General features: G+C 37.4%; 2 protein-coding genes and 3 long non-coding RNA genes across 22 annotated transcripts; 2 read left to right on the top strand and 3 right to left on the bottom strand.

Annotated features, from left to right (window-relative positions):
• Nucleotides 1-12135: 12135 nt before the first annotated feature.
• Nucleotides 12136-60774, bottom strand: LOC141600128 (uncharacterized). Of its 2 annotated transcripts, XR_012524180.1 has the most exons (5): nt 60605-60774; nt 58502-58584; nt 58364-58408; nt 50740-50844; nt 12136-12529 (listed from the first exon to the last, which is right to left on the bottom strand). It is a non-coding gene; the product is annotated as an uncharacterized LOC141600128 (long non-coding RNA). The 2 variants fall into 2 exon arrangements; XR_012524181.1 differs by lacking the exon at nt 58364-58408.
• Nucleotides 54960-79465, top strand: LOC141600127 (protein FAR1-RELATED SEQUENCE 9-like). Of its 4 annotated transcripts, none has more exons than XM_074420314.1 (4): nt 54960-55309; nt 75808-76293; nt 76384-77473; nt 78558-79465. In XM_074420314.1, the coding sequence occupies exons 2-4, from the start codon at nt 75823-75825 to the stop codon at nt 79256-79258; spliced, it is 2262 nt and encodes a 753-aa protein (XP_074276415.1). In that variant the 5' UTR covers nt 54960-55309; nt 75808-75822; the 3' UTR covers nt 79259-79465. The 4 variants fall into 4 exon arrangements, 1 of the variants encoding a protein (XP_074276415.1); XR_012524178.1 differs by lacking the exons at nt 54960-55309; nt 75808-76293; nt 76384-77473; nt 78558-79465 and adding exons at nt 68199-68542; nt 68666-68707; nt 68997-69038; nt 69983-70416; XR_012524179.1 differs by lacking the exons at nt 75808-76293; nt 76384-77473; nt 78558-79465 and adding exons at nt 68666-68707; nt 68997-69376 and having other exon boundaries at nt 55065-55309.
• On the bottom strand, nt 73111-73531 carry LOC141598328 (uncharacterized). Its single transcript, XR_012523422.1, has 3 exons — nt 73422-73531; nt 73269-73324; nt 73111-73167 (listed from the first exon to the last, which is right to left on the bottom strand). It is a non-coding gene; the product is annotated as an uncharacterized LOC141598328 (long non-coding RNA).
• A 10112-nt stretch (nt 79466-89577) lies between the features above and the next one.
• Nucleotides 89578-105773, top strand: LOC141600129 (uncharacterized). 14 transcript variants are annotated; one of them, XR_012524192.1, is made up of 7 exons: nt 89590-91967; nt 92068-92162; nt 92603-92761; nt 93643-93782; nt 95533-95632; nt 104343-104379; nt 105394-105773. It is a non-coding gene; the product is annotated as an uncharacterized LOC141600129 (long non-coding RNA). The 14 variants fall into 14 exon arrangements; XR_012524187.1 differs by having other exon boundaries at nt 89578-89925; nt 90700-92162; nt 92603-93782; nt 95088-95632; XR_012524185.1 differs by adding an exon at nt 95088-95437 and having other exon boundaries at nt 89586-92162; nt 92603-93782.
• A 24301-nt stretch (nt 105774-130074) lies between these two features.
• Nucleotides 130075-131341, bottom strand: LOC141601710 (uncharacterized). The gene is made up of 2 exons (XM_074422007.1): nt 130920-131341; nt 130075-130519 (listed from the first exon to the last, which is right to left on the bottom strand). The coding sequence occupies exons 1-2, from the start codon at nt 131339-131341 to the stop codon at nt 130075-130077; spliced, it is 867 nt and encodes a 288-aa protein (XP_074278108.1).
• Nucleotides 131342-144179: the final 12838 nt, after the last annotated feature.

Consider the following 144179-nt stretch of genomic DNA (forward strand, 5'->3'; position numbering starts at 1 on the left):
GGACCGAGAGGACCTCTTATTTTCCCGTCTCACGTGTTTGATTTAGACCTACCTAGTATGCTGCCGCCGAAACTATAGTGAACCGACCATCTTAGCACCCCTTTTTATTCTTGATTTCATCTACTGTTTAGTTTATTTTACATTTATTGCTTTAGCTATAGATCACTCAAATCAATCAACCCCCACATACTGTTACCTTAGACTGAAATTAGACAACTATTAATTACATTCGCCTCCCTGTGGTTCGACCCTGTTACCACTAGCTTCTGTTAGTTTTAATAGGTTTTATAAATATTATTTTTGGTACTCACAACGACGGGTATTAAATTTTGGCGCCGTTGCCGGGGAGGCAATTGTTCTAATTTTTAGTTGTTTCATTTTAGTTTGTTTCTTAGTTTAAGGAACATTCGTTCCTTAAACTATTCTCATATTCTTTTTGTAGTTTCCTCTTATGCGCAGGTCACAGGGTGGTGAATTAGTACCGTTCAATCCTAAGATTGAGAAGACTTTGCGCGAGTTGAGGCGATCATCTAGGGTATTGCCGACAGAGGAAGAGCTGAGTACTCTGTCTAGTTACTACGAGAACGCTCTATTTGAGGAGGATCCACCTTCATCTCCTATTTCTACTTCATCAGCTGAGACCGTCACTTCTCCTGATTTTCTAGAGATGGCTGAAGAAGCGACTATAGCAAGTCACTCTGAGCCGACAGCTGCAAATCTATACAAGGGGTTCAAATTACCGGGAGCTGATAGGAAATTCGAACTGAAGCCTTCTTATATCAACTAGGTTGAGAGAAACCAATTCGGGGGAGCTGCAAATGAAGATGCAGCCAAGCATATGGAGATATTTATTGATTATTGTTGCTCTATACCCCCGCCGACCGGTGTGACCCAGGACCAGGTAAAGGAGACAATGTTTATATTCTCACTCTGTGATGCCGCAAGGGAGTGGTATAGAGACCTGGACCGAGCTGCTAATGGGATCACCGACTGGAATTCGTTGGCCTTGGCATTTTACAAGAAATACTTTTCTGCCTCGAAGTCGAACGCCATTAGAGCTCAGATCACGAGCTTTAAACAGGGTCCGGATGAGAACTTTCATGAGGCATGGGTCCGTTTCAAGAAGCTGGTGAGAACTATTCCGCACCATGGGTTCGAGAAGTGGAGCCTATGCAATCAGTTCTATAATGGGCTCTATGACGATCAGAGGGCTATCCTGGATGCGGCAGCTAGTGGCAGATTCCAGGAGAATATGGGAGAGACTAAGGGGTGGAAGATCATTGATGACTTGGCCACCCATAAAGCTGAGTATGGAAATTCCAGGGGGAATCAAAGGAGAGCTGCTGAATCTCCTTCTGTAGCTGCATTAGAGGCTCTCACGGCGAGATTTGATAAGTACGAGTTGGGAGGAGCTTCAAAAGGAGGGATCTACCATGTGAATGTTTGTTTGACGGTCCTTTCGTCCGTAAAAGATGTGGAGCCGAGGGACATGTTTCGATAATTGTCCCGGTCCCTTTGAGTCTTGTCTTTGCCTTTCAACATTATAGGCAGACAAACACTTACTATGAGCCGAATGTCCACCCAAACTTGAGGTGGAGTAGCCAAAATGTCTTGAATCCGACTCAACCTCCACAAAGAAAGAAGAACAGCAGCAGAACTATGTGCCCCCTCATAAGCAACAACAGTACCAAAAGCCTCCGTATATCCCACAGCAGCAGCAACAAGCCCAAGGTTCTGATTTCAATGAGTTGAAGTATTTGTTGCTGAAGGAACCCCAGGCTAGAGAGGCCGGGATGAAGATGTTAGAGAGCCAAATTGCCCAATTGGCTAGCAAGAATACAACTCGAGCTCCGGAACATTTACCGACTCAGACGGACCAAAAGGAGACCCTTAATGCCATTACTTTGAGGAGTGGGTCTACCCTTGATGGGCCCATTATGGTTGAGGACGTCACTGAAAAGGATGAGGGAACCAAGCAAAGAGAAGGCTGTGGCGAACAAAAACAAGAAAAAGACGATCAGCAGGTATGTCAGTCGATCGACTGACATACCCAATCGATCGACTGGTCCACGACAACCAGAAGCTACTGTTCCTGTAGAAGTCAGACGATCGACTGAGCAACCTGGTCGATCGACTGACCAAGCTGCTGAAAGTGATTTCTTTCGTCCTCCAATGCCTAATAACTTGAGGGACCACTTGTTTCGGGGTACTACTGCCCCGAAAATATTGAGGCGAGAGCCAAATGCTGATGGGTCAGTTCCGGTTCCGAAGTACGACCCTTTGTCGATTAATGGTTCACATTTGAGACGGTCTGAAGAAGGGTCAAGCTACAACAAGGAGAAGGTGGTGGATTTTCAGCCTAAATCCACCGATGCCGGCACGAGAGATTTAGAGGAGAGGGCTAAGTTGCTACTTTCAGCCCCCTATCCGGAGAGATTAGTGCCGACGAAGGAATAGGTATCATTTAATAAGTTTGAAAATGTTATCCGTAGCTTAAATGTGCAAGTTCCTTTTCTCGAGTTAGTTAATCAAGTGCCTGCTTACATGAAGTTCATGAAACAACTTTTGTCTAAAAAGAAGTCACTTGAAACTGTGCACACTGTCGCACTCACTGAGGAGTCATGTTCTTATTTGACCCATACTGCACCCCTAAGACCCAGGTAGTTTTTCAGTCCCATGTAATATTGGCACCTTTCCTATTGAGAAAGCCTTATGTGACCTAGGAGCCAGTATTAGTGTAATGCCTTTGAGTCTTGCTAGGACGTTAAAGTTGAATAGGTTTGCAGTCACGAACATGACAGTACAGATGGCTGATTGTTCTGCGGTCCAGCCAATAGGAGTCTTAGAGGGCATTCTCGTGCAAATAGGGAAGTTCTTCTTCCCTGTTGACTTCGTGGTACTAGATATGCCCGAAGATGCCCACATTCCTATTATTATAGGTAGACCATTCATGCACACTGCTGGTGCAGTTATTGATGTTGGTTCGGGTACTTTGACCTTTAAGGTAGGGAAGCACTCCATTGTCTTTGCCCAGACAGCTAGGAAGAAAGACCCCATGTGGCCCGTCACTTTCAATACGGTTTCTGAAAAGAAATCTTATTTTATACTTCCTGATATGCCTATCTCTACCCCTACTCCTGTTGTGACACCTCCGCCCCAAACTGGGAGCAAAGTGGAGGAAGATTCTTCTGTTTTAGATATTGCAGGAGCTGGTTTGGGGAAGGAAGAGCCACATGTTGCTCCAGCTGTGAAGGAGACAATCGTTCAAAGAGGCGGCCTAGGATGCCTTAGCTATGGCACGGATGAGGAGCCCGAAAATGAGCCAGTCAAAGCAACGGAGTCTGATCTGGATTCCGACGAGTCCGAAGAGGTCATTGAGTGGGAAGATGTCCGACATGTTGATCCGTTGAGTTATGCGGATGCTGGAGCTGAGAAGAGTGCAGCTGAGAAGATGAGCACTATTGAGGCTACCTCTTGTAGCCGTGTAAGCGACCAAGTGGGCCATTCCGTGGCCATTCTTGATCAACTATTAGTTGATTAAGACTTTTTCAAAAACTATACACTTTATTGCTTTCGTTGAACTTTTTATTGTCTTGTGTGCGCGAGACTTCGCATTTTAAGTTCGCTTAGGATTTTTAATGCTTTATACAATTACTTTGGGTTTTGCGCAATTTTGGGAGTGGTATTATGTGCGTTTGCAGGTTTATAGACCATACTAGCTCAAGTTCTCGAGCTAATTCGAAGAAATCAGAAAATTACAGCAGTATTTCCAGTCGATCGACCGCCTACCCTGGTCGATCGACTGAGGTGCGACTTCCTGGAGCTTCTATTCCTGTTCATTCCGGTCGATCGACTGCCTTCTATGGTCGATCGATCGTTGTCGCTGCTGTACCTGTTCACGACCTTTCCCCTGCTGTGTTTGGTCGTTTTGCGGAATTGAGGGAGTCTTTCCTCCTCTTTATTTTCCGACATAATTTCGTTTTCTTCAATTTCTTCATCTTATGCACGTAATTACCGCTCCCACATTGCTTTCTCGGTTTTATGCGTGGTATTGTTGTCTTTTCAGGTACCTATTAGTAGCACTGCTGGCTACTGAAACCTCCTAGCTCACGCTGGTTTGGGGAGGTTTCCTTTTGCTGCGCTTAAAGTCTTGTGAGTTCCTGTCCTTACTTCATACCTTATTTACTTAATTTTCTCGCAAATTCCCGTTTCTCCTTTTCTTCATTACATGATTTTGCACAATGGAGACATTGTGCGATTTGGTTTGGGGAAGGGTTTTGCGTTGCATTTCATTTGCTTGCATTCACGTTTACATTTTGTCTTGCATTGTTGTTTAATTTCTCCAATTTCTACAGAAAATTCAAAAAAACTGAAAAAATTTAAAAAATTTCAAAAAATTGCACGTTTATTTTAGCATATAGGTCGAGTCGGAACGGTAGTATTTAAATGATGACATTGCATTTGCAGCTGTTTTATGTCTAAGCCTTGCTAAATTGACATGTTATTAGTAGAATCACATATGCATAGTCTACGAGTTTTCGTTAAATTTCTTGCTGAACTTGAGACTTGACTTAGATTTTGGCAAACTACATCACTTTTTGAGATTTAGAGCCTATAACTGGTGACATCCATGACCAGTTCATCTAGGATTGTGAGTAGTTCTCCTTATGAGACATGTTACATAAATATGCATAAATATGAATTTGATCTGCTTAATACCTGTATGCATTCGGTTTGTGGTTAGTTGACACATGTGGTAGAGGTCTTCCTTTATCCATTTTGCCCATAAGCTCCACACTGCCAAAAATAGCCTTTTTGTCCCGTTAACTACATCCTACATTTAGCCTGCCCTTGTCAAGCTAGTAGTTTACGTTTTTGGGATTGTTACTTCGTTTTTGGTGGCATATGCTCGTCTTGAGATGATGATTGAGAAGATGAAAAAGGAAGGAAGGAAAAAAGGAAATAGAAATAGAAAAGAAAAATAAAATAGAAGTGAAAAAATGATTCGAAAAAAAAGAGAGTGATGTACTGTTTAATGCAGTCGATCGACTGCTCTACTTGGTCGATCGACCGATGCCCGAGAAGAAAAGAAATCAATTCGCATGATTCAAGTCTTTATTCACATGGCGATTTTTGCTCCCATGTTTCATTTGTATCTTATGGGGAGTTGATTGATTATTATGAAGATTGTGAGATTTGTGCTTCTAATTAGCACCGGGTTTTATTGTTGATTATGAGTAAGGAAGCGGATGTTGTCAAATGGTTTTGTTGGGTACTAGCTTGATCACATGTACCTCCACACTCCCATAATTATCTTTGCCTCTTCTTACCCATTACCTCACATATCCATATATACCTCGGCATGTGTCATGGTCATTTGTTTGGTTGGAATGCATATGTACGGTTGTAGAGGTTATTTTCATATTAGATTGCAGGCATGTTCTTATAGGTCGTAGTTAGGTGAGTGTCACTAACAAAATGAATTCTTTCTATCTTTCACATATATTCACCTGTATTTATTGAGTGATTTGAGCGTCCCGTGAGAGTCCATTTTGATAAGTCTCTATAGTTGACGGTTCAACAGTTTTTAACGACTCCATAACTCGTTTGCATGATTCATACGCTAATTGATTGTTGGTTATTGCATTAAATTGGTTTAGGCTATTCGGTTTGCATTTCGTTCTGAGATTGAACTCGTTCTATTAGGTTTTAGGATCAAGTCTAGTTCTTGCTTGGGGACAAGCAAGGGTTTGGTTTGGGGAAGTTTGATGCGTGTCAATTATATGATGTTTTACACCCTATTTTACACGCATTTCAGAGCTCATTTATGTGGTTTAAGGCTACTATTTGCCTCATTTCGTCTACTTTCGTATTTTTATATAATATTGCAGATTTATGCGGAAATGAGTAGATATTGAGCCAAATCCGTCCCCGAGTATCTTGCATTGCATTTGACATGAAGTAGTTGCTCAAGGAACGAGCTTGGTGCGCATTTCGAGGCCCAGAAGACAAATCCACGAGAAGTTAGAAGTCAAATATCAGCTACTTCAGTCGATCGACCGCTGCCCATAGTCGATCGACCAACCCACGAGTTCCAGTAGCCACTGTTCCGCGAAGAGCAGTCGATCGACTGCCTTGATTGGTCGATCGACCAAGACGCTCTTTCAGACGTGAATTAAAAGATCGAGAAGTTCAAAGCCCATTGTATTTAGGTTTTAGTAATAAGTGTTACGTATATTTTCTATATAACGTAACTCACTTTAGGCATTATTCATCAAGTCTTTTATCAGAAAACTTTAGGGAAATAATTAGGGTTCTTTAGATTATTGTTCTTTCATTAATAAAGTTCGTTTTGCAATCAGTTTTTGATCTCTCTTCTGCAAATCCTCTTCACGGTATTGCTTATATTTCGTTAATAGTATAGAATTGCTAGTTAATTTCCCGAAGCCGATTATCGTTTATTGTTATTTGTTATTTAACTATTTCAAGCATGAATCCAGTAGCTTTATTCATTAATATTGTTGTTGTTTTTATCAATAACATGAGTAGCTAAATTATTCGTGCTAGGATGTAGGGGATCTGTAGATTAGGCGGCATTAGAATAGGGAAACCTGAATCGCGCCACGGTCGATCGACCGCTTACCTTGGTCGATCGACTGGCCTCGTGCGATATGCTTCGTTTTAATTAATTTAATTTCTATATTTGACGAATCGAGTGCACGCGACTAGTTGAATGTTTAGGATTTGACCGACCCAATAAAGATCGAAAGATAGGGAAGGGAGATAGTCTACCTAATTGAGACGACTAGATTAGCGAGATCGAAAGATATGCTAGTTTAGCCTTTTGAGTCACTTTTCAGGACGAAAGTTAGTATTAGTGATATTAGGGACCTGTAGCGAGATCGAGAGATGCTACTTGTGAGAGTGGACCGAGAGGACTTCTTATTTTCCCGTCTCACGTGTTTGATTTAGACCTACCTAGTATGCTGCCGCCGAAACTATAGTGAACCGACCATCTTAGCACCCCTTTTTATTCTTGATTTCATCGACTATTTAGTTTATTTTTCTTTTATTGCTTTAGCTATAGATCACTCAAATCAATCAATCCCCACATACTGTTACCTTAGACTGAAATTAGACAACTATAATTACATTCGCCTCCCTGTGGTTCGACCCTGTTACCACTAGCTTCTGTTAGTTTTAATAGGTTTTATAAATATTATTTTTGGTACTCACAACGACGGGTATCAAATGGTCTGGCTTTGCACCCGTTCACGGACAAAATGAAACGACAAGGCAAGGTGCTTCATTCTCGAGTGGAACACCGAATTGGCAGCGTAGTGTGTGGCGGAATGGTTGTCACAATATATTGCAGGTGGCTTGGTGATGGTAATGTCGAGCTCATTAAGGAGGGAACATAACCAAAGAGTTTCAGCGGTGGTGTCAGCAAGAGCTTTATATTCTGTTTCGGTAGTGGATCGAGCTAGAACTCGTTGCTTCTTCGAAGACCATGATATAGGGTTTCGACCAAGGTAAATGATGTAACCTGAGGTGGAGACATAATTATCTGTGTCACCAGCCCAGTCGGCATCACAAAAGGCGTGAAGGCATAGGGGTGTATTGCGATATATTTGAATACCATGAGTGACAGTGCCATGGAGGTAACAGAGGAGTCTTTTGAGGGTTGTCCAGTGGAGGGAGGTAGGGTGATGGAGAAATTAAGCAAGACGATTAACTGTAAAGGCAATGTTGGGTCGTGTGAGAGAAAAGTACTGAAGGCTACCAACAATTGTTCGGTATTCAGTTTGGTTGAGAATGGGGATGCCCAAAATCCCGGAGTAGTGGCGGGTAGGTTGCCATGGGAGTGGAGGTTGGTTTAGCATCAGCCATATGGTGTTCTTGAAGGAGGTCAGTGATGTATTTGGATTGGTTTAGCTGTAGGCCATTAACATTTGGTATGACTTCAACACCTAAGAAGTAGGATAAGGGACCAAGATCCTTAATGGAAAATAGGGCTGCTAGATTGGTGATAAATGTTTGTAATATATTCGGGTTTGGTCTAGTGACGATGATATTGTCTACATAAACTAAGACATAAATGTGCATTGCTTTGGTTTTAAGTATAAATAAGGAGGAATATGATATTGATTGGCGAAAATCATAGGTCCGTAAGTAGGTTTTGAGTTCCATATACCAAGCTCTCGGAGCTTGTTTAAGTCCATAAATAGCCTTGTTTAATTGGCAAATATAATATGGTTTTGTGGGATCAACAAAACCTGGTGGTTGAACCATATAGACAGTGTCCGAGAGATTACCTTGGAGGAAAGCGTTGTTGACATCGAGTTGACGGAGAGTCCAAGAGTGAGCAATGACAAGAGATAGAATGAGCCTAACGGTGGTTGGTTTGACAACCGGACTAAATGTTTCGGTATAATCAATGCCCGGTCTTTGATGGAACCCTTTGGCAACTAGTCGTGCTTTGTGTTGCTTGAGAGTGCCATCCGGATTATACTTGATGTAGTATACCCATTTGCATCCAATAACATTATGGGATTGTTGCCGTGGAACAAGATACCAAGTGTTATTACGCGCAAGAGCATTAAATTCTTCCTGCATAGCAGCACGCCACTAAGGTTGGATGAGGGCCTGTTTTGTGGTGTTTAGTAAAGCGTGTGGTGAAGGATTGGTTTAGGCGAGGTTAGCATACTTAGGATTAGGTTTTCGTATGTCATTTGTCAGTCGGGTGACAACTGTTCGTGGGGGAGGGGGTGGGGAAGGTGGAGCATGTCTGGTGCGAGGTGGAATGGGCGTGCTGTTGTGGTGAGGGGCAGCGGAGGGATCAAAATATGGCGTAGATGGCGAGGCAGGAGAGGAGGTTGTGGGGTAAGGGTTGGTTGAGGCAGCGGAGGTACTGGTGCTTGGGGTATTTTGGGACGAGCTGGTGAGTGGAGTGGTGTTTGAGGCAGGTTCATTAGGGGTGGTAGATGGGTTTGGTGCTAATTGTAACACCGATATAGAGAGGGTACACCCATCAGCATGATTAGTGTGAGGAAAGGTGAGTGATGAGGGTGAACTAAGACGAGAGTAGGGGTAGTCATCATCTACAAAACGAACATGACGAGACGTATAGATACGATGGGTTTTGGGATCAAGACAATGGAAGGCACTTTGAGTTGTGGATTAACCAATAAATACATTAGGTAAGGAGCGGGTTTCCATTTTGTGTTTGGTATAAGGTCGTAACCACGGATAGCACAAACATCCGAAATTATGTAATTTCGTATAATCAGGTTGTGTATTAAGAAGCTTGAAATAAGGTGACTGACCATCAAGTGTGGGTGTGGGAAGTCGGTTTGTAAGATAAGTAGCGGCGCTAAAGGCAAAAGGCCATAGTGTCGGAGGGAGATTGGCGTGAGAAAGGAGAGCAAGGCCCGTCTCAACAATGTGACAGTTGAAAGGATTCATTAACCCTCAAATTAAACTCTTTAATTTTATATCTAATTACTCATAAATTAAATATGATGATCTTATGCATGCATAACAAAATGTAAATAGATAAATATAGAAAATGCTCCTTACATTGATGAAATCGGTTTAAGAGCACAAGTAAGAACACCTTTCTTACTTGTTCTTGAGCTCAAAGTAAATGGATGATCCTCCTTGTCTCAATATTGTGAGAACCTCCTCTTAGTTGCACCAAGATTTCACCCAAAAATTACTAATTTCATTAACTAGATAAAATAAGTAATAACCCTTAATATTATTTGAATTACTACCTTAGTATTTAGATAATCTAATATGGTTGTAGTGAGATAATAGTGAGAGGTTTGCATGTGAATTATAGAGGAAAAATGAAAACAACTTTTCTTGTCACTCTGTCAACCTAACGGCACACACCCATATATGTGGGTTAATTTTTCACTTAAAATAATGTCATGCATAATGGGTAGTGTGATAGTGGAATGCATGATGATTAAAGCTTGTAGGACTAGTCACTTTCACTAGTAAAGTGTGATTTTAGAAAAGAACAAATATCATTATGTTTGTCTACTAAAAAAAAAACGGGCCACCTATGCAAAATAGGTGGTCCGTTTTGATTTTCCGTATTTGTCCGACAAATGCGTTTAAATCGTATGCTTAATTATCTTGTGTAATTAAGTATTAATGTGATCATATAACAATTATATGATACAAATTAACAAATATTATACACTTAACTATTAAGTAATATTTTACCATTATATCAATATATAATGGGTCCTACTCTAACACCCCCATATCCAGAGGAGCCTTAACTAGGCCTTCCTTAACATATAAGGGCATTACCACCTCGGTTACCCGAGGACAGTAATAATCAAATGTCGATAAAAGAACTATTATGTTATATTACAAGTGATTTTAACCCAACTGATGAAATAAAAGATACAACTCAAAGACTACTCGCTATAACTATCAAATCTCGTGAAGACTCATCCCTGCCCGGACTCCAGCTATCAACGATATCAACACCTGCCAAGACAGACTGCTCACCATAAGGGATCACGGCAGACACATAAAACAACAAGACAACCACACAAGGTCAGTACTGAGATAAGATGCAACAATGCCGACAACACTTAACAATACAATACAACACAATCAGTCACACACAAGCACACCCACACCGATCAATCTCCGTCACCGACTGTCCACTGGACCAGCCCTACCAGTGGGGGACCGCAGCCGTACCCACCAAATCCCCGCTCATCATACCGAGCGATAACTCTGTCCCATTAATGTGCACATCCCCTTCCGTGGCGGGTTCCACGAAGGGCGAAACTAGGGCGTGAAGCCACTCCCGCAAGTGACTCCACTCAGCCGAGAACGCATCTCGAGAACCAGAGACAAACAATCACAACCATCAACAACAATCAATCAACAACCGCTGCAATATGAATATGACAATACATGACAACCACAATACAACCACAACAACCGACACACTAGACCATCTACAGAAACTGAGTAGGCGAACCTACCTTTAAGAAACTGCAACCAATCCATGCCAACATATGACATATCCAGCAATCAAGCAAAGCCTATAACCACAACACAATCATCTATTACTAACAAGCAAACCCTAACTGCAAAGACAAGGATATGGATGATGATGACAACATATCTACAAGGAGAAACCCGGCGAAAGACCGCTACTCGACTCAAGCTATGCTCTCCTAAGGCACAAGGGCCTTCAAAAGGGCTTCCATGGAGGTTTTATGGTGAAGGGAAGGGAAAGAGGCGACTAAAGGATGGAAGGAATGATGCGGAAATGATTTGCGGATTTAACAAAACGCGATTAAAAACCCTCGCTGAAAACCCGATACTCGATCGAGTATCCCACATACTCGATCGAGTGACCCCATACTCGATCGAGTAACCACGCTACTCGATCGAGTGGCCTCTACTCTATCGAGTACCACCCATAACTCGTAACCCAAGATAGGTCTGGCACGCACTTTTAGGAACTATTCCCTCTCCCAAGGTCAGTCAACGCTGGTCAAAGGGTCTCTAAAAGGGCGGGTATTACAGTCTTCCCCCCCTAAAAAGAACTTCGTCCCCGAAGTGCAACTCACCTATCTCAACGCACAAGACACGGGAAAACACGACATCACTATTCTTCCGACTCAAGTCACTACTCCCCCGAAATGCCATCCCCCATGTCATCATCATCACTGTCTAACGCTCTATATATATATATATATATATATCGACTCTTACAGCTATCACATAAACACCAACTTCGCAATATAAACCAGCACAAACAACGATCACTTATCATATAAGAGATTACCTCACTCATCAGCAACAACCATCAACACGAAACATATCGCATGTCAACTTCATGCCGCACGACTATACCACCATGCTACTCAACAACGTGATTCTACTACGACACATGGCAACACGACTATCAACTTCCATTTCGACGCATGAATTACTCACCAAACTAAAGCAACCAATTACAACTTCATACAATCAATGTGGCTAAAGTAATAGCAAATTTTGTAAATAAACAACAAAACATTTTAAACGAACAACAACATAATTTCAAAATCGGCCTTTTTATTTTGCGACATTACTCTTCCCCTCTAAAAAGGAACTTCATCCCCGAAGTTCACCACCAAATTACCACACATATTACCTATTACTTACAGCGTAACATAAATAAAAACCATGTTATTTATCGTTGACATTACTCATATTACTCGTACCACTAGTCAATTATAAAGATGTATACAACCCCATATCCAGAGGAGCCTTAACTAGGCCTTCCTTAGCATATAAGGGCATTACCACCTCGGTTACCCGAGGACAGTAATAATCAAATGTCGATAAAAGAACTATTATGTTATATTACAAGTGATTTTAACCCAACTGATGAAATAAAAGATACAACTCAAAGACTACTCGCTATAACTATCAAATCTTGTGAAGACTCATCCCTGCCCAGACTCCAGCTATCAACGATATCAACACCTGCCAAGACAGACTGCTCACCATAAGGGATCACGGCAGACACATAAAACAACAAGACAACCACACAAGGTCAGTACTGAGATAAGATGCAACAATGCCGACAACACTTAACAATAAAATACAACACAATCAGTCACACACAAGCACACCCACACCGATCAATCTCCGTCACCGACTGTCCACTGGACCAGCCCTGCCAGTGGGGGACCGCAGCCGTACCCACCAAATCCCCGCTCATCATACCGAGCGATAACCCTGTCCCATTAATGTGCACATCCCCTTCCGTGGCGGGTTCCACGAAGGGCGAAACTAGGGCGTGAAGCCACTCCCGCAAGTGACTCCACTCAGCCGAGAACGCATCTCGAGAACCAGAGACAAACAATCACAACCATCAACAACAATCAATCAACAACCGCTGCAATATGAATATGACAATACACGACAACCACAATACAACCACAACAACCGACACACTAGACCATCTACAGAAACTGAGTAGGCGAACCTACCTTTAAGCAACTGCAACCAATCCATGCCGACATATGACATATCCAGCAATCAAGCAAAGCCTATAACCACAACACAATCATCTATTACTAACAAGCAAACCCTAACTGCAAAGACAAGGATATGGATGATGATGACAACATACCTACAAGGAGATACCCGGCGAAAGACCGCTACTCGATTCAAGCTATGCTCTCCTAAGGCACAAGGGCCTTCAAAAGGGCTTCCATGGAGGTTTTATGGTGAAGGGAAGGGAAAGAGGTGACTAAAGGATGGAAGGAATGATGCGGAATTGATTTGCGGATTTAACAAAACGCGATTAAAAACCCTCGCTGAAAACCCGATACCTGATCGAGTGACCCCATACTCGATCGAGTAACCACGCTACTCGATCGAGTGGCCTCTACTCTATCGAGTATCACCCATAACTCGAAACCCAAGATAGCTCTGGCGCGCACTTCTAGGAACTATTCCCACTCCCAAGGTCAGTCAACGCTGGTCAAAGGGTCTCTAAAAGGGCGGGTATTACACCTACAATGCCCAATTTAATTAATTTACAACTCCTTTATAAATATATTAACCAATTTCCTCTACCTCAAAATATATACAAAACCTCAACTAATTTAATGCATTAACTCTTAATCATTAAATTAATTCTTATTTAATTACATTGCAATAAGATATAAAATTTCATTAGTCAATCATCACATAATTGAATAATAAACTTGTGTTGGCTCGAGTTCCAAACTCGACCTCAACAAAACTCACACAACTAAATATATATATGTTGGAGTAAGTGTCCCCGACAATAATGCGATCACAATTGTCAATGACATATTAAATCTCATAATTAAGAATACGCTTGGGATGATTCTATTATATATAGTCAACTGACCAACATTGATCGGTAACGATTGGCTTGCTACAGTTTGACGTTTCTGTTGTGGGACGGTGGTGGTCAGTTGATCCCTTAAGGTCACACCTAAAGGATGATGCCCTTATCTGTAAAGTTGATTAATTGTATGACGATACAAGTTGATCAATTCCTTAAAATTGAACAATTCAATTATAAGAGAGAATATTATTTCTTATTGTAATGAGATTAAATAAGATTTATTTTAGTAATAAAAATGCTTTATTACTAAAATTGTTTATTGTTTGAGAAACAATAGAGATAAGAATGAATGGTTAATTATAATTACAAGATGTTATGAATTATAATTATATGACCCATTTTATTTATGTGATCAAGTATCACTAGTCAATTTGTTGGATGTAATTTAATTAATTTATAAAATGATATTTATGTGATAAATATGCATTAAATTAATTAATAACATGTAACATACTACATGTGACATATTGTGTGACAAATGACAAATTGACAAAATAAAATGGTAGTCCATTTTATGAAGTGGACCGAAATGTAGAGGGTTTAGTGGATGGTGGTGATTTATTTTAATAAGCTAAAAATAACATCATCATGACACTACTTACCTAGCCTTACATGCCTAAGGTTTTGATAAGAACAAAAGCAAAAGTGAAGGACCATATATTGGTCCTCTACACCTCCTAAAACCGTGAGACCTCCTCCACCTTAGGGGACTTTTGTTCTCTACTCATTCTCTATATTCTTGTCCATTCAAAATACATGCAAATGTTATGGATTATTCTCTCTACTCTTTAATCTTCATCAAAAATATAAGAAGATTCAATCTAAATTGTTCAATCAAAATTACTAATATTATTAGTGTAATATATGAGTATTAGTAATCAATTTTAAGGTAAACTACTAAACAAATATCTAACACGTATTATTTAGTGGAGATAAGGGATAATCTTGGGTGCAATCAAGAGGAGTGGCTCCTATACTTGGAGTTTTTGGAGGATCATCCTAATACTCATCATAGCTCAAGAACAAGTGAAGATAGGAGACCTTACTTGTGCCCAAAATGGCCGAAAATAAGATGGTGAGAAGTCGTTTTTTTTTCATCTCTTTTTATTAAGTTTGCATGCATAAGATCTTGTATTTATTTTATGACCAAATAAATTAATTCATATATGAATATGTATACTAATGAGATTAATGAATCCTAACAAGCGGTATCATGAGCCTTAGGTTGTTTGCATGCAAATCGGTTTATTGTTTTTCCGAGTTAATCTTATTAACAAATAAAACTTGTAATTTTGTGTTTATTATGATATATCACGAAATCACTTTGCATGTTAAAGTTTCTGGTCCTAAAATGTATTTGGGATATTTTGATTTATTTATGGATTTTATTGTTCATTTTATATATTATTGGCATTAAAATGTGATTTTTATGAGAAAAATGTCATTTTTGGACGAAAAATAGCTAAACTTTGAATTATCCAGTGGTTTTTGGATATATTTTCAAATGTAATACATACTGATGGCATGTTAAATCTCGTGATAAAATAAGTTTTTTTGCTCGAAATATGAATTTTATAAGTTAAAATCGTATTTAAATGGGTAAATAGGTTAATATGAGTTATATTTCGAATCTAGTCATGGAAATTTAGTATGTTGTCGCATGCAATTTTACAAGATGTGTGTAAAATGTTTGGCTATAATGAAGTCTTTTTGCATGATTTATGAATTTTTGATGAAAAAACACATAAATAGTGACTATAATTAGTTATAATGCTAAAACATACTTCATGACTAAAGAAAAACGTCACATGTTGCATTTTATCATATATTTCAGATCTAAAAGTGAAAAGTTAATGAAAATAAATTTTCTTATATTTTAATGGTCATATTTGTTAAAACCGATAAACCGCAACATTGTTTTTCTCTATAATTTTTTGAAATTTTTAACCTAAGTTTTGAACATTATGAGTGTCATGGTATTTTTCCAGAATGTTCATGAGTTTAAATTTCAAATTTTAAAATTATTTAAAATTTTTATAATTTAATTTGAAGTTTATAGCATAATTTTGTATTTTTTTTGGTCCATAATGAACAATATTAAGAAATCAAGTTGACTTATTGTCATAAGGTTAGTGAAGACTAAGTTTTGAGTCCTAAGATGGTTAGGGTAATTAACTTGTACATAAATATGAATTTATGTAATTATTGTGATTTTAATAAGGTAAATCACGCAAATCCATAAAAACCGATAAAATATACGATATTGGCTCTTAAAAGGCGATTTGGCATAAAATTAAGCATGTTCATACATATTATAATGCTGCATTTTATTTATGATTGTCATATTTTATTTTATATAATTTTTGAATTATGTAATTTTACTTAGTATGGCCTTAGTTTTAATTGGTATTACCCGAAATGTATGGGAATATCGATTCGGTTGTAATTATTGTGATCTCGTATCACTGTTTTGTAATTTAATAGATTTATTTTTATTACAAATGTATAATAGGAAATTATGTAATTTTATTTATTATTTGTAATTTTTCCGGAGTTTCCATGAAGACGGTGTTACCTCGAGATGCGTGCCAAGACCGAAATTCAAGGGACCAAAGGAGTTGGTTTCCAAATTTGTAATAGTTTATTAGATTTACTATTTTAGGAAGGCCATACTAGGATTTTAATTTTTATGCTTTGCATTTTATTTATATGTTGCATGCATCTCTAAATCGTCATAACTAAACATGCATTTTAAATCGAGTTTATCGACCGTGTCAATTACAATTATCGTAGTTCACCGCTTTAGTTCACTTAAAACGTGATAGATAATAAATTGACATGAACTTTCGCTAAATAAACAATTGAGTCTTAGCCTTACCAAAAATTAGAAACCATGAAAACCTATTTCGTGAGGGAGTGCGCTCGGCCAAACCGGGGTACAAACCTTGTTACGTAGGGGAAGTGGGTGATAAATGTCTATCCACCGAATTCATATTGATGAGGGTTGTATCACCAAAGCATGCCCAATTTAATAGGAATTTGGATCATGGACACATTTATTCGAAATTTGGGTTGAACTCAACAAATGTATTCTCGATCATAGCCGGATGTGTTTTGGGCTAAAGATAAATATTAATGTAATTTTATCGACCAAGAGTTCTAAAAGTAGAATCGATTAAAGAGTTAATCCACCGAGTTATATTGATGAGGGTTGTATTGCCAAAGCGTGCCCAAGTTAATATGAATTTGGATCTTGGAATCATTTATCATAGTTGGGTAGAGGTCACTATGTAAATGCTTTACTTGTCAAATTATTTACAAGTATTATTATAACGATAAATGTTTTGTTTTCATTATTCCGTTATCATATTGTTCTATTTCTTTACCTCAAATTATACAATATCATTTCTATTTTAATTCAAATCTCCATTAAAACATCGTAACTAAAGACAAATATGAATTTTCTTCTAAAACCTCGTATTATCCATTGCAAGGATCTCTTGTGAAGAGTATAGATAAAAGTTAGGAAGTTATTCGTGATCAAAAGGGTTTTTGATTTTTGACTAACATATACTTACAATGAATTGTTTCTCATGTACTTAATTGAGTTAAGTACTTTGAAACGTTAAATCATTTTGGTGACTAGATTTGTTAGAAATCATAATTGACCAAAATACCGCAACCACTTCAATGAAAGTTTTAAGACTAAACAAACGAATGAAGAGTAGTCTTCATGAATTTCAATTTTGCTTCTCTTAGCAAAAGCTCATTGAAATGAGTGGGAGCATTTTCTTAAACCGTTAAGAAAAGGGTGAGGTTTAAAGAAGTAAAATTAGAATGGAATTGATACAAGGTAATGGTAAAAGTAAAGTTATACAGAATAACGATACTAAACCTATCAATCCCGACCGATAAAGTTTCCATTGTCTTAATTGTTGGACGCTAGAAAGGAAACTACCCCAAATTATTGAAGAATCAGCAAGTTAGTTATGGGACATCTAATGGGACCTTCTTCTTTAAATGTTTATTTGATTGACATAAATTTTGCTAGTACTACTTCGTCAATATTAGAAACCGGTGGTGGTTTTCATCATTGTATTTGATACATAGGATGATTAGAATATGACGACTAGCAACAATGATGTCGAGAGATAGAGTCATTGTATACTCAATCTAGTTTTGGGTTTATATTTATACCTTAATTATGACTATTAAGTGAATAAACTCTAAATAAGAATATAGTTTTGTTAAGATACAAAAGAGATTTCACTTTTGTGACCCTATACACCACGATTTGATGTATGGCTAGCCCATTATCAAGGTGATTATATTCTAAGCCAAACTAGAATGATATATCATGTAGGTGATGCAAGACTCAAATTGGTAACCCAAGATTAAACTTTAAATTCTGGAATGATGAGCACAAAGAGTTAGAGAGTACTCTTGGAACCATTAGATTGTTAATCTTATGGTATATGCGTATCTTGTATTCAAAGCAAGATGTCTCGTGCTTTTGGTTGAAAAGGAGATGGAGGTTGTAAATCATTGATTCAGAATAGGTTGATCATTTTCTTTTACCAAAGATTTAAGTTGACACTAATGTGTTCACTCAATAAGGTACATAGAGAAATCTTTGAAGAAGTTCAAAGAGTTCCAGGAATCACGATTTAGTCGTGATGGGATTATCAAAGTGAAGACTTTGATATAAGCCAAAGGAAATGTGATATAGTATCACAAGTTAATCTCTCTTAGCACGCATTATGGCATAATGTGTGGTTGGATAAAGAAAGCAAACCCTATTCGATATGGTCTGGACTTTAATCAAGTTACTTTGAGTTACTTGATCCTTTTGGGGATTTTATCATATTGTCTAAATTATTTTTCCACTAAATCTAAAATAATTCATATGAAATATGAAATGGTAGGGTACCATGCTTGTAAGTTTTCACAAGAAAAAAATGCTCATTTTTCTTACTATAATCACGAGTACAACGAGTTTGTGGCTCGTGAAGCTGTCTTTCTAGAATACAAGTTTATTTCTAAAAGACAGAGTGGGAGAAAATATTCAAGAGCTACAAAAGAATTGTGTCAAAAATTATATGTCGCAAGAAACTGGTCTTTCTTGGCTACGTAACGTTGTTTCTTCAAAACCTAGGAGGTTAAATTCATCACTTGTTGAAGATAATGAATTCATGTTACTTTTAAGAAATTAAAGAGCTTACAACTTACAAAGAAATTTTTTGATTCAAGTTACTTTTGGAAAGTAATGAATATATGACTTACATGAGAGTGTTTAAGTCACAACTCAATACAAGGTTTAGAGCCATGAAAATCTGAAATAAATTCCAAGTGAATTGTTAGATTTCAAACCTTGATTGGTGGCAAAGGGTTTTGCACTAGTTGAAATGCTTAAGTCTATTTGGATCTTCTTAGGGATTGTGTTTCATTATGAGATATATAGCGATTGAATCTAAAACCCACTTCTCCAATTAGAAGGAATGTATTCAATACATGTCTTGTGTTTTATAGATTCTTACAATCCTAAGACCATGTGAAACTTAAGAGATGGTCTTAAGTAGGACATTAATGAGTTGGAGTCAATGTTTTGATCATGTTATAAAACTTTTCTCGATAAGTCGAGAAGTTGTGTTTATACATGAAGTTTAGTGGGAGTTACGGAAATTTTAATTAGTCTTATATGTGGATGACATATTGATCATTAAGAATGATTTAAGACTTTTGGAGTAATATAGTACATCTTTAATATCCGGTTTTATGGAGATAAATCCACATGATATTAGCGTCAAATAAGAAGTCTTATGTTGATAAGATTCATGACTAATTCAATCGACTTGAACATATTTGATTGTCCATTTGCTTCCGCTGTCGGATCAATTAAATAAGTAATGATGTATAACACTTCATATACTTTGAGTATGATGAATTGTTACAAATCGAATTAAGGTAATAATTACCAACTAAGCCATAAGGGTTACCCTTAAGTGCTTGAAGAAGCAGTAAGGGTGTAAAGTAAAGTGTTTTTGATGTAATTCACTAATTTGTGTAAGGGTGTTACACAAATGACAATTAACAATTGAGATTGCGCATGGTTTCCGACAAAACCACATTCAAAACACATAAAGATGGTTAAGAAACCATTATGGCTATGTTATTCAAGAAATAGACTTGTTAGAATCGTTCTAGGTAATAAAGAACAATGAGAGATATTTACAACGGATATTGAGTACACTTGCAATCATGAGATGTGCGAGACGGATGGGTCCCGCACACTGTGAAAACAGTGGGAGCTATTCTAAGATTAGAGAGCTTATGTCTAGATTGGATCTAGACACGTACTCAGAAAATTTTGTAATGCAAATGTATACATTACAAAGGAAAATGAGTATGTAGTAAGGTTTAGTAAGGTACAAGAAGTTGATAAAACCTACTAACCAAAGCCTTCTCATAGGCTTAACGTGATGAGTCATGTCATTTCAATTGGATTGAAATGAACAACTACATACAAGATCAAATTAGATTATAGAATATGAAGTAGTAATCAGGCATTGACTATTTATATGTGATAATCGCATTTGTCGTTCGAGTTTTTTACTTTAAAAACTCTTTTCTTGTACTTTGTTACATCCAAACGGGTTGTATGACAATGTTGAACCCCGTTAAAGTGAACCCGGATTAACATAGTATTCGCCCATAATCACTTGTATGAGGTGACGTCTCGAAGTGACTAGAGTGTGATGCGATTGTTGGCAAGTTCAAGTGCTATAGAGTTATGTGAGATGACTAGTCGATCACATATGCAGACTGTTAGGAACACTATGTCGGGCAGTGACTGCTTATAGAGTTCTGGCAAATTTATAAAGCCTGGTCGTGGCGAGAGCTACTATAGTATTCTAATGAGTCGATTCTTTTGACTAAAGACTGTTCGCCTAAGGTGGCACGGTTTCAGATTAACTTTGATTTATGTTACTACGACCTTCGTAAATGGGGTCAAATGGGCATATTTTGGGTTATGATGGTTGTGGCTAGTTGAAGGGAATAGTGCGATAGGAATTGTCCACCCCCTTGTCAGGGTTAAAACAATATCTCAGGGCCACACGAGGAGTAATGAACTGGAAATGCGTGGCCACGCTCGGAAGGTATCTATGATAGATAATTCAGGTCAAATCAGTTATTCTCCAGATCGAGGAAACCACTCTCGATATGATCACTTGCAAGTACGACCCGAAAGGCACCTTGCATTGAGTGGGAGATAGTAATAGGACAAGAGAATTGGTGACGCACACTTGTCGAGGACAAGTGGGAGATTGTTGGAGTAAGTGTCCCCGACAATAATGCGATCACAATTGTCAATGACATATTAAATCTCATAATTAAGAATACGCTTGGGATGATTCTATTATATATTGTCAACTGACCAACATTTATCGGTGATGATTGGTTTGCTAGAGTTTGACGTTTCTGTCGTGGGACGGTGGTGGTCAGTTGATCCCTTAAGGTCACACCTAAAGGAAGATGCCCTTATCTGTAAAGTTGATTAATTGTATGACGATACAAGTTGATCAATTCCTTAAAATTGAACAATTCAATTATAAGAGAGAATATTATTTCTTATTGTAATGAGATTAAATAAGATTTATTTTAGTAATAAAAATGTTTTATTACTAAAGTTGTTTATTGTTTGAAAAACAATAGAGATAAGAATGAATGGTTAATTATAATTACAAGATGTTATGAATTATAATTATATGACCCATTTTATTTATGTGATCAAGTATCACTAGTCAATTTGTTGGATGTAATTTAATTAATTTATAAAATGATATTTATGTGATAAATATGCATTAAATTAATTAATAACATGTAACATACTACATGTGACATATTGTGTGACAAATGACAAATTGACAAAATAAAATGGTAGTCCATTTTATGAAGTGGACCGAAATGTAGAGGGTTTAGTGGATGGTGGTGATTTATTTTAATAAGCTAAAAATAACATCATCATGACACTACTTACCTAGCCTTACATACCTAAGGTTTTGATAAGAACAAAAGCAAAAGTGAAGGACCATATATTGGTCCTCTACACCTCCTAAAACCGTGAGACCTCCTCCACCTTAGGGGACTTTTGTTCTCTACTCATTCTCTATATTCTTGTCCATTCAAAATACATGCAAATGTTATGCATTATTCTCTCTATTCTTTAATCTTCATCAAAAATATAAGAAGATTCAATCTAAATTGTTCAATCAAAAATACTAATATTATTAGTATAATATATGAGTATTAGTAATCAATTTTAAGGTGAACTGCTAAACAAATATCTAGCACATATTATTTAGTAGAGATAAGGGATAATCTTGGGTGCAATCAAGAGGAGTGGCTCCTATACTTGGAGTTTTTGGAGGATCATCCTAATACTCATCATAGCTCAAGAACAAGTGAAGGTAGGAGACCTTACTTGTGCCCAAAATGGCCGAAAATAAGATGGTGAGAAATCGTTTTTTTTTCATCTTTTTTTATTAAGTTTGCATGCATAAGATCTTTTATTTATTTTATGACCAAATAAATTAATTCATATATGAATATGTATACTAATGAGATTAATGAATCCTAACAATATACATATATATAAATATCAGGGACTGATCAACCCGTATATTTGATCAGAGATATTTGGGTTCCATCCTTTAGGTGTGACCTTAAGGGATCAACTGATCACCACCGTCAAACGACAGTAACGTCAAACTCTAGGCAGCCAACCGTTATCGATAAATGTTGATCAGTAGAATATATAATGTATCATCCCTTATGTATTCTTATCATGAGATTTAAATACGTGATCGCACTATTGTTGAGGACACATACTCCAACAATCTCTCACTTGTCCGAGACAAGTGTGCGTCACCAATTCTCGTGTCCTATTACATCATCTCCCACTCAATGCAAGGTGTTTTGCAGGTCTTACTTGCATTTGATCATATCTTGAGTGGTTTCCTCGATCTGGAGAGTAACTGTTTGACCGGAATTATCTACCGTAGATACCTTCCGAGCGTGGCCACGCATTTCCAGTTTACTACTCCTCAAGTGGCCTTGATATTTTTAAATAACCCTGACAAGGGGATGGACAATTCCTATTGCACTATTCCCTTTGTTTAGCCACAGCTAATCATGACCCAAAAGATGCCCATTTGACCTCATTTACAAAAGTCGTAGAGCATAACTCAAAGTCACTCAGAAACTGTGCCAACTTGGGTGAATAGTCTTTAGTCAAAGAATTGACTCAAAAGAATACTATAGTAGCTCTTGCCACGACCAAGCTATATATGAATTACCAGAATTCTATAAGCGGTCACTGCCCGATAGAGTGTCCCATACAGTCGGCCTATGTGATCAACTAGTCATTCCTTATGACCCTATGGCACATGAACTTGCCATCAATCGCATCACACTCTAGTCACTTGGAGACGTAACCTCATATAAGTGACTAGGGGCCAATACTATGTTAATCCAGTTCACTTAAATAAGGTTTAATATTGTCTCGACAACCTATTTGGAAAACAAAGTATTATAAGAAAAGAGTTTTGAATAAAACTCAAACGATGAATGTATTATCACATATGTAAAATTGATACAATATCAATTACTACATAATCTATAATCCATACTTAACATTTTATACAACTATACGTCTCAACTCAATTGAAATGGCATGACTTATCATTCTAAGCCTATGAGAAGGCTTTGGTTAGTAAGTGTTAGCAACACATTGCACTTTCCCTAACCTTATTGTAAACTTTTTCCCTTGGTTATGTATAATCTTTATTATAAAACTTTCGAGTACGTGTCTAAATCCAATCTAGACATAGGCTTCCGAGCCTTGAATAGCTCCCACTGATCTCACAGTGAGTAGGGATAGGACCTTCGGTTATTGGAACGTACTACCATAGTTCCTCCAATTCACAAAACCGAATCCTAATATCATCCCCTCCTTCTTGCATATCTCATTATTGCAAGTGTACTCAATTTCTGTTGTATATATCTCATTGTTCAACTGCCTAAGATGTTTCTAGCAGATATCTTCCTTAAATAATATAGCCAAGATGGTTCTCCAACCATCCTTATGTGTTTAGAATATGGTTTTGTGTAACTTATTGCACATAAATCCAATGATTATTTCTACACACTTATCCTCTCTAATCCATCACTATAGATTCGGATACTAAAGATGTATTGCATCTCTTCCTAGTCTCCCAATCACTTCTTCACGGAAGAGAGTATTGGCTCATCATTCTCAATGAATAATATGTTATCTACATATGAGACATAGAAGGCATATCATTAGTGCTTTTTGAGTACTAATGGATAGACTATATGGCTATATAGTGACTTTCACATAAATTCGATTTATAACCTTTCGTCATAATCTAAGTATACGAATCATAAGAATGGCGATACATCTTAGCTTAATGAATTAATCCCGCAGCGGAAGCAGGTAGATCCAATTTCTATACATTCAATACCTTTGAACATGCCTAGACTCTTATCAATATAAGAATATTCATTTAACACTAATATCCTCTTAGAACTATCTTTATAGGCCTGGATACCTTAGAGATGTATTATTCCTCTCCTAAGTCTTTCATCATTCACAATGATCAATATGTCCCTTACATATAAGACTATTAACACCACATTACTCCCACTAAACTCCATGTATAAACAGAACTACTCGACAATTCGAGACATGTTTATCACATGATCAAAACATACAATTCAAGTCCTTAACTTCTACTTAAGATTTCTTCTTAAGTTTGTATTCTACCTTAGGATAGTCGCGATTTACAAAACTCATGCAAGATGATTTTAAAATCCAACTATATCAAATTACATCCAAATACAATGAAGTGTTGTTGTTGCGTGCAAAACCCTTTGCCACCAACCAACCAAGCTAAATAAACATTTTCATGTTTATGCTTGCTTCGGACTTTTGCGGAGTTAAAACTAGATAAAGCATCTTAATAAGTTACAGGTTTGTTATGGTCAAAAATAACATGATTCCTGTCTACTTAGATTTCGAAGAAATATTTACTGATTTTGACCAAGAGGGAACATCTTCCCACGTCTTATTCTCAGTTTGTGGCTCTTGAACATTTTCTCCCACTCTGTCTATAAGAAATGATCCTCTTTTCTCTAATAGACAGCATCACGAGCCACAAACCCTTTGTTCTCGTGATCATGTAGGAAGAGAGACCACATGTTCACTATCGAAACAAGCTACAATTTAGGTACCATGCCTAACCATATCACATATGAAATGTAGATGATTGCTTTAATTATGTTTTGTTTTAGTGGAATAAATAAATACTAGACAAATTGTGATAGAAACTACTTCCAACTTTATAGTAAAGATTCAATCATATCGTATAGGATTCTTTGTCACTTTCTAATATTATGAAGGTGAACTTGTGATACCATATCACACTCTATTTGGTGTAAATCAAAGTCTTCACTTTATTGTTCCCAATTTTAACAAAGTACTAATACTTTGGTTTTGATACTTTTAAACATTCATTGAACTTGTTTAAAGAACCTCTCTTCTTACCTCATCAAGTGGATACCAAGTATCTACCTAGTTCGTTGGTAGAAGAGATGAAGAAGTAATAACCTTTCTGATTGAAATTGTATTCGACCATACACTTCAAAGTGTAAATAGGGCGAATATCTTGCTCTATTCACATTCCTTCTCTAGAAAGAAGTCATGAATTAATCTTGCTTTGAATACAAGATTCGTACACACCAAGAGATTCTCAATCAAATGGTTTGGGACACTAGTTAAAACTAGTTTCTAAATGCAATTTTCAATCGAGAATTGAGAAATGATTTGGGGTCACCAACTTGAGTCTTATATACATGACATTTATTTTTAGTTTGAATATAATTACCTTGATTTATAAGGTCTCACCATAAACTTAATCGTGGTATGATAGGGCACAACGCTTGTTTTAATTGCACAATAGTGAAACCCTTTGCGTTTTTCTACAAAAAACTTGAATTATATTCTTATTTAGACTTAGTGTATATCATAACAATTATCGAGGTACAATTCTAAATACAAAACTAAAATGAATACACTATAACACTTATATGGATGAAATGGCAACTACCCTAGTTCCATTCATGTCAATTTCATTCATGCTAGTCATTATACGATTATTCAATGTTAGGATTCTAAGGATTTACAAAACCCTCAGATTGTGTTATGAACACATCCTCCTCTAAATACCCATTTAGAAAGGTGGTTTTGACATCCTTTTGCCATATTTTATAATCATGAAATGTGACAATTTTTAACTTGATTCACAGATTTGTATCAAATACTCATGACGTGATAATTCGCAAGAATGCAATGTCAATGTCATAGATATTCAAGGAGGAATATGTTGGAGTCACACGACCAACTTCCTTGATCTTTACTTATTTGGGGTTTGTATCTAATTTAGTGTCTAACACTTTCTCTTTCGAGCCTAGTTCTATCTTTAACAATTAAGATATATACTTACTTCTTATTGCTCCCACTAACTTTAAGAATTTCCATTTGATGAAGACTTATCTTCATATAAATTCCTAGTTAATCCTTCACAAGGGTTACCTTTGTTGTGGTATTTGGTTAATCAAAATGTCTAACAAATCAATTTACCAATTTAACATTGTTATGTTCTTAACAACTTAAGTGCTAGATGACAAGTGTTTAGTTTTGAGCAATGAGACTTTTGAACCGTGGATGCATAGAAGATATTATCAAAACAAATTTTGACCAAGTACTACTTCTATTTATATCCTTCACAAGAGATTATAGATATGTAAGAAATTTTAAGATGCTAATCTTATATTTGCATAGGACAATTCCTATTGAGTTCTATGGAATAGAACGATTCCTATGGAGCTAGTCCATTACCTATGATACGGTTCATTTGAGGATTTAGAAAGAGATTCGTGCTACAATCGAATTTAATAGGAGACATGATAAAGAACAACGTAAAACAACGTAATAGTGGGAAAAGAAACATTCATCGTAGATATATGAAAACATTTTAACATGTTTTAGCATTTATATAATGACCTCCACCCAATTATATAAATGATTCCGAGATCCAAATCCATATTAACTCGGGCACGGGAAACGATATATCCCTCACTAATATAACTTGGTGGGTCAACTCCTTAACCGATTCTACAATTAGAACTCTCGGTCGATGAAATTACGTTAAGTTCATCTCTAGCCTCGGAACATAAGTGTGGACCATGGAAAAACGCTCCACTCAAATGCTTTTTCAAAACATTTTAAATTTTAAAAGAGTCGCCACTAAATTTTTAAATGGAATTTAGAAACCAATTTTAGAGATTTGAATTCGTGTGACTTTACGTGTTAGGAAGTTAATTTAATTTCATTAAAACAACACCCAACCCCGCCCGTTGCAATAACGGTCTCTACTAGGTGAAAGATGGCCATTTCGGAAAGATATCACATGCGTATGCAACCATTGAATTTAAATCCTATCACGCGAATTTCATTCTAAGTCGTTTAAAATGCATTTAACTTCGTCGAAGTGGTTTAGCATGTGAGGTTCATTGATTAAACTAGAAAAACACATCCAAAGAGAGGGATAGGAAGGCTTACGCTTAGCATAAGATGTATTAACAAACATTAGTGGTTAGCTCATACATACAATATAAATTATAAATAATGTAAATTAAAATCTAAAACATAAACTAATTAAACTAAGGATTAATCAAATAAAGTCAAACAAGGAAGCAAATTAAAACACAAAACCTGGACAAACCCGTGCACTGCACGGATCTGAAATTTTCGAAATATGTCAGAATTGACCCGTGCACTGCGCGGGTTTTGAATTAATACATTGCTAATTACGAAATAAATACTAAATCAATGCAATAAATTACGAAAATCTACCTAAATTAAAATTACAAATTATAGTTCTGGAAAATCATAAAAAATCAATTTTTATATGGTTAAAAATAAATACACGTAAATTAAATAAACTCGATTTATTAAATTGCCCTATTCCAACACGAGGATATGTAAATGAGACGGGGTGTACGACCGACCGATATGGCGGATTTCTTTCCTATCTCAAGTCAACGCGGGTACCGCAATGGTACTTTAACTCATACTCAAGCTATTCTAGTTTCGATATTAGTTAGACGATATTAGACAATGGTTAGTAAATAAACAATAAAAAAACGAAATAAAAAGGAGAGAAGGGAGTTTTAATGCACCCTCAACCTACATGTATCGTTGACACCGTCTTGGGTCGTAATCGATCGTAGATTTTATCTCGAGGGGCCGTCGTCGACGAAGACAATTGAAATTGAATTTTGAAATCACGAAACAAACACGTTCAAAAGGCAGATTGAGCAAATTTTCAATCGCTCACCATGACTTCGTTTCTCAACGATTTTTCAAACCGAAAGATGTTTTGGAAACTAGAAAGACTGAATTTTGTGAATATGGAAATAAACCAGAAGTTTTAATAGGATTTGTGCATGAGAATCAAGGCCAAAGACCACGACAGAAACTCGAAAACAAGATTTGTGTCCCTGTTTTCGAGCGGCTGTCACGGCTTTAGTTTAGGGTTTTTTGGACGATTGATGGTTGTTATTTGCAGTATGATGTGGGGAGAACTTAGAGGAATGAATGTATGGTGAAGGGGGGGGGGGGGTATTTATAGGGAGTTAAAGTAGGGTTTGATAGGGCAACAAGCAGTCGGGCTCCCTTTGCATAGCTGCTGGGGGGTTTGCTTGGTGGTTAAGCTAAGGTAATATGGGTAGGATACTAGGGTATGGTGTAGGGTTAATGGGCACGGGTTTGGTAGCTGTTTGGAGCGGGTTTTGGGCTCGGGATTGAGCACGCAAAACAGGGGGGGCTGCTTGTGTTGCGGGCTGTTTGTGGAGTATTTGGGACGGGAATTGGATGGGTTTTGTGGTGTTCTAGGTGCTGGGTTGTTGTGGGTAATGTGGAGCACGGGTTGGTGGTGATGGGTTGCGGGTTTGGACCAAGTTTGAGTCGGTTTAGAAGGGCTTTCGATGGGCTATACAAACACGGGTAAAGGAAGGAATTGGGCTGTGTTGGGGAGTGTTTAGGACGAGATTTGGGTGTGGGTAAGGGGGTTCGAACTGAGGTTGGATGGGTAGAGGTCTAGGTTGGTTAGTGTACTCGAGATTCGTGCCAACTCGTAAAGAAAACGGGCTCAAAAACCGAGCTAAAATCGAGCTCCAAAACGCGTGGTTGAAACGAGTTTTAAATTTTCAAATTCGATTTTTCAAATCAATTAACACATTAAAATAAATGATTTTTCAAATCAAAAAATATATTTTATTTTCAATAAAATAAATTTAAGGAAATAAATTCAAATTAAAACAATAAAATGAATTCACTTAAAAAAAAGCTTTAATTTAAATATCATTTAAATTAATAAAATACTCCGTCGACAACGCTCATTCCACATCGTAAAACGAGCCCAAATAATGACAATGACAACTAATAAATACATGCGTCCTATCATCATCGGGTGTTTGTCGAGTTTTCTATAAATTCCAATATCGACGGATACGGGTATCTACAGAGCCCCCACTTTGACTGAGACTTGGACAAGGCGAAAGTCAAAGTATACCCCAGGTCGAGAGGGACCTGAGGATTCTGCGGGTCGTTTATAGTCCGTTAGACTTGCGTATGTAAGCTCGCCAGCCATAAGAAGAGATCATACCTGAAACTTCGTCGGGGATCAACTCTTGCTTCTATTGCGTCGAATTATCATCGTTAGTCATCGACCCATAAATCGCATATATGGTGGGTTGAGCCTTATCCTCGGGCGCCTACGTATCCGTTTCTGACGGAATCAAACCCGCGTCGTAGTTCGGCTCGATGGCCTGTAGCTTTCTGCTGCTTCGGCTCGGATGCCAATATCCCATTGTTCATGTGAGTAAAGACAAAACTTGCGCTTTGCTTATCAATTTCGCTGTTCTGATAGGGAGAACGATTCACTGAAACTGACGTTTCTGTTGGGGAAATGTCATTTCCGTAGCATTCTGCTGTTGATCTTTGTTATGAGGATGCCATCCTGTCTGTTTTGTGGTGGTCTCTGGAGCCGACGGCGACAAAGCACCCAGTTGGAGCATATTCTGCAAATTTAATCATAATATATAGCACGCGATTCACGTAGCGACATTTCGATACTTGAAATGGTCATCGACCGATTTTTGATGGGTCTCTGGAGCCGACGGCGACAGAGCCCCCAGTTGAAAGAAAAGGAAAATGGGTTATCGACCCGCAGACATGAACATTGCTTAGAAAAGGTGGGTCATTGACCCGAACTTTGAATATCTCGAAAATGATTGGCCTCTTCGAGGCGAGAATTTATTTCAGTTTTCTGGATCCAAATGATTTTTCGAATCAACAAATAATTTTATTTTCAGTAAAATTAATTGCGAAAAATTATTTCAAATTTCTGGAGTTAGATGATTTTTCAAATCAAAACATAATTTTATTTTCAATAAAAATAATCGCAGAAGTTTATTTCAAATTTCTGGAGTGAAAGCGATGGGTAGACACGACCTTTTGACAAAAAGACTCGGACTTTCTGACCCGTAACCAATGTGGGCGTAACCCAATAAAATCCGTAAGTGTGTACGGGATGTTAATTCAACATGGGACGCGCAGGGGATGAAATTGTAAATTAGTCACTTCGGTGCACGAACTATGACAAATTCCGCAAGAGAAATGAGCGAACAAAACCCGGGACGGATGGGGCCCACTTGGCGCGCCACACGGGTCCTACACGGCCGAAATAGAGGGGGTATGGGACTTGCTTTCTTATTTCAAAAAGCTACCAAACTTCCTAAAGCTAGTAGGCTTCCAAGTTTCCAAATTTCCTAGAAGATTTAGGTTTCCAAAACCTAAAGGAGTTATACTTCCAAAATTCCTCATCTCTTTTCATATATAAGGAAGGGCTAAGGGTTGAGATTTCCCACAATTTCTCAAACAGAAATCTCTCTGCTTAAAAGAATATCTTTCTTAGAAAAAAAAAAAAAAAAAAAACTAGTCATGAATTCCTTGTTTGGGACCATGAAGGGATGGGCGACAGAATTCAGGGGTTTAGAAATGCAAAATCTGAATGCGGCGGGAATTCAACAAATTATTTTCCTGAGGCAAGTCATGATTCAACCCGCATTTCTTAAAGAGTGCCCGAGAGTGTGGGATCCCGAGCATCATGTCTTTGCTTTTCCTGGGGAGGGAAAATCATCCCCTTCCCGAAGAATTTACCGTCTTAGGAGGATGGAGGACCACGCAAGAGCCTCGTGTGGTTCCGACTTTGTGTCCAATCGGACCCGAAAATACCGCGAATATCTAAACTTGTCGCGTGATGAAGCCCGTACCATCGTCGATGGTGGAAAGGTGGACCGCTTGCGCTAGTGCATAGATTCCGCGTGCGAATGACCCGGATATACCGATCATTTATCGACGCCGCGCCTTTGGCCTCATTCTATTGCATCTTTATTGTTTCGAGGGGGCGATAGAAATTCCATCTTATCGCGGCCAAGCTAGACTAATCCGAGTCGTGGAGCAAATGGAGAATGGTGCTAATCCTGCATGGATTATACTAGCTGAGACTATTAAAAGCTTGGATGCACAAAAAGCCAATCCGGATGCTGTATTCATGGGATCAACCCGTCTACTGCAAGTTTGTCTTTCTTCCCTTTTTTCCTTTTTTTCTCTTTTTTCGTCTCTTTTTTCTTTTTCTTTTTTTTTCGTCTTTTTTCTTTTTTTCTTCCGTCTTTTTTCTTTTTTCTTCCGTTTTTTACTTTTTTCGTTTTTTTCGTTTTTTTTTTTACCTGCCTTTTTCTGACTGTCTAACAGGTATGGCTCAGCGAGCGTCTTGGTTTGATTGATCCGCCGTTGAAACCAGAAGATTATCATGTCAGAAGTCTCACTAATCGGCTACGATTCGAGCAAGGATCCGACATCGGCGAAATATGCTTGATTAGCGGAACAGGGTCTCACATTCGCGGGTCCTTACCATGGCTTCATTTGAGCTCACTTACCGGGCTCATGACATCGATCATACACGGTATGTCACTTTGTTGGGCTTGGATCACCCTGTCTATTTTTACCCGGACCGAGTGCTTCGCCAATTCGGTCGTCAACAAATTGTCTCTGCGACGGAGGCTTCGCGAGGTCCGGCTTTTGTTATTTCTCAGGGTAGATGTCATACTTGGCTCCATGCGTGGCGCCGAAGGACCGTGTGGCGCATTCCCGAGCCACGCGAGTCTACTTGGGTTTCCCCTTCATATCTCAAATGGACTACAGAACCGGGCCTTAAAGCAAGGAAGAAACTACAAAAAGATGATGCCATTGATCGGGAGAAGCATGACAGGGGTTAAAAATCGACAATTCTTTATCAAGGGCCGATTCCGGGCCCGACCGAGACCGAGGCTAGGCCGACGAGAACCCTAGGGCTAAACCCGGTGCTCCTAGCGTGTGGGACCGACCGGGTACTACAAGTGGTGACGTTCCGACACTTGCGAGAGAGACTTGGCCTCGACCAAGCGTAAAAGAGAGATTGGGCCCGCGAGAAGACAGCGTGGTCCCCCCGAAGAAACGGGCAAGAATGATGATGGGTGAGACATCGTCTCGTAGTGACGGGACACGCGACCCAACTAAAGATAGGCGGTAGTTACGGCTCTATTATTTAGTATTACTATTATGCTTTTATTTGCTTTCCTGTTAGTTTGATTTGTAATGGGCGTCGCCTGGATTTATCAAAATAAAAGACACGTATTATTTATTAGAAATCCTCGGTTTACGCATTGAATATTTCATTTTTATTGTGGTTGTACCCTTTTCAAGGGTTGCCTACGATATCTGCTTTTCAACAATCAAACCGAGGTCGTAGTTCTCTCATAAAACATTTCGAGCAAAGGGCAACAAATGCCAAACTTAAAACTTATTCAAATACATCACAATTCAAGTGTTATTTCATAACTTTGAGAGTGAGGTCTTAAGGATAGTACTTCTTCAACTGATCCGATTCGTTGGATTCGAGAAATCATTTCCATCCAAATCACAAACGTACCGCGCCTCCTGTGAGTATCTTCTTCACGAGATAAGGACCGCCCAATTAGGCTTAAACTTCCCTCTTGGATCGACCGTAATAGAGCCCTTACGATTTGAGAACTAAATCGCCTTCATTAATTCCCCAGGCTTCACCTTCTTGTTAAAAGCCGGCTCTATCCTTTCCTGATAGAGCTGAACATGATACAACGCATTCAAACGACGCTCATCAAGTAACACCAACGAATTATATCTGGCTTGGACCCAATCCGCTTCCGGGACCTGGCTTTCGAGCAAGATGCGTAGGGAGGGTACTTCCAGTTCGACTGGTTGTACTGCTTCCATCCCGTAAACTAGATAGTACGGGGTTGCCCTGTTGGAGTTGTGTCCTCCAGTTAGTGCGGATAACGTTATTGCACATACACTTGTACGGACAAGTGGGAGCTTGTTGGGGTTGGTGTCCTTAACAGTTAGTGCAAGGACTTATAAATCTCTAAAAGGATCAAAGGGCATACTTTTGGTATTATTATCAGTTGATCCACGTTTATCAATAACGGTTGGCTTGCTAGATAAGTTTGACGTTATTGTCATACAGATGGCGGTGATCAACTGGTCCCTAAAAGTCACACCTATAGGATACGTTTGAGAGATGTGACAAAGATGAAAATACTTGTCATGTAGATGCCAAAATTGACTAACCAGTTAGTCCGAGTTATTTGACTAATAATAACTCAAAATGTGATGTTGAGATATGTTATTTAATACGGATTAAATAATAATGGCTAAGGCGAATTAAGCAGTTAATTCGTAAATTGAATATAAGCGTTTTATATTTAATTAAATGTATATTGAATATAATTATACAATATCGTCTTTGTCGGACATGTATTAATGTTTCAACTAATCCGTATTATTAGTTGATGCTTTAATAACCGATAACCGATGACGATTTATAACAAAACCGCGTCATATACATTTTAGCGATTTGCGAACCGGACCATGAGCTAATTCAAAAAGGAAGTGGAAGCCCACTTCCCAAGGCCCCTCTCGGTTTGGCCGAGATTAGGAGAACAAAAGGAGAGCTTCTCCTCTTGCTTAACCGAATCATCATTAGTAAAAAACAATTAGGGTTTCAGTGCAACTTTCTCTGAAATTCCTAGATCTCACATCGTAAAAACCTCACAAGAGCTTTCTCAATATTGCAAGTCAATTAGAAAGCATTTCTAGCACAAGGGCATAGTCTCAGACGGTCTTGGGTGCAACAATTAGGAGGGAATCTCTGTTGATTTTTGTTCTTTACGCCGCACTACAAAGGACCCGAGGTTGATTCTTTATCTTTGTCGTTTCTATATTGTATTTCGTTTATGACCATATTTCACATGTTAAATTTACGTTATAGTCCTATATTTAAAGGGTCTTATACGGATATTACCCCACAAGTGGTATCAGAGCGAGGCCACGTAAATTTTCATTGTGATTTTTCATAAAACGATTTGAAACGGTTGTTTTTTTTCTCGAAAACCGTGCCTTGTTTACACGGCTGAAATTTTTTGAAACCGTGACATGTTTTACACGGTTAATTCATCTTGTTTTTCAATTTGTTTTTATGCATATTGTTGTTTTATACAGAGATTATAACAATATGTCAAGTTTTGTCAAATTGTAAAATTGTTTTGATGAGGTTTTGATCAAAATTGCAATAGGTTTTGCTTTGTCAAACTGTTCCACGAGGGTTTTGCATTTCCAGAAATTTTTGTACTCGATCGAGCAAGTTTTTAAATCGATCGAGTGGTTTTTTCTGCCTTGTTTTACTCGATCGAGTCCTTGCTGCACTCGATCGACCGTTTTTAAAACCCTGACTGCTCGATCGAGACCTCCTCGTACTCGATCGAACAGTGTTGCTAATAAAATTACTCGATCGACCTCCGGTGTAGTCGATCGAGCACTTTTGTTTGGCAATCCTCTCGATCGACTAGCGATTCGATCGATCGAGCTCTTTCATTCCTCGGTTAGAGCACTTATGTCCCTGGATCGAGTGATTTTTGTTTGGCGACTTTGAAAATTTATTCTTTTGTTTTAAATTTTCTTTTGGCCTTAATATGTACTTTATACGGATATTGTACACTCGCTATGATTGTGAAACGGTTCACACACGTACCATTAAGTTATTTTAAAGCGTATTTAAAGTAACGGATTGTATTAGATTAAAATTAAATTGATAGAAGCGGTTTTATCACATGAATTTTAATCATTAAAAGGTGGTTTGGATAATTTAACATAATTACGGAATTATGTCACGAATAAATTTGTTTTAGTTGATGCATTTTCTTTTATCGTTGATTTGAATGCTGTGAATGCTTTATATTACGTATTTATTTATTTTACAAACGGTTGTAACTAGGTGTGGCCTTAGTAGAACGTGTTACCGTAATGATGGAACACGGTCTTGGTTGTATTTTGAGATCTCGTATCTCCGTTTTGGATTTTTCACTTGTAATTACAGTTTTTAATTAGAATGTAAATAGGTTTATATTTTGTAATTTTAATTGTAATTTTTGAGAAGACCAAAGATGGAGACCGGATGCTCACTCCCGCTACATGGATCAAGATGGAACATCAAGACAAGCTTCTCGGGTCCAACGGTGGATTCCAAAGTTGTTTTGTGTTCTTTTTATTAGGATAGGCCACACTAGGAATTTTTATTTACGTATTGCATTCTTTTATTTATTTTTCGCAACGATAATATGCATCATATTCCGCCTAAAAACCAAACCACCTATTTATTGCATGAAAACTGACACATATAGAGGTCACGAGTTAGTTTTCTTTGACATTCTTATGTCACATGATTTTAAGCCATCACCCAAATTAATTCATTCACGCAGACGCTAGTTATTCGTTCACTTAAAATGAATTAAAATTAAGTTGATGGGATCTTCCTCGTATAAACCAAAATTGAGAATGGTCTTTATGGGTCAAACTCCAATGAGTCCCTTCTTCGTCGGTAGGCATAATATGACCCCTTCTACGTCGGGTAAGTTGGAACCGATTGACCTATTTTATCTCAACACTATGGTCACTCGTACGATCCTGTGATTATGGTGGACTATAGATAGGATTTACGGAAATCTATCGACCAAGAGTTCTTACGGAAGAATTAGCTAAACAGTTGGCTTATCAATTTACAGAAATTGAGTCTTGGGATCACTTGTATCATTCTTGAGGGAGATCAATTATGCAAGTGCGAGAGTCTACATGTTAAAATGAATTTTAAAATAGACTTAAATCACCTCGATGAGTTGCTTATTTCGTTTTGTTTTTCTTTCTTTTTCAAAGTAGATCACGAATTTTTAAACTCGCTAATAACAAATGGTCTGGTTCTACTCGATAACCCAATGCCAAGGGCCACATTGGACCGTGAGTCCTGGCTTCGGATCTTCATGAATCGATGAATCACCACTCGATCAAGAATGATGGATCAAACTTCACGGATTGGGAGGCGGCATTACGGAATGCTCACGCCGACGACGGGAGCTCAAATATCTATTAGAGCCCATCCCGGCAAACCCAGGTCCCACGGCTAGAGTCTGCTAAATCACCAAGTTTAATGATTTCCGTATGGAAGCGGGTGCGATTAAAAACGTACTCATTTTTGCAATGGAATCCAATTTGCAGGAACGCTTCATAGCCCATGGTGCAAACAAGATTTTCACCACGCTCACTAAGGAATTCTCGAAAGCACCGAGAATCGTGACCTATGAGCATACCACTAGCTTCTTTGATGCGAGACTCCGAAGAGGGCCAACCAGTTAGCCCACACATTCTCGGATGATTGAGAATGTCGAGAAGTCGGAGACCTTTGATTGTAAGATCAACGAGAACATTGTGATTGACCGCATGCTTCATTCACTCCACGATGGTTTTTCGCAATTTAGAGCGAATTACTATATGAATGATTTGAAGAAAAGTCCCCATGAACCGCACTCCCTTCTCGTACAGACCGAGAAGGACATGAAGTTCAGGGGGAGCTTGAAACAGATGTTCTCGTTGTGACAAACAAAGGAAAGGGTAAGGGCAAAGCTCGTGCAAACCTAGCGGAGGTAAACCGAAGTTCAAGAAGTCGGGTTCAGGTAAGAGTGGGCCTGGTGAGTCGAGCACCTCATCGGGCGCGACAAAGAGCAAGAATGAAAACATGGAATGCCATCATTGCCACAAGACCGGGCATTGGAGGCGTACATGTCCTGTTTATCATGAGGACTTAAAGGCGGTCGTGTTAAACTTTGGTATGTCTTCTTCATCTTCTACTTTTATTCATATGATTGAGATTAACCACGCAAGTTACGGAACTTGGGTACATGATATCTTGGTTGTGGTTCTCATCTCAGCAATCATGTGCGGGGGCTCAAACATCAAACCCCTCGTAAAGGGTGAGGTGGACTGCGTGTCGGGAATGGAGCACGAGTGGCTGCCGTCTCGAGGGGAACATATGTGATCCACTTCCTAGCGGATTTGAGTTATCTTTATATAATCGCTATTATGTACCCAGTCTTTCGAAAAACATTATTTCATTTACGCACTTGACAAACTTGGATTTTCATTTGTAATAGAGAATAATTCTTGCATTTTCTCATTACACAATATGATTTATGGCAAGGCGTCTCCATGAATGGAATTTATGTTTTAGATCGGACAAAATAAATATTACACGTAATGAATAAAAAGTTAAAGGTTGGTGACAAAGATCAAACGTATCTATGGCAACGCCGCATGGGACACATTAATGAGAAACGCGTAAAACAGCTCATAAAGAATGGAGCTATCTCGGCCTTTGATTTTCAATCATTTGGCACGTGTGAATCATGTCTCATCGGTAAGATGACTCGGATTTCCTTCAAAGGTGTTGGAATGCGCTGGCGACCTATTAGGACTCATACACACGGATGTATGTGGTCCTATGTCAATCACCGCACGAGAAGGCTATAGGTATTTCATCACTTTCACGGACGATTTAAGTAGATATGGCTATGTCTACTTAATGAAGCACAAAAGTGAATCCTTTGAGAAATTCAAGGAATACCGAATAGGGTCTGAGAACCTATTGGGTAGAAAGATTAAAACACTGCGTTCGGATCGTGGTGGCGAGTATCTTTCTCACGAGTTTGATCAACACCTTAAAGACCGTGGGATTGCCCTACGCTTAACTCCACCGGAACACCTCGGTTGAATGGTGTGTCCGAACGGAGAAATCGAACACTACTTGATATGGTTCGATCCATGATGAGTCACACCGTGTTGCCGACTCATTGTGGGGTTATGCTCTTCTGTCACCGCTCTAATACTTAACCGAGTCCGTCTAAAGTCATTGACAAGACTCCATATGAACTATGGAAGGGAACGGTCCCCAACTTGTCCTTTATACGGGTTTGGGGCTGCGAGGCTTATGTCAAGTGGAGACACGAGGATAAGCTCGCCCGCGATCGGTCAAGACATACTTTATAGGTTATCCTAAAGGAACACTTGGTCATTACTTTTATTCGCCAACCGAACAACGTGTTTTTGTTGCGGCTAGTGCGACATTCTTAGAGAAGGAATTTCTCGAGAATGCAAAGAGTGATAGAACCTTCGAACTGTCGGAGATTCCAAAACCAAATACCGAGCAACCATTGGAGGAACCAGTTCCTTCAATCCCGGCTCCGGTTAATATTCCCGAGGAACCTAGGAGGTCGGGAAGAGTCTCTATTCCTCCGCATGATACATTGGTATGGTCGAGGAACATGACATAGATGACATTCTACTCTTAACGAGTAGTGAACCCGCAACCTATAAAGGTGCCATGACTAGTTCCGACTCAAAGCTATGGCTTGAGGCCATGCAATCCGAGATGGACTCTATGTATGAGAACAACGTATGGGATCTTGTTGACTTACCTGCTAAGGTTCGTCCCCTTCAATGCAAATGGCTTTACAAGATAAAGCATTCTGTGGAAGGTCAACAAGATATCTACAAAGCACGACTAGTTGCTAAAGGTTTCACCCAAGTGCCAGGTTTGCACTACGATGAAATTTTTGCACCCGTAGTCATGCTGCGTTCCATTCGGATTATCTTAGCGATTGCCGCTTTTCATGACTATGAAATTTGGCAAATGGACATGAAAACCGCCTTCTTAAACGGTTTTTTGGAGGAAGAGTTGTACATGGTACAACCCGAAGGTTTCATCAATCCAGAACATCCTAAGAAAGTATGGAAACTTAAGCGTTCCATTTATGGACTTAAGCAAGCATCAAGGAGTTGGAATCATCGCTTCGACCAAGTGATTAAAGAAAATGGATTTACTCGATCGGTCGAGGAACCATGTCTATATATCAAGTCGAGTGGGAGCAAGATTGTCTTCCTAATATTGTATGTCGATGACATACTCCTGATTGGGAATGACATACCTCTCTTAACTTCGGTGAAAGTATGGTTGAAAAACCATTTCCAGATGAAAGATCTGGGTGAGGCACAAAGAATTTTGGGCATCCGTATCTATCGAGATAGATCACGTCGGATGTTATCTCTCGGTCCAGAGTCTTACATAGACAAAGTCCTAGAGAGATTCAAAGATGACTAACTCCAAGAAGGGGTTTCTTCCTATGGCTCCAGGGGTGCATTTGAGCAAGTCTCAGTCACCAGAGACACCGGAAGAGAAAGAGCGCATGACACGGATTCCCTATGCTTCGGCTATAGGATCAATCATGTATGCCATGATATGCACACGTCCGGACGTGGCATATGCATTGAGTATGACAAGTCGATTCCAACAGCATCCAGGTGAATCACATTGGCTGGCTGTCAAGAACATTCTTAAGTACCTACGGAGGACTAAAGATTGGGCATTGACTTATGGAGGCGAACAAAAGCTATGCGCAACCTAGATTCTGTGACGCAGATGCTAGCTTCCAAACGGATCGTGATGACTCGAAATCTCGATCTGGATTCGTTTTTACTCTTAATGGCGCTAACTGATCACCGGAAGAGTTCCAAACAAATCGTTATAGCGATTCTACGATCGAGTCCGAGTACTATGCCGCGTCTGAAGCAACAAAGGAAGCGATATGGATGCGTCAATTCTTACATGGACTATCTGTAGTGCCTAGTTCGAATGACCCGATCACCATCTATTGCGACAATAGTGGTGCCATCTTCCAAGCTAAGGAGCCAAAGTCTAGCAACAAGTCTAGACATGTACAACGGAAAGCTCATCTAATCCGAGATTACGTGGAGCAAAAGGAAGTAGTGATAGAAAAGATTGCTACAGATGATAACATAGCAGATCCTCTCACTAAACCATTACGACAAGATAAGCATGAAGGGCACGTTAATTCCATGGGAATTAAACGTGTTCCTAAGTTGTAGTACTCTTTTATGGATTAGATTCATTCGCTTTTGTACTCTATACGACATCATCGTTTTGATATTTTATATATATTTTGTTTTTCATGTGGATTTGTACGACAAATTTTGAACACCACAAAGTGAACTGAACAAACATTATAATTTTGGTCCTTAATTGCCCACATGAGTGATAACTCGCAATTATTTTGTGACGTTGGTTGATGGTGGGTTCAACGAGCCATAAGTCAACCGGTTGACCGACCAATCACGAGGGCGATTTATACGGATATTTCGTAGGACACAATTGTGACATCGACGTGGAGTCCTAAATGTTTTATAACATTCGCTTGCCCGTCGTGGATAGGACCTCCATGGTGATCCTAAGAGTCGATTTTTTGACTATCGACTGTCTCTTGAGACTAAGGCATTTTGGGTGACTTTGGTTTCTTTCTCACGGTCATCCGTAAAGGGGGCCAAGTAGATTTTTTCTTGGTCATTTCATGTTGTGCTTAGATCGGAAGGAGTCGAGTTGAAGGAAATATTCAGCCTTTATCGGTACTCGATATTTCTCGGGGCCACTCGAGGAGTCAGAATCGAAATGCATGGCCATGCTCGAATACGGATTCGTTTTATCAGTTAAGTTACTCTCTAGTCGGGAAACCACTCTAGATACAGATCGATTGTAAAATACGACCTTTGCGGATCCGGATCCGCAAATTGTTTTACATTGAGTGGGAGAAATTTTAAATGAATATGAGAATCGGTTATCGCACATACACTTGTACGGACAAGTGGGAGTTTGTTGGAGCTTGTGTCCTCCGGTTAGTGCGGATAACGTCATTGCACATACACTTGTACGGACAAGTGGGAGCTTGTTGGGGTTGGTGTCCTTAACAATTAGTGCAAGGACTTATAAACCTCTAAAAGGATCAAAGGGCATACTTTTGGTATTATTATCGGTTGATCCACGTTTATCAATAACGGTTGGCTTGCTAGATAAGTTTGACGTTATTGTCATACCGATGGCGGTGATCAACTGGTCCCTAAAAGTCACACCTATAGGATACGTTTGAGAGATGTGACAAAGTATGAAAATACTTGTCATGTAGATGCCAAAATTGACTAACCGATTAGTCCGAGTTATTTGACTAATAATAACTCAAAATGTGATGTTGAGATATGTTATTTAATACGGATTAAATAATAATGGCTAAGGCGAATTAAGCGATTAATTCGTAAATTGAATATAAGCGTTTTATATTTAATTAAATGTATATTGAATATAATTATACAATATCGTCTTTGTCGGACATGTATTAATGTTTCAACTAATCCGTATTATTAGTTGATGCTTTAATAACCGATAACCGATGACGATTTATAACAAAACCGCGTCATATACATTTTAGCGATTTGCGAACCGGACCATGAGCTAATTCAAAAAGGAAGTGGAAGCCCACTTCCCAAGGCCCCTCTCGGTTTGGCCGAGATTAGGAGAACAAAAGGAGAGCTTCTCCTCTTGCTTAACCGAATCATCATTAGTAAAAAACAATTAGGGTTTCAGTGCAACTTTCTCTGAAATTCCTAGATCTCACATCGTAAAAACCTCACAAGAGCTTTCTCAATATTGCAAGTCAATTAGAAAGCATTTCTAGCACAAGGGCATAGTCTCAGACGGTCTTGGGTGCAACAATTAGGAGGGAATCTCTGTTGATTTTTGTTCTTTACGCCGCACTACAAAGGACCCGAGGTTGATTCTTTATCTTTGTCGTTTCTATATTGTATTTCGTTTATGACCATATTTCACATGTTAAATTTACGTTATAGTCCTATATTTAAAGGGTCTTATACGGATATTACCCCACATGCCCATGTGGCTGTTCTGATGGATGTTCTATATCCCCACAACGCGAAGGGTATCTTCTCCGGCCACTCCTTGTAATTGTCAGACATCTTTCTCAATATAGTAGCCACCGTTTTGTTAGCGGCCTCCACTGCTCCATTTGTCTGAGGTCGATATGGGGATGACTTATGATGCTTTATTCTAAACTTTTCAAGTATAACGGCTGTCTCAGCTTGAAAGTGAGTTCCATGATCACTGATGAACTCGTGCGGCACTCCGTCATCGAACGGATGATGTCATTCTCGAATAAACTTGGCTACTTGCTTCGCATTTAGCACTTTGTAAGACTTGGCCTCTACCCACTTGGTAAAGTAATCAATAGCGACTAGGATATAACAATGCCCTCCTGTTCCAGAAGGGTTTACTTTTCCGATGATGTTGATTCCCCAGGTTGAGAAAGGCCAAGGTGACGTCATGGTGTATAGCATAGAAGGTGGTACATGTTGAATATTCGCAAATATTTGGCAATTGTGACAATGCCGGACATATCTGCGAAAAACTGCTTTCCATTGTTGTCCAATAGTATCCTAACCTCATGATCTTCCGAACTAGCATGTGGGAGTTCATATGCGGCCCACATTCCCCGTCGTGGACTTCTTCCATGACTTTTTCTGACGTTGTCTTGTCGACGCATCGCAACAGGACACCATGTGCTGTCTTCTTATACAATTGTCCATCGTTAGTTTTAACGAATTGGGCGGATAACATTCGCAATGCACGCTTTCCACGTGTATCGAGGTGCGGGGTATTCTCCTGCTTCTTTGAATCTCACAATGGATGCATACCAAGGTTCGGCTTCGCTTTCCTCTCCATCATCGACCGCATTTATATAAGCTGGTGAAGACCTTCGTTCGACACACAATGGCATGCTATCCATATGATCGGGGATGTTTATCAACGCTGCCGTTTTGATGATGCGTCGTGAATCGATTTTCCTCCCTTGGGAGGTACACGTATCGCACCTCTTCGAAGAGTTTTTCTAGCTCTTCTATCTTAGCCTGGTAGGGTGCCAGGCTACTACTTTTGATCTTCCATGACCCCGTCACTTGATTGATGACCAAGGAGGAATCCCCGTGTACTGTCAACTTCATGACTCCTAACTTGTTAGCGCTCTGCAAACCAAGTAGGCATGCTTCGTATTCCGCGGCGTTATTTGTGACGGCGAAGTCCAATTTGATCGAAACTGGCACGTGCTCTCCTCTCGGTGAAATGATAAGGACACCTATTCCGCATCCCATGTTATTCGAAGCCCCATCGAAATATAGATCCCATGCATCATCTTCGACATGGACAATATCCTCATCCGGGAACGACCAAGTGTCAACAATGTCGCTTTCTTCGATCGGACTATCGGCCAGAAATCGGCAACGACCTTTCCTTTTATCGCTTTCAGCGGCACATATTTGAGATCGAATTCCGATAGCATGAGGGTCCATCTTGACATTTTGCCGTTTAGCACCGCTTTTCAAACAAGTACTTGATGGGGTCCATTCGGAATATATACTCACACCGTAGGCGAGCATATAGTGACGTAGCTTCTTCGTTGCCCGGACTAAAGCTAGGCATGTCTTTTCTAATGTCTTTGTATACTTTGATTCATACTCCCAAGAACTTTTTACTAAGGTAGTAAATTGCTCTTTCTTCTTTGTCAACGGTTTGTGCCAAAGCATTGCTCCCATCGCGGTATCTCAGAATCGTTAAATACGATGATAGAGGCAAGCCGCTCTGGAGGATCGAGAACTGGCGGAGAAGATAACACTTCCTTTATCTTATCAAACGCGGCTTGGCATTGGTCATCCCACATAATATGCTCCCCAACTTTCAATTTCTTAAAAATTGGTTCGCAGATCATAGTTAATTTTGAGACGAAACGGCTTATGTATTGCACTCGGCCTAAGAAACCTCGAATTTCTTTCTCGGTTTTAGGATGGGGCATTTCCATAATGGCTTTAATCTTTGATGGGTCGATTTCGATGCCACGGTGGCTAACGATATGACCCAAAAGCTTGCCAGAGGTGACCTCGAACGCGCACTTCTGTGGGTTTAATCTCATATTATACTTTCTCAACCTCTCGAAGAATTTTCGTAATGCCATCAAATGGTTATTACGTTCCTTCGATTTTACGATCATGTCATCGACGTAGACCTCTACTTCCTTATGAATCATATCATGCAACAACGTCGTTGCTGTTCTCTGGTAAGTCGCACCTGCATTTATTAATCCAAACGGCATCACTGTGTAGCAATAAGTGCCCCATGGTGTTGTGAAAGCGATCTTGTGCATATCTTCCTCGGCCATTTTTATCCGGTTGTAACCGCGTACCCATCCATAAAGGATAATAATGCATGGTTAGCGGTATTGTCAACCAAGATGTCAATGTGAGGTAACGGAAAGTCGTCCTTTGGACTAGCCTTATTTAGATCACGAAAATCAACACGGACTCGAACCTTCCCGTCTTTCTTTGGGACCGCACCACATTAGCTATCCAATCGAGTATTCGATACTTTGATGAACTCGGCCTTGAATCGTTTATCAATCTCTTCTTTGACTTTTAAAGACCACTCGATACGCATTCTACGTGGCTTCGCTTTCTTGGTTTGAACCCTGGCTTGATCGGAATCTTGTGCTCTGCAATTTCCCTATCAATACCCTATATATCTTTGTAGGACCAAGCAAATACATCTTTGAATTCATTCAACAATTCAACAAACCCCTTCCTTTCTGCGGGATCTAAGGTTGTTCCTATCTTAAGCTCCTGAGGCTCTAAGGTAGTCCCCACATTAACAACTTCGGTATCTTCGATTACCGAGCTTCTTTGGTCGTATTCTTCCAACCCTTTTACTAACTGGGGAGGCGGTTCCACCTCCTCCTCTTCTTCTTCCACCTGTCTATCCTCGACCTCATTCTCAACGCTATTAAAACAATCAATTGAATCGCAATATAAATGAGACAAGTCGTAAGCAAACTGATTGTCGGGTTTTCTATAAATTCCAATATCGATGGATACGGGTATCTACAATAAGACTAGTCTTCATGTCCCGTTGAGACCAACCAAATTTCGCGTGTAATAACTTGTTATTACCCCACTTACCCGATGAAAAATGAAACTTCCACGGGAAACCGAATCTACCCAAATGTCAATGGGATTCATGGGTCCTACTATTTAGAAAGGCTAATCTTAATTTTTAAATATGTGAAAGGTCTTGTCGATTTATTATCTATCACCTTTATGTGAACTATATTAGTGAACTAACGATAATTATAATCGACATGTTCGAAAAACGATATATATATATATATATATATATATATATATATATATATAAATGCATGTGATGTTATGGCGATTTGGCAATGCTTGCATACATATAAAGCAAGCAAATAAAGTAAAGTAAATTTCCTAGTATGGACTTTCCTAAAAAAGAAAATCTTATATTCTATTACATAATCGGAAACCAACTCCTTTGGACCCTTGAATCTTCATTTGACATGCCTCCCAAGGACAAACACCGTCTTGATCGGAACTCCTTTCCGAATGGTACCGTCTTTAGGAAACTCCGGGATTACAAATAATTAAATAATAAAATGTACATTGTACTTCCTATTATACATTTGTAAAATATATAATGAAATTGTAATACTACGGTTTTATGAGTCTCTGGGTACTCTATCGAGTGGGCCTTACTCTGTCGAGTAAGGGTATTTTGGATTTTAAAATAGTTTCTGTCTGTAGGGTACTCGATCGAGTAGCCTTGGTACTCGATCGAGTAGGGGGCACTCGATCGAGTATGTTGATCACTCGATCGAGTGGCTCGGTTTACGGGTAATGTTTTGTCGGGTTTTGTTAATAATGCGAATTAATATATAAACCTTTCCGTCACTTTCATAATACACTTTTATCAAACCTAATTACTTCAAAAGATATTTCAACCTACGTACTTCGCATCTTTCGCATTATTGACAAATCCCGGAGCTTGGGAGGTCGGAATCTATCGTTCTTTACATCCTTGGGATCCTTGCGTCGAGGGTAAGATCTACGTACCGATTTTATAGTATTTTATTAAGTTTGTTTAAACCCTAATTTGGGGATTTGGGGGTTTTGTTGGCTTTTATGATTGTTAGTAATTATGTGATCATATGTTAGGAGGAGAATTCGTAGAGGAGGCTTTTTGATAACAGCTGTTGAGATCGTCTGGTTGTTTTGCATTCCAGGTAGGGTTTCCCTACTCAGTATTATTCACATACGTGTTGATTGTGATCTATGTTTGTTGAGTATTATCATACGAGTATTGTGACGGTTGTTAGAATTGTTTATTGCTGGTGGTTATGATTGATTGTATTTGTCTGTGGTATTTGGGGTGCGTCCCTGGCTGAGTGGGGTCACTTGCGGGAGTGGCTTCACGCCCAGTATTCGCCTTCTGTGGAACCCGCCACAGAAGGGATGTGCACATTAATGGATTTGGGTTATTCGCTATATGGTATGAGGGGGGCTTAGGTGGGAACGGATTTGGTCCCCCACTGGCGGAGTGGAGTAACCTGTTGCGACGGGTACTCTGGCAGGACTACACACTTTAGTCGGTGATGAGGAGTTGATTGTGGAGTTTGGGTTATGTGATGGTTGAGATATGTTGGTTTCTGTCTTATAGTAGTTGTATATGTATGATTGTGTGAATAGTACTGACCCCGTTATATTGTTTTTAAAAACTGTGGTGATCCATTCGGGGATGGTGAGCAGTTGTTGAGCAGGTATGAGTCGAGACATATGGGCTAGCTAGGATGTGTCACCTTCATATGATAGAGTCTTCCGTTGTAGCTTGAGTAGTTTATCAGACATTTGTTTAGTTGTTTAGACAGTTGGCTTATGAACATGTAATCCGTACTTGGCAGTTTGGTTTTGGATTGTATTCACCTTAAACTTTATACTATTTAAACGTTGTTTCTTTATTGTCTTTTGATTATCATTGACTCGGAAAACCGAGATGGTAACAACTTTATACCTGAGTGGTCCTGGTAAGGCACTTGGAGTATGGAGGTGTTACAAAATGGTATCAGAGCGACGATCCTGAAACCTGTAACTAATGAATCTATTGAACATAGGGAGTCAAATAAAATGAACCCGGGGTAAAAGTTGTAGGAGCTAAAGCAAAGGCTTGGGAGACATCCTAAAGTCGCGAACTCGCCCTACAATTTTGAACCGGTCACATGGGGGGAGGGGGTATGTGTCGGAGTCGTGTGTGTTATCTTTTGGTTTGTGTGTGTACGTAATGATATATGTTGAGAATCATTGGATGTTGGAAATTGAGGATTGGGTGTGCGGTTAAAAGTTGAAGGGGTGTGTTTTATATGTGGAATTGAATGAAAGGCATGTTAGCTGTTTATAATGTGGCACTTGATAACATGAAGTAGATTATTTTTGTTGATTGTATGAGGAATTGCGTAGATTTGCATGTGTAGTTGTAATTATAATGTTGAGATACTAATGAATGCATAGTAGGTTGGGGAATGTGAGATAACATGCGGGTAGTATTCTCGAGTCTGCATGACTCGATCGAGTGGGGGGCACTCGATCGAGTGGGTAAGGTACTCGACCGAGTGGGTCTGACTCGATCGAGTGGGTATATGACGTTTTCATGATCAGAACCGTGTTTTTGGGTACTCGATCGAGTACATAGGGGCACTCGATCGAGTAGGGGGCACTCGATCGAGTGGCTTGTCGCACTGATCGAGTAGGTTAGAGATCAGAAGGTCTGTTTGGGGTCTGGAGTCGGGGTACTCGATCGAGTACGTGGGGCACTCGATCCAGTAGCCTCCACTCGATCGAGTAGGTTTGGGCACTCGATCGAGTGGGTTCTGGGCAGGTTGTTTTCGTGTTTTGAGTTATAGTACGTATGTTTATATCTACCTTTTCTTATATAGTTTCAAGATGCCGCCAAAGAAAACCGCTTTGTATGCGAGAGCTGAGAGCATGGACGTGGATGACATAGTTAAGATGTTGGAGCATCAAGATGCTCTTACGGAGGCCCTTAAGAGAGTGGGGAAGGATAAGGAGGTTGATCACTCTAAGATCAGCTTGTACATAGCAAGGTTTAACCCAAAAGAGTATAAGGGGACCGGGGAGCCAATTCTTCTTGACAATTGGCATAGGGAGATGGAGAATATTCTGGATTTAGTGCATTGTCCGGATGAGATGAGGGTAGAACAAGCTGCGTTCTACTTGAGGGAGGCAGCAGGTGAGTGGTGGGACAAGGTGAAGGTGAGTGCTAGAGAGATGTATGAGAAGCAGGGGCTGCCTGCTATTCCTTGGGAAGAGTTTAGGAAAGCTATGAAGAGGAGTTCGTGCTTGGAACATATGAGGAGTAAGGCGAGGGAGGAGTTTGATGGGTTCAAGATGACCTCGAGATGTCGTGGTTTGAGTACTATAAGCGCTTTAATGAGAAGTCTAGATATACGAGGATATGGGATCGAGTGAGGAGAACCTAGCTCGAGGTTCGAGAAGGGTTGACCCCAAGATAATGGATAAGTTACCCACGGAGTCCTTACCGATGTTAAGGAAGCTTATGAGAGGGCCGGGAGAGCCGAGAGGTTGGTAGAAATGGCCCGGGAGAGAGGTCTTTGAGAAAAGAAAGGTTGAGAGCGAGGGTGGTGGCCAATCTAACTACAAGAAAGGCAACCACAATCGGGCTAGAACGTATTTGTCAGTTCGGGGTTTAGTCTTTGGGGCTTCAAATACGGGCGTGGCCGTGGTAGTAGTGGTGGTAGTTGGGGTATGACCAGCTTTAATCGTGGCGGTGTAGGCCACAAGAGACATGAGTGCACCAAAGTGCGGCGAACGGGGGTTACCGGAGATCGGGACAGGGAGTTTTCTCGGGGACCGGCACGAGTTTTGCGAGTAATGCACCCTGGGTCATGGAGCAACCGGGAGGTCGAGCAACAACGGTAGAGGTAACCGCAATGGCGGTAATTCTTATCGAAACCGATTACCAACACCAACAACAACCAAGGGTCGGGTGCTAAGCGACTACTTCACCAAGATCTTGTCCGGGAGGTGGGCGGAAGACCGATGGAAAGTCATTTATGATGGACAAACAAGCGGCAGAGGACGACGCACATGTTTTCACTGGTATCTTTCTTGTTAATGGTGTTCACACCTTTGTTTTTTTTATTCAGGGGCGTCTCAGTCGTTTGTATCTTCGAGTCATGTTAAACAGTTGGGCTTGAGAGAGTATGAGTCTGTAAGTGAAAAAATTTTTATACCTTCGGGAGAGTCTGTAACATGTGGGAGGTTGTTTAGGGATGTATCTTTGATAGTTGGGCAAGTTGACCTACCTGTAGACTTGCTTGAGTTTCCTTTAAACGGTTTTGAGATGATAGTCGGGATGGATTGGTTAGGAAAGTATAAAACAAAGATAGACTGTCATCAAAAGAAAGTGTCTCTGAGAGGTCCTAAGGACATTAGTGTGTCTTATCGTGGGTTTGTTGTCAAACCTAAAGTTAAGTTGATTGCAGCTGTGACCTTGAAGTCCTATCTGAGGAAGGGGTGCCCGTTGATCTTGTGCCATGTGAGAGATGACCGGATAGAGAGTCCGACAGTTGATCAGATACCAGTTGTGGGGGAGTTTTCAGATGTCTTTCCAGAGGATATTCCGGGGTTGCCGCCGAAGAGGGAGATAGATTTCACGGTTGAGTCGAAACCGGGGACGGGGCCAATCTCCAAGGCAAAAATAGTCACTATTTATGTCATTTTTACACTAAAAATTCATAAATCATGCAAAATAAATCAATTTCATCTCAACTTTTACACACAGTGAGTAAAATATGCATGTAACAACATATTAAAATTTCATGACTTGTTTCGAATTTTAACTAATTTTAACCATTTTACCTCCATTTATGTCATTTTTATCTCATAAAAATCATAAATCATGCAATATTAATCACATTAATACGAAATTTTATATAAAATAAGTAAAATATGCATTTGAGGTTATATAAAAAATTCAAGGTCATAAACTTGTTCTAACTAATTTTAGCATTTTAAACACCATTTTATACATTAAAATGTAATAAAATTACTAAAAATCATTAAACTGAGCCAAAAATTACCATAAATCATCAAAATGACCTAAATTAATTTTAGGACCAGAATATATGACATACAAAAATTTTCGTGACTTTATCTTCATAAATCACAAATTTTAAGTTTTAATTTAATCGGAAAAACTAAGTCGATTATGCATGCAACAACCAAAGCTCTGATACCACTAGAAAGGATTCATTAACCCTCAAATTAAACACTTTAATTTTATATCTAATTACTCATAAGTTAAATATGATGATCTTATGCATGCATAACAAAATGTAAATAGATAAATATAGAAAATGCTCCTTACATTGATGAAATCGGTTTAAGGGCACAAGTAAGAACACTTTTCTTACTTGTTCTTGAGCTCAAAGTAAATGGATGATCCTCCTTGTCTCAATATTGTGAGAACCTCCTGTTAGTTGCACCAAGATTTCACCCAAAAATTACTAATTTCATTAACTAGATAAAATAAGTAATAACCCTTAATATTATTTGAATTACTACCTTAGTAATTAGATAATCTAATATGGTTGTAGTGAGATAATAGTGAGAGGTTTGCATGTGAATTATAGAGGAAAAATGAAAACAACTTTTCTTGTCACTCTATCAACCTCACGGCACACACCCATATATGTGGGTTAATTTTTCACTTAAAATAATGTCATGCATAATGGGTAGTGTGTTAGTGGAATGCATGATGATTAAAGCTTGTAGGACTAGTCACTTTCACTAGTAAAGTGTGATTTTAGAAAAGAACAAATATCATTATGTTTGTCTACTAAAAAAAATGGGTCACCTTGCAAAATAGGTCCCGTTTTCCTTTTCCGTATTTGTCCGACAAATGCGTTTAAATCGTATGCTTAATTATCTTGTGTAATTAAGTATTAATGTGATCATATAACAATTATATGATACAAATTAATAAGTACTATACACTTAACTATTAAGTAATATTTTACCATTATATCAAATATATAATGGGTCCTACAATGCCCAATTTAATTAATTTACAACTCCTTGGTAAATATATTAACCAATTTCCTCTACCTCAAAATATACACAAAATCTCATTGAAGACGGCGATATCCGTTACAAGCTTGTGACGGATACCATTTCCTCTCACAAAATACCCATGAGAGGTGAGTGGGGAAGCACATGGGGGTGGCCCACCTTCTCCCCTCTCCCTTTTTGTGAGAGGTCTTCAGCTTGTGACGGGATTAGCCCGTCAGAAGCAAGACGCTTTGCAAAATATATACAAAACCTCAACTAATTTAATGCATTAACTCTTAATCATTAAATTAATTCTTATTTAGTCACATTGTAATAAGATATAAAATTTCATTAGTCAATCATCACATAATTGAATTATAAACTTGCGTTGGCTCGAGTTCCAAACTCGACCTCAACAGAACTCACACAACTAAATATATATACATATATATAAATATCAGGGACTGATCAACCCGTATTAAATACTTTTGATCAGAAATATTTGGGTTCCATCCTTTAGGTGTTACCTTAAGGGATCAACTGATCACCACCGTCAAACGACAGTAACGTCAAACTCTAGTCAGCCAACCGTTACCGATAAATGTTGATCAGTTGAATATATAATGTATCATCCCTTATGTATTCTTATCATGAGATTTAAATACGTGATCACACTATTGTTGAGGACACATACTCCAACAACAGTGACGTCTTTCGTCGTAACCGTTGTGTTTAGGTGTGTGAGGTGGAGAGATGTAGTGAGAAATGCCATTGTCAAGAAGGGTGTGGTTAAGTTTTTGGTATTCACCCCCATTATTGGAAAAGAATTGTCTAATTGGTTTTTGAATTTTTTTTTCTACTAGAGCTTTAAATCTAGTGAAAATAAGAGTAGTTTCAGATTTTCGTTTTAACGGAAATAGCCAGATATATTTACTGAAATGCTCGACAAAGATTATATAGTATTTGTAGTTGTCTCGGGATGGGATTGGAGCTGTCCAAAGATCCGAGAAAATAAGGTCTAGCGGAGCAGTAGTAGTAAATGTAGAATTAGAAAATGGTAGCCTTTTGCTTTTATTCATATAACACAAATTACAGGCATGGAAATCCGAAATACGAAAAAAAAGACTATTGTTAATTAATTTGATAGTAGCATATGACGGATGGCCAAGCCTGTGGTGCCACGAGAGTGGAGACGGTCTTATGGTTGCGATATGAGCATGTGGTTTTGGCGGTGGACTCCACTCATAGACCCCATTCCTAGCGTGTCCTTAGAGAAGTGTCGTCCCCGTCGAAACTTCCTTAATAAAGAAATAATCGGATAAGAAAGTGACAGAGGCATTATTATCGCGACAAAGTTGCGATATAGACAAAATGTTACGAGATATTTGCGGAACATGTAAAACATTAGTAAGTTTAAAAAAGGAGGGATGGGAAATAGAAAATGAACCTATATTCGCAATGGGAAGGGCAGAACCGTCCCCTATGACAAGGTCATGAATTCCGGTGTAGGGCGAGTGGAGTGTGAGGGTGTCCAAATCATGGGTGATGTGATGCGATGCTCCACTTTCCAATAGGTAGGAAGAGTTCGAGTTGGGGTTGCCTTGGATAGCTGTATGGGCTTGGGGTGGGTTTTGGTTTAGACGATTGGTGGGTGGGTCAGGGAAGGTGATTTGAGGGTGGATCTTGCGGAAGAAGGGACACTCAGCAATCACGTGTCCAACATTATGACACCATTGACATCGTCCTTTGAATGGACACGGAGTGGGATTGGCAGTGGTATATGGCTGTGGGTTGGGGTTGGGGATGTTGGAAATGTTGGTGGTGTTACGGTTGTATGCTCGATAGTTATTTTGACGCATAGCGGGGTTGGCCGAGGGTTGGAAGAGATTGGAAGATGGTTGTTGTTGTTTGATCAGAAGATCATGTTGTATTAGTTTCCCATGCAAAGCTTCGAAACTAATAGGTGTATCACGGGCACAATCCGTATCGATCACATGTTTGTACGTTTCGTAATCAAGGCCTTTGAATACATTGGATACGACATCTTCGGGATCGATTATTTTGCCCGTAAGAGCAAGTTGGTCTATACATGCTTTGATGGTGTTCATGTATTCAGTGATTGGCTGATCGGTTGTCTTAACAATAGAGTCAAGAAGGTCTTTGAGTTGTAGGATATGGCCATGCGATGGGTTTGCGTATGTGGTTGCTAGGATGTCCCACGCCTCTTTTCAGGTTTTGGCGCGGACAATAAGGGACTGGACGACCGAAGTGAGGGTGCCCATAGGAGCACCAAAGATCAGGCCATCTTGTTTGAGTCACGTGTGGTAGGCCGAGTTTGATTGTTCGGTTTTGTCAGCATTAACAATGATGGGTGAAGGTGGGGTTATTGTGCCATCGAGATAGCCTAATAGGCTATACCCGAATAGGATGTAAGATAGTTGAAATTGTCATGCGGTGTAGTTAAAGGTAGTGAGTTTCACGCAGTTGTTGAGGTTAAGGGACGTAAGGGGTTTGTTGGTTTCATGGGGGTTGGGGATGGTGTTGTCGTGGGAGGCCATTGGTGGTTCAGAAGGGCAAATTTTAGTGGGTGTGGTGGTTGCTAGATAGGACCGATTTTAGCTCTAATACCATGTAAGATAAGAGTAATGAATTGTATATTATTGATTGTAGGGATTGATTGATCTTGTGAATTATCTTCTGGTATATTCCTAATAAACCCTATAAAGGGAGGTTCCATACGTCAACAATATGCTGCTCACCTCGTAATTCTGGACCCAAAGCCGGCTACTTATAAGCCAACAAGTAACAAGTACTGCTCTCAAACAACAAGTACCGTGCTTGACAACATGCTCCCTTCCTCTCCCGTCGCTCGAGCTAATTTTTATTATCATGCTTCATCAACAACATCAATAACATCCAAATTCTGCTGGGTTTTAGGGGGATTCGGTTGAGATTCAGCATCAATAACCACCAGCATCTACAAGATTCCATAGCCTTTGAGAAAATTGCTGCATCCTTAACTGTGGAGCACAGGCTTGAGACTACTGATTTGTAAAAATCATATCTTCAACTCGGAACAAGTTATTGATGTAAAATCAATAAAATAGAGTGGTCGATCAATAATTGATAAAAACAAATAGAAATTGATGAATTGATTGTTAATTGTAAAAATTGTGACAAATTAACGATACTCGGTATTTTTTTCCCCAAATCTCTAAGGTTGTTCTTTAATTAAGAGAGATTTTAGAGACAGGAGTCAATTTTTTTTTAATGATGCGTGGTTGGAGTTCTATGTTTTTTTTTATCATTATGTTATGAGATTATGGGATCTAATCTCAACCCTTTATTTTTGAATATCTAATGGCTGAGATTTGTGAGCACAAATTCACCATAAGAACCAAACTCACGAAATCTCTCTCTCTCTCTCTCTCTCTCTCTCTCTCTCTCTCTCTCTCTCTCTCTCTCTCTCTCTCTCTCTCTCTCTCTATATATATATATATATATATATATATATATATAGATGGAGGATCCGGTAAGTCCACCCCTTTAGATGAGTATTGTGTCCCAATCAGAGCCATTAGATCAAAGGAGACCAACGTTTCAGAAACGACGACGTCATCATATTATACGCGGTCATTGTTGATAGCCTGACAACGGACCTCACAAATTAAGAAACAAAAAGCAAAACCCCTCCCCTTCTTCTCTCTCCTCTTCATACCTCTCCAAATTGAACGGTCTTTCATGAAAAAACACTTAATTGCTTATTCTTCTCTCCAAATTTCTTCAAATCGACAACAATTTGAAGCAATTCTCTCCAGTAATGTTGGCGATGATATGAAGCAAACTAGTCAAGTATCATTATTATCTCATCAGCTCAACATCAAAAGGTAAAAAATTGATATTTGATTTTGTGAGACTGAACTTTTCAATTGAAACTTTTATTCTGTTGTGTCGTAACATGATAATTACGCTATTTGCACTCAATTCCACGTGTTTATGGAATTTTTGCATAAAGAGTGAATTTATAATTTGAAAACTTAGGGTTTATGATTATAGTGATGATTTTTCGGATGCAAATATTAGTCTCTGTTGTTTTAAACTTGATATGATAGCTATTTATTCTCATTTCACCTAGATAATGTGTTTTATGTATTTTGATGTTTGTTCAAACTAGTTAAATTGCATTTTCTTTGCTCCCATTATGTCGGACTATAGTGGTTGCAAATACCGGATGTTGATTCTATCACGCTGCTAATGCTGAAATATCACTCTTTAGTTTTAGAAAATTTGATGTTACAATAATAAATAATCTATATTATGAATAGGAGTAATCTGTGTTATAAACCTATTATGTATCTGTTATCCTCACATGACGATAATGTGGTGTAATTGAGGTAGGCAGGTAGCCATGATGATAGATGTACAACCGAAAATTTTAGAAACATTCAGTTTTTTGTTTGGTTTTTGACATGTTACAAATTCGGTCTATTTGTGTTACAATAACGATTTAGCTATGTTACGATAATAATGGAATTATGTACTGGATAATGGCGTAGACAATGGTTAACTGTGTTACCATAGCGATATAATAGTGTTATGACAAAGATATAATTAAGCTACAATTAATGGTTATTATCAGTGGAAGTCGTTACCATAATGATCTAGCTGTGTTACCATAACGGTTTAGTTGTGTTATTTCGAGTAACTTGTGTGGCAAAAGGAATAATTAGTGTTTCTATATTAAGTAACTAATGGTAGTCGGTTAATAATATGTGTTGTTCTGTTGAATAACATCACTGTCCAAGTGACAAGAGAGGAACAAGTTCGTGTTGCGCAATGACAGCCAACTTAGAGTTTTGATTTAGGGGACTTGCTTTGTACCATAGAATGATACTCCCTTCGTCCTAGTCAATTGTTGTCCTTTGGTTTTGGCACAAAGACCAGAGAAGAGGTGGCCAATTACTAAACGACAAGTGGACCAAATTGTGTGTGAATGATCAAATTGCTCATCAAATGTAATCCTAAAATAGAAAAGACAACAATTGACCGAGACACCCCAAAATGAAATAGGACAACAAATGACCGGGATAGAGGGAGTATAAGTTTATGCTTCATACAATTCCTAAAGGTTGTGATTTATGGTCTCAAATAAACAACTGGCATAGATTATTTTACTGGAATGCAACTTGCTGTTTGTATTGCTTGGTATTTTATAAGTTGAACATATTGCTATGAATCATAATTTTTTTAGTAATTTTGCGTTGTTTATGATTTTTATTTAGTTTGTTTATGACTAATAATTTAAGTTGATAGGTCTTTTCATTACAAGGAACTCGTGCTCATTTATCATTTAACAGAAGAGTTAAGTTGATTTTCTTTTCAACTTGAAATAGTGTAATTGTTGTGTGATTCAGTATCATTGGTTTTAATTTTCTAAAGGCTATTAGCTCAATCGAAGAGCAATGTACAATCTTGTACAAAGATGTGAGTTCGAATCCCATATAGCCTAATTTTTGTGGTACGTAATGTTACTATGTGGAATAAGTATGTTGCTTTATAGTATACTAAATGGTGTTACATTATTGAATAACTAGTGTTACTATATAGTATAGGCAATGTTACCCTATACAAAACTTACTATTACTTCATCAAGCAAGTAATTTGACTCTATAAAATACTCCCTCCATACCACACAATGGTAATATAGACTTTTTCATACTTGTCGAGCCACGTTTTGCAACGTGAATATCTTTAGTTACACATTATTAAAAATTATAAAAATTTGATATTCTTATAGCATTCATGACGATAAATCAAACAAGATCTCACATGACTATATTTTATTTTATAGATTAAGAATAATATCGAAGATTCTCTATGACCCTGAATAGTGCTAATACATTGAAATGGTATAGAAGGAGTAAATAATGTTACTTCAAGAAGTAACAAATGTTACGCTCAAAATAATTAGTGCTACTTTATAAATTAATGATGGTTATACCATAGAAAAGTAGTGTTACTTAATATAGTAATTGTTAGTGTTACTTAATATAGTAATGGGATATTCTACCGTGTACCCTCGTGGTTTTCAGTTTTCTACGTTGTACCCCTCATTTTTTTATATTCCACGGTGTACCCCTAAACTCTATACTTTAGTCTATACCATGACCTTATTTATTGTCATTGCTAACTTAGTTTCTTAAATGATCTATTAAATCGTGTATTTATCATTCCAATTACTCGATAACCTACTCATTTACTTATTAGTTTGCCGAATTACTCATTAGCCCAAGAAATAGTATATGAAACTAACTAAAAGTTCAAAAAATCTCCATTATCATGTCATGAATCATAACAGATGTTTTTAATAGTAGTTAGTGCTTATTAAAGGTCATCAGTGATGTTTATCATATAAAATGGTGAAACAACATTAATAAGTCAGAATAAAGGTCAAAGTACGGTCGTTTGATAGTGATAAAGTTAATAGAGAGTAAGAGGGGGTTATGATGGAGAAATAAGTAAGAAGTTTAGGGGTACAATGTAGAATTAAAAAAAAAGAGGGGTACAACATAGAAAACCGAAAAACTCAGGGGTACACCGTAGAATATCCCTATAGTAATTGTTAGTGTTACTTCATAGAGTATCTCGTGTTACTTGATAGAGTAACCAGTGTTATGATTGTTACTCCATAGAAAATTAGTGTTACTTAATAAAGGAACTAGTGGTACTTTCCAAAATAACTAGTGTAACACTTAACTAGGATAACTTTGTTCGATAATAAGTGTTACCATATAGGAGAATTAGTGTTACTAATTAGAACAAGTGAACAACTAGTGTTTTTTTTTATTACTCAGAGCCAATGTTATTGTATTGTTTATATTGATAAGTTATAGTCACGAGATTCTTCAATTAACTAGGCTATATGGCATTCAATCTCATACCTTTGTGCAAGATTTGCACATTGCTTCCCCATTTGAGCTAATAGCCTTTAAGATACACCAAACAAAGATGAAATAAGTGGAACCTAGATCTAATAACATTTGCAAAATGAACCCGTGAAAGTATTGAGCAAGCTTTACCGTGGATTTCAATGCCGGTTGTTATAGTATGACAAGGGAGGATCCATGATAGAAGCGCCATTTTTTGGCTTAGTGTCGGTCTCCTATTAAAAACAAAACGATAAATTGACAAATCGAGAAACCTCATGCTATATTTAGTCACAATTGATATAAGTAAATAATAAAATAAGGATTTTTCTAACGCGTGCCCTAAGGGCACACATTAATAATCCAAAAAAAGAAAGATTATTGAGAATATATCATCAATGATTGATATACAAACTCACATTTACCATAACTAGTGAAATATTCTCAACAATCTTTCTTTGTTTGGATTATTAACATGTGTCCTTAGGGCACACATTAGAAAAACCCAATTAATAAAGACTAATATAAACAAAAAAAAGTTTGTTTGTTTGGTTATTGAGAACTGAGTTTGAAACCAAACATGTGGATATAAGTCGTTATTCATCTACTTAAGAGACGTCATTTCTTAATAGTATTGACATCAAGGGCAAGAAAAAGAATACAAATCCTAGTTATTCAGTAAATCAAACAATTATTGATGCAACTTTTTATCAACTTCATACCACATACAAACTCTGAACGATAAAATCAAATTTGGGTTAAGAGGCTAAATGAAATGAGATGATGAAGAGTCACGAGATTTGTCACTAAAAAAAGAGTTCTGACATTTTTTGAAAGCAGAAGGGATGATTTCGATCTTAATATGACGATCTCCAAGCATAGAAAGACTAACCTAAAAAATGTGATTATCTACTTAGTTAACAAACAACACACTAATAACAATAGAGTAACACAATTATATTAGCACACATCAATATTCCCCTAAAAGTAACACCAGAGTACAATCATTGTAAGTTGTAACACAGTCATAACAATAGCGTAACACAATTATAACATTAAAGTAACATAGGTAAAGAAATCGAATAATCTACACCATAAGACTAGAATTACAGTAACACTATTAAGCAATTATTGTAACACGGTTAAACCGTTATTGTAATAGGTAACCTGACATCTCGGGAATGGAGTAACACTATTAAGCCATTGTTGTAACACAGTTAAACCATTATTGTAACGGGTAACCTGACATCTCGAGAATGGAGTTATTAGACGTATTGCAAGCTTACTCTCATTTATAGCTGGAATATATAACAAAACTTCAAATGTTAGATGGATGAGTGTCTTGAGTCTTGACTCAATATTTTATTCCCAAGAAGAAAAATAGGCATTCTGTTATGCGAGAATCAATTAATTAAACTATTATATCGAGATTGATATAATGTGAAAAATACAGTAAACAAAATGCTCCTAATGAAAGAACTTTTAAATGATTACTAAATTGACGATAAAGTTAGTTGAAAATGCACAAAATAAAGAAACTACCAGATCTACAACTACTTGTTTCTTCCTTTTTTTTTTACAGCAGATTCTAACTAAATTAAACTTTGGTCAAAATTTCACAACATTTGAAAGCTCGTTGCACATAGTTAATAACTTACAATAAGATATAAAACATTTAGATGAAATTACAGTTAAATCAAGATGTATCATAGTTAACTCAGACAGTTAAAGTGTCATTGTAACACGACTAAACCAAAATGTAACACAATTAAACAAAGATATAACACAATTAATTCATCATTATCATAACATAGCTAAAATGTTATTGTAATAGGATTAAACCATTATTGATTGTAACACAGTTAAAGTGTCATTGTAACACGATTAAACCATTATCCGTAACACAGTTAAACCATAAATTGTTGTAAGTTACACAAAAAATCAATTTCGAGAATTAACAACATACCTCGAAATTAAATAGTAAACTATGTCATAATAATCGTCTTCATCCTTCAAATTGATTGTAGATTAATACACAAAAGTTAGGCAAACAATTACCTAATTCGAAAAATAAGAATCATCCGATTTGTGCAGGATAATGCAAACAATTTAAGAGAAAAAATCCCGAATTGAATAATCGCTGTAAAAATGGCGAAATACCTCATTTAATTAAGAGAGATTGAGATATTAATCTCAAAAATGACCAAAATTCACAATCTTGGGTTATATATTTGCTTATAAAAGATGGAGACAAACCTTATAAACAACAAATTAATCGGATTTGTATCAAATAATTGTCGAGATTAAGCATAGATGATGAAATCGTCGATCGAATTTTCAGATTGTTTTTTTTTTTTTGAGAGATGCAAGTAAGGGTTTTGTAGGAGAGGAAAAAAGTAGAGGGGGAGACAGTTGAATAATGTGAATGGGGGAATGACGACGATTGAAAGAAAGGAAAAAAAAGCGCTTTTATCTGTTATCATAAAATTACAAATCTGCCCTTAACAACGTCAAATCTTAGCTGTTGATGAATTCAGATCTGACGGCTCAGATTCGGACGCAGGACTCATTTAAGATGGGTGAATTCTCTTGATCATATATATATATATATACTAGTTTGAATGCCCGTGCGTTGCAACGGGGTAATTAACTTATTTATAATGCAAAAAAAAAAACGTTATAAGCGTTTAATGCTTACATTATATGTCTAGTGATTTGTTTACATATTATTAAAATATCTCTTTAAAAAAAAAAGATTAATATATACGTGGGTTAACACTTATTTATAATTATATAATCACCCTACCTTATATTAATCTTTCGATGTGGGACAATTCTACTATTTATAAGTAATATATTCAAAAAAATTGGATTTTTTTTCTGATGTGGGACAATTCTAATATTTATACGTAATATATATTTATCAAACCTGCATTATTTTTCAATGTGGGACAAATAACATACTCAGAATTACACCATCTTTTTTGCACTTAGTTCGACATCCAACCAGATCTCGAATACCGAATACAGACAATTGCTACTCATTATATCTAATAGTTATATTTAAATTTAATAATATGATCAAGTACTCTCCATTAATATTTGTACGTTGTTTTTCTTCAAAAAAAAAATTAAAATAATTGAGATACGGAAATTTCCCGTAGTACCCCTTAGTTTTGTTAGATTTTCCATGTTACCCCTACTTTTAAAAATCACCCATGGTACCCTTGAGGTTCCATTTTTTGCCCATGGTACCCTCAAATGTAAAGGTACATTAAATGGACGTTAAGTTTGATGACGTGGCAATAAAATAACAATTAAAAAATAATACCCCCTTTATTGTTTTATTGGTACGGATATCTCTCTTTTAAATGCAAATTTAATTAATTATATCATTATAATATTGGAAATTTCTCATGGTAACCTTGAACTTTGATAGATTACACATGCTACCATTGACGTTTGTTTTCTATTTTTTTATCATAATTAAAATATGTGCAAATGATAAGAACCTATATTATAATGATAGAATATTTTTTAACACAATTCTAATTATATTATTTAAACATTGTATATTTACGGATTTACCACACCTACATTATTTTTCAATATGGGACATATAAATTCTATAGGTAGAAAATATAATGATATAAACTTTTAAGAGCTCTCGAAGACAATACTTAAGCGACTCAAAAGATTTTGGGTTGATGCCTAAGTTCCAAGGATGCTCATAGAATCACCCACCTTATGCTATATTTTGATGTGGGAAAATTCTATTTTTTATATGTAGTATATTTATCACACCTATATTATTTTTCAATGTGGGAGATATAACATACTATGAAATACACCATCTTTAATATGTGCAAATTATATGAAATCTATATATACTCTAATGATAGCATTTCTTACCATGAATCTAATAATATTATTTTCATAATTTTTTTACCGACATTATTTTGTCAAATGAAATTTAAAAGTTTTTATATGAAAATTAGAAACATCACTTGAATATAAAATAAGAAATACATAATATATATTATAATAACTAAAAGATTTTTCAAACATTAACTTAGGTTAGAAATCATTATTGTAGAAACAGTAATATAAACTCTTTTAAGAGTTATCTCTGACAATACTTAAGGGAATCAAAAGATTTTGGGTTATGACTTCTATTTATAATCATAAGATCACCATGCCTTACGGTAATCTTCCGATGTGGGACAATTTTAATATTTATATATATAGTATATTCACCACACTTACGTTACTTTTCAATGTAGGACAAATAACATACTAACTACTAAGTACACCATTTTTTTTGTACCTACTTTGAGATCAACCCGATTTAATAATGAGAAAAACAATACAATACAATATACACTCTAATGATAGCATTTTTTTGTCACAATCTAATTATATAATTTTCATACGATATTTTTTTTCAAATGAAATATAAAGTTTTTATATCAAAATAATAAACATCACTTTAATATAATATAGAAAATGTATATATATGGGACATTTCTATTATTTATACATAATATATTCACAACACCTACATTATTTTTCAATGTGAGACATATAACATACTAAAAAGTCTATATCTTTTATATCAAATTTTTTTTGGATTAATACCTAAGTTTCAAGGATGCCTCCTATTTATATTTATAGAATCACCCTACCGTATACTATTATTTCAATGTGAGATACATAATTTAATTATTTAGACGTAGTATTTTCATAATGCCTACATTATTTTTCAATGTGAAAGATATAACATACCAAGAAATACATGTCTCTTCTTAAAAAACCACTATTGTATACATATTATTTGTCTTTGAAGGTAAAAACCACTTAGTCTCGATCATTAGATATGGATCTCTACATCGTACATATAACGACTCATTAAAGCTCTATTACTGCATTCGAAGACAACAACCATTAGTAAAATCTTTAGTTTTGTATTGTGTCAGGAGACTACCATTAGTAAAACCTTTTATTTTTTGATTTTCTTGTTCAACCTTTAGTTATTTTTTTTATTTTCTTGTTCATATTCTTAACTCTTTCCCGAGTAATTCCCAACGATTTCCACTTTATTTTTATATCATATCGTAGATAACGATAGAAAATCTTAATCTTAAGAGCTCTTTAAAACAATATTTATGAGACTCAACAAATTTTGGTGGATACATAAGTTCCAAATATGCATCCTATTTATAATCATAGGATCACATCACCTTATACTAATCTTTCGATGTGGGACAATTCTACTATTTATATGTAGTATATTCACCACACCTACTTATTTTCCAATGTGGGACAAAACATACTAAAAATTATACAATTTTACGTATTAAGAAGTACACCATCTTTAACATGTGCAAATAATATGAAATTTATACTCTAATGATAGCATTTTTTAACACAAAGCTAATTATATTATTTTCATAATTTTTTTAACGATATTTTTTTGCCAAATGAAATGTAAAAGTTTGATATAAAAATTGGAAATATCACTTGAATATAATTTAGGAAATATACATATTATAATAATTAAAAGATTTTCCACTTTATTTTTTACATCAAAAATTATACTTTCCTAAATTGATTTTTGATGATGTGGACGCTCTCAGATCGCTCGAAAAAACTCTCTTTTATATATATATATAGATATATATATATTAATAAGATCAAATGAGTCCCCCTCTTACATTTGAGTCCATAAGTCCCATTATGGGCCATTGGATCTTGGAAATGGAGGGCTAAATGAGAACCCAAAAATTAAGGTTAATGCTCTAATTTTGCCATCTTCCTCTAATTTTCTCATTAACTACATTAATCCTCCTCATCTTTCATTCATCAACTCATTATCACATCTCCTTATTCTCTCTCTATATCTCACTTCTCCATATTCTCTCCAAAAAAACCAAGAAAAAAAAAACCCAAAAAACCAAACAAATAAAAAACCCAAAAAATCCAAATAAATCATTTACTCATCTTTTCCTCATTCATCATCCACCTACCACCACCCACCGGAAACCACCAAAGTCGCCAACCGCCGCCGCCGTCGTCGCCGCCGCCGCCCCGACGTCATTTTTTAACTTTTTTTTTTTTTTTTTTTTTTTTTTTTTTTTAACTTGTAGTTTAAGTGTTCTTTTTATTTTTTTTGTTGTTTTTTTCTCCTTATATCGTCTTGGTATATAATATTGTTTCAAATTTGTGAGTTTTTTTATTTTAATCTTAGATCTACTAAAATAGATCAATTTTCATTGACCCTTTTTTTTTCATTTCCGTTTTTTTTTCAATTTTGATGTTTTGGTTTTTTTTTTTTTTTTCGGTTATTGACATTGTTACAAATTATAGTTTGATTTTAGTACTAAATCTATTAGTTATGAAATCTCATTTTTTACTTTTTTCTTGTTGATATCACTTTGTTAATATTCGTCTTGTTATATATATATTTGCTAAATTTCGTATTTAAAATTTTCTTTTGGTATTGTGTGATTTAGGATCTATTAAAATTACTTTATCGGTTAAAATTACACCTTTTTTCGTTAAAATTACATTTTTTTCCGTTAAAATTACACTTTTTTCCGTTAAAATCACACTTTTTTTTGGGTTAAAATCACATTTTTTTCCTTGTTAAAAATACACTTTTTTCCGTTAAAATTACACTTTTTTGTGTTAAAATTACACTTTTTTTTCCGGTTAAAATTATAGTACTAAATCTATTAGTTATGAAATCTCATTTTTTACTTTTTTCTTGTTGATATCACTTTGTTAATATCCGTCTTGTTATATATATTTGCCAAATTTCGTATTTAAAATTTTCTTTTGGTATTGTGTGATTTAGGATGTATTAAAATTACTTTATCGGTTAAAATTACACTTTTTTCCGTTAAAATTACACTTTTTTCCGTTAAAATTATACTTTTTTTGGGTTAAAATCACAGTTTTTTCCTTGTTAAAAGTACACTTTTTTCCGTTAAAATTACACTTTTTATGTTAAAATTACACTTTTTTTCGGGTTAAAATTACACGTTTTTTCGGGTTAAAATTACACTTTTCCGTTAAAATTATATTTTTTTCTGTTAAAATTACACTTTTTTCCTTTAAAATTACACTTGTCTTCATTAAAATTACATTTATCTCTATTAAGGTTATCTTCTCAATGACTAAAGTTACGCTTTTGGACTAAAGTTAGAACAATTTGGACTGAAGTTACAAAAATTTGGACTAAAATTACACAATTTGGACTAAAATTACACAATTTGGACTAAAGATACACAAATTTGGACTATAGTTATACATTTGGATTAAAATTACACTTTTATGGACAAGAATTACACTTCCGTGGACTAAAATAACACTTTTGTAGACTAAATTTATACATTTGTGGATTAAAGTTACACATTTGTAGACTAAAATTACACTTTTTTGGACTAAAATTACACTTTTGTGGACTAAAATTACACTCATAAAATGATAAAAGATACACACACTATCAATTTACTAAGTTACACTTTAGTGGACAATGATTGGAATTGCACAATCTAAATAACTCAAAATAAATGAATTGTGTAACTTTAGTTCTAATTGTGTAATTTTACTCTAAATTTAGTCGTAAATAGTGTATTATTAGTTCAAAATTATTCGTAAATAGTGTATTTTCAATCCAAAAATGTATTTTTAGTCCAAAATTGTATAATTTTAGTCCAAATTTAGTTGTTAATATTGTATTCAATTTAGTCGTAAACTCCATTAGTTCGTCCAAATAGTCCAAATAGTCCAAATTAGTTAGTCCATATTGTCCAAATTGTCCAAATTAGTTAGTCCAAATTGTCCAAATAGTCCAAATCAGTCTGTCTAACTTTAGTCCAAGAGTGTAACTTTAGTCATTAATAGAGATAAGTGTAATTTTAACAGGAAAAAGTGTAATATTAACCGAAAAAAGTGTAATTTTAAAGTAGAAAGGTGTAATTTTAAAGGAAAAAATGTAATTCCAACAAGAAAAAGTGTAATTTTAACAGAAAAAAGTGTAATTGTAACAGAATTGAGTGTAATTTTAACTTAAAAAGTGTAATTGTAACAAAAAAAGTGTAATTGTAAGACGAAAAAGTGTAATTGTGACAACAAAAAGTGTAATTCCAACAAGAAAAAGTGTAATTTTAACATAAAAGGTGTAATTGTAACAAAAAAAGTGTAATTGTAAGAAGAAAAAGTGTAATTGTGACAGAAAAAGTGTAATTGTAATAAGAAAAAGTGTAATTCCAACAAGAAAAAATGTAATTGTAACAGGAAAAAGTGTAATTGTAACAGAATTGAGTGTAATTTTAACATAAAAAGTGTAATTGTAACAAAAAAAGTGTAATTGTAAGACGAAAAAGTGTAATTGTGACAAGAAAAAGTGTAATTCCAACAAGAAAAAGTGTAATTTTAACAGGAAAAAGTGTAATTGTAACAAGAAAAAGTGTAATTTTAAAGGAAAAAGTGTAATTTTAACCAAAAAAAGTGTAATTTTAACCAAAAAAAGTGTAATTGTAACAGAAAAAAGAGTAATTTTAAACGGATATTAACAAGGCGAGATTTGTAAAATATAAAACAAGACAATATAATAATAAGACGAGATTTATAAAATATAAAACAAGAAAATATAATAATAATAAAATGAGATTTTAAATGTGAAGAACTAATTTTGAGTGTCACAAGATCTAAAACTTTTATTAAAAAAAAAACAAGATCTAATTTTTATTTTTTTAAATAAAATACCGAGATTTGAAATAAAACAAACAAAATCAATACGAAAAAAATATATAAAAAACCAAAACAAACAAAACACAAAAACAAAGCTTGTGATGTCGACCAAAAACAATCAAAAAACAAAACAAACAAAATCAATACGAAATAAAATATATAAGAAAACAAAACAAACAAAATACAAAAACAAAGCCGACGTCGACCAAAAACAAACAAAAAACAAAACAAAAGAAAAAAAAAAACGAAAGGCCCTTCAATGAGTTCTTGTTTAATATTGTATAGTACTCTTGCCGGCACCAACAAATTTATACCATCAGACCAAAATTGTCAGAGGCGCAGATCTATGAGTTCTTGTTTTTTTTAATATTGTATAGTACTCTTGCTTAAAGCACCGATTAAATTGTTCCCTTCAATGAGTTCTTGTTTTTTTTATAGATCTTTTTTTTTTTATGTGGTGGTGGTGGGGTGGTTGGAGAGGAAGGAGGGGGGCTCGGGTGGTTAGATGAGGAAGGAGGGGGGCTCGGGTGGTCAGAGGAGAAGGAGAGGTTGAAGGAGAGCGACGGCGCGGAAGGTGACGACGGCGGGGAAGGCGACGAAGGCAGTGTTGGGTGGTGGTGCGAGGTCAGCGGCGGGGAAGGGGAAGGGAATGGCGCCGGGAAGGTGGGGCTGCGGTGGGTTGGGTCGCCGGAGTAAGGAGGGTTGATGGAAGGAGGGGATTTTATTTTGATTTTGTTTGGTTTTTTTTTTTGTTTGGGTTTTTTTTTTTGGTTTTGTTATTGAGAGAGAATGAGAGGAAATGAAATGTATGAAATTGAATGATTAGTGAGGGGAAGAGGGAGTGGGTAAAAAGAGAGGATTAGAATTAGGAGGTGTTTAGGAATGATTAGGGAGGGAAATTAGATAGATTCATTTCTAGCCCTCCATTGAGATGCAATCTCCTCCCTCCATCTCCTTCATCCAAAGGCCCATATGAAGACTTAGGGACTCAAAAGATATGAAGGACTTAGGAGAACTTGACACTATATATATATATATATATATATATATATATATATATATATATATATATATATATATATATATATATATATATATATATATATATATAGATTGAATCATGTGAGGCACCCTTCTTAGGGTGAGGCGGCTGGACACCTTCTAAACCATCGGATCTAACTCACCAGATGATGCCACGTGTCCGTATATAATTCTAACCAACACATTTTCCCTGACCCTCAATCATTTACTTCGTTCATTTACTACGTCCTCTATCTCTCTCTTCAACTCGTCTTCATCATCTTCATCTCGTCACTCGCCATATTAAGGCTTTGCTACCGACCGCCATTACTACCGAGCTCCCGACCGCCATTACTGCCGAGCTTCCGACCTCCATTACTACCGAGCTTCCCACCGCCATTATCCTCCTCAACTTAGGTACTTTCGATTCAATAGGTTTCCTTTCAATTCATCCGTAATTTTCATTTCGTCTTCTCGATTCATCTCATTTTCGCCATTATCACAAATCCTTTCAATACTAATTACTTTGTTTTCATGTAGGTTGTAATCGTCATTAATCATAATCAAGCACAATCGATTTAGGTACTTTTGATTCAATAGTATTCGTTTCAATTCATCCGTAATTTTCATTTCGTCTTCTCTGATTCATGTCCTTTTCGCCATTATCACAAATCCTTTCAATACTAATTACTTTGTTTTCATGCGAGTTGTAATCGTCATTAATCATAATCAAGCACAATCGATTTAGGTACTTTTGATTCAATAGTATTCGTTTCAATTCATCCGTAATTTTCATTTCGTCTTCTCTGATTCATGTCCTTTTCGCCATTATCACAGTCCTTTCAATACTAATTACTTTGTTTTCATGCAGGTTGTAATCGTCATTGATCATAATCAAGCACAGTCGATTTAGGTACTTTTGATTCAATATTATTCATTTCAATTCATCCGTTATTTTCATCCTGTGTTCTCCGATTCATCTCGTTTTCGCTATTATCACTGTACTTTCCTTCCGTATTTTTCATTCTAATGATATCTTTTCCGAATGAAATCATGTACAACCAAGTAACAACATTTATTTGACACTAGTACTAGATAGTAGATACTCTAGTCTCGCGTGAAGTGGGTTTTCATTACGAACTCTGTCGATGCTCATGTTCTTTTTCAAGAAAATTTAACTTGGTTATGCTTCAAGTAATCAAGATTTGCTTTCTTAATGTCAATGACACGAACAGATATATGAAGCTTAAATTGTGAATCCTAGAGCTTAATTTGTGAATCCTAGAGCTTAATTTGTGAATCCTACACCTTAATGTTTTAAATTCTTAATTCGTGAATCCTACCGTTTATTTTGTGAAACTTGGACCTGTTTTAGTGAAACTTTGAGTTTAATTGGTGAAATTAGAAGGTGTTTTGGTGAAACGTGAACTTAATTTTGTGCAATTGTTTACTTACAAATTTTGTAAATCCTACAGCTTAATTTGTGAATCCTAGAGCTTAATTTGTGAATCCTACACCTTAATGTTTTAAATTCATAATTCGTGAATCCTACCCTTTATTTTGTGAAACTTGGACTTTAATTGGTGAAACTAGAAAGTGTTTTGGTGAAACTTGAACTTAATTTTGTGCAATTGTTTACTTACAAATTTTGTGAATCCTACAGCTTAATTTGTGAATCCTCTAGCTTAGTTTGTGAAACTGGATGGTGATTTCGTGAAACTTACTTAAATGTTTTCATTACTGCTAATTGTTTGTAATCTTGTACTAATTGTTTGTAATCTTGTCCTTATATTCATGGAAAGCTTGAAATGCTTGATATGAGTGAGAGTTTGAATCAGATTGATGTAAGCTTTGTAGGTCGAGTTATAGCCACTGCAAAAAAACCTGGCAGGAGAATGCTCTACAACACAAATTTGACCTGAACTTACTCAAATTCCTATATCTCTCAATTCATGCCTTGTTCTTGCTTGATTCCAATTGTAAATGGTAGCCAACTCATTTAGCTTCAATTTGGCTACTCGCGGGTCTCCTAATTTCACCTAAACCGAAATTTATGACATTTGCTATATGCCCTTGGTTGCTGCACTGTTACAGCAAAGGTCATCAGTGACCTGCTATCTCTAAAATTCTCATATCTCCCAAACTAGGCAAGATTTTGGGGTGATTCTTGTTGGAGGTGAAAGCTAACTCATATAGCTTTCATTTGGTACCTGTGGGGCACCCCAACTCATTCGTAGTTAGGAGCTATCATGCCTGCAAGTCTGGTCTGATTTTGAAGTTGCTGTAAAATGGTCATGTTTTAAATGGCATGTTCATGGATACATAGCATATTGTCGACTTTTCAACTTAATGTGGAATCTTAATAAATGGAGATAGGGGTGTCTTGGGATGTTAACATGGAATTTTAAGGCATTTACATATGTAATTTAACATTGGACTAACCCGAATGCGATGAGGTTTTCTACTATACCGAAAAGGGCTACACATGCACCGACTCACCGAGCCTTGTTAGTGCTAGTTTGGGTTGAAAAATTCTTATCTACGAGTATAAGTTGTTATTTGTCTACTTTCATATCGGATTTGGCCATTGTCGTCTATTAGCTCAAAAGGTAGAGCAATGTGTTATTGCACATGGTGTGGGTTCGAGCCCCACATAGACGAACATATATAAAGCACTAGTTACACTTTGTAGTAACATTAGTTGTTCTATGTGGTAACAATAATTATCGAACAAAGTGATGCTAGCTAAGAATAACACTAGTTATTTGATAATGTAACATTGTTTCGTATATATAATAACACTGTTTATTTGATCAAGTAACACTTATGTTACATATATTGATAATAGAAGCTCGTGTAGGAATTGAACCTACATCCTTTGTGCAATTGCACAAATGCTCTACCAATTGAGCTAATGAGCTAGTTTAGTAGAAACTGAATATTCCACCAACACACTACAGTTGATGTAATGGCCACAATATAAGTTTATAAGTCACCACTTCACCCGAGTATTCGAGTCATATGTTTCTCATGTTATTCCAAAGAGCATGTAGTGTTATTCCAAAAATTGTCATGTTATCACATAGAGTAACCGTGTTATTCTATTAACTTGTTACGTTATTCCATAGAGCCAAATAATATTCTGTGACACAAAAGCCAGGTATTATAACACAATATCCTATTATGATAACATAGTTATAGTTACGGATTATAAAGCGCGAAAAACCAATTCTATTGATCTGAAGACAAACTAGTTCCGTCGATGACCGTATAAGGCACATTATATGCATTTAAAATCTGAATAAGGTATGAGATTCACAAAATAAGGTCTGAGATTCACCAAATAAGGAAAAAAGCAAAAAAGGTGATTTTAACCACTTATGATGACCAAGTTTCACAAAACAAGCTCTAAGATTCACTGAACAAGGTCTGAGATTCACAAAACAAAGTCTGAGATTCACCGAATAAAGAAAAGAGCAAAATAGGTGATTTTAACCACTTATGATGATCAAGTTTCACAAAACAAGCCCTAAAATTCACTGAATAAAGTATGAGATTCACAAAATAAGGTCTGAGATTCACCAAATAAGGAAAAAAGCAAAAAAGTAAGAGCAAAAAATTCTACTATAAAGTTCCTGAAATAGAAACTAAGCTGTAAAACATCAAACATAGAATGCCCTCATTCTATGTGATTCACAACACAAGGACTGAGATTCCTAACACTTATGGTGATCAAGTTCTAGAAAATTATCTTACAAGTTCACAAAACAAGCTCTAGGATTCACAACACAAGGACTGAGATTCACAAAATAAGGCAAAGAACAAAATAGGTGATTCCTAACACCTATAATGACCAAGTTTTATAAAATTATCTTACAGGTTCACAAAACAAGCTATAGGATTCACAACATAAGGACCGAGATTCACAAAATCAGGAGAAGAGCAAAACAGGTTATCTCTTATTACTTATAACAAAATTTAAGAATATTAGCTTCTAAGTTCATAAATTAAGCTCTAAGATTAACAGAATAAGGTCTGACATTCACATAATAAGGTTTGAGATTAACAGAATAAGGTCTGAGATTCACAAAACGAGGTCTGAGATTCACCAAATAAGAAAAAGGGCAAAATAGGCGACTTTAACCACTTATGATGACCAAGTTTCACAAAACAAGACCCACGATTCACTGAACAAGGTCTGAGATTCACAAAACAAGAACTGAGATTCACAAAATAAGGCAAAGAGCAAAATAGGAGATTCCTAACACTTATGGTGACCAAGTTTTAGAAAATGATCTTACAGGTTCACAAAACAAGCTCTAGGATTCACAACACAAGGACTGAGATTCACAAAAATAAGGCAAAGAGCAAAATAGGTGATTCCTAACACTTATGGTGACCAAGTTCTAGAAAATTATCTTACAAGTTCACAAAACAAGCTCTAGGATTCACAACACAAGGACTGAGATTCACAAAATAAGGCAAAGAACAAAATAGGTGATTCCTAACACCTATAATGACCAAGTTTTAGAAAATTTTGGCAATGCGACAGCTGAAACGACATTAATGCAAACATTTCCAGGATTTAAATAAAACTTACAGCATACAAGTCTCTACCAGTTAAAAGATCGCCTTCGCCTGAAACCAGCAGCAAAGCGCATTAAACCTCTATTGAAGCAGTCGGCAGTCCGTGTGAAGAGATTAATGGGGACATTACCTAATTTCTTAGACTGAAATCCCAAAGTATGTCTTTGTCAAGTGCAGGCACAGCAACACCACGAGGTATGTAGACATCACCAGATAGTCTAGCAATGGTTTTTAGTGGCCTCTGCATAAGAAAGTTAGATGAACAAATAGATTTGAGGAAGTCGACAAATAGATTTGAGTAAGTCAAAGACATCGGCACAGATGCGATCATGCTAATATCCCATCAAATGACAAAAAGTATAAATCGTTGGCTTAAAGAAGCGGGTGACTAGTCCGTACTCAATCCCATCAAATATATTACCGAGAATTCCAGGTCCGAGCTCAACTGACAACGGCTGAGAATGAGAAAATGTAATTGATAAGCATCCAAGTTCCAGCAATAAGAAAGCGACACAAAGGCAAGAGAAGAGACGAGACGAGACGAGGTGATAATTACCTTGTGAGTACGAAGAACAGGATCATTGACCATCAAGCCGGCGGTTTCTTCATAAACTGGTGATACATACAATGAATAAGCATTAGTAAATGATCAAGTGTATTGTAGATAGTAATAATGAAAAGGTATAGCAGAGGAAAGCAAAGAAGAAACCTTGAATGGTGGCGGAATCTCCTTCTAATCGGATAATCTCACCAATAAGATTATCGTGACCGACACGAACCAATTCATACATAGCAGCCCCAGCCATTCCATCAGCAACACCAGATAGTAATAAGATTATCGTGACCAAGTTTTATTTAAATCCTGGTGTGTATTGTGTAACAACGGCGGCGAGAGGCGAGAGGCGATGGCGATTTGGTGGTTGTTGAATTGATGCAATTGGAAAATCGCTACAATTGATCTGAAAATCGCTCAATTGATCAAATTGATCGAAAAAACGCCCGGAATTGATCAAATTGATCGAAAAAACTCTGGAATAGATCAAACTGATTGGAAAATCGCTACAATTGATCGGAAAATCGCTGCAATCTACGAACAATTGCTTCAATTGATTAGGTTATGGAGATTGATTTGGGAAAGATGGCTGAGAGGAGTTTTGATGATGAAGAAAGAACGTTGTTTGTAATAATGTAATTGGGTCAATTTTGATCTAAGCCCAGTAGCGCGCAATATATCACAGTCCACTCAACATGTATCATTTTGGTGAGACCGGCCGCCTCGCCATAATGAGGTGCCTCACCTGATCCAGCCTCTATATATATATATATATATATATATATATATATGTAGAGGAGATCTAATGAGTCCCTTACCTCATTTGAGTCCTTAAGTCCTTATAAAAACTCTTAGATGGACAACATCTAAGGTGGAGATTTTTTACAAAATATAGGCCAAAAAAAAAGGGAAAAGCTTGGGTAGGAAAGAGGACAACATTTCCTGCAAATTGTCCTTACCAATGATCATTTCCTGCGGACAAAAGGATATATCCTTTGTACTATGTTTACACTCCCACATTCTTCCTTCCTTAACACACTTATTTCCAACTTTATTCTTTCTTTCTTCTCTCTAAAACTGGGTTCTTCCATCTGAAAACGAAGTTTTCAGCTAAAGTTCTCTCTAAATCCTGCAAATCAGCGTAACATGCAAATAATAGATGACATCAATGGTATTTCTTCATTTTATTCATTGTTTTTAGTCACGTTTTAATATTTTCAGTTGAATAGGGTGGATGAAGGTAATGATAAAATTTGCATGTCATCGAATTTGTTCATTCTTGTTATTATTATTTGTTACTGGGTTTAAAATGAAGTTTGTTAGAAGTAAATCTTCATACCGGGTTTTCATTAATTTAAGTTTTGAGTAGCATCAACGCATTCTGACAACATTTACATGAACACTTTTGCTATATTTTTACATTTACACTTTTTAATTGTTATTATTATAGCTTTAATTTGAGTTAGCATTCTGACAACATTTACACTTTTGCTGACATTTACACTTTTAAACCATCACATTTACACTGCATTTCTGCTGACATTTACACTTTTGGTGTACTTTTACATTTACACTTTTTAATTGTTATAGTCACCTTCGCATTTTTATTGTTATATTTTTTATGTGAGTTAGCATTCTGACAACCTTTACACTTTTGCTGACATTTACACTTTTAAACCATCACATTTACACTGCATTTCTGCTGACATTTACACTTACACATTTGGATGTTTACCTTTGCTATAGTTTTACATTTACACTTTTTAATTGTTATAGTCACCTTTTAATTGTTATTATTATAGTTTTAATTTGAGTTAGCATTCTCACAATATTTACACTTTTGTTGACATTTACACTTTTAAAGCATCACATTTACACTGCATTTCTGCTGACATTTACACTTTTGGTGTACTTTTACATTTACACTTTTTAATTGTTATAGTCACCTTTGCATTTTTATTGTTATATTTTTTTATGTGAGTTAGCATTCTGACAATATTTACACTTTTGTTGACATTTACACTTTCAGACCATCACATTTACACTTTGTTTCTGCTGACATTTACACTTACACATTTGGATGTTTACTTTTGCTATAGTTTTACATTTACACTTTTTCATTGTTATAGTCACTTTTTAATTGTTATTATTGTAGTTTTAATTTGAGTTAGCATTCTGACAACATTTACACTTTTGTTGACATTTACACTTTTAAAGCATCACATTTACACTGCATTTCTGCTGACATTTACACTTTCAGAACAGCACATTTACACTTCGTTTCTGCTGACATTTACACTTACACTTTTGGATGTTTACATTTACACTTACACTTTTGGGACATCATAATTTGGACATTTACACTTTTGGAATATTTACATTTATGGAACATTCCCTTTACATTTACACTTTACTTCGACTTACGTTTACACTTGCATTTCATATCTGATGACATTTACACTTAAACTGTATGGACATTTACACTTACACTTCATATCTGATGACATTTACATTTACACTTACACTCTGTGCACATTTACAGACTTGCTAAAACAGAATGGAGTTCAACCTGACAGGCATGAGCTGTGTAGAGAGGTCGAGAAGAGGTTTACACCGTACATCGGCCAAGAGTTTGGGGGGATGGGGGGTTGAGGACGCGGTGACTTTTTATAAGATATACGCCATTGCTTGTGGGTTTGATGTACGTAGGTACACAACAAAAAAATGGCGTGGCGGTGAGATCAAGTCAAAGCTCTTCGTCTGCAATCGAGAAGGTTTCGCTCACAAGACGCCCAGTAAAGATCGGGATGGCGGACTGGTTGGGGAGAAGTCACAGAGGATATTCAGGGTCACTAGAGTGGGGTGTAAAGCGAGAATACGACTATATATGAAGAATGGTCATTTATTAATTGACCGGTTCCACGAGGATCACAATCACGAGCTTATCTCACTTAAGGACAGAGAGTTCCAGAAATTATCGCGTAACATAACAGATTATCACAAGATGATTATCGTTTCGAACTCAAGGGTTTGTAATATATAATCACTCTCTATACTAAATAAATAATTTCATTCATGTTATATTTATATGACGTATCTATTAATGATTGATTGGCAGCTGAAGATAGGAGCAACAAAGACATACAGAATCTGCAAAGAACAAGTGAATGGATTCGAAAACATTGGAGCAAGCTTAAATGATTTTAAGAACTTCCATAGGGATGTTAAATGTTTCATTCACGAACGGGATGATCAGTTGTTTGTTGACCAATTCAAGGAAATGACTGAAACAAGAATAGGTTTCTACTTTGACTATGACGTTGACGATGATGGCAGCCTACGTAGGGCCATATGGGCGGACGGTACTGCCCGAGATAATTACAAAATTTTTGGTGATGCGGTGTCATTCGACCCAACTTACTCCACCAATAAGTATTCTATGGTATTCACACCATTCACAGGTGTTGACCACCATAAACGATCTGTGACGTTCTGTGGGGCTCTAATTGCAAGGGAAGATTATGAGTCGTTTAATTGGGTTTTCAGCCGGTTTTTACAAGCAATGGGGGGTATGGAACCCGAGTACATAATTACAGATCAGGACCCAGGTATTATCAAATCTGTCCCCAGTAAGTTTGGCGTCTCTAGGAGCGATTATAATGACTTCATGTGTAAAATTAATGATATTATATGGGACGATGAGCTTGAGGCAGCAGAATTTGATGGTATCTGGGAGCAAATAATTGAAGATCATGGTGTTGGCGTAAATGATTGGTTTGTAGATACGTATGCTATAAGGGGTCAGTGGGTGATGGCGCATTGCAGAGACTTGAGGATGGCGTCGATTATGAGGACGACTCAAAGATCAGAGAGCGAAAATAGCTTTTTCAAGAGGTTTGAGCATAAGTCAGGAACATTGGTTGAGTTTTGGATGCGTTTTGAGAGCGCTATGGACCAACAAAGACATACCCAGAAGCAGCTTGACAACATGGATAAGCACTCGTCCGCAGCGGCGTCAACACATCTGGCATTAGAGATTCATGCTGCAAAGGTGTACACCTATTCAGCTTTCCAGAAATTCAAACAAGAAGGCATCTTCTCAATTGATACATGTAGAACAGGAGGTTTCACTGAGAGATGCGAACTAGAGGTAACTACTGTCAAAGATTCATCCAGAAAGAAGAATTTTGAAGTTGCATACAATCCAGGTAGTTTACACTTCCTATGACATTTACACTTTCTGTTTTTATCTCATTTAAATTCCTATAACTTAACATTTACACTTCTAATAACTTAACATTTACACTTTACAGTTCATGACATTTACACTTCCTATTAGTTTACATTTACACTTCTAATAACTTAACATTTACACTTTACAATTCGTGACATTTACACTTTACATCATATGACATTTACACTTCCTATACCTTAACATTTACACTTTTCCACTTAATGACATTTACACTTTACAGTTCAAGACATTTACACTTTACATCATATGACATTTACACTTTCTGTTTTTATCTCATTTAAATCCCTATAACTTAACATTTACACTTCTAATAACTTAACATTTATACTTTACAGTTCATGACATTTACACTTCCTATTAGTTTACGTTTACACTTCTTTTAACTTAACATTTACACTTTACAATTAATGACATTTACACTTTACATCATATGACATTTACACTTCCTATACCTTAACATTTACACTTTTCCACTTAATGACATTTACACTTTACAGTTTATGACATTTACACTTTACATCATATGACATTTACACTTTCTGTTTTTATCTCATTTAAATCCCTATAACTTAACATTTACACTTCTAATAACTTAACATTTACACTTTACAGTTCATGATATTTACACTTCCTATTAGTTTACGTTTACACTTCTTTTAACTTAACATTTACACTTTACAATTCTTGACATTTACACTTTACATCATATGACATTTACACTTCCTATACCTTAACATTTACACTTTTCCACCTAATGACATTTACACTTTACAGTTAATGACATTTACACTTTACATCATATGACATTTACACTTTCTGTTTTTATCTCATTTAAATCCCTATAACTTAACATTTACACTTCTAATAACTTAACATTTACACTTTACAGTTCATGACATTTACACTTCCTATTAGTTTACATTTACACTTCTAATACCTTAGCATTTACACTTTACAATTCATGACATTTACACTTTACATCAGTGACACTATTTTTAACGTTCACACTTACATGCTAGCTTTAACTGATGACACAGGTACACGTAAAGCAAGCTGCAGTTATACGATGTTTGAAAGAACCGGAATCTTATGCCGCCATATAATATGGATTTTTTCAGCAAGTGGGATAAAGACTATACCAGAAGATTATGTTGTAAATAGACGGATGAAAGAGTATCTCCGATTAAGGATTTTCAATACTAATGGTGAAGGGACAGAAAACATGCAAGTCATCGATGAAAAACAAATTGCAATGTCAATAATGTGGTCAGAAGTTCATGAAGCTGTAGGGCTCCTTCGAGACAAAGGAGTAGCTGATGTTGACAGCTTTTCCGCTGTAATTAGGGCATTTAAACAGTCCCTGTCACCATTAGGGGAAGTGTTGAATAAAAATCAACAAATGGAGAAATTTCTGAATTGTACGGCATGTGACGTAGTGACGATATTGCCACCAAAGAATTCGAAAAACAAGGGGACCGGAAAAAGATTGTTGTCAGCCAAAACAAAAGCAATGGTGTTGGCTAGGAAACCCAAACGTAAGTATAAGAATTGCAAGAGAATGACAAATCACGACAAGAGGAACTGCCCTAACCCCTCTCAGCACACACGCCATTGTGCGAAGGGTCGTCTGAACCAGAAGAGGATGAAGGAGAGGAGGAGGAAGAGCTGGAATCAGAACAAGAATAGACGTCAGATCACTAACAAATGTTGCTCTATATATTTTGAGTGTGTGACTTAAACCTTTGATGTGCTATAACTAGAGCGGGCGATTAGGAATTGGTCTCATGGCAGCGTAACTTTGAACTGCAGTTGGTGTAACTTTTAGTAACACCAACGTTAGAGTTACACTGTCATAAGACCAAAATCTCTCTGTTTTATTAGATAGCCAAACATTGTGTTACTTGAACTTATTTTGGATTACTTATGTTATTTCAAGTAACAGTTACACTTATTTTCAAATAACTGGTGTTAACATTTACACTTGTCATGTCAGCACATTTACACTTCCAGTTTCTCCACATTTACACTTCCAGTATCCTCACATTTACACTTTGAATATCTTCACATTTACACTTACTCTATCCTCACATTTACACTTTGTGTTCACATTTACACTTACTCTATCCTCACATTTACAATTTAGTCACATTTACACTTTGAATATCTTCACATTTACACTTACTCTATCCTCACATTTACACTTTGAATATCTTCACATTTACACTTTCAATTTAGTCAGATTTACACTTTATTTGTTCACATTTACACTTCTCCTATATTCACATTTACACTTTTTATTTGTTCACATTTACACTTTTTTTTGGTTCACATTTACACTTGGGCTGTCCTCACATTCACAGTCCCAATTACATTTAAACTTGCCATGTCACCACATTTACACTTCCCATGTCACCACATTTACACTGAAATTCAATTTCAGTGTATTTACATTCACATTTTCAGTATGATAAAGTTGACACTGACAGTGTTAACATTTACACTTTAAGTGTGTTAACAGTTACACTTAAAGTGTAAATGTGACTAAATTACAAGTATGTTAACAGTTACACTTGCAATTTAGTCACATTTACACTTTGAAAAAACTATGATTATAACTGCCAAAAAATAGTCAACCATTACACTTCATTAGTGTAATTTACCATTACACTTCATTACTGTAATGATTACACTTGCAATTTAAAAATTACACATTTGTGTAAACATTGCCAACCAAAATACAAAACATTCGTTTCTAACTTCAACATTGCCAAACAAAATACATTTCAATCAAAAATATGTCCACAAATTGTTTACTTTTTCGATAACACAACCTTAATTTTGCGCTTCTTTTGTAAATTGGCCCATAAATCTTCTTTTGCAGCGATAAACCCATTCAACTTTGCTTCAAAAATGTCTATGTTGACATTTATGTCAGCTAGAACAAGCGTCGCCACCAACTCGACTACCAAGTACCGTCGATTCCTCTTCCTCTCCAAGTCTGGATGCTCAAAAGGTTGACCCTTGTACATCAGCATATACATCATATAGAAAATCCCTGATTCTGTTATGTTAGGAAGGGGTGTTTGGCGCCTGAACGGGATTTGCCGATGCTCAAAGCTAGTAATCTCGTATCCCCTGTCCGTTCTGACATCCAAATAATCGCTAACAGCTGATGCCTGTCATTAAAGCACTAACAATTAAATAAACCATCTATTGTTCATCTCTTCGAAAATGATTTATTGGCATTACACTTACCACTTGGCGAGTAACATTGCACATTTCAGACTGATCCCAGTTGGCATGATGTTGGTAGTCAAGGAGATCAACAGTTTGTTGTCCAAAATTTATACATACGCATGCAAAGTGCCCACCAATGTTGACAGGTACGAAGATAAACTCGGCATTCAGGTTGAAAGTTTTATCATAGTCCTGGATGAAGGTATCCCAAATGTGATACAGCCGATCAGTGATGTCATTAGACTGTGAGCCTGCTTCACGTATATCCAAAAGCTGCATGATACATTCCTGTTCAGAGAAGTGAGTGAGCCTACATAATAAAAGTAAAAATAATGTATAACTTTTAGGCTTTGTGCGGGGGGGTACCATATGACGTATCCCAAAGAAGGCCATCCTAGGAAGTAAGTATTCAGCAGACTCCAAATGGTTCAAAGAAAACAGCCCAGACTCAATGACAACAAAGCGACATTACAACCTCAGGAAGCATGGACATGATGTCGGACCGGCGTAGCGCGGCATGCCTACTGTACCAAGAGATTGATTCACTGCAATGAAACACACGTATAGTAGTAAGAAATTGAGAAGTAGTTACAAATTAAATATCGTAACTAATTGGCCCTGTTATAAGAGTCTGGCAGATACTAACGAATTTTTAAAGTTGTAGTCGTCTAACAAGCAATAGTCCACCGCATGCTTTCGACGTGATCGAACACCCCTGACCAAAGTTTGATTGTTTCGTAAGAAGGTCGAGACAACAAGAGTCTCACGTACAAGCAGCCCACATCAATTGAGCATCCCAAGCCATCCCCCCGCCCGGGGGCGGCTCCTTACTACCGTGACAAAGGTTGGCTACTCAAGATCTACACACACTTGAACAACAACGGGGCTGCTTTCCGCCTGTATGGCTACAGGATTGACCACAGGGCTTCCTTCTACGTGTTTAGGGGGTGGGTCCGCAACACGGGGACGTTTACTGTATGTAATCTCTTCCTCATCGTCCAGACTCCGCTTCTGTGCAGCATTGGAGACCGAATTCAGACCTTGACCATACTTTTCCCTGAATTGGGTAATCCTTGCGCGAACGCTCTCCCTCACTTTGTTATGGTCACTCAGGATAAGGATCGACACCACTTCAGCCCGGATGAGGTTGGTAACGTCCATCTCACCTAAGGCACAGTAAAAAAGCTTCCCATTGAAAAGCAACATGTGTATCATCATGTACACCCCGCAATCAAACGCAGAATACCCCCTACCTTGCCATTTAAATTCGACATTGACAAATTTAAACCCGGCGACCTTTGAACCTCTGACAAACCCTTTAGACTCCAGATACTCGCCCATTAAATCACACTGTAAAAGGAATTTCAAAAAAATAGTCAATTTAAAAACAGTGTTTACAATTCCAGAATACATATACACTAAAGAACAAATTAAGGTGGAGATTTTTATAATTATTACCGCAATACGCGAAATTCCAAAATATGGAAGCTTCTCAAAATCATCGTCGTAGCGACGATTGTCCAAATACTCTATCTGCTCAGATACGAAGTTTATGCATGCACAACTGTAATGATCATTATTGCCAGTTAAGACCGGGATGAAGACCTGGCGGATGTGACAACAAAGACATAAAAGATACACTCAGTAAAATTTCACATTTACACTTTCAATAATTCGTCACATTTACAGTCCCTGTGTCATGACATTTACACTTTCCATATATTCACATTTACACTTTATATGTTATGACATTTACACTTCCTATTTAGTCACCTTTACACTCCCTATGTCATAACATTTACACTTTCTATATAATCACATTTACACTTTATATGTCATGACATTTATACTTCCTATTTAATCACCTTTACACTCCCTATGTCATTATCTTCCACTTTCTATATAATCACATTTACACTATACATCATGACATTTACACTTCACTATGTCTCACATTTACACTCCCTATGTCATGACATTTACACTTACCATATATTCACATTTACACTTCACTATGTCTCACATTTACACTCCCTATTAAGTCACCTTTACACTCCCTATGTCATCACATTTACACTTTCTATATAATCACATTTACACTATACATCATGACATTTACACTTCACTATGTATCACATTTACACTTCATATTTCATGACATTTACACTTCACAATATCTCACGACATTTACAGTTCACTATGTCTCACGTTTACACTTCATATGTCATGACATTTACACTTTCTTCTTAATCACATCCAGGCATTTACACTTTCTGTGAAAATCACATATACACTTTCTGTGTGATGACATTTACACTTTCTGTGTGATTACATTTATACTTCACAATAGGTCACATTTACACTTACCATATCAGATCCAAGTTGAAATGGAAACAAACAGGATTGAATCCAAGCATCCCACCCAGCCCAGATTTCGTCCTTTTTGTCAAGAACAATTCCTTTCTTCTTGGCTTTCCAAATATCCAGCTCAACACTCTGTTCAAACGAAGGGCAACGCTATTAAATTTAGACACTTACGTTACAATTAAATTGGAACTATACAAATTGCATTGAGTGAGGATAGGACAAGTACGGTGTGACTAAGCCCGAAGAAACAACGAGAGGATGCAACTGGTGCAGTTTGGTCATACATCATCTTATTGATTAGTAGGCACCAACAATCGATTACAGAAGACATAACTTCATGTCCAGGTTCAAGGGTTAACATGTCTTCCCGTGACACGAAGAAAAAGTCTGAAAATACTGCCAATTCTTTCCTACAAAAAAATAAAAAATTATATAAGGCGAACATGATTACGACAACAAATAAGTATTAATATGTTTGACATAGAAATTAATCGACTCACCCTTTCAACCAAGCTTTTGATTTGTGTTAAATACGTAGTCCAAGACATATTTCTTTTCCTTAAAAACACCCCTAAATAATTTCTTATTCAAATTTCAGTCTCTCAAGAACAAAGCCCCCGCTTCGGGCATGGGTTCCCCACAATCCATGGTGCAAGTCAGATTCTCAGGGACCACTTCCATGCACTGTAAGGGCTCAGTTGAATGAAATAGGAAAGGATGATGATCCAGGTTACTCCGGGGACATAAATTTCCCGACCATCCGCAGAACGGCCGGTTCGGAAGGGCTGCCGCATCGCATCGTTCCAAAATCCTCACCGGAACCCCCTTAAATGCCTCGGCTAGCTCTGCAAAGAGATATAAACGTACACCGAAATTCCGGCAACTTAAACTCAGAGGAGGGTGCTTCAACAACCACCTTATCTGCTCCCTCTACAACATCCATGGGCTTGTCATCATTCTGAAATGAACCAGGACAAGCGGGTTGTGCAGTAGGGCGTTCACCTTGCTCGTTGACCATGCCACTACCACTCTCTAACCCTTCTTACGATGCATCTTCATGGACTGTGGTCGAAACAACGCCAGGCTCACCATCCGGTACTTTCGTACCACTAACTTGGGGTCGGTCAACGGGCTGTTCCACTCCCGGTGCACCGCTAACATCCACAGCCTCACCAGGCACTAGTCCAACCACCAGTGGTTCGGGCCCACGGCAGGGCCTCGTCCTGGTCTGTCGGTGCACCGCTAACATCCACATCCACGCCAGGCACTAGTCCAACCACCAGTGATTCGGGCCCACATCGGGGCCCCTGATCTTGAGGCGGCTCCATATCCATTCCCTGCACAGCCTCGTCATGTTCTCTCGGTGCACCACCCTGTGCCACTTCACCACACCGCTGCCGACAACTTATTCAACACGTTATCAATATCACCGTCGCTATAAATTTCAACTGAAATGAGGATGAACCATCTTCAATTGACGGGACTACCACATCCACATCCACCTTGTTCGCTACTTTTGAATAAGACGCCTCCCCTTCACCAAGAATAGCCCCTGTTCTTGAGCCGACTCCATATCCATACCCCCGCACAAACTCATCCTCACCTCTCTGTACGCAGCCCTCTACCGCTTCACCACCACCATCACCAATATCCACAAACCTTGCAGCGCGTTCTCAATATCGCAATCGAAATAAATTTTAGTTGAATCAAGATGAACCATCTTCGATTGATCGACCTACCACATCCGCATCAACCTTATTCGTTGCTTCCGACTTACACTTCTCAACAACATGTTCAAATTTCTCGGGGGCACCACTAGTGTCGCACTTCCGCTCCCAAACTTTCCCGCTCCTCGTTCAATGAGGGCTTTGTGTAAGCTTCTTCAACTTCATCCGGGCTATAAATTTTCTCTAGAATCTGCCGATCCGTTAATTGAGTCAAGTCGTCGGTTAAATCTAGCCCGCATTCCTCTTCCTCTCGTCGACAGGCTTCGTTAAGTTCAGCGGTGTTGTAGAAATCAGCGGTCTCCATTACCTGTGACATCGCCGCATCACCTGCTTTATCACCCAAATCAGAATCTTCTGCAAGTGATACAAGCTCTACAGTAGGCGTAAACTCGAACTTAGGAACCTTGGTCTTTTTTTTCTTGCTTGCTTTTGTTTTTTTCTTGGCCACCTTCCCAACATCTGACAATGAGGGAGCGTTATCATTATACTTCTTTATTTGGGAAGCTAAATTTCCAACTTCTTCAACATATTCCTTCACCTTTGCACCTTCAAAAAAAAGCTTGCGTCGCTTGTGATGGAACAAGATCAGTTGAAGAAGTAGCACCTGTTGTTAAATTCTTAAGCATTGCAGCTGCATCCGCATACCAAGAATAGAAGGCCACAACGTTCCTTTGAATCTTCAAGTACAGCTCGTGTACACCCTACAGTTGGTAACAAAAAAAGATTTAAGAGTCTAGATACACAAAATATACCTGTTCAATATATATATATATATATATATATATATATATATATATATATATATATATATATATATATTAAAAAAAATATGCCATTAATTAAACATTCATAACATAAATCTTACATCTACAGCCCTAGCTTTCAACTCATCGTCATCTTCAACACCGGGGGGGAGTTCAATCTGAATAAACTTCTTATCGGGTGTTGTACCCGACGTTGAAATCAGAAGAGGCGTAGGGCTTGCCAATGGCGCCTTGGGCGCGCCAGCTATAGCCAACATCGTATTATCAGTGTCCTTCTCATCAGGGGTCTTGTTTTGACATCGCGGGTACTTCACCTTCGACAAAGTTAGTCGACCCAATGGACCCACGTCCAGCTCATCCTTTAACCTCTTCGATAGAGTTTTCAGATCCCAATGCTGAATAAGTGGAAGGCCATCTGGGCAACTCATACCACGGTAATCATACCGCTGAAAATAAGTAATCATAAGGAAAGGGATACAACCAAGCAAATGTGACTGCACGCTGCGAGCCTCAGCTGCAGCATTAGCTAAACATTCTAATACATACGAGCACCAGTCATACTCCGGTATGGCACTCACATCTTCAACCACTTTCAAAAGTTTGATTTCAATGCCGTTGTTCAATTTTGGCGCAAGGAATGATGAAATGCTAAGAAGCACAAACAGGGGGCATAATTCATCCCCTCCATCTTTGAATTGCTCTGACTCAATATAATTGAAGACGTCTCCTAAAGAAATAGAATCAGAATTTGATTTCACTTTGAACTTTTTGCGCCACAGTTGTTTTATGCGCACATATTTTTCATCTTTAGCACCATGCATATGTCCAGTAGGTACTATTTCCATCTCTCTCTCACCAACAGGTAACATGAAACAGTCATAGACATCATACTTAGTAACCATAAACTCCTTCAACTCCGACGCCCTGAAAACATAAGAACCATCGCTGAAAGCCTCAAGAAATTCAGGAACATGTGAAAGCGGGAAAGTTCTGAGTTTAAGATGAAGCAGCCCCCCAAATCCAATCCTCTGTACAGCGGCTCGTTAAGCAATGTTAAGCTTACTAATAAGCTTGTGAAGCCTATTGGGGCGACACTTAACGAAAACAGTAGGGGTAACTTGTGGTTGTTCTTCGCTTTGTAGTTCTCCATCGATACCATCCGAATCGAAAAAAAGTACATAAGAAATGCACAATATCAGTCAACCTATAACAGTCTACACATTTACATTTACACTTACTCTATCCTCACATTTACACTTCCAGTATCTTCACATTTACACATCCAATTTAGTCAGATTTACACTTTATTTGTTCACATTTACACTTCTCCTATCCTCACATTTACACTTCCAGTATCTTCACATTTACACTTCCAATTTAGTCAGATTTACCCTTTATTTGTTCACATTTACACTTCTCCTACCCTCACATTTACACTTCCATTATCTTCACATTTACACTTCCAATTTAGTCAGATTTACCGTTTATTTGTACACAATTACAATTCTCCTACCCTCACATTTACACTTCCATTATCTTCACATATACACTTCCAATTTAGTCTGATTTACAGTTTTACTGTTCACATTTACATTTACTCTATCCTCACATTTACACTTCCAGTATCTTCACATTTACACTTCCAATTTAGTCAGATTTACACTTTATTTGTTCACATTTACACTTCTCCTATCCTCACATTTACACTTCCAGTATCTTCACATTTACACTTCCAATTTAGTCAGATTTACCCTTTATTTGTTCACATTTACAATTCTCCTACCCTCACATTTACACTTCCATTATCTTCACATTTACACTTCCAATTTAGTCAGATTTACACTTTATTTGTTCACATTTACACTTCTCCTATCCTCACATTTACACTTCCAGTATCTTCACATTTACACTTCCAATTTAGTCAGATTTACCCTTTATTTGTTCACATTTACAATTCTCCTACCCTCACATTTACACTTCCATTATCTTCACATTTACACTTCCAATTTAGTCAGATTTACAGTTTTAGTGTTCACATTTACACTTACTCTATCCTCACATTTACACTTTGAATATCTTCACATTTACACTTCCAATTGGGTCAGATTTACACTTTATTTATTCACATTTACACTTCTCCTATATTCACATTTACACTTTCTATTTGTTCACATTTACACTTTTTTTTGGTTCACATTTACACTTGGGCTGTCCTCACATTCACAGTCCCAATTACATCACATTTACAATCCCCAAAAACAGGCTCGATTGAAATCCTAACAAATACATTCACACTACCCATCAGTTCAGATTTACACTATCAATTTAATTAGCAATTCAAAGACTATAATATTTACACTACCCACTTAGAATTAAATTCAAACATGCTAATGAATCAAAATGTTTATGGATAATCAAATATAATAAAAATCACATAAATTTAAACACGCAATAAAATCATAAACTCATAAATAACAAAATACAAAAATGAAATAACCCCAATATAACAATTACGACTCAAGGATAATTTGCAAATTTAAAAAATTACAACAAAGAAAAGAATAAAGGATGATCAATGAATTACCTTCAAAGTGAGGTAAAGAAACAAAGATAGGAACTACGAGCGTTTGAATGCGATAAAATATAGAGAAGAAAATGGATTTTTTGTATTTGGTAAGGAAGAGGATATGTAGAAAAGAAAATGGAAGAAATGTGAGATGAAAGCCCGGAATTAGGAAGGACGGTTTTTTGAAATTATTAGAGGAGTTGTATGAGATAGTGGAGGGAAGTTGAATAACGTGCAAGTGACTGATGAAGGAACATACATGCAGAATGTGAACAGTAAGTCTATCACCCTAAGGAGAGAGGTAAATAGTCTACATATTATTATAATGTTATAAGTTGCTTTTTGGTGTAATCTTAGCCATTCATCCTCACAATCTAAGGGCTCTAAATGGGACTTATGGACTTAATGACTTAAGGTGGACTCACTTGATCCTTCTTCTATATATATATATATATATATAGTCAAGCAAGTCTATAGGGCAATCATACCTAATTGAGATCAAGCAAACACAATGTAAGGATACACGACCACGAAGTAACTTGTATGCAAGTATTAGTGCAAATCACACCTAATTGAGATATATGAAAACAAAAAAAATCATATCATACTTAGGCATGGTCTGTATCAGTTGTAGTGAAATAACAAATAATGAAAGAGGTCACGTATAAGCTTATGATTTCTATGAAATTGTCATATATAGAAATGAGCTAAGCTTGTGTAAAACATGATTACTATTAGAAATTGAATTTAATAACTTTAACATCTACTTATATTCGGATAGTTATTTACTAAATTTGCTTTAAATTTTAAGAAATCTACTTTTATTAGGAGAATTTTTTTATTAGGAAAATTTTACTAAAAAAGTTGGACTCTCTAATATCGCTCGAAAAGTTCCTGCTTTATATATAGTCTTATATTTCAATATAAGACGCTTATGCCTAAAAGTTATTTTTTTTATTGTAATTATATCTTGGCCATTCCTCAAAAACTTGTTTGTAAATACAACTCTTATCTTTTTGTTACATTGCCTACAACAAATGGTACCGTATATTGTTTTTTATTGTTTAATTGTATAAAATATTAAATTTATGGCTCGAAAGCCTTTTGTAAGAGTTGGACTCTCTATAATCGCTCGAAAAAAGCTTCCTTTATTAGAGTAAAAAAGATAGTTGACGTCTAAGATTTACTAAGAGGGTACCCACAACAGAGTATTTTTTTAGAGGTAATGATACGTTCATAGAAAACTTATGTGTCAAAAAGAGTGGACTTCTTATTAAATTTCAAAAGCGTCTTTTGTATTTTTCTATATCCATACTCTTTAAAAAACCCAAACATGGGTTACTATTCCTTTAACAGTGTTGCACACTTTAGTCACGTGTCCATTCCTCCTTGCCTAATATAATATGTGTTCCACTCAAGTCTCGCCCTCTCATTTCTCCATTTCCTTTCCAACGCTCAACCTACTTTACCAATTACTAATATTCATGTCCTCCTTCCTTCCAAACTTCCAAACCATAGACACTATCTTAGTTCCTCCTTCTTCCCCCTTATTTCTCCTTTACCCCTTTTTCACTTCTAATCTAATTTATTCTCTAGATTCACCTTTCTTCATTGCAAAACACAAATTTGGGGCCCAAATATCCAACGATGCGATTATTTTGGACCCAAATACCTAACGACGAACAATTCATGGAGTCCGGCCTTCATTATTGGCTGATTATTTTGCACTGTTTTAGACTAATTAGTAAGCGTTCTCACATTATTTAACTGGATTTATATGGTGTTTTCAGTTGATAAGATAATTTGTTTGATTTTCATCATTCCTTCAATTTTTACCTGGGTATTGATTGATTTATGTGTTTTAATTGCTGGATTTTATTATTCAGATTGTAATAAGGTGCTGGTAGCAGTTTGATCAATCTTCCTGTTTTATAATAGAAAAATGTTGCATGTATTTGCTGATGTTGGATATGAATTGATGTACATGTACTTTATTTGATACTAAATTGAATTGTTTTGTGTGTACCTTACTACCTTGTATATACGGCTACTTCATAATTATTTATGTTTTCAATTTTGGTTCTCCCACATTAATTGTTTACCACTGTTTGTAAATTAGGAAAATCTGTCTTAAGAATTACTCTGTTATCACTCTCGATTTTTTACAACTGGCCTGATCTTTGATCTTATAATCGGCGGTCTTGACTTGATATCAGTCGCCGTGCCATACATATGTACATTTACAACATTGTAAATGTAATTAGGAAGATCTGTCTTAAGAATTAGTCTGTTACTTTGTATCATCGTAAATCAGATTTAGTATAATTATTTGGGTTTTAAATGGATGATGTGTTAAGTGCTGCTTTTCAAATAACTATTTTCTATTGCGTAAGTGGTAATCTGGTATCATGCTGCATGTTTCTATGCTTGATTCATAATCTCGTCTCTACTTCCCTACGTCTCAGCTGGCCATTAGGAAGTTTTACATTGTATCTTCTTTGTGTGTATTTTCTCATAGGTTGTCCAGGTTATGATAGCTTTAATGACCTTGCAGCTGGCATCCAGCTATGACTTCAAGTATGGGAGAGCAAAGGTATTCAGGAATTCTGTTTTTTTGGTTTTGAAATTATAACATGCTCTATGAGGCCTTAAATATACTCGCTCCGTTTATTAGGAATTGCCCCATTTGATTAAAATACTCCTCATAAATCTTAAAAATTGGGCCAATTCCAAAGAAACGGAGACAGTATAATTCAAGTTATGAATGTCTTGGATTGAATGGTGTGAGGTGCTGCGTTTTATGCATGTGATTTGATCGTCATGATGATTGACAACAGTTCTCATTTGTGATTTTTTTTTTCTTGTTTAATAAGTTGAGTTTTCCTTTCCTTACTTCAAATTCTTGTTTTGATATGAGTTTTGTGGTTGGGTGAGCTGGATGGTATAATTTATTGATTATTTAGTGTAGATGAATGGCTTTCTTTTCCGATCATTTCAAGGTACCGTAGTTATTTGTCCATTTTACTTGTATTGTGCTTTTCTGATCAAGATTTCACGAATTTTGGTGTTATGATATTGGAAATACGGGTATAAACTTGGCAGCATTGTTTGTTTCCCCAGTATTCTATTCTTATGGTCATTTGGCTTTCCGACTACGCTCTTTTGTAAAAACTTTGGTTGTTTTGCCTTTGTAGTACGAGCCTTCGGTAATCTTTATGTAAGTTAATAAATGAGTTTTAGTAGGGTTTGTGTTGCTTTTGTTTAATTAGGGTTTAATCAATGTGGTTAATGATTTAAGGTTTCAATGGATCGTTAGAAGCTAATAAAATCGAACAGAGCAGGTGATAAACAACATAGTATTTCGTTACTAGGGTGAACCAACCAGTGGTAAAGGAGTGAAATGATAATGAAGAAAGGTGTTACAACTGTTACTCTTCTCAAAACCGGTACCACCATTTCTAGCCTTGTTGATCACACACCTTTTTTTTCTAACCTTTCTGTAAATTTAAGTGTAGTTTAATTAGCCCAGTTATTTTCTCTTTCAACTCTTAAATCTTTAATTCCATAACTCTACTCGATAAGTGCTGTTATTAGTTTGTTTACTTTTGCCTTTTGCTATAATTTGTTCTTCTCACAGAAATATGAAAAAATGGTTTATCTTTCAAATTTTTACCATTTGTGCCTTTTTATGCCCTAATGCTCAACATTTAGAGCAAATTCCTCAATATGTGTACAGAAGTCTGAAAACATGGTCTTCTCATTTGTCGATTTACAGGTTGTAAAAAGGTCAACATACTCTCTCTCTCTCTCTCTCTCCCTCTCTTTCTCTCCCTCTCTCTCTCTCTCTGGAATTTTAATAAAGGTTTTGTGGTCTTTTGTTGGATAGGTTAATGGGAGTTTGTCGTTGCAAAGGTCTAGAGCAATTGTTAATTAGAGGGTAGTTTCGATGGTGTTACTTAATAATGCGAGTCGCTTATTGAGGTTAATCTTCTATTTACTTGTATTTTATGTATGATTTTTAGTATAAATTTGCTTCTCTTGGTGATAAATTTACTTATATTTTAGTTTTAAACATGCTTTGAATCCAGGTTACGAAAGTGTGTCCTTAGTTGATTCAAGAAAGTTGATTATTGTGAGAGTTGATATCTATTTCCGCAATTTACAATATGTATTTTTAGTTCTAAACATGCTTTTAATTCTTAGAGTTGCTTCTCCTATACTTCTAACCGCGTCTGAGCAACGTAGACGCTCATGCTCTTTTTACACCCTTTTCCTTGCATCTCCTACTATTATGGTGTCCTGCAACTACTCCTACCCACCTATTTCCCATCGCCCCTACCTTTTTTTTGCTTTCTATTTTCTCTCCATTTAGACCCTCCTAACAAACCTTAACAAGGCTCCCGTTTTATGTTGTTATCCAGAATTTGATAAAAATTTTAAGATACTATTTGAAGGGCAATCAAGTTTTACAAATTTTGAGGAAATTATCGAGAAAACTTTGGGGTATTACGGTGGGAGCATGGGAAAATGAAATGAGAGGTGATTTGAAGCAAAGACCAGTGCACGTTATAGCCACAAGGGTAATTGTTACTGATTTGTGACATCTCTTATGGCTTCATTTATTCTTTTTAGATGTTTGAGTGGCGGGTGATTATTTTTTTGGCTGAAAAAATTTCAGAAATTGACATGTAACGACTTACAATGGTTTTTGAATATGGGGATGTCATTAGATACTACAAGCAATTAGTAGACTATACAACCAGTTGGCATTATAGATTTGGAGCTTTATAATAAAAGATTTGAGCTCATACTTATATTTTATGAGCGTTATTGAAAAGAATCTGAGCGCTGTTATATAAATTTTAAACTCAAAATATTATAATTAAACTCAAAAGTTATAAAAATAAGCTCAATTAGATTTTAATTTTGGCACCTAAAAAATTATAATGTACCTCAAAAATTTTAAAAGCTTGAAAAGATTGCATATAAGCTCGATTAGATTTGTATTGGATATATCATGCTCATATACATCTGGATGTATAGTCTTATTTGTGTACTACAAGTGATATTCTTGAGCTACTTTAATTGAATTTAACTTCATGAAGAAAAAAGGGTCTCATGAAAGATGGACGTTGTGGTGTTGGGAAAATTGATTCCTTCCGTGACTTTAAATTGTTTCGTGCTTACTTTTTAAATTTGCCTTGTTGGAAGTAAATTTTATTTTGCCTGTTAGCTACTAATTTTGCCCTGTTACATTGCTTAAATGGCTAATGGTTTAAATTAAAATTTTGCTGAGTCGAGCTGTTTAAAGAGAAGTTTGGCGAAAGTAACAGTGAAACATTGCGAGAGACTTTAGGGTCTTAGGGCACGTTTTCCACTAAAGAATTCGTTAAACATAGTTAATTTGATATGCGAGAAGTTTCATATTCATTCATTCGACCATTTATTCATTTTGTTCAAGGGCTCCGACAACAGGTGGTGAAAGAGAGCTAGGCCGGTGGTGGCCAGCAAATAATGGTGGTGTTCAAGGTATCGCACTACAAAGAAGGCGGAAGGGGAATGTGACGGTTGAAGGAGATGCTAGGGGTGTGAGATGATAAGGTAAGTTAGTAAACTGTGAAGCAACTTGTAGGATATTGAATCCTTTTGATCTTAGTTATGCTTGCTCTATTCGTAATTTTTTTGTGATAATCAGAAATGACGCTTAAGATAATCCATAGAGTGTCTTAAGACATTATTGAATAGGTTTATTGGTTTGCATAATGTCTACAAATGCACAGCTTTTGTGGTCATGCAAACACAAATCCAAGCCTTCTCCTAGGTAAGCATGATTAGTTTTTTAAAATCGTTAGACTAAGTTGGGTCCTGTCATTTTTACTAATAGCCAATATGTTTACTGAGGGCGAGGTGGAACTTCACAGAACGACTTTGAAAATTTCCAAAGAGAAACTGTTGTATGTATTTATCCCCTTTACTGACTCTCGCTCAAGGTGGTCTACCTTACCGCGCCTAATTAGAGGAAAAGAAGCACAAATTTTAATTAGCAAACCTAAACAACAGATGAGGTACATACTCATTTCCATGGTACAGTATGATTAACACTAACACTGCAACATTTGATGATTGAAGGTCTATTCAAATGTTTGCTTTTTGGGATATTCTACCATGTACCCACGAGTTTTTCGGTTTTCTATGGTGTACCCCTATATTTTTGAAATTCTATGGTGTACCCCTGAATTCTATACATTAGTCTACAACATGACCTTATTTATTGTCTTTGATATGTTATTTTCTTAATTGATCTATTAAATCATTTATTACCATTCCAATTATTCGATAACCTACTCATTTACTTATTAACTCGCCAAATTACCCATTAACCCACCAAATATTATATGAATCTAACTAAAAATTCATAAAATCTTGATTATCATTTCATGAATCATAACTAAGGTTTTTAATAGTAATTTATGCTTATGGAAAGTGATTTGTGATACTTTTCACTTAGGATGCTGTTAGAACACTAACGAGTTAGAATAAAGGTCAAAAAACGGTTCTTTGATAGTGATAAAGTTAATGGAGAGTTAAAGGAGGTCATGATAGAAAAATAAGTAAGAAGTTTAGGGGTACAATGTAGAATATAAAAATTGTAAGGGTACAACATAGAAAACCGAAAAACTCAAGGGTACACCGTAGAATATCCCTTGCCTTTTTCTATCATGGTTGCCTATACAGCTCTGAGACACATACTCATATCTTAATTAAAGTATTAAGCCTACGTATCAGTTATCATCATACCCTAAGTTGATAGAATGGTGATTCAATGTGGAAATTAGTCAAAAATCATGATAAGCATACATTTCCTTGGATAGTTCTTTGGCCATAATTTATTTATTTTTTTTGCAGGAAAAGGTTGTTTTATACATGTAAAAATCAGAGAAATTAGAAAAATATAAACCTAAAGTGGCTGCGCTTCTTTCTCTTGTGAAGTAATGGTCCTTCGATGCAGTTCTCGACGCAATTTTCATGTTGGGTCATTCGGAAACCACTTCTTTGTGTTGCTAACACAAGGGTAAGGCTGCGTACATCCGACCCCCTTACCCCGCATTTGCGGGAGCCATTGAGGCACCAGAGTAATGTTATTGTTGTATAAATAGACTGTTGTTGAAGAATTAAGAGAACATGTATGGTCATAAGTCCCACAACACCACTCTTCCTTTTGTTCATGGACGGATTTTGAATGTTGTGAGACAATGGTTAGTAAGTGAATCCATTTTTCGACAAAGGTTTATTGGCCATCATTGTTCTAATTTTAGGCTGGTTTTAGTGGTGCTTACTATTTTTCTTTTAGGTTGGTAATTTCAAAGTTATGAAGGGCAAAGGGAAAGCAGGACGAGGAGCAGGCGGAAACGGAGGGGAAGTGGGGAAGTGAGGAGGAGAAGGCAGATCATGTATGGAAAACACTCTCACAAGTATCTCTTTCTTGTATATATTTATGGGTCATATTGACTTTTTCTTACTCGGAAACGCACATGGATTAGGACATAATTACGTTGAATGGTTACTACTGTACAATGTTAATGACGTTCCTTATGATTTAACATTTCTGAAGGAGTGAAGGTTTTTGTGGGTTTACCGCTTATATGGCTACTTCTCATTTATGCTTAGTTGGCTTGATTTGTGAGCCTACCTTGCTAGGATAGAGTTTTAAGCATGCTTTTATTAGCTATAATGACAGGGCCTGGTTGCCTTGCTTTACTCTTTTTTCCACACTATTTTTTGCTCGTCTCGTCTACTGAATTTTGTACTTCCTTTTTCTGATTGTGCATCTTTGTGTTGCAATATTTTTTTGATATTTGTCTAATTCTTGTATAATCACGAAATTACGAAATATATTTGTCTAATTCTTGTATAATCACGAAATCAGAAGATATTTCTGTAATGGAAGGGGTGCTAATTTCATCATTGTTGAAATTTTTGTATACAGACATCCAAGTAAACAATGTAGCTTCCACAATCGTGATGACTAGGCAGAAGTGCTAACTCATTGAATATGATTAATATAGTTGTAGTCACCACTAATGATTACTACATTATAAATAAAACCACAGCAAATATTGCTTATGTGGTTTAGAAATAACCACTAAGATAGCTAACATATAGCAATTTCAGGAAAATACGCTATGAAACACTCCTTAAACGTACCAGTCAGCATTAAAGAGGGGAAATGAATAGGTCACAAATTGGAATCTGAGAGTGGCATGTGACTACTACATTTATGCTAATACCATATATCTAGATTATTGCACTTATCAACTTTGTGTATTTAACTAGACTAGTTGTTTCTCCGCGCGCGGTGCGCGCGGAGATCCAAGACGCGTTTTGTTCTGTTGTCGGAGCTATCATGTTTACGTCTAATGTTAACTGCGACTTCCTTAAGGTACTGTATTGTTGAGAATAAGTAATTTTCAATTTATATAGCATTAAGCCATTAAGTTGCTTCTATAAGTTCCTTTATTTTAAGGCAAGAAAATGTCAAGAGCCACGTAGTTTTGTCATGAAACTTGCGTCTGCGAGACTCCTACATTTTTCAATAGCATGCACACTTATAATCTACATTATCCTTTATAATCGCTATGTAACCACAATTTATCGACCACAGCGAGCAATAAATGGGTATATAATGATTAACTCATACTTGATCCTTGCAAAAGGAACACTTTAAAATGCCACTCGTATCACAAACTTATTTTCTCTACGAAGAATAAATGATGAATCTTATATAACATTATACTCTAGAATTCAAGGGAACCAAATAAAGTTTATGTATGATACAAAAATTTAATTAATTTACACGATAAGGCCGTTTTGGCTGTCGACCTTTCTTACTCTAATATATTTATCTTCAAAGACATACACATCATTCTTCTTCAAGAATGTTAGCTCCTCTTTTTCATAATAATCTTCAAATATCAAGTGATGGTACCTGAAGAACTATATTGATCAATGTTACTCGGTAGTCGGTACCATAGCCATTAGAAAACATAGCTGTAACAAAATGCATAATGCGCAAATGAGGTCCCAAACTCGCAAAATTATATGAGACGGTCCTACCTCGCAATTCTTACCAATATTTTCTGATACAAGACTGGCTCATTATTCCCTAAATCGCGGAAACGATTATCATCCCGACAACTCCTAGATATCTGCATATTTCAAACTCAGACTGTACCATGCTATAGCTATTACATAACAAAATTATACTGCCGAGCATTTACCTTCAGAAGATTCACAAGACTCTCAAACAGACAGCCTTGCACATGTCAGATAGTAGATACATGACAATTTTACCTATTCAAGATATTTCAAGAAATAAGAGATAAGCAAGCAACAAATTAAGGACTAACTACGCTAAACGTAGAAATGTTTCGCTGCATCAAAATTTCGAAGCTTTTCTTATATACGGCGGAAAAAAGAAGGGAAATGTCAAGACGATAAATTAAAGAGCAAAGCACATACAAAGTGGCCTCGACTTCATGTTTACAGATCCAGCCTCCACAATCTGGATGATTGAATGGGAAAGGACCGAGTATAAATTTTAATGGCCTATGAGAGGTCGGTCAATCCACCAGTATCCATTCGAGTGCCTGTGCAACCACCTGCTTTATAAGGGTCCAAATATCTACATAGAGGAAATGGGTCACTGACTCACTGCCCATTTACCTGCATCGGCACAAACCCTAGCAATTGACCAGGTAACAAGAGCTTATGCTCATCCCTGGTAGACTGAAAGAGCATAAACAATTGGTTAGCAAAACCACCAAACAAGAGTATGTACTCTTTGGTTAAAGTGTCCTAGTACTATGCTGACCAAGAGTAGAAAAACACTCGTACTTACGAAACATCAAATTTATTTTCTACTCATATTAAAATGACGATGAGCATATTTATGGCAAGAATTACTCAACTTGAATGTCTTGCATCTAAAAGCTTAGGCTTAGAGTTAATAGGTTATTTTCGCTTATTTGACCACCCTAAAAATCGATGTGTGACTGTGTGAGCAAGAATAAGAAAACTGCAAATTTAACATTTAAGCTCAGTTATTTTACCTCAACTTCCATGATTCAGATAATATTCTTGCCATGAACGTTGCTTAAAGCTAAGCCTCTCTGGGTCCAGCCACCATCAGGTTTTTCCTCTTCAAAACACCGCCTTGAATAAAATATAATCTTGATTGCTCATTTGTTAGAAGGTGCCCAGCAACGTATTACTCAACTACTCCCTATGATCGGGTCAAGCTAAAAATCCATGCTCACTTGCATTAATTAGAGAACAAAGACAATTATTTTATACTGAAAATATCCCCTGATATTGACACGCCTATAACTGCAATTACCGTATAGGGACATATACCACAAACCCCAAGAGTAAGGCCTTTTAAAACGCAATATAGCCAAGAAGCATGAAAGGGTGATCTGTCTCCGAAGAACGTTATATTTGAAAGGGTGATAAAGTAAAAGTTTCATTGGTAGAGATTGCAGTGGATAGTTGAGGTGCAACGGATATAAATCCTTTAAATTTCAAAAAAACAACAATTAACAATTATCCATAGACTTGCTACCACAATCTTTGGACCAAACAAGCGGTGTAAAACATGAGGTTGAATAAATGAATGTGAAAGGAAGAAGAAGAGAAACTTCAATTAACAAACACGGAACAGACATTTAAATAACTAAACCATAGAGAATAAAGAATTAAGAGGATGAGTATGTAGCTTCAATTAGGTAATCACAAGAATGCAATTTTATGATAAAACAAACACAAAAAAGCGGCCGTAAATATGTAAATACCTCTTACATAAGTCGCCAACCTCAGCATCATCGTCAATTGCCTCATCGTTGATCAACTTCAATTATCCACTTCAATTAACTGCCCCTCTTTCTGAAACATTTGGACAAACACAATATCTATCATTAAATATTAGAAGTTCCATCGTAGTTTTTTTAAAAGAAAATTCAGCTTTAAAATCAATTAAACGCCAGTTATCTTTTGACGAGGGGGAAATGGGCCGTTGTTGATTCTATGTGATAGCTTTATACATATAACATTATTGATTTTAAAGCCTCGTCAAACTCCCCTTATTGATTGCGTCATGCTGTGTGATAGCTTTATACATATAACATTATTAACCACGAAGAACTAAGCAAGCAAAAATTCACCTCTAATAAATTTCGAATGCTCCACTTGATAACATTCCGTACAAGACCTCCATCAGTTCGATCACAATATTCAAATTTCTGAAAGATCTGACCCGCCTAGCATCACACCAACAGACAACTACAATTTAAAAAGTAAAATCAAGACTGTAAGACACAAATCTCAATCTATGCAAAAGTCTGTATATGAAACAATACCAAATTAGAAGACTTAAAGAGTGTATAAGACGCAAACAATACAACAACAGCTATTAATGCTATTGTTATTTCGGGAATTTGAAAAGTACCTGAAAGATGGGAAGCCTAGAGGCCGACTCAAAAAGAACAACAACGTCAGGGGCAGAAGTATATTGAAGACGCCAAGTTCCATCAAGTTTGTCTAGGTTAACTGGCTCACCAGCATCATATTTCTCTACACTAACCTGGACTCATATCAAACTTCATCAAGCATATATCATAATACCATTTTCTTTAGTTTGAACATAAGTTAACCAGGCTCAACTGCAAGAGATAAATAAGTCATTGAGGGTGGTGCACTGGTATTTATGACGTGGATTCGGAAAATAGAAAAAAAAAGTTTCTGACACATCTAATTTGTGAAAAAGTTTATGTTTCTTGTGGGCGTAATACTCAGATTTGAAAGTGAAATGTTGAAGAAATATAGATGTACGTAAAGCACCAAAAGATAGAATAATTGACCAGACAGCAGCAAAAAAAGAAAGGAAAACCATACCATGGCTTCCTCAATGGAAGAGCGTTGATCAGCCATTGTTTTAAGTCCCCGCTCGGTTTCCTGGTCTGCTCTCGACAAATCATGCTTCTTGTTCTCAAGCTCAAAATCGGTTGCCTGACCATCAAACCCACAACATTAAATTATGTACAAGATTCAAGGCTACAGAGTGTGGATATGTAAACACCAATTAGATTAATGAAAGAAAAGGGCCTATTAGTTATGCACTAACTGGAGCAGCATAAGTTGCATTAGCTGAGCATCGCCAGAACGTTCTGTTAGGGATTTTTTTGCAGCACTTGTAATCGATACAAGAGCATTGGAGCAACAATTAACTTTGTTGTTAGCAGAAACATATGTTAAAGGTGCCACAACAAATGCCATGCATGTACGACAAAGAAGAAATTCACATTATCATAAATTTCCTGTATATCAGTACAGTTTTAAATTCTGGCTAGTCTAACAACCACAAAAATAAACAGTCGGTAAATTTAACACAAACTCTGCACAAAAAACTTATATCTGTAATGATTCTACAGTGGCGGAACAATAGAGCTAGCAAGGGCAGCCGTCCCTGAGCAATGAAAAAACTGAAACTATTAGTTAAATTTCCGTAAGTCTGCTATAAGACCATTAAAGTGGGAGACTAAACAAGTGAATTATTAACTAACACATAAATCTACAACCCTCCTAGTGTCAATCAATAAGGGCTAGAGGGTTAAGTGAATTAAGATGGATAAATCCTTGACTATTGAATAAAATCGATCCAAAATGATCTCAATAAAAGCAATTCAATATGATCTGGAGAAAAAAAAAGGCAAGAACTGCAAATTAAGATAAGAATGAATAACTAAAATGGTGGCCATATATGATTTAGATACACAGATTTAAACGAATAATGTACATTCGGTAGCAATAAGAAAGCACCAGCGGATACATTTTCCAAGGAGGAACCTTTCAATCAGCCTTTCATTTTAGGAAACCGTCAAACTGGATATTGACGCCTTCGCTTACATCACCACATCCCACTCCACACACCCTAGCCCACTCTAGCACACCAACCCCCATCTTGTGGCCACTCCACACATGTTTTATTTAGGCCTGCATTGGTACATTACACTACTTAAGAGTAATGAAACAGATTCCTAGCTCAACAAACACACATAACAAGTACATGTAAACAAAACTCAATCCACTCTCGATGTCTCCCCCTCCCTCAATCCCTCCCCCACTCTCGATGTCTCCCTAAGACCATTTATCCCTCTCAATCTGGGAAAAAAAAAACAATAACAAATATGCGCTACCCTTGTATCCAAACGTACCTTGTGAGACGAAAAAAAAAGCAACAAATATGCGCCACCCCAGCAAATAAGAGCTTCTGACACTCAGGAATAGGACAAACGACAAACTCTTGAACCGAGTACCCTGACATAATCAAGTTGTTCCTTGGTTTCAAAAACTTTTCGGCTTTTCGCTACCGAAAGTAAAAGGTCGCGTTTCAAAAGAAAATGTCAACACACAAGAATTTTGATAATTTAAATCCTCAGTCGTAATAGTATCAGCACGAGGATTCAAGAAAAGATAACAGTAAAGTGGAGGTTGAATAATAACAGTATAACACCATAACTTTAAAATCCATTCTTTTGCTCTGCCACACACCCTCACCCTGCCCTCTCTATTGACATTTCACTTCCTCAAATACTACCTGATTCAGGCATTAATTACTTATTCAAATACTTAAAGAAGTAACAATTGACAGTTTATCTCGCCTACGAATAGAAAACAGCAACGCCTCACCTTAACACATTACATAGTGGGAATTAAATGAGGCATTAAGCCATAGTCGCGACAAAAGACATGATTAGCACCTACAACGCTCTCCAAACCCAATAACCACTGCCGCCATCCGACTTACTCACCTTCTTAGTGGTGTCCGTCTAATGAGCAAAACAAATCAATTCTTTGTGTAGCGGGTCATGGATCAGAATCACGATAAGCAAGATATAGCAAATAGGATTTTAAAAAATAGACTAAAAACAAAGTGTTTATTCCTGGTTTTAATAAAATAAATGGGTACCATTTTATACCTTTCGAGTGACCGGTACTTTGTAATAGAAAAAAAAAAGTATTGACAAACTTGTTGAGCTAATATACCTGATCGCCAATTTTCTACCTTTAGCAAATTTACCGACAGGGACACCCAAACTACACTTCTTCAAATCACAATTAAAACCTACAATTCGAAACATGTATTAACATTTAAAGTCGAAACATGGAAGCTGAAAGGCGGCAAAAAATCGAAGCTAAAAGCAACATATTTTTTTAAAAAAAAAGTATCAAAAGATGCAAGCAAAAAAAAAAAAAGAGCAAATGTAAACAAAGGGCTTTTACCTCATTTACTGAACATAGCATCAACCACACCTAACTGGGACCGAGTGTGAGAGGAGAGGCTCAGGATATGACGAATCATCCGAGCAAAAGAAGATGCAACATGACAGACGAATTATCTGAGCAGAACAAGATGCAACAGGGCACCTGAATGTTGAATAGTCCACACAAGGTTATAGACATCGACTAAACAGATAGAAGGCCACAATTACTGAAACAAAAAAGCAAAGTAATGGTTCAGGGGAAAGTGTGGCCAATATATAACTTGAATTAGAATCGTAATATTCGAAGTTAACGCAGCTATACATGGTGGTCTCCGAATAATTTAGGGTCGACATCATCCTTGTGTTTTCATAGTGGTCAGGTGCTTGTCAGGGGTATGATCTAAATTGCACAAGCATCTGACCAATGTCCCATGTTATTTCTGTGCCTACCTCCAATGATGAGGTGTTCTTGAGAGGACTGTGTCCTAAGCTTCCCAATGGCCATATAATACACATCTACCCAAATCAAAATAAGCTATGATAATAATCAAATAAGTAGAAAGAGGAAACATAAACCCATAAATCAAAATGCAAAACAAAACAAGATAAAGATAGTTAAATCCCAAGCCTTAAAAAGAATGTAACGGAGAAGGTTAGCCTGAATAAAACATAATCACCAATAGAAGATCAGCTTCGAACCAAAAGAAGATATCAGAAAATGCAATGAACCAGATCTGAAAAGCGGAATACAAACGCAAACACTTAATCTGAGATCAGCAAAAAGGAAAGCAAAACGAACATAGAATCAAGCACGCCCTATTTCTCCCTTGTTAAAAGAATACTGGCCCTTATGCTCTCACAAGGCCACACCAATTTCACCACAAGTTAATCAACAATCAAAGACGCACTCCAAATTGAATCACCACATATTAGATGAAGCTTACCACTTAAACAATGGACGCGTAAATAAATCAAATTTAAGCTATCAAACAATAACAAAGGAAGGTTCCTAAATAGAGAACACCGCGACCAAACACATCAAGATGATGAAACAATCACTAAACCGACAAAATCGTTACCTACAAAACCAACGGGAAAATTCACGAATCCAATCAAATCAAAGCTTAATATCTCATCAAACAAATTAACGCAATCAAGCAGGAGTGATAATGAAATTGATTAACCCAATCAAAACCCGCCAATCAAATCAGAAGCATAAAAGCACAATGGTGATAATGAAGGTAAAGCAAAACCCTAATTCCACCCAAAGTAGCATAATAGAGAGATATGGAATGCCAAAAAAGCTTGGCTGTTTCCGCCGCCATAATCAGAATCAGCCGCATCAACTTCTTACGGTCATCACCAAAGAATGGATGAGATGCAGTAGGACCATCTCCCCTATTTTGCTGTCTGAAGGATATGGTTGTTGGAGTCGATAAATGGAGTTTTGTTGTTTGATGAAGAAAAAAAAGGGTTACAGTAATTTAGAGAATGGGGATTTGATTTGATCAGGATAAGAGACTGATATTGAGGAATGAGATGAGGAAGAAGGAACGATGAAAAAATGAAGAAATTAAGAGAGAAGGAAGGAGTGATGAAGAAATTGAGCAGCAGCAGTAGCAGAAGAGGGAGAAGAAAAAATAGAGAGCAACAGTGCATGAACTGTGCCTCACGTGAGGAGCACAAAATCTACTGCTCTACTGTTCATAAGCAACGTTTTTTAGAAACTTTAGACATTTATAAGGGCTTTAGAAATGCTACTTACTATGAAAATTGTACTCACTAACCCTTCTTTATGAATATTGATTTCTGACAACCCCTTTATACAACAATTTCAATGCAGGCATGTTAGTGGACCATATACATGGCCGGTGCATGAGGTACGCTAATATCAGTTTATCTGGTACTAATTGGTTGTCTGTTATGGCTGGTTATCTTGTGTTGTGAATTTGCAAGAAGTTGTGGTGTGTATAAGAAATTTATATTAGGTGCATTTGTATAATCTGCATCATTGTTTGAAATGATGATTGTATGAGCATTCCGTTTTTGAACCTATGAAGGAAAGTGCTTTATAGCTAACCAAATTGTTTTTGCACATGTATAAAAAAAACAAATCAATAAATTCAAGAACAACAAGTCAATAAATCGATGACTTGAATATTTAACCAACAAAACAAATCAAATGGCTCAAAGCCAACTTAAATTAAAATGAGAAAGAAGAAAAGTTTACATTCTTGAAAAGTTATAAAGCTGAATCTTTTTTCTTTCTCATTTGAATCTAAGAAAAATAATTTGTTCTGAGTAGTCTTATTGCAAATGTCATGTTATAGGCTATGTTACTCAGATTTGTTTAGAAGTATCTGACACGGGTACGTGTCCAAGTGTCGGACTCGGCTATTTTTATAACAAATAGGCATATTTTGGTTCAAAATGAGGTGTCTAAGTGTCATACTCATGTCCGAGTGTCGGTCACAGGCACGCGAGAGAATTAGAAGAGTCGGAGTAACATAGGTTATTGGCGAAGGGTTACCTACCCTGGATTGGCTCACAAGACAGATAGTTCTAGGACTTAATGGACGCATGTAATTGTGGAGGACATCAAAACATTTACAAAATAATCCAGGATTGTCTGAATCTGAACTTACCCTAGAGCCCTATCATTATTTTTTTTATTAAAGCCAGAAAGCATCCAGATCCAATTGCTTCTTTAATATGCTGTGTAGAAAGAGCAAATTAATCGCCTCCCTTCGACATAATTTAGTGTTAAACTGTTGACGACTACCATAATGTTGATTTTATGACACAAGTATTGAGGCCCTTCCAACCTAGGTCTTCAAGTAACATGGGGAATTCCATCTCATAAAATTAATTTTGCACTTCTTTGAGATTTGCAGGTGGGCGGAGTTCACATTATATAATGGGTAAGTGTTCGGTAAAAGAAAAACCATGGACATACTTTTTCAAACATGTAGCAGAAACCGTTACCTATGTCCAGGTTCCCTATGCCCCTATGCACACAGACATCAAGCTCACGCAAATGTTGAATTCGATTACGCTAACGTCAAGGACGCCTTCCGCGCGCTTTACCCATGAGTTGGTTCGAAGGCCTACCATAGTAGCGTGAGACCAAGGCTTTCTAAGCATGTTATGTTATGTTTTCGTTAGTCAGCATTCAGTTTGGCTTTTCGTGTTGTCTGGCTTATCGCCAGTCGTGTAATTACTATTATGCCCTATCCACCAATTCTAAATATATTATGGACCATATTCCTTTCCATTTCTATATGTCCTATTTATTTGCAATTAGCTTTTCGCCAAATTGGGGCACCGCGCCCGATAGAGCGCGGTGTAACAACTAGTATATAGAAACGTTACAATTTAGCTCAACTTTGAGAACAACTTATTTTAACAAAATAAATGTATACGCCTTTACTTGAGCCCGTGAAGATAATTGAAATTGATTTATGAGTTTTTTGGTAGATACTTCTTCTCAATTAGTATAAGTGTAGATACCCAATATCTGCACCTTCCAAAAATACCCGATGATGATCGGATTACAACGTGTTTTGATATGCGTGTGTGGATTGGCTATACATGAGATTGTTTAATGCATTACTCGGATATGAAAAATAATTTCAAAAATGGTTTTCTATCTTCATTTGCATTAAAACAACACTATTTAGAGTTAAAATCGACTCAGAAACCCGCAACTCGAGTCAGCCCTAGCCAACCCGACTCTCGAACATCTAAAACAATGCCATGAATGGTTTTATCATGACATTTGCATTAAAATGACACTAATTAGAGTCGAAACCGACACAGGGCCAAAAATCGACTCAAAATTCAAATCCCGACTTAACATGAATCAAACCCGAGTCAAGCACAAAATACCCATCCCAAATAACACCTAAATATCACACCACAACCATCTTGCACGACATCATAGTGAACACCACAAATCAAACCAACCAAACATTAGATGTAAACCCCTTTCTTACCCGGCCAAGGTAATTAGGAAATATTACCATCTCAGAGGCAGTGAAATCGGAATTACAATTAAGAAATTCTTTAAATAAATAACAAGTTTAGTGATTACATAAATGTAAACAAATGAATAAATGAGATACAACGCGTCTATGACTATATCATCCACCTAGTGTCTATGTACTCGACTTCAAGTCCGTAGCGTGGCCCGAATCCCGATCATGTCAACAAGCAACACCTGTACTCAACCTGCTCCCCATATGATCGAAAATATCATATTGATCGACACAGGCCTCTCCAGAAATAGGTGAAAATTACATAGACACACAACACGTCAGTTTCAACAAATAAAGTGAGACAAGACACAAGGTGTGTGAGTATGCAACATGACTATGAAATGAATGAGACGCTATCAAACAACCACCACGCCGGTTGTAACACCCCGTATTTTATAATAATATTTTATTATAAAAGTTTCTTATTTAATTAATTATTTCGAAATTTATTAATGTATTTTGGAAATATTTATATTTATAACTTCCGTTCTATATTTTATTATTTCTCGTTTCGACCTACCTTGAATGGGTTAAAATGTCCGTGCACCATTTGGTTATTTTAACTTATTAATCATCTCTCTTATATAAGCTCTCCAAGCGTTTTAATATACCCAATCCAATTTGTAATCAGATAATCCATTGTATGAGCTAATGGACCCAAAACCCACTTTTAACCCTCTTATAAATATAAAACCCTAAGCTAGCAACTAGGTCGCTCTCCATATTTTGTGCATGATATTTGCCGCACGTCCTCCCGTCTTTTTCTCTCTTTTGTTCTCTTTTCTCCCTTTGACTCCATTGTTTTACATCGTTTCTTCTCCCAAACTCATACACAAATTATGTTCTCATAATCTTGGCTCTTATCTTTATAACATATTTATTTCCAAATAATTTTTATGGGGATTATTTGTATGGATCTTTAGACCTACGTTTTGGGTCTCTTATTTTATGGGTAAAGAAGAAGATAAAGTTCCTTTGGCGTTTTTGAAAGAGGATTTGCGTACCACAATTTCTAGCACATGGGTTTGGTCATTCTTTAATGTCGATTTTTGGAGACGTTGACATGTGTTGGAGACAAGTCTTGTTGATCGTGTCTTTCATGGAGGTTTTCATTAATTTGCATCACTAATTACTAAAAAGGTAACAACGTCTTTCTCTTTTAATTGTGTTTATGCCAATTGATGTAATTAATATGATTTCATGATTGTTTTGTGTGATTGGTACATATTTGATTCTTTATTATCATGTTAATTATGTTTTTGCATGTTTGTATATGTTTTAATGTATTAATTTTATATCACATGTTGCTTATGCATTAAATATGGGTGTAATGAGCGCAATTAGGGTTTACGAATGAACCCTAATGGCGGCGTGATAGGCGGCCAAGAGTGCTCTCCAAAATTATAGCTAAAGCTAGTATAACCTTGATGATGATTCGAGTGTTATAGTTGAAGTTAGTACAACTTTGGGTCGTTACTCTGGTTATGGCTGTTTGAGGTATAACCTTGGAAATATGAATTAAGGTTATAGCTGAGTCCACTATTACTTTGGATACGAGTTAAGGTTATAGCTGAAACTAACGTAACCCTGAGATTATGGCTCAAGGTTATAGTTGGAACTAGTATAACTTTGAGTTGCGTGTCAAGGTTATGGTTGAGGAAAGTATAATAACTTCAAGTTATATGTGTTGAAGTTATAGTCGAGGCTAGTATAACCTCACATCTAGAGTTCATGTTGTGACTAAGGTTACTATAACCTTGGTTGTTTATACTTGTTTCATATGTTATGTGATGTTCAGTTGTTATTATATAACGGTATGTTGCATTTGTCGTTGGTTACTCTTGTTCATATGATAAGTGGGTTAGGCAGTTATACTATCCTATGAGTTGAGTCGTGATGTTGTTCATGCATGCTAGTACATTCCGTTATACTGTGCATTTGTTTGTGGGCTAGTTTAAATAGATGACGGTAGTAATAGTTATATACTATCGGAATGAACTAACGTCACCCGTTGATGCGGGATTTATTTTGGTCTGTGTTCGGGGGTGTCCAGAGTCGTCAGTTATACGCTCTGGGTCCCGAGTATCGTTCGGTATACAGTTACTACATCGAGGGGTATGACCATGTATTAGTCACATAGGCAGTGGTGATGCGCTATACATAGTACCGTGGAGGCAGTGGTGATACGCTCCTCACCGATGGAGGCAGTGAAGATACGCTCCATCAGTCAGAGGCAGTGGTGATATGCTCTGACAAGTTAGAGGCAGTGGTGATACGCTTTAACGGGCGTTCGCTCTATTGGCAATGCTTTGATGCTAGCTTTGTCTCTTCTGGTGCTGTGGAATGTGTGTCGCCCTATTCGCTATGCTTTGTTGCTAGCATTGTTCCTTATGTTGTTGTGGATCGTGTGTTACTTGGGTTGTAAGTGTCCATGGTCTAGTTGTTGCATATGGTCTAAGTTTGCATGGTTCCAATTGTCTAGTGTTGAGAACACTGTAGTATGTTAAGTTGATGTCGAGTTTTCATGAGTATAGATGGTCTCACATGTTTACTTGTTTTGCATTTCAATTGTTATTGATTGTTGGTTATATTCAATTGTTGTAAACATGACTGGGAGAGTATCTAGTTACTCCCGACTGATTGTCGACCCCCATTCTCAGGTTGTTCAGATGACTTGCTGTCTAGATGATATCTTGCTGGGGAAGTACTGTGCGGCGAGATGAATAATAAATTAGGACTTTGTTTTCAGTTGAGATACACTTAATAATGTATTAGTTTGTTTTTGGTTTTAGTAGCGAATTGAACCGGATTGGTCAGGTGTTTCCACCACCTTGACCCTATGATCATTGTTATACTCTGATTATTCTTTTAATATACGTTTTCCCTTTGTTTTATAATCCGGGTTGTTACACCGGTACCGGGAGACGCCCATACGTACCCACAAGCACCGGCGCCAGGGACACGCCCACGACACCACACCACACAAACAGGTACCAGGACACGCCCAGACGTGCCGAGCCCGGAAGCCAACCGGGTCCCCTACCAGACGTCGTGTCTCGACTACACGAGTCCCTCCGTACTCAAGTCATTAATGTGCACATCCCTCTTGGAGTGGGAAGCTCCAAGAGGCGACCTAAGCATGAGACGGTCTCCCAACCACCTCACGTCTCCTCAACAACAACTAACCAACACAAACCGTCATGTCCTCCAATATACATGTCAAACACCACAAATGTAAGATACCACACAATATCCAATTACCAATTCATCATAATACACATTCCCCAATACGATATGCAATACGTCTCATATAATGCAAGTAATGACAAATGACCCACTAACAAACATAGACATTATTGAAACTGAGTAGGATAAACCTACCTTTTAGCAATCCCGCTAAACAATAAAACACCCGGATACAAATGTGCTCCTCCATAAAGTCGGCACCTAATTACGATAATTAAATATAATTACTAACTAATCTAATTAATTTAAATACGTAATTAATTAATTAAAACCGTCTTAAACTACCCAAAACACTCGACATATACCTACCAACCACCACCAAAACAACCACCATTGTGGGCCACCACCACCACGGTGGTCACGACTTGGCGCCACCACAGTCACGCGCCACCCAACAACCACCAACAGCAATGACAACCGCAACAACAACAACAACACCAACACAACACACACGACACCCTCCCACTAACACCACCATACCGCCACCAATGCAGCCACCACCGTGGGCCACCACCATGGTGGTCACGGAATGACCCCACACCTGAGCCACCACCAGACGAGCCCACCAACACCAGCAACAACAACCACAATCGACCACAACAACCACCCACACGACACACACACACCTACAACCTCTGTACCCTCCTTTAACAGTCCATTTGCACCACCTACCGCCATCACTGCCACCATCACTCAACCCACGACATAACCACCCCACTAGCACCCTAGGTCAGTCACGGTAAGAGGGATAAAAACCCGTCTTAAAATGGTTTTACAACAACAACAAAACCTTAGATCTAGGTCGGTCAAAAACCCTTTTTTGGGCGGTCAACGGTGGTCCCATGGTGGTCAACGACGGTTCTAGGGCGGATCAAGGTCAAGGCAGGTTAACGGTATAATTTAACTAATATATAAGATAGTATAAAACAGTCTTACCTTACGATCTCGAGACGGAGAGTCAAAATCTCCCTTTATTCTTCTAATCTCTCTTTCTCTCTTTTCTCTCTTTAGAAGTTTGGTGGATTTTGTTATGATTGTGAATGGATAAGGTGGGTGGATAAGGTGAGTGGATAAGGGTTAGGGTGGAGTATATAAGGTGGGTGTATATAATACATATGTATTATTATTATTATTATTATTATTATTATTATTATTATTATTATTATTATTATTATTATTATTATTATTATTATTATTATTATTATTATTATTATTATTATTATTATTATTATTATTATTATTATTATTATTATTATTATTATTATTATTATTATTATTATTATTATTATTATTATTATTATTATTATTATTATTATTATTATTACTATTATTATTATTACTATTACTATTACTATTATTATTATTATTACTATTACTATTACTACTATTACTATTATTATTATTATTATTATTATTATTATTATTATTATTACTATTGTTGTTATTGTTATTATTATTATTACTATTATTACTATTATTACTATTATTAATATTATTATTATTATTATTATTATTATTATTATTATTATTATTATTATTATTATTATTATTATTATTATTATTATTATTATTATTATTATTATTATTATTATTATTATTATTATTATTATTATTATTATTATTATTATTATTATAAGGATGCGCGCAGCTTTCATTAAAAGAAAAATAAAAGTTTACATGAAATTGGTGGGGAGCCGAGAAACAAGCTGGGTTCCCACACCCTTAGCAACAGCAAAGCTAAGTCTAGTAAAAATGTAAGCGGCCACACGAGCCCCCGCATCCTGAGATACCGAGAATTTCTGGATCCGCTTGAGCAAGGCAACAACATCCGAACCCAGCTCCCTAAGTGATGAGAAAAAGAAGGGAAGGAAACCATAACCCGCTGCCGCACACAAATCCCCGTACTTAGCACACTTACGCTGCGCAGCATCAACAATAACCCGGTCAGGCACAAAATCTGTCATCCCAGTCTGAGTCAAAGGAGAAGACCCTGTCAAGTCAACGCACACATCACGTTCTCTGTCCCAAGAATAAAGCAGCAAATCCGCATGACGAAGAGAACCCCCATGCCCGTCAACCAAACCGATATCAACCTCCCTTCCCGCAGAAATACCCGATCTATAGCAGATGTCGAAGAGAGTGTCACGGACGAGGTTATGCCGATGTTTAACGCCCACAGTACCAGTACAAGAGACAACGTGGTCCCCAAAAACATCATCAACAAAAATCCGAGAGCAAGCTGGACATGGCCTAGAGACCGTGAATAACGGAACACCCAGACGATACCCAAGCACACTACGGTAAGTTCTCCCGTTCATAGTCTGACCCAACCCCGAGATAGGAACCGCACGCAACCAATCAGAGGAGTGGGAACCCTGCTGAGACTGCCACAAAGCAAGCTGGCGAGGTGTCAAAGAGAAAACAGACTCTGAGGCCGCATCAACCGTCGCGAAATAAATGTCTGCCAATTTCTTCATAAGTTTGGGGGCAGCAATTTCACTAGGGCTACCTAAGATACCAGAGCCTGTAATCGCAGTAAAACCCTGCACGACATCATCAAAAGCAGGGCCAGCAGCTACAATACCAGAAGGACCGAGTAGTTTAGCCTGCAAATCCGCAGACTGCAAACGGGACGCAATAAAAGCATAATGTAAAACATCCCCTGCCGCATAGACACCAAGACCACCAAGATGAAAGGGGAAAGTAGCAAGGCGCCACTGCCAATCCCCAAAACCCAGACCAGACGCGGTGACGATGCGTTCCAAGTAGTACAAGCTCGAAGTTACCTCCATTTTTTATTATTATTATTATTTTTTTTTTGCAAGAAATTACCTCCATTTTATTATCCAATAATGGATAAATAGAAGGAGTAAACTTACAAAACTATCCACTAGCTTGATATCCAAGTGCCAAACAATGAACAAAAAAAACTAGCTATTTAGATGTTCAACTATGGCATTGTACACACTATCCTTGCTATAAGCTAGTAATCGAACTCCCACTAGGTATTTGACTTTCTTTGCTAGGATTTCCTGACTTCTCTCCTGGCCAGTAAAGACTCTTTGGTTCCGTTCATGCCAAAGGAAATGCACAGTAGCAGCAAGAGTGCAGATGAACCAGCTTGATGACCAAATGCTTGCGGTGTTTCTTGCTTCTAAACCATCCAATTTCCTGCTTTAAATTCATATCTCTCCTGTTGATGCCAATCCAATTTAGCATACCCTGCCATACATCCTTAACATAGATACAGTTGAAGAACAAATGCATATGGCTCTCAGTTGTAGCTTTACAGAGGCTACACCTGTTAGGCATGAGTAGACCCTTACCTATAACGTTGTCAACTGTAGGAAGATGTTTCTCCAAAGCAAGAGAAATGGTAATCCTATGTGAAGGAATAATGACTTGCCTACTAATTGTTTCTGCCCAATAAACTTCAGGATGCCAAGTCCTGAAAATTTCATAACCTTTGAAGAAGAGAAATATGCCATTGCTGATACAATTTTAAACTAGCAGTTTTGTTTGCGGAATGCCACCTGCTATCTGAATACAAGCATCTCTAGTCTGCAATATTCCCTTCAAGCTATCAGGAAAATATTCTTTGATGGGAGTATGCCAAACATCAGTTCCTTTGAAGGAATAACTCTTGATCCATTGAACCCAAAAGCTATCATCAGTGCTATCTAGTCTCCAAACCCACCTTAAGAGCATTACTTTATTCCAGGATAACAACTCTTTTAACCCAAAACCTCCTTCTCGCCAGGGAGCACAAATTGCTTTCTAACTTTTGAATGTCATCCTTCTATGACCTTCCTGAATTTGCCAAAAGAAATCCTTACTCATTTTGTTAATAAGTTTAATCACTCCCTTGGGTAATAGTATACTAGCACACCAATAGTTTTGAAGACCAAAGATAATTGATTGAATCAGTTGAAGTTTACCAGCATAGCTTAAAAACTTAGTGGTCCAGTAATGAATAGCATGCTACATTTTGTTTATAAGCATACCAAAATTGCTAATGCATAATCTGGATGCATTCAAAGGAACACCCAAGTACCTGATAGGAAACTCTTCTTGCTGGAAGTTTGAGTAAGCAAGAATGGCCTGCTTTACCTGCTCATGAACTCCTCCAAAGAAAATAGAAGTTTTCTCAGAATTAGCTTTTAAGCCAGAGATCCTACCAAAATGCTTAAGAGTTTGCACCACAGCACTAACAGAAGGCAAATCACCCCTAGAGAAAATTATAAGGTCGTCAGCAAAGATGAGATGAGTAAGCTTTATTCCCACACATTTTGGATGCATAGAAACCTGAGGTTTTTGGCAAATCTCACAAAGATATCTAGACAGGACCTCCATGCTAAGCACAAAAATGTAAGGAGACAAAGGATCTTCCTGACGAATACTACTTTTCCCTTTGAAAAATCCATGACTTGATCCATTTACTTTCAAAGAGAACCAAGAACCAGTGAGGCAAGCCATTATTTGCTTCACAAAAGCAGCAGAAAAGTTAAAAGCTGTCAACATATTCTCAATGAATGACCACTGCAAAGTATCAAAAGCCTTCCTGATGTCTACTTTTATCAAGCATCTAGGAGTAAGGTATTTCCTATTGTAACCCTTGACAAGGGCCTGAGATAGCATCACATTTTCAAAAATGTTCCTACCTTTGACAAAAGCAGCTTGCTCCCCTCCAATAAGCTTAGGAAGGATATGTTGCATTCTGGTTGTAAGAATCTTGCTGATGACCTTGTAAATAGTAGAACAATAAGAAATTGGCCTGAAATCTTGGACAAACTTAAGAACTTTCTTCTTGGGAAGTAAAGAGATGAGGGTAGTATTTGCTTGCTTCACCATTTTTCCAGTAGAGAAGAACAATTGAATAGCATGGCAGAAATCTTCTTCAATAACATCCCAAGAGTGCTTAAAAAACCCTGAAGAAAAACCATCAGGTCCAGGGCTTTTGGTGTATCCAATACTTAATAGAGCATTCTTGATTTCAGATTTGCTAACAGGAGCTGTCAAGGAGACCCAATCATCTGGTGACACAATGGCTCCTTGAGCGATAAAAGTACTATCCAGAGGTTCTACAGTTGTTTCAGTTCCAAGTAGTTCAGTGTAGTACTCCACAAAAGCTTTGGCTACTTTATCTAAACCATGCTGAGTACGTCCATGCACATCAACAATTTCACCAATAATTTGTTGAGCCCTCCTTTCAGCAATTTTAGCAAAGAAAAATTCAGAGCAACAATCATCATTCTTTATAGAATGCTCCTTTGCTCTTTGTCTGAGGATGCTGATTTCAGCTTTCTTAAGCTTGCTAAAATAGTCTAAGTGTTGCTTTTTCTGAGCATGAAGAGCAGCAGAGAAAGGGAGAGCTTGGAGAGCTTCTTGACATTGAGATAGCTTAAGTCTGGCTTCTTTAACCCTATCACCAATATTGGAGAAGGTATTCTTATGGAAGCCAATTAAATCCTAATTGATTGCTTTGAGTTTACTGAAAATAATATGCATTGGTGTACCATGATAAGCATCCTTCCATCTTTTGCTTATAATGTCCTTATAGTGTGGATCGACAACCCAACAGTTCAGAAAACTGAACCTCTTTTTGATATGAAAGCTATGAAAAACAGTCACAATGATTGGAGAATGATATGAAACCCAAGCAGGAGGGTAAACAGCAGCAGTATTTGGAAATTGACCCAACCAAGACTGATTTATCATAGCCCTATCCAATTTTAACCATGTTCTTGCCCCAAACTCTTGCTTATTAGTCCAGGTGTATAAGCAACCTGTACCATTTACATCCTCTAAACCAGCTTTAACAATACACTTATTGAAATCCATGATATCTTCTATGTCAGCGGGATTTGGACCAATTCTTTCATTAATGTCCCTTACCACATTAAAATCCCCAAGAGTAAGGAGTGGCTGATGATGAGTTGAGGCCCGCCTCAAGTGAGACCAGAGACCTTTCCTATCAGCCCCAGTATTAAAGCCATACACAATGGACAACCACACTACATTTCCTGTAGCAAAATGCGTCACTTTACAATATATGTATTGAGCATCTTGATGTAATTCCTCTAAGTGAACAGTAACAGGATCTCAAATGCACCAAATTGTCCCATTATAATGAGAGCTATGATTAGTAAGAATCTCATAGTTGCTGAAATGCTGACTGTGAATTTTCTTGACATTCTTAGTTTTTACCCTAGTTTCCAACATTCCAATTAGGTCCATATGATTAGTCCTAATAAAGTTTTTAACCTCTTCTTGCTTTAAGGGCTCATTGAACCCTCTAATGTTCCATGTTGCAATCTTCATTGATTGGATTTATCAGGGGGAACAGAAACTTCCTCTATACCAATTGAATGGCTCCTTTTAGCCAAATAAACCTCTGCTGTATTCAACACCTCAAACCTATTAGATAAGAATGTTTGAGTGAAAGTCTGATCAACTGCAAAACACTGAGACTTCTGTCTAGAGCCAGGGGGTCCTGAGTGCATTACAGAACTAGCAGCCAACATACCCCCTCTTTAAGAGACGATGAAGGCCTAGCAAGGAGCATACGGAGCCCCATCCTCCTAAAGAAAGAGTAAGCAAGCTAGCAGTATAGTCTGAGGTACCACCTATCCCATGGCCTCCTGATGTAGAATTCAGGGAACCCTACTGCATATTTAAGACATTGCCCTGGAAAGTCTGAAACTGACCTAACACAAGGGGTCCACAATGCTTTACAGAAGGAGGTATGGAACTGCTCAACTGATGCCCATTTGGAGACACACCTAGCTGACAGCATTCTGAGCCTGACTCCTTATGAACTTCAGTAGAGCTTCCCTTACTTTCACTACTACAGGTACAGGCTATAACAACGGTTAAAAACCGTTATATAAAAAAGCGGACGTTGTTAAAGTGTCCGTTGTAAAAGGTTTTAACAACGGTTGGTTTTCTTAAGGAACCCGTTGTTAAAACTATTAACAACGGTTTTAAATATAAAAACCCGTTGTGGAAAGTGTGACTCAATTTTGGGGGGAAAGTTATAACAACGGGTTGTAATATACAAAACCGTTGTTATAACTAAAGACAACGGGTTGTTTCTCAATAACCGTTGTTGTTTGTTTTTAAAAAATAAAAAAAATTAAATTAAATATTACTAGATGCATGCATAATTACGGCCCATTATAATTCCGATGCATGTATTATTACTGCCATCCCTGTGCATATGAATGGACAATATGGAATGAGAAGGGTTATAATAAGATTTGAAGCAGCAGAGAGAGATATGATGATGATTATGGCACAACTTCCTAACATATATTAATTAAAAAACAACTCAAACCACACATTACTTAGTATAAATACATGCATTATCTCAACTACCATTCCATTATCTCAATATCTCCAAACCCTAACTGCTAAAACAAACTTCAAACCCTAATTAATCTTTCAAACAAACTCCAAACTTCATCAACAAAATGAATGATATCATCCTTAAGACTCTTACTATGATCGAGAACAACAACAGTTTCATCCGCCGGTTGCTCCACATTGAGGACAGTTTCAGGAGCTACCTTGTGGATGCTCGATCCGTACTGAAGGATGCCAAAAAAGATGGCTTGACAGAGCAGCAGCAGTTGCAGCTATATGACGATATAGCAACTGCTGAACGGAACCTCCAAATAGCTAAGGAGGAGAGGACGTATATCATAGAAGAGAATAAGACTCTCTATGAAAATATAAGAATTGCATTTTTATTAATGTAATTTTTTTAATTTAATTATATATATATATATATAATATACATATATATATATTAATTAAGTTTATCATGCATTCCTCTCTATCATCTTGCTTCTTCTTTGTTTTATTTTATTTAATTTGTTTTACTAGCTAATTAAGCGAATAATACTTAGAGAAATAACATAATGATCGATAAAATCACATACATGAAAATGAAATAATTAGAAAAAGACAATAATGACGATGAAAGACGATGAAACCAACAGGGACGGCGAGATTTACCTGATAATTAGAGAAAGTAAGAGACGATGAAATCAACAGTGACGGCGAGATGATAAAGCGACGATGAGAAAGAGAGAAAGAGACGATGAGAAAGTGTGTGTTTTGTGTTTGTGTTTGTCTGTGTTTGTGTTTGTGTTTGTGTTTGTGTTTGTGTTAAGGTTTGTGTTTTGTGGCTGTAGCTGATCTGTGTTTGTGTGGTTTATAATATAGAAAGTATTGACAACGGTTGTTAAACAAAAACCGCTGTTAAAACGTTTTAACGAACAACGGTTGTTAAACAACAACCGTTGTTAAATAAGTTTTAACAACGGGTTTAAAAAATAACCGTTGTGATTACTTTTCACTAACTTTGCGCCAATTTTGCGCCAAATTATTAACAACGGTTGTGCATGTTTGACCCGTTGTTAAAACTTATAACAACGGTTATATAACCATACCCGTTGTAATTAATTTTAGTAAAATTCGCGCCATACATTCTACAACGTCTATTGTGATTTTCGTGAATAAGCGTTGTTAAAGGGGCGTTGTAGTTGCCTGGATTTGTAGTAGTATTCCTGCTGAGGTACCATCTCTCCCTTTGCATCCGGAGTCAATTCCATCCATGGCAGGGTTCTACCTTTGAGTAGCAGGTTTAGAGACAGGTCTAAACACTTTCTTCTGATTTCTCTGGGGAGCCACAAACTTTAATATTATTTTTTTTTTTTTTTTTTTTTTTTTTTGCAAGAAAGTTAAACTCATTTGTATTCGTCCACATAGGGGAAAAAAAGAAATGAGAAGGCATCTTACAAAAACACTAATGACCGAGGGCGCAATAAAGTTCCGCTAATCACAACTTACAAATTAATTTGTAAAGTCTAACCACTGTCTAATCCGAGGATGCTGGTTATCAGAAAGGCGGATTTTCAAAATACTTTGGAGCTTAGACGCGACTATCTCCGGGGTAGCTTGTACTTCTCCAAAAAGACGATTGTTTCTCTCCTCCCAGATGGCGTAGACCATACCCGCGGCACTACAACCCGATAGAATATTCCTCCAGCTGTTACATTTGTTTCCCGCACTGATTTTGTATAGGTAATTTTTAACATCGATGTCAGAGCTCGAGCCCGAAACCCCAAGCCAAGCTAAAACTTTAATATTATTATTATTATTATTATTATTATTATTATTATTATTATTAATATTATTATTATTATTATTATTATTATTATTATTATTATTATTATTATTATTATTATTATTATTATTATTATTATTATTATTATTATTATTATTATTATTATTATTATTATTATTATTATTATTATTATTATTATTATTATTATTATGGTTATTATTATTATTATTATTATTATTATTATTATTATTATTACTATTATGGTTATTATTATTATTTTTTCTTTTCTTTTTTTTTTATAAAAGGATGCGCGCAACTATCATTAAAAGAAAAAATAACGATTACATGAAATTGGTGGGGAGCCGAAAAACAAGCTGGGCCCCCACCCTCGTAGCAACAACAAAGCTAAGTTTATTAAAAATATTATCATTACTATTATTATTATCATCATCATTACTATTATCATCATCATCATCATCATTATTATTATTATTATTATTATTATTATTATTATTATTATTATTATTATTATTATTATTATTATTATTATTATTATTATTATTATTATTATTATTATTATTATTATTATTATTATTATTATTATTATTATTATTATTATTATTATTATTATTATTATTATTATTATTATTATTATTATTATTATTATTATTATTATTATTATTATTATTATTATTATTATTATTATTATTATTATTATTATTATTATTATTATTGTTTTAGCATGATTTTCCCTGAAAGAATCCGGCTTGTTTATTGAGTAATAAGGGTATCTAGTTCAATATATTTAGAATAATAGTATAAGTAAATAACAAGGAAGAATTAAGTATAAATAATATCGTTTGTATCACTTTGACAAGCTGAACATAAACTCGTGTATACAACTGAATATCCAGGAAAGAGTAAGAGATAAATTGTAAATAATTGATGAAAAAATAATATATCTTTTACAATTGTTAGATCATGCTATTTATAGTTCTTCAGATGCTAACGTTGCATTCAACCTCAACGTTCCCCTTGATCGTTGGAGTTGTTAGCTGGAAAATAGGGCACATTTCCTATTAATACGGTTGACCCGTTCTTCTTCACCAAACCGTTGTTCTTTTCCTCTTGCACGTTCTGATTTGCTAAGATTATGTGCTCTTTGTAGTTGGACTTGGTCTTCCATGAGAGTAGGACGTGGTTATTTGTTCATATAACTGTATTTCTTGTTTGTCAATTTAATCCAGCCTGCTTGAGTGTCCTGCCAGGCTATTCCGCACTTACCATCAGGCTTTTCTTCTAGGATTTAGTAGCTTGCTTATCTTGTGGTACTCTTCATCTGCCAAATAGTAATTAGATTTGTCCGGTCTCTGGTTGCCCCAATCGGCCTAGTAAGGTCAAAGCTAAATTGAAGTCAGACCAGGCTAAATTGGGCCTAACAATTGCCCCTTGACATTTTACCCGTGCTGGATCAGGCCAGGGGTGAGATGTCAATTTTACCGGGTTAAACAATAAAAAGAATTATATTTACTCAATGACTCTTAGACTCCTAGTGACCGTTAATCACTGCAACGGCTAACTACATGATGTCATGCTGACAGTTTTGTGTTTTCTAGGGTTTTTGCACCGTTACTCTTCTTCTATAAATACGGTAATTGTGATGAGTTTATTTTTCACCAAAATTCTTCCACTTTTCTTGCTAAATTTTCTCTAAAATTCTTCCCTATTTCCCAGGAATTCCAGTTTGCTAACTATAATTTCTTATTAAGTAACATTAATTTATCACGATAAATAAAACAATAAAGGATATGGGAGCCAAAAGAGTCCTGCTTCCCAGAAAGCTGCGGCTGAACCTAAACCTACAGACGTCCATGAGGAGGAGGTGGTTGAAATTGATCCTCCTGCTCGTGCTATTGCGTTTAAATATCAAGATTCCGTTTTTTCTGCTCTTCAATCTCTGGACCCCTATTTCCCTGAAGAAAACCTATTGAAAACGAACTATGATAGGGTTTTAAGGGAGAAAAAAATTAATTCCTGATTCGGCTGAGGTTTGGATTCCTGAGTTTTGTCCAGTCAGAGCTAATTGGGTGTCACCCGGTTGGTTCTGTATTTATGAATGGGCGTTCAAAGCAGGTTGTAAGTTACCTTTTACTCCATTAATGATTGATACTATTCGTGCCATGGAAGTATCACCTTTCCAAATCATGCCAATGGTTTGGAAACTTGTCCACTCTATTGAAAATTTATGTGCTAAACATAAACTTGTAATTACTATTAACGATATCAAAGCAGTGTATCATATGAAAAATCCTTCTACCGGCCATTTCAATTTGAGAATTAAGTCGAAAATGTCTCAATTAATTACTAACCTGGACTCTGGAGATGACAAAAGCTGGGCAAAGACTTTCCTGTTTATCCGGACTGAAAGTCTGGGGTCAGGCTTTTATTATTTGAGATATCCTCCTTTGGAGAGTGGTAGGTTTCCTGTATTCTTAATTTGCATTTTATATTATACGAAATTGGAATATTTAAGTTTTACCTGTGCATTTTTGGTGATATTTGCAGCTCCTGACTGGAACTTCGACCCTATTGACGAGGAAGCTATTTCAAGGATAGAGGCCTTTCTTTCTATTCCTGAGGAAGAGAGGGCTTGGCCTGCTAGTCTGGGCAGGGATTTATTGCCCCGGTATATGAAGACTAAGCTGAATGTGGTTAAAGTACCCAGAGGCAAGCCTAGCTCCACTGCACTTTCCTGTACGTCTTCTATATGTCTTTGTGTTGATTGTTGTCTTCTTGTCGCTTCTCTTCTGATATTTATATGTATTTTTTATTCATTCAGTATACAGATCTTCTGCTAGGTTGGCCAGCTTTAGTACAGCCAACTTGAAAGCTGGGGTTGCTAGAATTGCTGAACAGTCCAAGAGCCAGGAGGCTAGTGGGAGCGACAAGACACTTGACGTTTTAGTTTCTGATGTCCAGCCTCCCCAGGAACCGCCCAGGCTAGTATCACCAGAGGTCGTTCAGGCTTCCAAAAGGAGGAGGGAAGCTATCATTCCTGAAGAGGAAGGGAGAGAGAAAGATCCTATTCAGGCTCAGCCAATCAGAAGTGTCAGGGAGGTGTCTGCTCGGATGGACGATATGGATGCTGCCCGGGCGCAGATAAATGATTTCTCTGCTAGTATGAGCGGCCAGCTTTTATCTGACAATACCCTTGAGTCTTCTACTAAAGTGGTTTCTATCTTGTCTTCTCTTGTGACAAAGGCTGCTGCCCTTGCTTCTCAAGCTAAGGAGGTTAGTTGCAAAGGGACATTTTAATTATTATGTGTTCTTTGTGTTGCTTTATGTTTGGCTGATTGACTTTCTTTTGTTTTTCTGTAGGGATTGGACGCTGGTTTGGCTACTGCTTGTCAGCTCAGGGATGCCCAGTCTAGGATTTCTAGCTTGGAAGAGAAATTAGATAAAGTTAACCATGAGCTGCACACATCCAGGGGTAATGAGGTAGTACTTCAATCTCAGTTGGGGTCGGCTAGTGAGGCATCTAGGGCTGCTTTGGTTTGTGAGGTGGCTGCAAAAAACACTGAGAAAGTTGTCAGGCAAGAGCTCGAGGCTGCAAGGGAAGAGCTGAAGACTGTCAAGGAAGAGCTGGCTGCCGAGAAGCAGGCAATGCAGGATCAGGTGAGGAAAAATGAAGAGCTTGGTGCTGAAAAAGAGCTGGTGGAGGCGCGGCTTGCTGATGCTGCTCAGTACTTCTTTGGAAAAGGCCGGGTTGATGCTTTGAGGGATCCGGAATCTGACCGGGCTAAGTGGGATCCGGATCGGGATGAGACAGCTCTGGACACCCAGTATCCTGATTTGGCTAATATGGGCCAAGAAGAAGAAGTGGATTCTCCTCCTTCCAAGGAGAAATATGGTGATCAGGAAATGGTGGATGGTTGTGAGTCGGTTACTGGTTCGAAGCCTGTTTAGATTTATGTTTTTGCTTTTCGTTTTGGCCCATCCAGGGGGGATGTTCCTGGAATGAATAATTATTAGGTATGTAGTAGGGCTGGCTTTTTGGATGAATATTTTGTTTCGGTTTTGAATAAATATTTGGTCTTTGTTGGTTTCTTTTTGTGTTTTGATAAGGTAAATTTGTAGTGTTGGATGTGTACTGGATCTGGCCAGTTATTTATACTGGATCTGGCCAGTTATTCGACTGGATCGGGCCAGTTTTTTGCGCTGGATCTGGCCAGTTCTTTGTGTCATGGGTGGGGTTATTGCCTGTCTGGAGGGCTTATGTCCCTTGCCTGTCTGGAGGGCTTACGACCCATCTATGTTATACAAGCCAAGAATAGGGTTTCCAGGTTTATATATTAAATTGAGCTCAATGTTTTAAGGCCTGTTTTTGCAACTGAAAGTTGGATATAGTTGGATATCAGTGGGGTGGCCCCCAATCTTTAAAATTTGTTTTAAGTAAAGCACAGTATGTAAAACAAATATTGAAGATTCTACTCGTTAAAGGGAAATACGAGAATATTGATAAGTATTTGGGCACATAATGGAAGAAATCATATAAGGCATTTATTCATATAATGGTAAATATCATTCATTTAGTTTCGTATCAGATCAGGCAGAAAATGGTAAGATAAAGATTATACCTGGACAGGGGGATATATTTTATATGTGAAATAGTTTTAAGTGTGCAATATTCCAAGCTCTTGGGATCATTTCGCCGTCCAGGGTTTGTAGTCTATAAGCTCCCTGGCCGACTATTGAGTCAATCAGGTAGGGATCTTCCCAGGTTGGGGCCAATTTGCCGGCGTTCTTCTCTTTTGTGTTTTGAAAAACTTTTCTGAGAACTAGGTCTCCTACCCTGAATACTCTAGCTTTGACAGTCTTGTTGTAGCTTTTTGCAACTCTTTGCTGATATGTTGCCATTCTAATGCTAGCTGCATCTCTTAGTTCTTTCGTCAAGTCCAGGTTATCCTCCATTAAAGGTATATTGCTCGTTATTGTATTCAGGCTGCATCTGGCTGATGGAATGTCGACCTCTGCTGGGATTACTGCTTCACATCCATAGACCAAGGAGTAGGGGGTTTGGCCTGTGGATGTTTTAGGCGTGGTTCGTCGGCCCCAGGGACCAAGGGGAGTTCTTCAGCCCATCTACCTTTCCTTCTTTCTAGCTTCTTCTTTATGCAACTGATTATTACTTTGTTGCTAGATTCTGCCTGGCCGTTAGCTTTTGGATATCCTGGTGTGGAGGTCACCAGGTTGATGTTCCATTGAGCACAGAAAGCCGCCGTTCTTTTTCCCACGAATTGCGTGCCATTTTCGCATACTATTTCAGAAGGGATGCCATATCTACATATGATGTTGCGTTTGATGAATGCTATGACATCCTTTTCTTTGACTTACCTGTATGAATCAGCTTCTATCCACTTGGAGAAGTAGTCAGTCATTGCTAGCATAAAAACTTTTTGCCCGGGTGCTTGAGGTAGTTTTTCTACTATATCCATGCCCCACTTCATAAATGGCCAGGGGACGGATATGGAATGTAGTTCCTCAGATGGCTGGTGGATATATGGTCCATGAATCTGGCAAGCTTCGCATTTAGAGCTGAATTCCAGGCAATTGGCCCTCAAAGTGGGCCAATAATAGCCTGTTCTGAGTACCTTGCTTGCCAGGCTCCTTCCGCCTTTATGATTTCCACAGTATCCTCCATGGATTTCTGATAGTATCTGTTCAGCTTCTTGTGGTTCCAGGCATCTGAGGTATGGTCCTGCCTGCGATTTCTTAAAAAGTACGTTGTTAATAATAGTATATGAAGCAGCATTGATTTTGAGTGCCCTAGCGTCTTGCTTATTCAGGGGGAGGATTCCTTGTTGTAGCCAATCATAGTAAGGTTTTGTCCAAGAATTGGCAATATATATTGGGAAACTTTCATCTTGTTTGTTTATTGCAGGTTCTAATAGATGTACGATGGGTATTTTATCAAAGTCAGGGGGACTAAAGTGTTATCCTAGGCCGGCTAGGGTATCGGCCTGGGTATTCAAGTCCCTAGGAATTTGATCAATATTAAAATTGCGAAATTTTGTTTTTAGATTTTGGACAACTTCCAAATAAAGCATCATTTTTGAGTCTTTTGCAGTATATACTCCATTTACTTGGTTTGAAATAAGGAGGGAATCAATACGTACCTTTAGGTTTTGTACACCAAGGTCAATACATACCTTTAATCCAGCTACTAGGGCTTCATACTCCGCCTCATTGTTGGTGGCTTCAAATGCATAGCTTATAGCTGGTACTATCTTATCCTCCTGTGGCGATTTTAGTACTACCCCTAGGCCCGTGCCTCTCATGTTGGCTGCACCATCGACAAATAGGGTCCATTCTAGGTCTGTTTGGTCATTGGTCAATCTATTTACTTCTTTTATTAGGTCGGGTTCTAGGGCTGGACTAAAATCAGCCACAAAGTCTGCTAGTGCTTGTGACTTAATTGCTGTCCTTAGTTCAAATGTTATGTTGTATGTGCTTAGTGGGATGACCATTTGCACATTCGTCCGGACAATTTTGGTTTCCTAAGTACAGACTTGATAGGAAAATTGGTTCTGACTATTATAGGGTGGCTTTCAAAGTATGGTCTTAATTTTGTGCAACTCATAATTAAAGCTAAAACGTATTTTTCAAGTAGGCCATACCTGATCTCCGCATCTAGTAGACTTTTACTTACGTAATAGACAGGGTGTTGTTGTCCGTATGCTTCTTTGACCAGGACTGCACTAACAAATATTTTTCCGTGGATCGACAATTATCTTTGTCACGGGTTAAATCTTTGACTGGTTTTGCCAACAAAGGAGGAGAGGATAGATATGTTTTTAGATCTTCAAAGGCAGCTTGATGATCAAGGGTCCATTGAAAGTCTTTGTTTTTCCTTAGCAGATTATAGAATGATTTGCACCTCTCTGACGATCTTGAAATGAACCCGTTCGTTGGTGCTATTCTTCCCCGTCGCTTTTGTATGTCTTTGACTGTCTTTGGTGGTTCTAGCCGCAGGATGGCTTTGATCTGTTCAGGGCTGGCTTCTATTCCTCTTTTTGTCACCATATAGCCCAAGAATTTGCCTGCTGAGACTCCAAAATGGCATTTCTGTGGATTGAGCTTCATATTGAATTTTTCCAGTATTTGGAAGGCTACTTCCAGGTCTTTAATGTGGTCTTCTACCTTTTTTGACTTGACTACCATATCGTCAATGTAGACTTCCATGGTATCTCCTATTTGATCTTTGAACATCATGTTGACTAATCTTTGATAAGTTGCACCTGCATTTTTTAATCTAAAGGGCATAACAGTATAACAGTATATTCCTCTTTCAGTGATGAAGGCTGTACTTTCCTGATCTGTGGGGTGCATCTTTATTTGGTTGAATCCATTGGAGACATCCATGAATGTTAACATCTCGTGGCCTGCAGTGGCATCCACCATTGCATCGATATGTGGCAGGGGAAATGGATCTTTGGGGCAGGCCTTGTTTAGGTCGGTGTAGTCTACACAGACTCTCCATTTGCCGTTTTTCTTTTGGACGACTACTACATTTGCAAGCCAGTCGGGGTACATTACTTCCCTGATCATTCCCATGTCCAATAGCTTGTCAACTTCTTGGTTGATGATTTCATGCCTCTCTGCAAACAAATTTTCTCCTTTTTCTTTGTCATGATTAAAGGATTTGTCAATATTTAACTTATGGGTTATAATATCAGCATCTATACCAATCATATCAAAATGTGACCAAGCAAAACAAGACATTTTAGTTTTGAGAAAGTCGACCAGATTGGGTCTGACGAGTCAGTGCATCGACCCTACAAGTACCTTCCTGTCGAGGGGAATTCAGGGTCCGAATAACCTCTCCTGTTTCCATCTGGATCGCGCAATATATTCTTTCCTGATAGGTGACTTTAATTCCTATGCGAGGGACTTACCTGACTTTGAAGGTTTCAAAGCCTGGGTGTAGCATTCCTGAGCTGTCCTTTGTTCTCCCCTGATGGTGGTTATCCCCCATTCGGTTGGTATTTTCACACATTGATGGTATGTTGACGGGATTGCTTTGACGTTGTGGATCCATGGTCTGCCCAGGATTACGTTATACGAGGATAGGCAATCCATTACCCCGAATCTTTCATAGGAAGCCACGCCTTCCACATAGGTTGGCAGGCTAATTTCTCCCAGGGTGTTCTTTGTTTCTCCGCTGAATCCAACCAGGACACTGGATTTTTTGATGATTTTCTCTTCATCTATCCTCGTAGCTTTGAGGACGTCAAGCATCACCAAGTTGATCGAACTGCCCCCGTCTATCAGGATTCTTGATACCTTAGCTGTGCTTATTTGCATGGTAATTACCAAGCTGTCATGGTGTAGATCTGATATTCCCTGCAAGTCTGAGTCATCAAAAGTAACAACAGGTAATGACTTAGATCTAAGAGGGGGTTGAAGTTTAGACTCCCTGGATATTCTTTTGGCAGCCGAGCTGGTTAAGCCACAGATTTCTGATCCTCCATTTATGAACTTGACTTCATAGATGGGGGGAGGAGGAGGAGGAGGAGGAGGAGGATCTCTGTTGTTCCCTGAATTTCTCTTGTTTTGTCCTTCATCTTTGTTCTTTGGCTGCTGGATTAAGTCTTTCAGATATCCTTTCTTTAGGAGGTATGCCACTTGTTTCCTGAGTTGGATGCATTCTTCTGTGGTGTGCCCGATGTCTTGGTGGAAGTCACACCATCTCGCTGGATCTTTCCTGGGGTTGTCGGATTTTTTGGGCCATCTGACCGTGTCTCCCAAGCTTTCCACGCGTTTGATTAATCCTGCAGTATTTATAGAGAAGTTATATTCAGGAATAGTTGGTAGGTTAGAAAGGTTACCTTTGTGTTCTTGTGCCATGTTGACTTCAGATCGTTCAGTCTGGAATAGGGTGCTGATCTGGAGTTGCCTCCATTCTGGTAGGAGCTTTTCCTGTTAGTGTGTCCATAGCCTTGCTTTCCTCCGGACGAGTTTGTTCTGAAGTTGAGATCTTCTTCCAATCTGACATGTTCTAAGGTGATGGATTGAACAGTGGCAAAGGTTGGGCAGGCTTTTTTGGTTAAGTCTGCATAGATGTCACTGTCAAGCAGGACTCCTTGCCTGAAGGCTTCTACCGCCGTCTATTCGTCGCACCTGGGAATGGCTACCTTCTCTTTGACAAATCTTGCCAGGAATTCTTTGAGAGATTCTTCAGGAAGTTGCTTTACCCTGAATAGGTTACTGGGTCTCTTGGCCATGTCTCTGCTGCTTGCAAATTGTTGATTGAAGGCATTGACCAGTTCTGCAAAATTCTTGATACTTCCATTTGGGAGATTGATGAACCATTGTAATGCTGCTCCAGTTAGGGTTGTACCAAAGCCTTTACACATGCAGACCTGCCTGAGTTCACTGGGTATTGAGGCGGCTAACATCTTCTTTTTGAATATGGCAACGTGATTTTGTGAATCAGAGGTTCCATCATAAGTTCTCATGGATGGGACGATAAATTTCTTGGGGAGATCAATCTTTGCAATTTCATCTGCAAAGGGTGAATCAGCGAAGCTGTCAACTTCTACTTCAGCCACAGGGTCTGGCACTCCAGGTATATTTTCTATTTTGTTGTGGAGTTTTTGAATTTCCTGAAGCATAGCCATCATTATTGCTGCTTCAGTTTTGTTTGTTTCATCGTTGGGAATGATTTGGGTAACGGATGAGGTATCCTTCTCCGGAGTTCCAAAATTGGAAAAGTCAATGTTTTTGATAATGGATGAGAATGGGGTTCCTGGTTCGAATCTGGTCTTGGAGCCTGAAGCCTGATTTTCCAATTTTTTTCTCAGGTTAGACTCAGATTCCTTAAGCCTACCGATTTCAGCCTCTGCTTGGGCTGCCTTTTCTTGAATTGTCTCCAATTCTTTGATCTTAGCTAAGGCAGCCGCCAATTGTTGTTCTGGGGTGAGTTCTACCATTTTTGTATGTGAATATTAAATGAAGAATGGTAAAGGAATTTTTTTTTTATTAACGAACTAGATGCCCCACGGTGGGCGCCAATTGTTTTAGCAGGATTTTCCCTGAAAGGATCCGGCTTGTTTATTGAGTAATAAGGGTATCTAGTTCAATATATTTAGAATAATAGTATGAGTAAATAACAAGGAAGAATTAAGTATAAATAATATCGTTTGTATCACTTTGACAAGCTGAACATAAACTCGTGTATACAACTGAATATCCAGGAAAGAGCAAGAGATAAATTGTAAATAATTGATGAAAAAATAATATATCTTTTACAATTGTTAGATCATGCTATTTATAGTTCTTCAGATGCTAACGTTGCATTCAACCTCAACGTTCCCCTTGATCGTTGGAGTTGTTAGCTGGAAAATAGGGCACATTCCCTATTAATACGGTTGACCCGTTCTTCTTCAACAAACCGTTGTTCTTTTCCTCTTGCACGTTCTGATTTGCTAAGATTATATGCTCTTTGTAGTTGGACTTGGTCTTCCATGAGAGTAGGACGTGGTTATTTGTTCATATAACTGTATTTCTTGTTTGTCAATTTAATCCAGCCTGCTTGAGTGTCCTGCCAGGCTATTCTGCACTTACCATCAGGCTTTTCTTCTAGGATTTAGTAGCTTGCTTATCTTGTGGTACTCTTCATCTGCCAAATAGTAATTAGATTTGTCCGGTCTCTGGTTGCCCCAATCAGCCTAGTAAGGTCAGGCTAAATTGAAGTCAGACCAGGCTAAATTGGGCCTAACAATTATTATTATTATTATTATTATTGTTTTTTTTTTTTGCCGAAAAGTTATAGATATTTTATTTCAACAAAATAAGCATTGCATACAAGATCCTTGCCACCCTTTCCTACAAAGGAGACCAAGGAGGCCCCCTAAAAAAGAAAATGACCAACAAAAAACCTAGGCAAAAGAGCCATACAAACGCAATGAGACAGCACGTTTAATAACAATACAAAGAGAATCAGACGAGGTCTTAGTCCCCTTAAAAATCCTAGAATTCCTTTCCTTCCAGATGAAGTGAAAAGAGGCCATCAAGCACGCCTTTTGCTTGCCATTTCTGAACTCAGAAATAAAAGCTTGAACAATAGTATCCAAGGAGAAAAACAGGGGGAGATGCACCTATTGAGCTACAGCAGCCCAAACTTGCCGAGAATAAGAGCAGTTGAAGAAAACATGGTGAAGGTCCTCCATAGAGCATTCACAGAGCACACAACGATTAACCAAAAAAAACCCACGAGTAATAAGCTTAGCCACAGTAGGGAGGCTATCAGTCATAACTATAAGGCCAGTAAAAGAGTATTTGGGATGACAGCCTTTGCCATGAAAAAATGAATGCCAAGGCACAGGCTCACGCCTACTTCTCACCAGATTATAAGCAGCATTAGTATCAAACCTAGCATGATAGGTACACCTCTCAAGCAGCTGCATTGCAAGGGAAGAAGAGCCAGCAATATTAAGAAGAAGATCTTTCATCTTAACCACATTGTTCCAATACCAAGAATTTGAGATTGTTTGCCTAGCTAACCAGAGACTCTGCCCTTTAAGGACATAAGTTTGAACCCATCTAGTCCAGATAGACTGAGGTTTATTGTGCAATTTCCAGACCCATTTGATCATTTGCGCACAATTCCAACTTAGAACTTCTTTTATGCCTATCTCCCCCTCTAATTTTGGGGAGCATAGTAATTGCCACTTAAGGAAAGTATGCCTTCGTGCTCCATCAGAAATACCCCACAGGAAATCCTTGCAAATCTTATTGATTTTCTTAATGACCACCTTAGGGAACAAAATACTTGCCCCCCAAAAGTTGTTTAAACAAAAAATGACTGAATTCACAAGCTACATTCCCAGCATAGCTTAAATTCTTATTTGCCCAATGCATAATGTTTGCTTTTAGTTTATCAAGCAGGGGCTGATACATATCTTGGGTAATCCGTGCATTGAACAAAGGCAGACCCAAATACCTGAAAGAGAATTTACCCTCACTGAACCCAGTGGCAGCCAAGATAAGATCCTTAACATCAGCTGCAACTCCTCCAAAATAGAGATCAGTTTTAGAAGGATTAGCAACCAAACCTGAAAGCATACTAAACTGATCAAGGCAGTCAGACACAGCTTTGACAGAAGGGAGGTCCTCTCTAGTGAAGACAAGTAAATCATCAGCAAAAATAAGGTGAGTAAGGTTCAACTGAACACACTTTGGGTGATATGAGAAATTATTCACCTTAGGGAGTGTTCTGAGAAGCCTTGATAACACCTCCATACAGAGAACAAAAAGGTATGGGGACAAGGGATCACCCTGCCTGAGTCCACATTTACCAGGGAAAAACCCTTGCACTTCACCATTTATCAGCAAAGAGTAATAAGGAGAGGTAATACAGGCCATGACCCAGTCCACAAAAGCTGAAGGGAAATGAAGATAGAGCATACAGTCCTTGAGAAAAGTCTAATTCACTGAATCAAAAGCTTTCCTGATGTCTACCTTTAATAAACATATAGGAGTAAGATAAGCACGGCCATATTTAGACACAAGCTGATGAGGTAACATAGTATTGTCAAAAATATCTCTCACACCACAAAAAGCGACTTTGCTCGGACCAACAATGGAGTCCAGGACCTGTTTCAGTCTATTAGCAAGTATTTTAATAATGACCTTATAAAATGTAGTACAACAGGCTATAGGTCTGAAGTCTTTGACAGTAAGAGGATTATCCATATTAGGGACAAGGACAAGCAAAGTGGAATTAGCCACCTTAGGCATGGAACAAGTTTGAAAGAATTCCAAGACAGCATTCTTAAAATCCTGACCAACTACAATCCAGGCATCCAAAAAGAAGCCAGAGGAGTAACCATCAATACCTGGGCTCTTATTTCTGTCAATAGATTTCAATGCATCCAAAATCTTTGGCACTCTCACAGGTTGTATAAGGGAGCCACATTATTCTGGAGACATTGTATCATGCAGAAAAAGATGGGAAGGCAAAGGCAGAACTGGAGTAGAATAGCCCAGCAGAGAAGAATAGTAAGCAAGGAACCCCTGAGCAACCTCATGAGAGCCAGTACATAGCTTACCAGCTGCATCAAGAATGCTCCCAATGTTCTTCCTAACTTTCCTGGCAGAAATCTTTGCATAGAAATATTGAGAGCTAAAATCTCCAAGCTGAATATGCTGAACTTTAGCCCTTTGAAACAGGATTTGCATCTCAGCTCTTTTAACCTGAAGATACTCTTGAACCAGAGCCCTCTCCTCCCTAAGAAGAGTAGAATCCATAGGAGAACTACTGAGTTTGTCCTGGCAATGCTTAAGAGCTAACTTGCAAGTAGCCACTCTATCAGAAAGATTAGTAAAGTAGGAGGTGTGAAGTTTCCTTAAACCACTCCTAAGCTTCTTAAGTTTCTGAAATAGAGAAACAATATGCCCACCATAGTAATGAGAGCTCCAACTCTTGCAAACAGTACTCTGAAACTGAGGGGAGAGAGCCCAGCAGTTCAGATATTTGAATGTGGGTCTGCAAGGAGGAGCCATACCATCAATTTGAACCAGACAAGGGGAGTGGTCAGAGATTCCAGCATTCAGAAAAGTAGCAGTAGAAGGAATACTAGCAAACCACTGAGGAGAAACCAGAATTCTGTCCAACTTAGCCCATCTGGGACCATCACCCTATTTATTGTTCCATGTAAAATGGCAACCAGTAGCAGGGTGATCCACCAAACTACAATTATCAAGACACTGACTAAACTCTTCAATGTCAGCTAACTGGACATGAGAAGAACCCAGCCTTTCATCAATATTTAAAACAACATTAAAATCTCCAAAACATAACCAAGGCACTGTAACCTGAGAGGAAATGGAATGAAGATGTAATACTCCGTATTTATAAGTCTTGGGGTACTCTATCGAGTAGGCCTTACTCTGTCGAGTAAGGGTAAGTTGCGTTTTAGAAAAGTTTCTGACCTGTTGGGTACTCGATCGAGTAGCTGGGGCACTCGATCGAGTAAGGGGGTACTCGATCGAGTACCTCGGGTACTCGATCGAGTAGCCGGTTTTACGGGGAGTTTTCTCGGGTTTTGTTAATTACGCGATTAAGGTATTTAAGCTTTGTCGTCATTATTCTAAATCACTTTTACAAAACCTAAATTACTGTTTAAGAGAGAAAGCAAGCAAGTTCATCTTCTTAATCGCATTATTAGCAATCCCCGGAGTTTGGAGGGTCAGTTCTTATCGTTGTTCATACCGTTGAGTTCCTTGCGTCGAGGGTAAGATCTATGTACCCTTTTTATTGTCTTTCCTTTGATTTGGTTAAACCCTAATTTAGAGATTTGGGGGTTTTATGTGTAGTATGTGATTTGGTTGTTGGGGCTGGTGTCCTTAACAGTTAGTGCAAGGACTTACAAATCTCTAAAAGGATCAAAGGGCATACTTTTGGTATTATTATCAGTTGATCCACGTTTATCAATAACGGTTGGCTTGCTAGATAAGTTTGACGTTATTGTCATACAGATGGCGGTGATCAACTGGTCCCTAAAAGTCACACCTATAGGATACGTTTGAGAGATGTGACAGTATGAAAATACAGTCATGTTGATGCCAATTTTGACTAACCAGTTAGTCCGAGTTATTTGACTAGTAATTAGTCAAAATGTGATGTTGAGATATTATATTTAATACGGATTAAATAAAATGGGCTAAGGCGAATTAAACAGTTAATTCGTAAATTAAATATAAACGATTATATTTAATTAATGTATATTGAATAAATTATACAATATCGTCTTTGTCGGACATGTATTAATACTTCAACTAACCCGTATTATTAGTTGATGTTTTAATAGCCGATAACCGATGACGATTTATAAAAACCGCGTCGTATACATTTTAGCGAAATTTATCGGACCACGAGTTTAATAAGGAGGAAGTGGATAAGCCCACTCCCCCTCATGAAACCCACGACCGAATGAAGGAACAAAAGGAGAGTTTCTTCTCCTTTTGAAAGCTAATCATTCATTCTCGAAAATATTAGGGTTTCGGAACATTTTCTCTGAAATTCCTAGATCTCACATCGGTAAAACCTCACAATAGCTCTCTCGATATTGCAAGTCAATTAGAGGGCATTTCTAGCACAAGGGCATAGTCTCAGACGGTCTTGGGTGCAACGATTAGGAGGAAATCTCTGTTGATTTCTGTTCTTTACGCCGCACTACAAAGGACCCGAGGTTGATTCTTAATCTTTATCGTTTCTTTGCTGTATTTCGTTTATGACCATATTTCACATGTTAAATTTACGTTATAGTCCTAAATTTAAAGGGTCTTATACGGATATTACCCCACAAGTGGTATCAGAGCGAGGCCACGTAAATTTTCATTGTGATTTTTCATCAAACGATCTTGAAACGTTTTTTTTTTCCTTGAAATTCGTGCGAGCAGCGTTTTTTCCTCTCGGCAGGAATTTTTTTTATCGGCTGTTGCAAATTTTGAAACCGTGACATGTATTTACACGGATGTTTGATATTGTTTTCGATTTGATATTATGCATATTGTTATTTTACACGATCATTATAGCAATATGTTAATGTTTTGCAATTTGTAGAATTGATTTTAATCAGTTTTGATCAAAATTGCGTTTGTTTTGTTTCGTCAAGACGAGTTTTCACGAGGGTTTTGCATTTCCAGAAACTTTTGTACTCGATCGAGCAAGTTTTTAATCGATCGAGTGGTTTTTCTGTCTTGTTTTTACTCGATCGAGTCCTTGCTGCACTCGATCGACCACTTTAAAACCACGATCGCTTGATCGAGATGTCCTCGTACTTTCGATCGAAAGCAGATTTGTCGATAAAAGTACTCGATCGACCACCAGTTTAGTCGATCGAGCACTTTCTGTTTGGCAATCCTCTCGATCGACTAGCAGTTCAGTCGATCGAGCCCTTTTGTTCCTCGATCGAACACTTTTGTCCACTGGATCGAGGGATTTTTGTTCTGGCAGCTTTGAAAATTTATTCTTTTGTTTTAAATTTTCTTTTGGCCTTTATATGTACTTTATACGGATATTGTACACTCGCTATGATTGTGAAACGGTTCACACACGTACCATTGAGTTATTTTAAAGCGTATTTAAAGTAACGGATTGTAATAGATTAAAATTCAACTGATAGAAGCGGTTTTATCGCATAAATTTTAATCGTTGATAGGTGGTTTGGATAAATTTAACATAATTACGGAATTATGTCACGATTAAATTTGTTTTAGTTGATGCATTTTCTTTTATCGTTATTTTGAATGCCGTGAATGCTTTTTATTACGTATTTATTTTTTTTACAATCAATTGTAACTTAGTGTGGCCTTAGTAGAACGTGTTACCGTAATGATGGAACACGGTCTTGGTTGTATTTTGAGATCTCGTATCTCCATTTTTATTTCTTTTGTAATTACAGTTTTTATTTAGAATGTAAATAGGTTTATATTTGTAAATTTTAAATTGTAATTTTTAAGAAGACCAAAGATGGAGACCGGTTGCTCACTCCCGCTACATGGATCAAGATGGAACATCAAGACAAGCTTCTCGGGTCCAACGGTGGATTCCAAAGTTGTTTTATGTTCTTTTTATTAGGATAGGCCACACTAGGAATTTTTATTTACGTATTGCATTCTTTTATTTATTTTTCCGTTACGATAATATGCATCATATTCCGCCTAAATACCAAACCACCATATTATTGCATGAAAACTGACACATATAGAGGTCACGAGTTAGTTTTCTTTGACATTCCAATGTCACATGTTTATAAGCCATCACCCAAATTAATTCATTCACGCAGACGCTAGTTATTCGTTCACTTAATATGAATTATAATTTAGTTGATGGGATCTTCCTCGTATAAACAAAAATTGAGAATAGTCTTTATAGGTCAAACTCCAATGAGTCCCTTCTTCGTCGGTAGGCATACTATGACCCCTTCTACGTCGGGTAAGTTGGAACCGATTGACCTATTTTATCTCAACACTATGGTCACTCGTACGATCCTGTGATCATGGTGGACTATAGATAGGATTTACGGAAATCTATCGACCAAGAGTTCTTTCGGAAGAATTAGCCAAACAGTTGGCTTATCAATTTACGGAAATTGAGTCTTGGGATCACTTGTATCATTCTTGAGGGAGATCAATTATGCAAGTGCATTGAGTCTACACGTTAAAATAAATTTTAAATAGACTTAAATCACCTCGATGAGTTGCTTATTTCGTTTTGGTTTTTCTTTCTTTTTCAGTGTAGAACACTAATTTTCAAACTGCTAGTAACGAAATGGCTGGTCTTTTTAACGACCCAATGCCAAGTGCCACATTGGACCGTGAGTCCTGGCTTCGGATCTTCATGAATCAGATGAATCAGTCTACTAGACTGAAGAATGATGGATCAAACTTCGCGGAATGGGAGGCGGCATTACGGAATGCTGCCATTTCTGACGGGAAGCTCAAATATCTGACTGAGCCCATCCCGCCAAGCCCAGGTCCCACTGCTAATGCTAACGAGGTCGCCAAGTATAGCGATTTCGTCATGGAAGCGGGTGCGATTAAAAACGTACTCATTTTTGCAATGGAAACTAATTTGCAGAAACGCTTCATAGCCCAGGGTGCAAACAAGATTTTCACCACACTCACTAGGGAATTCTCGAAAGCACCGAGAATCGTGACCTATGAGCTTACCACTCGCTTCTTTGAGGCGAAACTCCAGAAGGGCCAACCGGTTAGCCCTCACATTCTCAGCATAATTGAGAATGTCGAGAAACTGGAGACGCTTGATTGTAAAATCAGCGAGAACATTGTGATTGACCGCATGCTTCACTCACTCCACGATGGTTTTGCGCTCTTTAGAGCCAATTACTATATGAATGATTTGAAGAAAAGTCCACACGCACTACACTCCCTTCTCGTACAGACCGAGAAGGACATGAAGTTTAGTGGGAGCCTTAAACAGGATGTTCTCGTTGTGTCAAACAGGGGCAAGGGTAAGGGTAAGGGCAAAGCTAAAGCAGACCTATCAGTAGGTAAACCGAAGTTTAAGAAGTCGGGTTCAGGAAAGAGTGGTCCTGGTGAGTCGAGCAACTCATCAGGCGCGACAAAGAGCAAGAATGATAACATGGAGTGTCACCATTGCCACAAGACTGGGCATTGGAGGCGTACATGTCCTGTTTATCATGAGGACATAAAAGCAGGTCGCGTTAAACCTGTTGGTATGTCTTCTTCTTCTACTTTTATTCATATGATTGAGATTAACCACGCAAGTTACGGAACTTGGGTACTAGATACTGGCTGTGGTTCTCATCTGTGTAATCATGTGCAGGGGCTCCGGAACATCGAACCCCTCGTAAAGGGTGAGGTGGACCTGCGTGTCGGGAATGGAGCACGAGTGGCTGCCGTCTCGAAGGGAACATATGTGATCCGACTTCCTAGCGGATTTGAGTTATTTTTATATAATCGCTATTATGTACCCATCTTTCCAAAAACATTATTTCTGTTTCTGCACTTGACAAACTTGGTTTTTCATTTGTAATAGAGAATAATACTTGCATTTTCTCATTACACAATATGATTTATGGCAAGGCAGTCTCGATGAACGGAATTTATGTTTTAGATCAGACCACCGAAATATTACACGTAATGAATAAAAGGTTAAAGGTTGGTGACAAAGATCAAACGTATCTATGGCACTGCCGTATGGGACACATTAATGAGAAACGCGTTAAACAGCTCATCAAGAATGGAGCTATCTCGGCCTTTGATTTTCAATCATTTGGCACGTGTGAATCATGTCTCATCGGTAAGATGACTCGAATTTCCTTCAAAGGTGTTGGAATGCGCGCTGCTGACCTATTAGGACTCATACACACGGATGTATGTGGACCTATGTCAATCACCGCACGAGAAGGCTATAGGTATTTCATCACTTTCACGGACGATTTAAGTAGATATGGCTATGTCTACTTAATGAAGCACAAAAGTGAATCCTTTGAGAAATTCAAAGAATACCAGAATAGGGTACATAACCTATTAGGTAGAAAGATTAAAACACTACGTTCAGATCGTGGTGGTGAGTATCTTTCTCATGAGTTTGATCAACACCTAAAGGACTGTGGGATTGCCCTACAGTTAACTCCACCTGGAACACCTCAATTGAATGGTGTGTCCGAACGGAGAAATCGAACTTTACTTGATATGGTTCGATCCATGATGAGTCACACCGTGTTGCCTGACTCATTATGGGGTTATGCTCTTCTGTCAGCTGCTCTAATACTTAACCGAAGTCCGTCTAAAGCTGTTGACAAGACTCCATATGAACTATGGAAGGGAACGGTCCCTAACTTGTCCTTTATACGGGTTTGGGGCTGCGAAGCTTATGTCAAGTGGAGACACGAGGATAAGCTCGGCCCGCGATCGGTCAAGACATACTTTATAGGTTATCCTAAAGGAACACTTGGTCATTACTTTTATTCGCCAACCGAACAACGTGTTTTTGTTGCGGCTAGTGCGACATTCTTAGAGAAGGAATTTCTCGAGAATGAAAAGAGTGATAGAACCTTCGAACTGTCGGAGATTCCAGAACCAAGTACCGAGCAACTATTGGAGGAACCTATTCCTTCAATCCCGGCTGCGGTTAACATTCCCGAGGAACCTAGAAGGTCGGGAAGAGTCTCTATTCCTCCGGACGATACATTGGTATGGTCGAGGAACATGACATAGATGACATTCTACTCTTAACGAGTAGTGAACCCGCAACCTATAAAGGTGCCATGACTAGTTTCGACTCAAAGCTATGGCTTGAGGCCATGCAATCCGAGATGGACTCCATGTATGAGAACAACGTGTGGGATCTTGTTGACTTACCTGCTAAGGTTCGTCCCCTTCAATGCAAATGGCTTTACAAGATAAAGCATTCTGTGGAAGGTCAACAAGATATCTACAAAGCACGACTAGTTGCTAAAGGTTTCACCCAAGTGCCAGGTTTGCACTACGATGAGATTTTTGCACCCGTAGTCATGCTGCGTTCCATTCGGATTATCTTAGCGATTGCCGCTTTTCATGACTATGAAATTTGGCAAATGGACGTGAAAACCGCCTTCTTAAACGGCTTTTTGGAGGAAGAGTTGTACATGGTACAACCCGAAGGTTTTATCGATCCACAACATCCTAAGAAAGTGTGCAAGCTTAAGCGTTCCATTTATGGACTTAAGCAGGCATCTCGGAGTTGGAATCATCGCTTCGACCAAGTGATAAAAGAGAATGGATTCATTCGATCAGTCGAGGAACCATGTCTTTATATCAAGTCGAGTGGGAGCAAGATTGTCTTCCTAATATTGTATGTCGATGACATACTCCTGATTGGGAATGACATACCTCTCTTATCTTCGGTGAAAGTATGGTTGAAGAACCATTTCCAGATGAAAGATCTGGGTGAGGCACAAAGAATTTTGGGCATCCGTATCTATCGAGATAGATCACGACGAATGTTATCTCTCAGTCAGGAGTCTTACATAGACAAAATCCTAGAGAGATTCAAAGATGACTAACTCCAAAATGGGTTTCTTCCTATGGCTCCGGGGGTGCATTTGAGCAAGTCTCGGCACCGAGACACCGGAAGAGAAAGAGCGCATGACACGGATTCCTTATGCTTCGGCTATAGGATCAATCATGTATGCCATGATATGCACACGTCCGGACGTGACATATGCATTGAGTATGACAAGTCGATTCCAACAAAGATCCAGGTGAATCACATTGGCTGGCTGTCAAGAACATTCTTAAGTACCTACGGAGGACTAAAGATTGGGCATTGACTTATGGAGGCCCTCAAAAGCTATGCGCAACCTGTTCGCAGATGCTAGCTTCCAAACGGATCGAGATGACTCGAAATCTCGATGCGGATTCGTTTTTACTCTTAATGGCGCTGCAGATCACCGGAAGAGTTCCAAACAAATCACATTACAAAGAGATTCTACGAATGAGTCCGAGTACTATGCCGCGTCTGAAGCTACAAAGGAAGCGATATGGATGCGTCAATTCTTACATGGACTATCTGTAGTGCCTAGTTCGAATGACCCGATCACCATCTATTGCGACAATAGTGGTGCCATCTTCCAAGCTAAGGAGCCAAAGTCTAGCAACAAGTCTAGACATGTACAACGGAAAGCTCATCTAATCCGAGATTACGTGGAGCAAAAGGAAGTAGTGATAGAAAAGATTGCTACAGATGATAACATAGCAGATCCTCTCACTAAACCATTACGACAAGATAAGCATGAAGGGCATGTTAATTCCATGGGAATTAAACGTGTTCCTAAGTTGTAGTACTCTTTTATGGATTAGATTCATTCGCTTTTGTACTCTATACGACATCATCGTTTTAATATTTTATATATATATTTTGTTTTTCATGTGGATTTGTACGACAAATTTTGAACACCACAAAGTGAACTGAACAAACATTATATTTTTGGTCCTTAATTGCCCACATGAGCTGATAACTCTGGCAATTATTTTGTGACGTTGGTTGATGGTGGGTTCAACGAGCCATAAGTCAACCGGTTGACTGACCAATCACAGAGGCGAGTTATACGGATATCTCGTAGGACACAATTGTGACATCGACGTGGAGTCCTAAATGTTTTATAACATTCGTTGCCCGGCCGTGGATAGGACTTCCATGGTGATCCTAAGAGTCGATTCTTTTGACTATCGACTGTCTCTTGAGACTAAGGCAGATTTTGGGTGACTTTGGTTTCTTTCTCACGGTCATCCGTAACAGGGGGCCAAGTAGATTTTTTCTGGGTCATTTCATGCTGTGCTTAGATCGGAAGGAGTCGAGTTGAAGGAAATATTCAGCCTTTATCAGTACTCGATATTTCTCGGGGCCACTCGAGGAGTCAGAATCGAAATGCATGGCAATGCTCGGATACGGATTCGTTTTATCAGTTAAGTTATTCTCTAGTCGGGGAAACCACTCTTGATACAGATCGATTGTAAAATACGACCTTTGCGGATCCGGATCTGCAAATTGTTTTACATTGAGTGGGAGAAATTTTAAATGAATATGAGAATCGGTTATCGCACATACACTTGTACGGACAAGTGGGAGTTTGTTGGAGCTTGTGTCCTCCAGTTAGTGCGGATAACGTCATTGCACATACACTTGTACGGACAAGTGGGAGCTTGTTGGGGCTGGTGTCCTTAACAGTTAGTGCAAGGACTTACAAATCTCTAAAAGGATCAAAGGGCATACTTTTGGTATTATTATCAGTTGATCCACTGATGTGACCATAATTGGCGCATATTTAGCCCCCGAATTACCATTGTTTCCATGCTTTTTAGTGCCTATTTGGGTCATTTCTTATCTTTAGTTCTTTGTTTTGCATATTCTTTGAGATTTTGATCCCTTGGTAGGAAAGGAGTAAGAATCTTGCATTTTCATGGCAAAACGAGGCTAAATTGATTGTATTCAATGACCAAGCATCAAGGAGAGACAAGACTAGAAGGCCTTTGTACATATTATAGTAGAAGAGCATTGTTGAGAAAAGGATCCTTGAGTCCCCAAGGAAATCCCCAAGGAACTCATGAAGAAAAGGGAAGAAAAGAAGAAGAAAAGATGCTGCCAGACAATCCGAACGGATTGTACACAATCCGCCCGTCCGTCCAGCCCAATCCGAGCGTCCCTCAAAGGAATCCGCTCGGATTCCACCTCGCCAATCCGAGCGTCTTGACCAAGAATCCACTCGGATTCTCCAGCCCAGATCCGGCCGTCCCGACTCCCATCCGCACGGATTTCAGTACAGCACGTTTTCATTCTTCAAGGCCACGAAAAGAAAAGCCCTTCTCTCGGAGAATACCGGAGTCTCCTTGCTCAACTTAAAAAGTGTAATTACTAGTTTAGCCCTTAGTTAACCCTAATGCATCCTCCCTAATTTTCACTATAAATACCCCATTAGTCTAATTAGAGGAGCATGTTCTTCTTACCAATAATTAGTTTTGTTAATATCAATCAAATCTCTCTTCAATATTGTAATCAAATATTAATCAAGTTTTAATCCAAGTTTTAGTTCTTTAATCTCTCTCTTGTTCTTACTTTATTTTGGGTAATTAGAAGATTATTGGGTTTATTGGGAGATTGACAACCTTCCATCAATCATCAAGTTCTTCTATTATTCTTTGCATCATTATTTTGGAATCATTAGTAGGTATAATCTCTTAATCCCTTTTTAATTATTGCTAATTACTTTCATTTATTCATCATGTTTCATTATGTTAGTATGATTGACAACCTTTCTAGCATGATCAATATGATAATGAGTGAGTAGTCTCTTAGCTAGGGTTTAATGGGTGATTAGGGGAAACCAACATGGGGAATGATTCATGCTTAAATTAATATGCTTTCATATCTTATTTGCTTGCTTGTTTTGATCTTAATACATGCACATGTTATGTTTGATGAAATGCTAAGCCTATGAATCCTTGCATTTACTATCATCTTCTATCCTTTCAACTTGACTTGTAAGACATAACCCAACTCGAGTCTTGTTAGACCATGCATGTGTTGAGTAGGAAAGATTAAGTCGACTTGTAGGTGTTGTACAATCTAATCGATTCGGCTCCGGACCCAAACTTTCCTAGGATTGTAAGATATAACCCAACTCAATCCATCACAACAATAATTGCTTGCTTATAATTTGAGAACATGTTTGTATGATCATATCCCATGAATCCCCTATGAACCCATGACACCCTAGTGCTTTTAATCAATTGTTTACACCCCTTATTTTATTCATCTTGCTAGTTTATTTTCATTGCTATTTTAGTTTAGTAACCTTCTACATCAACCCAATTTGTGACACCCCCTAGACACTACTAGTTACAATAGAATCCTCATTTCAATACCCGTCCCTTGGGATCCGACCTTTACTTGCCTCTTTACTAATTGTAGAGTTGTTTGTGGAGTATAAATTGTGTTTTGTATCGACCATTGACCAACGACCACATATGCTTAATTGTGAACACCAAATGGCTTCGATCAAAAATGGCGCCGTTGCCGGGGACGGTGTTTAATTGATTTAAGATTTCTTTTATTGTTTTTAGTTGTGTCTTTTTCACCTTGGGGAAGTAAAAATCCTCAAGGTTTGCTCTAATTGGTTTCTAGTTGTTTGATATTTTGCGAGAATGGATTTCATAGATTGTTTTGTAGAGGACCACTTGAGTATCCCTTACTTCAAGGATCCCATGCAAGCATTAGAGGCCTTAGAAGCAAGTAAGGCTAAGAGCATGTATTGGGAATTGGAGGTGGATCTCTTTGAGGCCGCTCTAGCTAACAAGGAACTCACTCATGCACAATCCGAGTTAGTGCATAATATTCTAGTGGAAGCATGTCAACCCATAGAGGATGAGCAATCCATCCTAGAGGATATTCTACAAACTCAAGATCAAGAGGAACCCATCATGGAATTCGAATATGATGAGGTTCATGAAAGTGAAGAAGAATATGTCATGAGAATGGAATGTTTAATGGAGATGGAGCAAATTCTCAATGAAACTCCAAAGGAGGAAACTGAGGTACAAACTCCTACTTTGAAACCCCTTCCCCCAAATTTGAAATATGCTTACCTTGATGAATCAAAGACCAAACCCGTGATTGTTAATGATAGACTTGATGATGACCAATTGGGAAAATTACTTGATGTGTTGAAACAACATGAGAAGACTATAGGTTATAGTCTAGATGACCTTAAGGGGATAAGTCCCAACTTTTGCATGCATAGGATTCATCTAGAAGACGACCATAGACCTACCATTCAACCCCAAAGAAGATTAAACCCCCACATGCAAGAAGTTGTCAAAGGAGAAGTCATGAAATTACTTGATGCGGGAATCATATATCCCATATCGGATTCTTTGTGGGTTAGCCCCGTCCAAGTGGTACCTAAGAAAGGAGGCACTACGGTAGTGACAAATGAAAAGAATGAATTAATACCTACAAGAATGATCACCGGTTGGCGTATGTGCATTGACTACCGTAAATTAAACTCCGCAACAAGGAAAGATCACTTCCCCTTACCATTCATTGACCAAATGCTTGAGAGGTTAGCCTCTAACAAATTCTTTTGTTACCTTGACGGGTATTCGGGATTCTTCCAAATCCCTATACACCCGGATGACCAACATAAGACCACCTTCACATGCCCCTATGGCA

The sequence above is a fragment of the Silene latifolia genome, chromosome 9 (assembly GCF_048544455.1).
Source record: "Silene latifolia isolate original U9 population chromosome 9, ASM4854445v1, whole genome shotgun sequence".
Taxonomy (NCBI): Eukaryota; Viridiplantae; Streptophyta; class Magnoliopsida; order Caryophyllales; family Caryophyllaceae; genus Silene; species Silene latifolia.

Coding starts and splice junctions, on each gene's coding strand:
- LOC141600127 (XM_074420314.1), top strand. CDS start 75,823: ATGGAGTTCAACCTGACAGGCATGAGCTGTGTAGAGAGGTCGAGAAGA. Junction 76,294..76,383: donor TTATCGTTTCGAACTCAAGG/GTTTGTAATATA, acceptor ATTGATTGGCAG/CTGAAGATAGGAGCAACAAA. Junction 77,474..78,557: donor TGAAGTTGCATACAATCCAG/GTAGTTTACACT, acceptor CTGATGACACAG/GTACACGTAAAGCAAGCTGC.
- LOC141601710 (XM_074422007.1), bottom strand. CDS start 131,341: ATGGCCTGTATTACCTCTCCTTATTACTCTTTGCTGATAAATGGTGAA. Junction 130,520..130,919: donor GAGGGTAAATTCTCTTTCAG/GTATTTGGGTCT, acceptor TATCTGGACTAG/ATGGGTTCAAACTTATGTCC.